General features: G+C 39.1%; 1 protein-coding gene across 1 annotated transcript; it reads right to left on the bottom strand.

The window, feature by feature from the left end:
* Positions 1-16,203: 16,203 nt before the first annotated feature.
* On the bottom strand, positions 16,204-88,074 carry TPPP (tubulin polymerization promoting protein). The gene is made up of 5 exons (XM_059850768.1): positions 87,965-88,074; positions 74,761-75,012; positions 45,247-45,400; positions 33,915-34,105; positions 16,204-16,334 (listed from the first exon to the last, which is right to left on the bottom strand). The coding sequence occupies exons 2-5, from the start codon at positions 75,006-75,008 to the stop codon at positions 16,319-16,321; spliced, it is 609 nt and encodes a 202-aa protein (XP_059706751.1). The 5' UTR covers positions 75,009-75,012; positions 87,965-88,074; the 3' UTR covers positions 16,204-16,318.
* Positions 88,075-119,216: the final 31,142 nt, after the last annotated feature.

Below are 119,216 nucleotides of genomic sequence, written 5' to 3' on the forward strand. Positions count from 1 at the left end.
TTTTTTTTTTTCATAGTGAAGAAAAACAGTCAGGAGCAAATTATGATGAACACAGGTAGTTGTTGCCAACATATATGAAGTGGAGAGTAACTTGTGAATCAGGATGACCTGCAAGGGAAAGCAGTGGCTTCATGCTCAGTCAAAACCAAATCATTTTACAGAGATGGCATTCTCTAAATCAAAGCAGTCTATTGATTGTCAAAATGTTTGAGGTTTTTTTTTTTTAACTCTATTCCCCAATGTTCATAAACAGAGAAAAATATTCCTCTGTGGTGTACCAGTGTTTGGTTTGCATATGGAAAATTCACCTACAGTAATGAGATATATAGGAAAGACCAAGATGTAATACAGTGCCACATCCACAAGACTGAGAGACCAAGATTCCAGAAGTGAAAAAAAGCCCCCATGTTCCCTTTGATTGCTGCTGGATGTGTTTTGCAGAAGCTCAGGAGAGCAAGTAAGAAAGAACCTTGCAAAGGGAGTAGAAGGAAAGCAAGCCTGCTAAGTCAGAAAGGAGAACTCAGTAAAATGAGACAAAATCAAAAAATGAGGAATGTATTGTACTCACATACTGGTACTAATTTCAGCTTTTCATCAGTATACATTTTTTCATAGAAGACACGTCTTAGGAATGATGCATGTCTTCTTGGCTCAGTGTACTGTTTATTATAGTTTACTCAGATTTGATAAGTGTTATCACATTTAATGTTCTTTTTCTGCACATTCATGCAAGTTTGTAATACAGACTTTGTAGCAAGGTTGACATTTCCATGTTACTTCAGAGTCTTTGAATATGTTATGATGATGAAATAAAAGGAGCATCAATGATCCAAAAGAGTCATCAAATCTTTTATTCATCAGATAGCAATAACAAAAAAATAACTCATAAAAATCTTGTTGTAGGCTTTCATAGCACTATGTAGATTCAAGTGACTACTTTGGTATGTGTGTGAAGAAGTTGCCGGCCTTTGCATCATCATTCATTACTCCTTCCCACTCCCCACCCTTTCTTTTCCATGGCATTAGAGTTATAAGGAAAAAAGGAGAAAAGGTTACCTTCCTCACACGCATAGCAACTCCCCAGGTGTGATATGAAGCTTCACACTGAAAACTGGTAGCCCTGCCAGGCCACAGAAATTAATGACCACTGATAAGCTGGAGGCTTCTGTGAATATTGTAAACATACATATTGACAGTGCATCAGTGGAAAGCTGAGAGTTACATGTGCTCTTTGATCCTCTCAAAGACATCACTCACCTCCTCTGTAAGTCTGTCTCTAAAACTGTCACCTGAACAACACCCTTTTCAGAGATTCAGAGTGAACTCAGCAGAAAGGAAGAGGAGAAGCACCATGATCTGGGGCACACTGTTTCTTCTAGTGTGTACTTAGAGAAATGGGGAAGTGCCAACAGGTCGTGTGCAGTACAGCTGAACAGAAGCCAGGATACAGGCAAGGTAGTAGGCAAGGCACCTAATCCATGAAACAAAAAAAAGGCTGGAAAAATGTGATAGTGCCATTAACTTATTTAAAACTCCCTGCCCTCCTACACTGAAGTAATTTCTATTTACTGGATTTGACCCTATGCATTCATTTTGTCCTCTGCTTGTGATTCAGGTTGATCCTTCAGTGTTTTCCAGGGTCTTCTGGTTCCTCATATCTCTTTAGGGGTCTCTGAGACGTGGTGTGTTTGACATTCTCGTGTTTGTGTTACTGAGACTGCTACTGCCCAGTTACCAAGATATCATCAAACTTTCCATAAAAACACCAGATCACTGTAATTCCTATCCAGAATCTATTTCTGAGATATTTGGCACAACCAGATTTAACCCCATGTCTTCCTTCATCTGTATAATGACTGTTCATACAACTGCAGATCATTTAAAATAATGCAGGTTCTCTCCAAGCTTCTCAGAATATGACTCCATCCAAAATGGTATCAGGCAGATGGAGCACCAAGAGCTTTGGTTTGTGAACTCCTTAGGAATTCAGCACGACCACATAAAAGTCTTCTGATCAGTGCTTAAACAGCACAAAAACAATTTTTATAACATGTCTCCAGGACAGAAAAGGCAACATGGACGAACAGAAGAAAAAATAGAAGAACAATGGTAGGTTTTGGCAGCTTTGCAGCATGACATGTTTTGCAATGCAGAATCATCCATACTGATTTTGGTACATAATATTATTTGATTAAAATTCCAATCATAAAAGCACAATTTAATGTCAGATAATTTACAGTAAAGCATTTTAATCTGAATGTAAGACATTGTAAAATTAATCATCTCAGAGTAACCCACAACAGTTTTCAAATGTAGGCATAATCCAATGACCTCAGAATCAAGCACACTTGGAGATTTATTTGTCTCTAACCCTTTGTAGCCCTGTAACAGCTTTATTAGTTTTATACTGTCACACATTTCTAAGCAAACGATCAGACTCAAAAGGAAAATATTCAGGAAAGATTTCATGCTTAGATACAGCAAAGAGGTGACACACTAATAACAGACACAATTTCACATCAGTTGTGTGTTAAGTACCTGCATAGGAGCATATTTGGGGTTTACTGCTGTGTGTTCATGTAGTGCACGAGGATGGTGTTCATTCATCAGCCAATAAGCGGCTACTGCCATCTACTGGAAACATTATTGAAATACAAAAATTACATTATACTGCCAGCAAGGGATCTGGAGTAAAATATCCTTTCTGGAAATAAATTCTCAACAAGTTATTGCATATGAAAACTGCTACAAGAATATTATCAGGCACTGTAAGCTTAGATCCAGATACATTACAGGTATGAAAGTATAAATGAAGGAATTTTAGCTTAGTTCAATTTCAGAACTGTTGTAAAAGTTTGCTTCTAAAATACCAAAAGTGTTCGCAACTGCATTCATACCCATGCTCTGTCCCACGCAGCTGTGCTGACTGCTACTCTGTTGCCTATCATCCCTGTGCTTCCACCTGACCTGTGACACTCAGAATCTAAATTTGTACATTGAAATGCTGCAGGATCTTAAGTATCTCATGTTACAGTATTCCCAAGGAAATCAAGTTATTAACTTACTTGTTGCATGACACTAATAAATTGGTTTCTTTGTAGCTATAAGTGGAAATTTTCCAGTTGTCAGACTTACACATAATGATCTGATTTTTAATTTTTTAAAAATTATTATTATTTTTCAAGATACACTTTTCCAGTCTCTGATCAGGTTTTTAACCAGGACTTTGTTTTTGCTTGAGAAAAAAAACCCAAAAAAACCCAACAACAACCAAGTGTCCTGACATGGCACTGTCTGACAACTAACTGGAACAAAAGAGCAGCACCTGCTGAGTAACCACCACTGCTTGCTACAGCATTTAAGGGTATTTAGAGATTTCCTCACAAAGGTCCAATCCTGCCCAATCTTTACTCATTATCCCAATAAACACCAGAAACACCCTAAGGTTAAATGCAGTGGTATGAAATTATTTCATTTGCAAACAAAAGACACTGAACTCAGCACACCAAGAGTTCAGATGACAGATTTATTGCTGCACAGCTTCAGTTAGGGCAGTGCTGACAGGCAGAGTGCATTAACACTCCTGGCAATGATGTCAACACTGAGCCAAAGACGGTGTCCTGTTGGCTTGGATGGAGCATACAGCTTGAGCAGACATCAGAAAAACACCTCTCTCACATGGAAGATGAGACTGTCACTACTCACAAATCACTGTAGCTGTGCTTGCTAGATGGTAGGTGCAGCAGTTCTGCAGAGCAGAATGGTGAAACTTGTATGAAGAAACAGAAATTACAAATATTTATTTGAGCTTACTTTGGATTTCTTGATTGTTGCACAACACAGGATACCTGTAAAACCTTATTACTGAGATTTAAGAAATCAATTGAAGAAGTGACTTTACTTTTCAAATGTTACAATTTTTCAAGATAAGAATAATTTTCATCAGGTCCAGATTCCTACATTTACAACAGAAAATCCTTGCCACAAGGACCACATGATCCAAGCATTTTTAGCGTAACTGATTCTAGGGTGACATTCGTTTCTAGCCACCTATTGCACCATTTCAGTAAGAAATATTTTCCCTTCCCATTCTATCTTGAAGCAATATGGCAAAAAATGTCTTATGACCTGCTTTAGTTTCTTATAAATAGCCTTAATTAGCTGACAGTTTCTGTCAAATTACTTCAAAAAGGGAGTAAAAACTGTGGTATGCTGCTGATTTGGATAACCAGCTCCTTTGGATTTTATCTAGTAGAAATATTTAGAAAAAAATCTGTAAAATACTCCAGTTATACCACTCCTTTCTGGTTTTCTACACTTCACTCTTCAAAATGTATTCAGTCCTTTAAGCAATTTAATCAATTCTGACTTCATATTCACCAAAGTATATAGAATTTCATTAGCAGTTATCAAAGTAAAGTCTTATCTCTGGAAGGCAACTGAAATTGCCAAAGAACTCAAGAGAGAAAATAACCATGAAAAGATGTAAGGATTTTATGATTTATATTGACATACATCTACACACATATATTCATAAAAAATATATATGTACATACTAGAACTGATGTCAGAATTTAATAGAAATTGGTGAATTATAATTTCCTGTATGATTTCAGTCATGAAATTCAGATTTTTAAGATATTTTTAGATGAATTAGGCATACTAAACTTACAGAAATTAAAAAAATATATAGAAAAGGAAAGAAAAAAAACCACCTCCCTTTGATTTTTAACTAATTCTTTACCACAGTGGAGAATACAGATCTGAACTGAGAATTAGTCCCCAGCATTCCAGATTTCTTTCTCTCTAGACACAGTAAACTATACTCTTGGCTTTGCAACTGGAAGAAGATTTTAGAATTCTAAAATTATTTCTCAAGTCTCTAAATTACTTTTTGCACTGTATCATTGACCTGCAAAAGCATCCCTTTTTATTGAAATGAAGCCTTGTATCAGTTGAGTCAAGGAAATATATTGATCCTTAAATGAGGAAAGACCAAGAGAGCTGGGATTTAGTTTAGCAGAGAAGGCTCAAGGGAGATCTTATCAAGTGTTTACGTATATCTGAATGGTGTATGGAATCACAGAATGGTTTGGGTTAGCTGGGACCTTAAAGATCAGCTAGTTCCAAGCCCACTCCCTGCAGGAGAGCAGGTTTCACAGGCCCCCACCCAAGCTGGCCTCCAACACTTCCAGCAACTGGGCATTCACAACTTCTGTGAGCAACCTACTCTAGTGCTTTAGCGCCCTTTGAGTAAATAATTTCTTCCTGACATTCGGTCTAAATCTGTTCTCTTTTAGTCTAAAGCCATTGTCCCTTGTCCTGTTACTGGCTGCCTGTATAGAATCACAGAATCATAGAACCATGGAATGATCTGGGTTGAATGGAACCTTCAGAGATCCAATACCACTCTGCCAATGGAAGGGTCTCTTTTACCAGATCTGCTAGCTCAAAGTCTTGTCTCTCTCTATCTTTCTTATTACTCCCTTTATATATTGAAAGGTTTCCCTGGAACTTTTTCTTCTTCAGGCTGAACAACTTCTTTCAGTTCTTTTTTTTTTTTTTCCTCAGAAGAGAGGGTTTCCATCCTCCCTCTAATAATTTTCATACCCTCTTTTGGATCTCCTCCAATAGATCCACATCTTTCTTGTATTGAGGACTCCAGAAGTGGGTGCATTACTCAAGTGAGGTCTCATGAGACCAGAGCAGAGGGGCAGAACCATCCTCTCAACCTGCTGGCCATGCTGCTTTGATGCAGACAAAGACATGGTTGGCTTTCTGGCCTGCAAGTGCACATTGCTGGGTCACATCTTGTTTTTCATCTATCCTCAAATCCTTCTTCACAGGCCTGCTCTCAATCCCTTCATTCTCCAGTCTGTGTTGATATTGGAAAACGCCCACACCAAGCTGTAGACTTGACCTTGTTGAACTCCATGAGGTTCACAGAGGCTCACTGCTCAAGGCTGTCAGGATACCTCTGAATGGGATCCCTTCCCTCCTGCACCACCTGCAGCAGTCAGCTTGGTGTCATCTGCAAAACTGGGGAGTGAGAATCCCACTGTATATAAAGCCAGACTCTTCTCACTGGTATCCAGCGGAAGGACAACAGACAATGGACATAAACTGAAATGCAGGAAACACCATTTAAACATAAGGAAAAAACCCTCATTGTTATGGTGAGGTCAAACACTGGGTAAGGTTGCACAGAGAGGCTATGGAGTTTCCATCCTTGGAGATGTTCAGAAATGACCAGACAAATATTAAGGAATTTGCTTTAGCCAACCATACCTTGAACCAAGGGGGATGGGGATTTGGCACATGGCCTCAAGAGATCCCTTCCATGACATCCAAGAAACAGCCTCACACAAAGCAAGAACTGGCTCCTGGTCTGGTATGGCAAACCTCAGAAACAGACACAAGAGTGAATTCCATTCACTTACACAAACCTCAAAGTTGCTACACTTTGTAGCATGATTTTATGATTATGTAGTGTCAGATAGTTTTAGATGCCCTTAATCTTCCTGTCTGTCTTTTTCCAACCCATACTGGTAATTATTTCCTGGAACATGAGATATCTGATCAAAAACATTTTCATGAGTTTGAAACTGAGGTAACACATTTGTAGCTGTTTTAATGCTAATATTTTCAATCCACAGATTTTTTTCAAAAACATTTTGTAGACTTTTTTAACCTTACCCATTATCTTCCAATTCTCGCTTTTTCATCTGGTCAATAAATCTGGGGTTAGGATCTTCTTAATTTTTCCCCTAAATTAGACTCTTAAGAGAAAAATGTAGTCTTTTATCTTGAATACAGTGTATTTTCTAGGTTTACTATAATTCCATTCAGAAATTGTTTTCATGTAGGCCTTCCACAGGAAGAAATTCTTAGGGGCACATTTTTCAAAGGCAAAAACAGCAGGTCAGAAATCAATCATCAAGAAAAAATATTGTCCATTGGGTCTCACTTCCCAGCAATGCCTTTGGAAATTTCCTTGTATACACTTGCATGAGACCTGCAAACCAATGTTAGAATAACAGACAGAGATTAATTTCTAATGGCTATGCATCATTCTTGATGGCTGAACAAAAAATTAAGCACATAGGAAATCATTACTTCATGAACAGCAGCTGTCCTGAGCAGAGGGAACATGAGCACAACCAACAGCCAGTTATTTTGGGGCTAAGATAACTGACTCTACAATGAGATGTTCAGATGGTGAAAATTCTGGTGCTTAGTGCTGTGTTTGAGTCTCTTCATTGGCAGTATAATGAATCTGTCCCCTTTTTTTGCCATAGTTTATTTAAAGTAGATAATATGTTGCCTGCAATAAAAAAATTGTGACTTTTATAGACAAACTGTCTATACTGCTCTGAAAAATCTAGCATTTAGCACTTGGTTCAGAACTGTGTATGCTTGCAAAAACACATTTCCACCATGAAAAAAAAAAAATCTTCCCAATGCATGGAAATACATTACAATGTCTGTTTTAACATAATGAGTTCTCCTATGTATTTGTTGCAGAAATCCTACTAAAGATAATATAAAGAATCCCAGACATTATCATATTAAAACTATATTTAAAGATAAACTTTTGAACACTGGCAGAACATCAAAAGACTTTCTCCCGTGCTTCCTTCACTCTGCATTATTTGTACAGCTATGATTAATGAAAAAAAATCCCACTGAACAGAACATGGATGAGACATATTAACCCTTCAGTGTATGAGCAAAATGCAATTTCTACACATATGCAGGAGGCTTATTTTTCTGAGGCAATCTAGAAAAAAAAGAGAACTCTGCATAAAACCACTTTCTTTTCTTGTGAATCTTGTTTTTCCTATAAGCAGCTTTCAACAGCTACTCAAAATCCTCTTTCGACTGTTTTATTGCAGGGACTTCTTAGCAGCTTTATATGGAGTGGGTTTGTTTTTTTTTTTTAATAGGAATGTAAAGGATTTGGATATCAAAAAGATTTTGGGAAAGTAACATTTAATTTCCCCCTGGTTAATGTCCAGCTGAAAGTACTCTGGGAACTAACTCTACTGTTTTAAACTTGTGAGAGTAGCTTTTGTTTTAACAAACTTGTATTGCACAATTCTGTAGTGGTAGAGATAAGTTACTGTTCTCTTTATGTCTAAACAATATTAATTTAAAAATATTTATGATCTGAAAATTTCTTAGTTTTCATATCCATTACTATGATGAACTATGGAAACTTTGAACATGAAAAAAAATTATTGGTTTAGCATTTCCACTGATGAAAATTCAGATCTACATTACATGATCAAGTATTGATGAAAATCAGGGGACCTGTAGAAGAAAATGCTGCTGATTGTCATACCCAGTATCCTTGGTATATTCACTTATAGTCATTACTTTATAGAATCTTTTCCTCTCAATCTGGGCAAAATTTGTATGGTTAGAATAAAATGGTGGGGGGGGGGAATACACCTAAATTTAGGGCGAATGGGCAATGTACATAGTAAATACACTGTCTCTTTTTAATCCACTTTAATACCTACAGAACTTGAACTGAAAATAGCATTAGACTAAAATCTGGACAAAACTTAGATCTATGCTGAAAGCCTCCTGTCTGACTTAGTTAGGATAGACAGTGGTCTAAAACTGTCATCCAATCTCTGAAAGTTTTCCTTGACCTTAAGAGAAGAAATCCTTCCCAGACCTACTAGCAAAAAAGTGTCAGATTGGTTGCTTTGAAGATGATAACATGAAAAAAACCTATCTCTACTTTCAGAAGTTATTTTAGAGGCAATTATATTTATTTGACCCTGCTGCTTTTCAAGTTTCACCTGTGAGCTTTTGTCTTGCACAATAATCTCAAAGTAACTAATAATGGCTTTAATAGATTGCTGACTATATTCTGTTAGCAATAAAATACTATCCAATTTTCATAAACTGAACAAGAACTGAGAAAAGCCTACATGCATAGTCAGCCATATATTATAATGGTGACAAAATTAGGCCCTAAATAGCTAACATAAAGAATAGCAGGTAGCCTAAAGCAGATCAAATAAAAAAGGTAAGATGTTTGAGCTACAAAAGATCTTATATCATAGAGAACAATTATGTTTACTATAAAAATGAAATTAGGAAAAAATCTTTAAAAACCATTTCCTACTAAGCAGAAAGAACGCTAGGAGACAGGATGTGAGGAAATGGCACAAAGCTGTGTCAGGAGAAGTTCACATTGGGTATTGGTAAAGAGATTGTCACTGCGGGAGTGGCCGAGCACTGGCACAGGCTCCCCAGGGAGGTGGTCATGGCCCCAAGCTGTCGGTGCTCAGCAGGTGTTCGGGCAGCGCTCTGACATGCTGATCAGCTTTTAGGCTGCTTTGTGGGGAGTCCCGAGCCGGACTTGATGAGTGTTGTGGGTTCCTTCCAAATCAAGATATCCAGTGATTCTGTGGGTTTGGATTTGCTAGACAGGTATTTCGAGTGATGAGTATAATCCAAATAAAGGTGCTATTTTATGTATAGGAATTAAGAAAAAAAAAGCACATAACTCAGATGTTTAACAACACGATGGATATTCATGTTGCAACTGCTTTGCTATTTTGAGTCTGTTTTCCTTCTTCTTCCTAACATCCCTTAAAAGCCATAAACAGCCAAAGATACGCTCTATATCCCACACTTCAAGTTATAGAGGAATATAGTAATAACCCATCTGCACATTAACATAATTACTTCTGGCCCCCTGTCCCAATTCACAGCACCTCTACAGATTTTACACTTAGCAGTTTTTAAGGCAGAAGATAATGTGAGAAGATCACATCTTGTGAGGAGATTTGGTTTCTTTTCTATTTAAGAAATTCACCATTACTCAGGCGTTTTATCTGTTCTTTATCATTAATCCAGTTCCCTTTAAACAAACAGAGTCTCTATTTATACTGAAAGAAAATAGATCAGATTCATAATCAACATGATGTAAATATTTTGGGAGGATCAATAGAGATAAAACTATTTAGAAAATCAGTGCTCAAGAGAGTTAAGCCTTTTTATAGTTTTTTTTTTTTTTAAAGGCTGGCAGTACGGGCAGGTAAAAAGACAAGACACTTTCAAGGCGGAAGATAGTAATGCAACATGGCTACAGTTTAGAGGGCATTACGGACTTTTTCACAAACACTGGGTGTAAGTTTGCTGTTTTAAACTGAAACTTTGTAAAAAACCGATCGGCTGCACTCACAGACCATACACCTATTACAGCTCAGAATGTCCTCACAGCAGTTTAAAAAATTCAGGAAGGCCGTCAAGTTAAAACATATTTTATTTTCTGTCATAATGCAGCTTTACACCAGAATGTAATTACCTTCTCATCACCAATAAACAAAGCATTTCAAGCGAACAGTTGAGAAGGGGTAGCCAAGCAGGTGTGCCGAAGGGAGGACAAGCGCAGGGATGCCGCTCCGGCTGGCGCCGGCCGCGCTTGGCTGTGGGGCTGGAAGCGCCCTCCCGGGCCCGACAGCCTCCAAGGGGGCACACCGGGCCGCCCACCTTTCCCGCCAGGAACCAGGGCCGCGCTCCCGGCCCCTTCCCGCCCATCCCGAGCCCACAGGCTTCCCCCGCCCCGCACGGCCGGGGGCGCGCAGGGCCGGGCGGGCGGCGGCTCCGGGCGGGAGTGCCCGGGGAGAGGCGGGCGGGGAAGCGGGAAGGAGGGCGCGCCCGCACACAGCCCCGCGCAGCGGGCGGAGGCAGAGGGGAGTACGTGCTACGCCAGTGCTCCCTCGGCTCCCGCTCGCTGCAGACCGCGGCGACCGCAGTTACTGTAATACGGGAATATTTAACTGGTGTCGCCTTCCCCTGACCGGCAATTCACGCGCTGAGAAAATGATACCGCAGTGGTTCATGTCAGCAGGGCATTACACCCACGTCTGGGGTTTTGGCACCACAGATAACTGTCTTCTCTGAATATTTAATCGTAAGCACTGTTCTGTGTTTTTCCTACAAATGCAGCAAGTAAAACGCGTTCCCGTAGAGAAGAAAATACATACAGTGTTTTGTTGGTCAAGAGTCAGCACGAAAAAACCCCAACCACAACACAAGAACACTGATTTTTGGCTGCTGTGTACACCATACACCACAATAGTTATAGTTTGCTGATTCATTTAAGTCCTTTGTCACCTTGCATTTTAGGTGGTAGTTTGTTTGTGTGCTCAAGGGATATAAATCTCTACAAAATCAGAATGTGTAAATCCTTAGTCAGATGTACATATATCACATAAAAGTACTGGAAGAGAGAAACATGCTCTTAAATTTGATTTCTTAATATGGTAAATTAAAAGGTAGTTGATATATGGGAGTGTTTTGGTTTTGTTGTCTTTCCTCATTGCTCTTCTTTCTCTTTTCCTCATTTCTAGTGCTGTATCTCCCTACTTTGCACCAAGCATCTCTGGTGCTTGTTATCTCATGCAGTATTACAATTAATTTGGTAATCCAGCAAAAAGTTCTTGCATAATTCTGGTTTCGTTGTCTGTTTTTCCATGAAAATTTATTAAATTACTACCAGAGTCAATGCAGAATAAAGAAACAGGAGAACATACCTGGAAGGAAGGTTGATATGGGAGGAGCAGGATTTAAAAATTTCCAACGGTAGGCTGCAGGTAAAAACCCCTCAGATTGCCTTATCTTTCTCCTTTAAATATATGCCAGAAGTCTTGGAATTCCTGCATACGAATTTCCATTGGTTCCCAAACTCCTTTCATCTCTTTGCGGGTAGTGGCAGCAGCTGTTATTTGTTTCAGCTGAGCTGACATTACCCTTACCTCTATTAGTAGATTATGGATCATAGAACCACAGAATGGTGATGGTTGGGCCTTTAAAGGATGACCTCTAACACCTATCTACTCCAATACCCTGCAAGGACCAGGGACATCTTGAACTTGACCAGAGCCCTGCCCAAACCTGGCTTTCAATGTTCCCAGGGGTGGGACACCTACCACCTTTCTGGGCAACCTATTCCACTGTTTCACCACCCTCATCATAAAAAATGTCTGGCTTGTGTGTAGTCTGAATCTACCCTCTTTTAGTTTAAAACTGTTCCCTCTTTCCTATCACAGAACGCCCTGGTAAAATCTGTCCCAATTTTTCTTATAAGCCCCCTTTCAGTACAGAAAGGCTACAAAAAACTTTCTCCGGAGCCTTCTCTTCTCCAGCTGAACAACCCCAACTCTCTGTCTTCCTTCAGAGGAGAGAGGCTCCACCTCTCCAATAATTTTTGTAGTCTTTCTCTGGAATCACTCCAACAGGTCCATGTCCTTTCAGTGCTGAGGACCCCAGAGCAGCATTCCAGGTGGGATCTCGCCAGAACAATGCATCACCTCCCTTCACCTGCTGACCACATCGCTTTTGATGCAGCCCAGGATGCAGCTGACTTTAAGAGCTAACTGAATTTAGATGTGCCACTGACATGCTGCAGTAAATTTTGAATTATTTCTTGAACTTTGAGTAATGTGAAATACTAAGTATTTTTCAAAACTCAATGCTTGAAAACTTAAAGTTTTCAAAAATGATGTAATGCTCTAACATCCCAGGGTACTTGGAAAGAGCATTCTCAGATATGGAAACTAAGCTCATTAAGCCTTATAAATTCTTCAGAAAAGAAAATGCTACATGTGGAGTTAAATCAGGGGAGGGATAAAGGTAATGCCTGATACAGAGACTGAGAGTAGGAGTTCCCAGTTTAGAAATATATTCTTTGTTTCTTGTATCCTGACTAGATTTTACTCTGGATGCTTCCTGCACTGTATTAATACCTTTTCTTTACAATTGTTCCTACAGAAATACTATCATAGAGTTCAGCAGAGATAGGCCCAAGACCACTGCAAAACCCAGAGAATGCACAATCCACTTTCTCTCTCATAAATTACCTCCACATAAAAAAAAAAAAAAAAATTTACAACTCATATAACACATCAAAAATGTTCCTTGTGGGCAAAACCCTAATATATTTAGAAACTGAGTTTTTATTGTTCCATAGCTTTTTTCCTAAGGAAGATCAAACTCAGATCTGTGTACCTGATGTGTGTTCTCTCTGTATATGAGAGTGATTTAATTTGTATAATATGCACCTGCTATAAATACTTGTTTTCAAGGAAAAGTTGGAAGCATGAGGTTATTTTGTCCTGGAAAGTAGATATGCAGGGCATTGAGCAAGGGCTGGTTTCATATTAAGTGCCATTTGAAAGATGTAATAGCTCATTCTAGCATCCTTTTGCACAATGGTTACCACATAATTAATATTGCTAGTTCTGCCATTCAAGAAACCACCAAAAAAGCCCCTCAAACAGCAACAGGAAATTACAGTTTCCTATTTTTGTTTAATACCAAATTCTTGATATACTGCAGAATAGCTTCATAGTGCATTTTGTATTAACCCAATTAAGTATTAAAATGTGTAGATGATATTACCTGCCTTCCTTATAAATATGCTGAGGTTATGGATGTTCCCAGTCATGCCCCCAGCTGGCCTGACCTTTTGTTCTGAAGTAGGTGGTGTGCCATCCCTGCTCCTTTCTCACAGGAGAAAATTACTCCTTTTTGAAATTCTCTGAAAAAAAATCAGTCACCTGAAATCCCTAGATCCCTCTCATAATGCATTGGTTAGTTTGGAGGTAAGGATGCTTGGTTGGTTGGTTGTTGGTTAGTTGGAGTTTTCTTAACAGCTACGGTTAGGAAAGATGTGACCAACACACACCAAGTCTTGAAAGCCTACGGAAGCAAGGTTAGAACAGTGTCAGCTGTGCAGAGCAACATTGCAATAGTTACATTTTTGAAATGAGGGGCTTTCAGTGCCTAATTCTAGTTACAACATATCACTGTAAATAAGGTGGTGATTCCTGAGACATGCATCCTAACAAGTGGGTAGGTTTCATGCTGAGGTGGTAACTGTACTTCTGCACTTATCCATCAGCATCTAAAACTTATTTTCCTGTAGCTATTCAAAAGGCACTTCAGAATGCATGCATGGATTTAGTCTCTTTCAAAATGAGCACCTGAAACAAACCAACCTTTGGCAGTAGTCTGAGTGAAGTGGACTTAAAGCTTGGATAAGTATTTCATACTTTTTTCTTTTGCAAAGATCATATTGCACCAGTGGGTGAGCAGGTAGAAGAACATATTGCCTCGGCATGTTGAACTGACAACACTTGAAGGAACTTCTCTTTAATAGCAAATGTGATTTCACAGGAAGTCAAACAAGCAAATCACAGAACTCTTGGTAGCATCATGGGAATCCCAGGTGCTTCACATGGGGATCCTGAATAGCTGTTTTGATGCCATGATGATTTTTTGCCTTTTTAAAAATAAATATTTTAGATACCTTTTTTGTATCTTCAGTGCTTTTAGCATGCATACTTGCAATTCTTTTAAGTCTGATAACTAAGCATAATCCTGGTATTCTGTTAGCATAATCCTGGTATTTCTGTTAAACATCCCAGAGATCTCACAGTTAGCAGATGGAAGGCCCTACGCTGTCTTGAGAAACCAAGCAGTAAAATACATCCTGTAAATTAGGATTAGGCCCCTCCAGGGGGGAATTCTTCGGGATGGGGAGATTTCATGCTATTCATTCAAGCCTCTCAATTGAGACATCTTTATTAAATATGCTAATTTGCAAGGTATATCAAACTGTATGCATGTTTTATGGGGGTGTGCATTTCGACACATTCCACCTTGGTGAAGTGGTGCACCATAAAGATCCTTATTAAATACTGAAGTAAAAGCCCTTTACCCCTTAACCGTGTCTGACTTAAGTTTTAGGACCAAGGAAAAGGCACCAGTTTCTGTTCTAGAGTTATTTTAGCTACTTAAGTATTTTTATTGAAAAAAGCCATCACTATATTACTACTTATGAAGTTTTTCTGACTCAGGTGGGACGGCAATTAAGTCTATATGGGAACTGAAGCTGACAAAACAAATGTATTTGCTGCTTCCTATCACAAACACTAAGATGTTTGTATTTCCTGAGTTTTACTTCCTGAAGTAAAGGAGGCTGAAGGCTGAAATAAATCTAAAAGAATTTATATATACATTTGAACACCAAAAAATACCCCAGTTGGTTATCTTTCAACCAGATCAGCTTTCCAGTTAACTGTAGTGATATAACACCTGACATACTCAAAAGACATATTGTAAAAAATGGGGTGAGAACTTGAACAATTGACTGGAAGTGGCAATGGAGAAATAGCACTTAGGTTTCACATGCTGCTTTAAAACCTGGTTGTTATGCATTACACTAAGATTTTTTTTTTTTTGGTAATTAAAATGAAACTTGCTAGTTTTACTTCTACTTTTTGTAGCTTTTTGCATTGGTAGTACAAAAATAAAACCATTCTTTTTTCCAGGTTTGTAACAATGAGAATATTTTCATGAAAAAAAGAGCGAAATGAATGCCTTGCTGATGCAGCAAAGAGTAGCTTTCATTCCTGTATCCTCCTTGTCATGGCAGAGATCCTACCTCACTCCCTGATCCATGGCTCCTGGCCACATAGTCCTGCATATTCCTTTGCCGTCCCTCTGGCACTCATCAGACAATTCTTCAAGTCAGTTCAGTTCATTAATCTAGCAGAGAAGAGAGTCTTCTTTTTCCTGATCCACTTGTTTTCTGGCAAGTTGACATGTGACATGAACTCAGAGGAATCCAGAAAACACAGGAGTTTGTGCAAGGTAAAAAATATGTGCACTGGCAACCTCTGATTGGAAGCATGAAAAAGAGAATGAAAAAACAGGGGGAAAGGATTGTCATCTCCCTCTCTTTCAGGGTATGTGAGCTTTTAGATCAGGTCATCTTTACACGTCACAGTCTCACAGGTTGATGAATGCCAATATTAAAGGAGAACTGAATTTGTAATTCAGTCTTGTTTCTCTTCTAACTTTATGCTCATCTAAATTGAAAGGCTCTTGCTTTGGGCGACTCTGGCTTCTGTAAAATACCAAATTCCTATTACTTCAGACTCTACCCTGGAAATATAAATTTAGTTCAGACTACAGTTGTTTTGAAGTAGGCATTGAAGTAAAACTCACGAAATACAAAACAGTATTTTTGCACTTAAGCTTTCATATTACTGTGATATGAGGACATGATTTGCACTTAAGTTTTCATATTACTGTGATATGAGGACATGATTAATTCACAGGTATTCACAGGAATACACAAGTCTCACAAATTGATGGTATACACAAACGTTTTTAAGGTGACAGCTTTATTTCTTTTTTCTTGGAAATGTTGTCTGATCTTGTGTTCACAGTAGCATCAGGGAAGAAAACTAGATTCTGTTTCCCCTGGGAAGCTGGACTGTTTTTAATTGTCATTGGAGCTGCAAAATTAATAAAATTGCCATATTATTGCTTTGTAAACTTACATCTGTCATCCATATTGTAGTTTATTGCTTTATCACTGATATCAAAGGCCACAGTGAAGACAGCTACTTCTATTAATAGTTACTAGTATAACTAACACTATTAACTGATTAAACAATATAGCAAGAGGTATATTTGGAGTGGAACTCGACTGTGAAACCTTCTTATGTTTTCTGTGACTTTCATAAAGTTATTTCTGCACCATTTTTTGCAAGTAAACTTCGTTGTTCAATCTTCCCTGTTACCAAACTTCAAAGCAGACAGTTTGCATGCTTACCTTTGTATGAATGAAATCACATCATTTCATGTGTAAGACTAAGGTAAAGGACAGTCATCATATTCAAACAGTATTCAGAAGCTTTCCTAGTTGTACATGAAGTACCAATGCCACTGACATCAGTCATCAATTTTGGCCACAAAGACTATTGCCAAAAATTCTTATTGTTCAATACCAACCTAAATTTTCTACATGCCTTGCTGTTGCATGTTGCTGCTCTAAATTTGTCATGCTTTCTTTGTATTCCTAGATATTCTAAAAGTATCATTAACATAAAGTCAGCAAGTTTGTTCCTAATGCTTCCTTTATAGCTCTAACATGTGCTGTCAATGGGAGATGAATTTCAGCAACTTATATAACATAATGGATTTTTTCAAAATGGCCATCACAAAGTAACCTTTTCCTGACACATGAGTTAAAAAAAATTAAAATCTTTCCTCTGAAAAATGGCTAGATTTACATCATCTGTCAAGGTTTTGTGTACAGTTACTAAGTCAGCATCGATTTCATGTCCTAAAATGCTATCTTGAATGCACTTACTTTTTAAATTAACATTTATTACCCACCTCAGTATTGATTAATGACATTACTGAATTAAAAGACAGTTTATCAATCAAATCTGAAAGATTTTGTGGCATTGCTCAAACTTCTTGACTTAAACACTTGTACAAGTCTTAATTTTATAATTTCCTTTTGTAGATGATTGCCCAGTGAGTGATAATTGAGTGAAATGCATCTTTGGTGCAATTTAGTACAGATAATGCATTAAAATTAGGTTTTCCTGAGCAACAGAATCAAAGAATTGAAGGTGCAAATGCATTAATTGAAACAGTGATATTGTAATGCTGTCTCAGAAGTTTGAGCTTCATTCAAAAGTGAATAGTACAGTTAGGTGGGTTCAGGAAAAACCTGTTGTGAAACACTTAAAAAACCTACAAGACTTCACTCAGCATTTGAATTTTACATAAATATTTTGGAAAGATAATTACATATACAGTACTGCAGCCTTGCAGTGTGGTGAACTGGTTACATACAGCTTCATGCTTCAGTGGCCAGAATGTTTCTGGTACATCACGTGTCTCATTTAAAAATAGCAGTCTTGCAGCATGCTCAGCAGCACAGATAGAGCAGAGACATCCAACAAGTCTTGTCAGTTTCTTGTGCATTAATTCACTTTTGGAGGTGCCTTTTCAGTTGGCATCCCTGTCATCAGTTAGTCTCTGGACATTCATACATCATTGGTGGACTCATTAAGACATTGTTTTTCCACACTAGCATCCTATGTTCCTGCTAGCTTGTTTAGAAACCTGGAATGGGTTTGCAAGCATTTTGGGAACTGAATATCTCTAATTAACATAGAGGAGAAAGGATTTCTGATATATTCAGAATGGGTCTGCTGTTTTGAAATACCTGGTTTGAGTGTTCTTTGGTTGCATTTAAATTTCCATTCTGTTGGTTCTTTGTGTTTATGTAACTGCATATTGTGCCTTTAAGCACCACTTTGTCAATAAAAACCAAATTTATTTTATGTTTTGAATGTTAGCTTTGGTACTATAATTTTGTTATGCCAAGATACAGTATTAGAATATATTAATTACAATTAGAGTAATTTTAGTATTTTGTTTTTAATGTATTTCTGTGAATTTTTAAAATAATTTAATCTTTTTTTATATGTATGCTCACATGAATGCAGGCACAATATAATTTTTAGCTTGCCCATTGTTTTCCAGTTCAGCAGTGCTCTGTTGTCTCCTTCTTACCCAGCAGATTGCAGCTTTCTGAACTTTTCTCAGGCAAACCATGCTGCCATTAACTGGTCTAAATCAGTAGGCTTATTTTAGCCATCTGATTTTAATTGTGGAGATGGCTAACTCATCAGGCTTTTAGTCTTACATTTTAAAAGCCCTCACAAAGATTTACTTGTAAATAAAATAAAGGCTTTACATCATTTTTACCAGACATGTCACTATCTGAAATACTTTTATCAGCCTCCTTTCTGTAAAGCTATGGGTAGCATACAGACAGTTAAACAATATAAACCTAACAAGAACTTGTGTTGTCTAGTTTTTATTCAGCTGAAATGTCTCTCCAGCATCTGCTATATGTAGAATTTGCTCACATGGAGAATGCATAAACTCTAGGATCTCTATTCTTGTTCATCTTAGGAACTTGTTTTTCTGGACATGCAGTCAGAAAATTGTAGAACAAGGAAAAAACACTGTCATTTACTAAAATTACATTCCTCAGCAAGCTCAAACTTAGGTGTCTAAAGTGGCCTCATCAACTTATATTCAGGGCCATCACCTTCAGTTGTAACTGTTTTTTTTACATGATCATGTGATTCTACAGATATCTTTAAAAAGGTGAGTCAATAGAGCACGTTATTCCGAATAAATGTATTTTGGGTAAACTTACATTACTTTTCCTATTCCAATCCCAAAGTAACAAGATAATTTCTAAATTGCAAGGAGCTTTGTGTTTACAAATGTATAGAAAAGAGCAAACTGGACATGGCTTACTGTTAGTAAGGAACTTAACCAAGCTTGAGAAGCTGGCAGACATAATTGAGTTCATCAAAGACAAATGCAAAGCGGTACCTTGGGTAGAATAAACCCCTGCAGCAGGTGCAGGATTTGACAGGTTATGTACCAGCTCTGCAGAAAATTTGGGCTTTTCTTGCATAATGAGCTGAACATAACTGCAGTGCAAGTTGGGCTTTATTAATGAGAGCAGATTGAGAGAAGAAATTATTTCTCTCTACTCAACACTTATGAGGCAGTACAGTATTCTACTTTAGGGTTCCCCACGTAAAAGAGAGGTCATAAAACAGAGGTCATAAGAGTCCAGAGAAGATGGTATAGGCTAGAACATACACTAGGAACAGGCTGAGAGATATGGCCTTGTTTATTCCAGAGAAGAATTAGGGAAAAGTGAGCAGCAGGAGGATCTAATTACTGTCTTCCACACGGGAGCATATGGAAAGATGAAACCAGATTTTCACCAACACACACAGTAAAATGACAAGAGGCAGCTGACATTTCCATGGCAACACAGACAATTCCAGCTGGACATAAAAGAAGGATTTTTTCCACTGGTCAAGCACCTGGAGATGACTTTGAAATATGACTCAACAGAACACTATGCAGCAGCTTTGTTGACCTTGAAGTTAGAGAGCTCATTTAGGCATAAGCTGGACAATTGAGGATGTGCAGAGGTCCCTTACAGCCTGAGTTATTTTATGATTTTAACTAAGATACAAGCAAGTTACATACAGTGTAGTATTTTAAATTTGATTTCTTCTCTGAAGACAGCATTGGAAAATTATCAAATAGATAACTGTCTTTCATTTAAATCCTATTCTGAAGTTGTAATATGGACTAGTGGAGTCACAGGCAGAACTGTGGTGAAAAATGACAAAGATAAGTCAGAAAAAGTTCTTACTGATGTCTTCAATTTATAAAATGGAAATTGCAACACAGAGATGACCAACACAAGAACAGTCATAGAAATTTCTGATAGTGTCTTTACTGAAGATAAAAAGGCTGCACTATTTAGTCATTTAGTCATCTGTGTATACCTGTGGTGGGTGGCTGGCTAAGTTTTGTGCATGCTGGCCAAAATTGCCTCTTGCTTAGCAATCAGTGTGTGTGTGAGTGCTTCTGGGGCACAGGGAGGTAACGGCTTAGGTAAACATAAGGGAATTTAGTAACTGGAGGGGCTGTTGTGGAGGAAGACGTGCACATTGGCTGTACAGAAGAGTATCTCGAGGTAATATGGGACATAAAGGACACATATCCTGCAGTGGAAATGACAGGGAACTGATCCACAAGCCTTTTTCTTCCTGCTGTGTGACAGGAGAAATGGATGTGACCTTTGGGTTTCAGCTCAATGCCATGCATTAGGTATTTGGTAGTTCACACTCGCCCTGCTCTACTCTAGCAATATCATATTGTGCAGGTTTTAGGACAAAAGGTTTTGTCCTTTTAGCAGTAAGGTTTGGTTTTCTTCCAGATATAGTAATTGAATCTGCATAGAAATGCAAGAAGACTTTCACTGGCAAAGTTAAATTTGCTTGTATCCTGGACTTCTCATTGAGGCTTTTTATCAAAGATTTTAAACTTTGATTTTGGGGTTACTTTTGATTCTTTGTGATGACTTCTTTTTTTAACTGAAAACATTTTCTAGGTGGCAGTTAGGTCTCCAGAACACTGTCTGTCTCTCCTATGCCTTGTGCACCACCTACTGGATTCTTTTTAACATCCTGCCAAAGACTTATCATTTCACAGGTCCATGCAATACAGAATTTACTTGTTTCCAAAAAAAAAACCTCACAACCCCATTACTTGGGTGAAAAAATATGTCTTAACTTATCACAAATAAGGCTTAATTCATGTCTTCTGTCCAACATCCAGTTGTATTTAGCAACATCATAAAGTGTTTTTACTTTAACATATGGCATCAATAATCATAATTAACGGCATTGTGGTTGGTGTAGAATATCTGAGAAAAACAGCTACTTATTCAGTAATTAAAACAAGAGTTGTTATATGGTCTACTTCTGCAAAGTAAAAATTTTGGTTAAAAAGAAAATTTTAAGACAATCTCATATTACTTCTAGAAAGAATCAGAAACACCACTTGGTCCAAAATTATCTCAGGTAATGTTTAAATGAGATCAAGCTAGGGCCTAGGAGCATGCAGAAGCCCAGACGATAAGGGGCTAATGTGTATGTCTCAAACACCAGAAACTGGACAGCCATGGGGTTTTGTGCCAAGAACAAGATTTGCCTGGAGAGCAGGACCATGTGGAGGTAGAGCAGGGACAAACGTCCTTGTTCTACTCCCTGGAGGCATAACAAACAAAAGACAGCATCAGTGAAGAAATAGGCATGAACTGCCAACCAAGAGGCAATCCAGCAGGAGGATATGAGACCACCCAAGACCCCTGTGACCCTCCAAACTATGTCCAGATAGGTCTGAAAAAACAGTCTGCAAATGATAACTAATTTGCATAGAAGCAAGAAACTTGTCCTCAGGGCAGGCAAGACTGATCTGTAAACAGGTATTCGCATCAAGCCCAGGCACACACACCCAGGACTCTGCACATCCCATTGGCCAAAGAGATGATCTCCCTTGTTCTCGTCCCCTCTGTAATTCATCTCTTCCTTTCTCTCTTCCCTCTGACCCTACCCCTTCACCCAAAACCTACTGCTGGCTTACAGAGTAGGTCAGGGACTAACATATCAATTTCCATGCCAAGTGTGTAATTTACTAATAAAACTTTGTGGGCCCTCTGACTTTTGTCATTCCTTTTGACCACAAGCATTTACCAATCTTGGGTGCTTCCTTCCCCATACCAAGGGACATCACAGAGCAAACAGACAAGAAACTGAGAAGAGAAGAATGAGACACAGCTCAAGATGAAAGCCATTGTCAAACGCTGTTTATGAGGACGATGAGAATGAGAAGGCACATAGAACAAAACGCTGTGATGTGTTTTAAGGCAGACAAGATTTACTTAAGTAAAAGACTACATCCTTCAGGATATCTGTGTCATGGCAAATAGCTAAAGCAGGATCCCAAAATTAACATACAACATCGCCTCATACTGCTGACAGTACCTAAGAACAGAGATGGAGTTTTAAATAATGGGAAACATTTTATACCAATTTCAATATGTGTATATATATCTAGATGTATAGATATGCAGATATGTTTTACACATAAAGATATAAGAAATTTTTATCTCATATTAAAAAAACCTGTATTTACTTTTCATATTTTACACTCCATCTGGTCCAATGACGTCAATATATGAAACCGACTCTCACTGAATAAATGTCGGTGTATGACTACAAGAATTTTTTCCATTAAGAAACTTGTAAGAAATGTTCCTTTAAAGAGTTTGCTTTGTAGTAAAAGTTCAAATTAGTAGTACTAAAATAGAATAAACCTACCAAAATACTACAGAAAGGAAATATTTTAAAAAATCTTTTAATTTAGATGGGGTAATGAACAAAATTGGTTGCTTGAATTGTTTCAATGTAAAGAACTTTAATTTCTATCAAGAATTAGCAGACATGCACATGCCTTGAGACTCAATTTGAGCAATTTAATGAGAGCTATTATCAGTTAAGAAACACAACAAATCAACATTTTTGTAACAATACAGGCAATAACAGATGTTAGTACCATTGCAAAGAAGGCAAAGCTGTTTCACGATGGTGATGTTGATGGACAGAAATCCTCCACACTTAAAATAAACAAAGCCAGCACCACCAAAAAGACAAAATCAGTTCCAACAACCTGTTTATGGCTGACCAGGACGAAGAGCTGCCAGTAGGAAACACGCCTATATTTAATGAGGTTCCCTCCAGCCAGCCTATCCAATGGCTAGTGCCTAGATCACTGTTTTCCCCTGCTGCTGGAATCTGGACATGCAAGTCTATGAAGATCACAGCTACACTTCATCTCCTGGTATAGTCCCATGTCATCATTCCCTTCCCACCTAATGCACACATTGGATCCCTTGAGTAAGCGGGATTAGATGTGCAGCCACCTGAGCAACTATCCCACAAATTCTCTGTGTGTAGAGACACACACCATCAGGCCTTGCAGCCTCCCCAGTAGTTGTTACGGACTGCCTGGTCCCTCTGGTATGTGCTTCCAGCCGTCTCAGCGACACACATGTATCTGGCCCAGCCAGAATGCTTTGGTAATTGAGCTAAAGCCCCTGCTCACTGTCTAGGTTCACCTCAGTATCTGCAGGCAGCCAAAGGGTGCTAGACATGCCCTCACTTGGCTCAGCTGCCAGCACCACAGGCATATGGGCTCCTGTCATCCACAGACTCCACTCCAGTTCCTGGCAACATAGGTGACACTGGCAATTGTGACCCATGGTATGACTCCAGCTGGTAACAATCAGACCTCCATAAGCACATAGGTACACAGAACAGAGAATTCCCTCATCCAAGAAAATAGTTAGACATTTAATTTAATAAGACAGGGCAGCTGGCACTTAGGAGATCCAGAACATCACCAAATAACTGCATGGACCAGGGACTAGTCCCTTATCCCTCTGTTTTTCGGTGCTTGTTCCTCCCCAGACCACCTACATCCCTGCCTTTGCTTCCTTCCATACTTAATCACTATTGTTGTGGAGAAGAGATGACTGAGAGGGGATTTAATGAATACTTATCAATAAGTATGTGACCTTTCAATGTGCTTGGGTTATTTCACATTATTAATAAATCGGTGCAGTGACTTAAATAGAAAGCTAAGGGAAAAAAAAAAAAAAGGCTAATTAGAAGACCAGGTTAAGTCCCCTGAAGACTCAGATTTGGCAGAGGTAGCCTTTGCCTCCACACCTCTGTCCATGCAGTCCTGGCTGCGGCAGAACAGCTTGAAAGAACCAGGAAAGAACAGCCTGCATGGGATGTACAGACACAAGAGCAGGAGTGCGTAGTTACCGCAAGAGTAGCTACACAGACTGAAAACTAGCTCAAATACTTGTATTCCTGGAGTAAAGAGAACACCTCCTGGCAGGGGGGGTTATTTTCATTTTAAAGTCATGATGTGAAAGCGGTCTGTAGGGGTGAGTGGGCATTTCTAGAGGCATTTCTATAGGAAAATATTAAAAAATCCTCTTTTGAAGGAAGAATGAATCCTCTTTTGAAAATACAGATCTTAGTGTCTTATATTCTCATAGGGCAGAAGAGGACTATCATCCCCTATCTTAAAGGCTTTTTGAATTTTAAAGAATTTTATTTTTCCTGTAGGTTCTGCTTCACTATGTTTTTTACAGCTTCAGTACCCAAACATGCTAAGAGTTAAAAGGAGTATAGGAGGCACAGTCCATGGTCTCTATGCAGGAAGAAAAGCTATCTCAGGACACAGCTGTATTAGATTTCACTTAAAAGGCAGTTCTAAAGAAGGTTGTCTAGTGTGTGAGAACAAGGAATACCATTTCCAGTTTGAGAACAAGTGGTGAAGAGACAGGGTAGCTGTAAGCTGTTTAGTTATGTCTCCTTGCAGTTGCTAACCACTGGATTAGCCACTGACTGTTCATTCTGTCAATTAACAATTGACACTGCTACATTTCTAGAGCAGCACTCTCACTTTTTGGTTTTGTCACATTATTAATTATGCTATTACAATGTTGTGAGTTAAATACTTCAGTCTTCTGCTCCTTGAATAAAATCATGGTATTTTTGCTACTGGAAAGTTGAGTGATGTTGTTATTTACAAACAGAAGGTCCATATTTGCTTTTGGATGTAACATCATTGAAACAATGTTCTATGTAGCAAATTACTTTCTTTCCTTACAAGTGAAAGACTTTCAACACCACTTAAAGAATCTGAGAGAAGTAACTCAGGCTTTTGCACAGAGGATCAATCTAAGGTAGCTAGTTAAGAACAAATGGCTCCATCGATGACAGATCTCATTTGGTGGATTACCATTATGATGGCTATTCAAGCATCATACAAGAATCCTCAAAATATTAATGGTCAGCTTTAGTCATTATTCAGACTAGAAAAATAAATGGTAAAGAAGAAATCAATTCTGCTCAGAACCAGGCAGCTGAATGTTCAGAGAGTATTTTCATGTAATTTATAAACTCACCAGCAACTAAATTAACATCTAAACTGTAAAATAACTGTTGCTTACAAAGTTTATCAGCAAATACCATTTACTCAAAAAACCCCAGAACTGATGTAGTAACACATTTATTGATCACTTTACCAACTAAAAATACAATTTTATACAGTCAGTCAACAGCAGTAACATACTTTATGAGAAGCTATGCTTTAACAAAATGGTGTTTAAAATATGGATTTCACTATAACTTGTCAAGCCAAGCTTTTACAGTGCTAATCAAAACAACTGCTGCACTTGAACTTTTCCCCTAAAACATCAACAATAATGTTGCAGACAAAGTAGCTTTTCCATCGTTAATGTGGGTTTAGAATTTAACAAGACAACTTCAAAAGGTTTAAAATATCCGTAACATTGTCATTACTTTAACATTCACACAGATAAAGTGATACATTTAATACTTTCTAGCATTAATAAACAGTGTAAAAATATATTGCATATATATATATATATATATATAAATTTGTTTCCTTTTCCTGAAAAAACCTAGTACAAACTAGTAGTATATGATCCCCCCTTCAAGTTTCTTTTACTTATTTTAAAGATTGAAGAGTAGTAGTTTAAATTAACAGAAACAAAGACGTGGAAATAAGAGAATCACTGTTGTGCTCCCCCATAACCTCTTGTCATGATTACTAAGCATATTAACCCCTTGGTAATGCTGGTTCTATTTTTGCTGACACCAGCTGGAATTTTGGAACTGGCTGCAGTGGGGATAAGATTTTGCCCAGTGTGCTTTGCACTGAATGGTGCCTGGCCCCCTCCATCAAGCGGTTAAAAATCTTTGCTTAGGACATGTTTTTCTACCATAGTTAAGATTTAGAAATGCTATGCTCAAGTTGTTCATTTGCAATAATGAAAAGAAGATTCAGTGTTAAGTTAGTGAGAAAAAGTAAACTTGTAAGGTTAAATGATCATGTAAAATTTTTTACTGTGTTGAAAATTTCACAGTGAACACAGTAGGCTAGTACAGCTGCATGTTAATGTTTGCAATGTCTGCAATTATAAATATTGCAAGTAATTATTAGCACACAGCAGCTTCCTGGTTGATGAAAGACAAATGAAAATAAGAACAAAAACTAGTAAGCTTCACTGAAGGTTTTTATCATAGTGTACAGTGCTCCAAGGAAGACTATGTCAAGACCTATTTCCATATCCCAACTGCTTAACGATTAAATTTTAATTAGTGCTCTAGGTAATCAAAGACAAAACAGTTTTGCCTTCACCCTTTATGATCAGGTCCTGACAGCATGCACGTCCAGATTTGTGCAAATGACAAATCAAAACATCTAAATCGAATTAGAAATGGATGTTGGAACAGCATGGACTGATAAACATGCTAGCAAAGGAATAAAGCATAATGTGGATAAATAAATGGTTTATGACTGAAAAAAATCAATCTCATTCAAAAATTATACTTCTGTATAAATATATATTTCTCCTCTAATAATTAAATCTGTGAAACATCACACCTTGCTAAGAATAAACTTCAATATACTTATCCAACATTGACTATTTCTCTGCTTTACAGAAGGTAAAGACAAATTACTTTGTATTATAAGCATCGTACAAAAAAATTTCCCTGCTGCAAGAATTTGCCAAAGCTGATATATTCTGAACCCAGCACAAAGATTAAAAATAAACACACTTTTTTGCACACTATAACTTGGTTTTGCCTATGATCTTACCTTTTCATACACTACAGTGCTAACAAAAGTAGCTTGCCAACATGATTTTATACAGGACATCAGTTTGTAGGTTAACTGACTTTACACAAAGCCTTTGTAAAGATCTAGTACATATTTAGCTTGAATATTACAGACATACACAGCAGTTCAGTTGCATTAATATAACCATATTTAACAGAGCCCAGGCTGCATTATTTCACATTATTTAATTACTTTGTTTAAAAATAGCATTTGAGCAAATGCAAGCATACAGAAGCTCATCTGATGTAAACTGGAACTTAAAATAATTTACCACTGTGGGGATTCAGACTGCCATCATTTTTTCTTATTTTGTCGTTAATCTATAAAGTAGCTCCTGATCAAAATGCAAAGATCAAAATGGATGAACTGAGTGTATTTTTAGGTCCACATTTTCAACTTAGTTGAGTGTAGCTTTACTCATGTTTCTGATGTTTTCTGAAAAATGGGCAAAGTTGGAGAAAAACCTTGCATAAAGATAACTGGAGGTAAGGGCAAATTACCATGAGCATTATCTTTGAGGTCTTTGCAAATGTTTACATCAAAACTCACTTTGTACAGTGCCATAAGCTTTACAGTAACTCACAAAAAAGAGATACTGTATTTGAAAATTAATTCATTGGCTATTTAACTGCAATGGAATATGACAGAAGCTTATAACTTTTCCAAATCAGGTTAGTCAGCTGGGCATTTCTATGTCAATTTCTAAATGCAAGGTTTAAAGAGAAAAAAGAAGTCTCTTCTGTAGTTTTGCCCTTGTGTATATCCATGTCCCCAAGCAGTGCCGGTGTTCATGCATGTGCGCACGGGCATGGATACAAAAGATAACTTCTTTTTAAAAAAATTGTTTCAGACTACCAGAACTGCAAATGTGTGTCAAGAATGCTCAGCCAAGAGACTGGATTTTTCCCCCTTTTATGATCAGGCTTATTCTTGCCAAAGTCTACCTTGAGTGGATGATCAATTAGTTTGAATGAAATAAGCCAATTCAAGTGTCTTCTGACAACAAAGTCAAGAGTTATATCTTAAACTTGATTTGAAATCCACTTTCTCCATGGGCTTTTTAAAGCAATATACCAAGGTTAATATACTGAAAAACATGAAAAAAAACCCCAAACAAATATATTAACATATATTTTTCCTTGCAAGAATAAATTACTTGGACAATTAAGACGTGGAGGTTCTATCTGCAATATTCTTTTACTTCTAGAAGCATTATTATTAGCTGGGTCATCATTCAAGGCATTGGTTTTGAGTTTAATGAGCCAGCATGAAAGCAACTATATGTTTCTTGGTAGTTCTAGGATTCTGAAGACTTAAAAAGAACAACCCTGACAATAATATTAAGTAAGCCAAATGGGCACTTTGGGGTTGCACAAAATGAGCAACTGAATGTTAAATGATATTTTATGGGCAAACACTCCAAATACAGGAGGTACACATGTATTAATTTGAGGTACTCCAGACTTTAAGAATTTCAGACAAGTTTAAGAGCTGTCACTATGCTTCTGGGCTTCTGGCATTTAATTGTATAAAGGTTCAAGCAAGACATGAGCCCACAGGCAATGTATGACACTCCTGTTTCCTGTTCCCATCTCACTGCACCACAGCGTTATACTTATTAACAGATGATGAACAACTCCGTGTTTACACAGTGAGTGTCACCTTGCTTCACAAAGCTGGGGCAAAGGGCCCATGCAGAGCATAGTTTTAAATGGTTTCTTAAGAGCACTCAGAGGAAAGCTTGCTTTCCCTCTTTCTCTCTCGCTCCTACTTCCTCACCATAAAGAAACTCCTCTTGTCACACTAAGTCTATGCTAGAATTGCTGAGGAGTGATTTCTCTCAGAACAGGGTGGACAGGTAAAACCATAAAAGCCTCCTTAGATCTTTACCTTTATGGTATGAAGGGAGAATGACAACACCCCCAACCAGCCAAGCTGAACAGCATTGGCTGCAGGACTAGACCTTGGCCCTAATAAGATTAAAGTTTTCCATCAACATTTATACAGTTTAATTACTTAAGCTGGATCCAAAGAGCATGTGTACGCACACACAAACCTACACAAGTCTTGTGCATTACATTACTTAATACCAACTAAGTGACAAGCCAAGAACATAATATTCACACTACAAACAACATACACAAAGGTGTAGTTATTTTGGCACACACGCAAGGCTGACAGTCAGTTAAGAGGACACATACCAGTGCAACGTTACATTTGCTCTATCATGAAGGTAAAAGGTTTGCTCTTGGCCAGTGCAAACAGAGAACTGTTAGTCACAGATGACAGGCACGTGCCCCCAGAACACATGCATCCCTGAAGGCAGGGTTATGTTTTGACTATCATACATGCAGGCACAAATAATTAAAATTTATTTCATAACTATGAAAAGTCTTAAGGAAAAAACCTATCAATTACAACTTTAAAGTTTTGGTTTTGGAGGAATATACATGAGGATTTTCTCTACAGATGGTTTCATATGGCTGGGATATCTATCACTTGCAAGTCAAACCCATAGTAGTCATTGCCTTTTTGTTCTGCCTAATTCCAGCTACTATAAAAATATTAATTGAGCCAACAGAGGGGGAAAAAAGGATGACTGAAATGGTACTTTGTGAACAAAGTTTTGTAAAATGCTAAAAAATTGTCAGACTTTTAAATTTAATTGTCAGAATTTTTAGTTTAAGGTCAGTAAAATACATACTTTCAAATATCTTTGAAAGACAATCTCCATGCTGATGAAAAACACAATCTGTGACACGTAAATAGTTTTCAGATCTCCCTTTCCCTTCCCTAAATGAAAAGGAGGTAAGAAGTAATAAATAGTTTTAAAGAAAAGGGGCTAAATTTTGGCTATAGTCTAATATTCAACATTTCCCTTGGGATTCCAAATATTTAACTACAATTAATTACAACTGTTCATATAAGACCCATGAAATTATGTGTGTTTTTTAATGTCTGCTTCTCAGTAATGCTATTGTGATAGCTTTGATAACCACAAAGAGCAGGACAATCATTTTTGGTTTTGATATTTCCATCCTAATGGTTGCAAAACTCCCAGCAAATCTCTCAACTAAAGCTCATGGAGTGACTAAACAGAATTAGTAAGTAAGCCCTAATAAGAAAATTCCTTTTGACTACTGCATATTTTACTTAAAAACAACATCATTTTCAGAAAATTATTTGTAATGACTATTCATTTGCCTCAGTAAGGATTTTAGTTTCTTGCCCTCAGTCTTGTCAGGTTAAGCTTCAGTAGACACACAGGTAAGGATTGTGTACTGCCACAGTATTTAAATGAAATTCGGGTCTGTTCTTTAAGGCAATTATTTCTAAAAGCTATCTGACTTTCTGATCACATTTCTTTCGGTAGCATCTACTGTAGTAATGAAAGCAAAGATAACTAGGAACAACAGGGTTTTATAGAAGATGTCACATAAGACAGTGCTACATAGTGGAAGATGCTGAAAATCAAGCTGGAAATTTAGATGGAATCAATTGAGATGCCTCCCAAAAAAGAGAGGACAGTAAACCGCATTAGGTTCCCATGTCCTTACTTCAGACATGACATTTAGTTACAGTCTGCAGCATGGTGCATCGGAAGAGAATATGCTCAACAACACCCTAAGGGCTGAAAATGGGGCACCTCCTCAGCTATCCCTTCCTGTCATCTTTGAGGTATAAGCTGTACTTACTGTCCTGAGAGTTGAGGGAATAGCAGATGTAAGAAAATGTACTGTGCCTCATTCCCAAGCAGGCCTGGAACTTAAAAGCTAATAATCAAGCAAGTATTTAGGCTTTTAATTTCCTACCAATATTAGTGGAATAGTAAGAGCTTAAGTAGGTAGTGAACCCCTAATACACAGCTGCATAAGATGCTTTTATTCAGAGCCATTATTTTTCACACCAAATATAGTAAAAGAAAAAAACCCTCACTATCTTCCCAGCAACAACTTTCCTTTGTAACTGTCACATCAGAATGACTTATTTTCATGTATCACTTTGAGGTTTAAAACTATCAGACTGGAGAAACAAAGAAGAACAAAGAAGTGTGTTCCTCAAAATAAAATACTGCTATCTGAACCATCTTCTCAGGTTCTGATCCCAAGCTTACTATGGCATTGAAAGAATTTCAGATTTTGCATCAGGTACAAATAAAGTGCTTTGGTTCATGGCAGGGATTTTATACTGCAGAAGCAATGCAAAGCAAACTCTGGCAGAACCTCTGCTTGTTCCATCAGCGTCTTATAACTCAATTTCTAGACAGTGTCAGCTTGGATCTGCTTGCACTGTGAATTCCCTTGCATGCCTTCATGTGCTGATCTCTCTCTCACTTTGAACCAACAGCTTAAAACCTGTTTATATCTTAAAATCTTCCTAACCGATCACTCCTCCTGTATGGAAATATTCTGGCATTACAGACTCTGTACTCTGAGAAAACCAGTCTTTTGTGTACCTAAAAGCAAAGTGTCACCCAATGTGCCAGACAATAGCTAGCAACAAACACCCAGGTCAACAGTGTGCTCCTGGACTCTGCAGTAGGCTGGACTTCACCCTTTAGTGAGGCTGGGTCCAGAACTTTTCAGTTACCAGTGAGTTATTAGTCAAGTCTTAAAGTCAAAAGGAAAAACAGGGACACTGATTTTGCATGTAACTCAGTGGGACGATTCATCAAGGTTTGTAGGCTCAGCCTTCTTATTCATTAAAAAAACCAGGACTATCCTGGAGCCATCTTCAGATGCACAGGCACCAGTGACAAAGAATGCTCTTTACATTTAGACAGTTTACTACCATGCCAGAATAATTTAGCCACTGTTGGTATCAAGTATCCTATTTTCTACTTTGGAGTATGACAGGTCCCCAGTGCAACAAAGTAGTGGATAACCTTTCACTCTTCAAGAACACCGGGTAATTCTTGGAAAGGGTTCACAAAGCTGAACACTTTGCATCCTGAGCAGCTTTACATACACCTAAGCTCTTCACAAGTAACCAATGCCATCTGTAGGAAAGCAATTTAAATCTTTCCAGGAGCATGTGCTATGTTTTGGCAAACTCCCCTCCTGCTTAAAAACAAACATCAAAATGAATTATAAACAAACAAAAGGATGTCCAAGTCCACAAGGAAGCCCTTGCCTTTTGTTAGCAATTGTTGTTTAGGTTTTAGGCTGATGTATGGGCTCAAAGGGTCACTGAGGACAAAGTTACAGGACAGGCTACCACACAATGTCAGCAGAACAGAACATGAACAGTTTAAGGGCTGAAAACCAGAGCTCTCTTTCCATACATTGGCCAAATACAGACTGTTGACCTGCATGGCACATGGCAGCACACACTGCTCACCCATGTTTATGTACTCTCAGTGGGATGCTGGGTGGAGGGAGAGCAATACATCTATTAACATTGATTAAGAGCTGAACACGAAAATCAGGGCAGAAGCTCTTTTTGAAGGAAAGCAAGGCAGAACTGCAAAGAGCTGGTTTTGAGCACTGGACATCCTATCTTTCATAACTTTAGAGAAACTGAGTAATACATCAAGGTACTTGTTTAGCTCTTGCAGAAAAGTGGAATGGCCTTTTCTCTCCTTTTCAACCAATATTAAAAAAAAGTTATTTTTATTCCAATTAATTTCTTTTCTGGAATTAATTTAATTCTGGACCCCAGCTAGGTCACACTCAGCTGCCTGTACCTTAAACCTGTGGGACTGGTTCTCCTGGTAACATTGGAAAGCCATTCCCAGCAATACTATTGCTCCCAAGTCTGGTAGCAAAAGTGAACAGAGAATCAAATCCCTTGGATTCAAACAAATCAACCATTAAATGTAGCCCAGTTATAATGATTTGGGGTTTTTTTCTGTGGGAAAATTGCACCTGATTACATAGATATTAATTGTAAATGTCCTTACTCCAAGGGGCCATAAGCTTTCCTTACATATGTTAGAGCTTAAAGGGACTATGTGCAAAACAACATTCATTTAACAGGAATCTGATTGGCAGTGTTAAGTCATAAACAATATTTTAAAGTATTATTAGCTTAATGCCCTCTTCACTTCCAATGTGAGGCAGTGCAAACTTGAAAACAGCCTGTGAAAATCCTTAATTATACTTTCTTAGTAATGTCTTGTGCCTCATCTCTCAGGTTAGTACAATAGCTCCATCCAAATCCAGCCAGTCAGAACCATGCTACAGTACACACAAGAACAAGCACAAAGTATAGACAGGAGGAAAATAAGGGCTGATATTTTCCTACTCTTTCTGTTGACATAAAATACTTTAGAGCCTATATTGTCCTAGAAATAGCTTTTTTTTTTCAGTTTTCCAATGAGTGGTATATGACAATCACAGGCTAGAACCTAGTATATTACTACCACTTACTTCCCAATTGTTTATTTAAGAAAAGTGCTAGATCCCATATAAGACATTTAAAAAAACCCCTAAAACAATAGTCAAATGAAACTGCATAAGTAATGGGATATTCTTCAGAAAGACTGCTACAAAAGATCCTCTTTTCAAGAGGTTCTCTTTGACATCATCAGGGCAACTGAACACCGAGGAATGTTTGAGTTATTTTGCTTGAATTGACAAAGTGTGGTATGACTGCTCTTGACTTTGGCTTTGTTGTTTGTTGGCGTGGTTTTGTTTTCCTAAAGCTCAGCAATATAATGTATTTTTTACACCTACATATTATTTATTTTTGCCAATAGATGCATGAGGAATGTAATGAAGTGGCATTGTGCTGCAAGTAGCTCAGCAGATGTTGAAATCAGTTCCAGTTCCTGAAGACAACTTCTTGACAACATAGTCTCAACATTCACAATAACTGAAACATGTGGGATTCATAACATCATCCTTACAAATATATACTCTATTCCCCTCTGTGCTGTAAACCCTCAGCCTTACTTGTTTCCTTGTACTTTATGATCGTATGTGCCTGCATGCTTATAACCAGATACATATCCTGAGTTATCCACCAGATCTTCTCGGCCAGCTTTGCCTTTTCCTTTCCCACTGGCATCAAACCTCTCTTTGTGAGAACCCGTGAATTTTGAAGTATCTGTAAGGCGTGAAACAGTTGGAGATGCAACGGTTTTCTATTGGAAGAAAACAAAGAAACAAAACAAAAAAGACACATCAGAAATCAGCTATTCTTAAAATAGATACTTTTACATGCTACCAAGATTTACATCTTTGCTAATGACAAAGACTATGCAAATACCTACTCCTTCCCAGCAATAGGATACAAAAGATGTTTGTTTCTTGCCATTACATACAATGACAATAATAATACAGCAGAAAATGAAATAGCACAAATTATGTCAAAACCTTTTGGAAGAGACTTTCAGTATGAGATACTTTTGATAATAATCAAGTTCAAAGCACCAACAATATGAAGAAGTTTCATCTTGATTTCACATTTTGAACCATGTCCAAAATCCATTATGTCAACACAAAAGTATAAAAGCCTGGCTCCACCAATATAGAAAAAGTATTCCAATAAAACTAGAATTAATTGCTTCAAAAGACAATTTCATTCTAAACTCTAGGATTCATGAAAGAAGTAACAAACTGGAAGGACTGAAATTAATTTCTATTATTAGGAAATTAGCAGTCTATGAAATGGCACTGAGCAAAGATTTTTTCTTCCAGAGTCATAACAGGCTCTTCAAAAATCAGTTTTGTTGTCATTGAGACAAAAAAAAAATTTGACTACAGAAACAGAAAAAAAAATTATTTCACAAAACAATATAGAAGCATGACAACCTCTGTGCTTGGACTAGGATCAGCCTCTTTGATCCTTAAAATTTATATTTCAATTTTATTTTATTTATATTAATTAATTAAATTATATTTTAATTTTATTTATTTATTTAAAATCAGTTGAAGAAAAAACACACAAGACTTTTGAGCTAAAATGAACAAAAATGTTAAAATCTGGGCATTTTTTAATGTGCATCACCTGCCACTATCTGAAAGAAAATGACCACTAGAGCATTCTTTGCTCAAAACAGCATTGCTAAATGACCTTTAGGGACTTGTCTTGCAGTCTTAAGAGTACTATTTGCAGAGGTGGTTATTTTTCTATACTGAAAAAACAGGTATCAAGACAATGCTTAGGAAGAAGTATTGGTCTAATATATACAGTTTACTTGTTCACATTGACCTGGTAGCACCTTTTGACAAGGAAAACTCCAAATCCAAGACAAGGCCAATATATTCAATATGGAGTTAATTAAACTTAAATAATATTTGCTTTCCTTGTATTTAAAAACCATTATTTTACAGAAAATCAGTTTTGTCTACACCTGCATACACTCTAACATCACATCTACAAAGAAGTCTCAGAAACTCTAGCTGACTGCCCTTCCTTTACCAAATTCATCTCGGGACAGACTGCTATTCTGAGTATTTGTAATGGTAAACTTTAATACTATTTGAAAAAGAAAGACTACAGCTTCTGTCACTGATGTGCCCCTTCCCACATATGACATTATTATAATTGAAATCCTGTTGATTTGCTGTTGGCAAAATTCCTATAAAATGGGAGGCTCACCTTGTTTCCAACAATACAAAATCCAAGCAATGTTAATTCCTTGCACATTATGCAATCACTCCCTGAACTGATGCATTTGTATGAAAGATCAGAGATGAGATGCCACTACAAGGCTATGCAGAACACCTCATATCTCCTTTTCCTTTTTTTCCATCATTGTTATGATGAACATGTATACATTAAAAAGAAAATACTCCTTTCTTTTTAAGGTGGGGGTGAATATTTTTAAGCTTGTGCTAAGGTGCTTTCATTCAAAAAACTCTTTGTAAATACAGAGTAGAATATACAACAAGTTCATACCCATCCTGGGATCCTCAACCAGAAGCAGGTAGTGATACTATATATCACAGAATCATAGAAAAGTCCTGTGACTGAGCACTACTGAAAAAAGCCTTGCTCCATCATCTTTGCACCTTCCCTTCAGGTATTTATATACATGGATATGGGATTCACCCTTGAGCCTTCTCTTCTCCAGATTACACAGTCTCAGCTCCCTCAGCCTTTCCTCACAGGAGATATGCTCAGTCCCTCCATCACCTTAACAGCCCTTTTCTGGACTCTCTCCAGCAGCTAATCAGTATTCTCCAGGCAGCCTAGAATTGAATGCAGGACTTCAGATGAGATTTCACCAGTGCTGAGCAGAGGGGAAGGAGCACCCTGTTTGCTTGGCAATACTTGTAGTGCAGCTGAGATACCAGTAACATTCCATACAGCAAGAACACCTCTCCGGTTCAGGTTCAGCTTGGTGTCCATGAGCGCTCCCAGGTCCATTTCAACCAGTCTCCTTTCCATCTGCATGGCGCCCTGCACATACTGGTGAGTGGGGCTCTTCTTACCATCTGCAGGACTTTGCACTGCTTGTGAGCTTGCTGAAGGTCCTGTCAGCCCAGATCTCCAGACTGTGAGATCCCTCTGGGTGGCAACCATCCCATCTGGATGGCCTATTAGCCACTCCTCCCAGCTCTGTGTCATCAGCAAACTCACTGAAAATATACCACACGCTATCATGAAGATGATTAATGAAGATGTTAAACAGGACTCGACTCAGTATGGACCCCTGGGGTACACCACTGTTTTCCAGCCTCCAACTAGACTTTGCAGCGTTCATCAATACCCTCAGGACCCAACCATTCAGCCTGTTTTCAATCCACTTCAGTGTCTGCCCATCCAGCCACTACAGCACCAGCTTGAGGGGCTGTGAGACTCTTGTAAGAGACCACATCAAAGGCCTTACTAAAGCCTGGGTAGACAACGTACTACTCCCTTCTTCCCCTGTCTAGTTGGGCAGTCATTTAATTGTAGAAATTACAGGTCAGTCAAGCACAACTCTCCCTTGGTGATCAACCATGCTGCTTACTCCTGATGACTTTCTTCTCCTTCAAGTGCCTGGATATGATTTCTAGGACTAGCTGTACCATTACTTTCAGTGTCTTGAAATGTTTATCCATAAAGATTCCTCTATAAGCTAATGACTTATTTTTAGTGAACAGCCTCTATAAACTGAATGTGCAACTAACTGTTCTTATCAAAATGGTTTTATTCTGTTTCTGAACAAAACCAACTATACAGATTAAACTGGGTATGGAGCAAAAGGCAAAACCAATTGAAAGGGTGGCTGTGAGCTCATTCTCTACAACCTATCTGCTCATTATTGCATAAGGGTATGGGGAGGCAAATAAAAAAAGTGAGGGGTGGGGGGGAGAAAGCTGACCATCCTTCTTAAATAAAGAAAAATGTAGGAAGAAATATAGTGAAGAGCACAAAGGGCTGGATGAGAAGAGTTTCCACAACAGCAAGTTACTACTCTTCTTTTTCACAATGAATCACACACAAATGATTCTGCCCTGTCATACAGCAATTCTGTTTGAACTGTTTACTATCTAGAGTAAGTTATATAATTTCTCTACATTATTCTAAAGGAAATAAATTCCTTGGGGCCAATCTCCTCCTTTTTTTTTTTTTCTGAGACCATAGAAGCCTTCATTTTCCATCTCTTATTTGCACATACAGTCAACCACAAAGTTTGCCTATCACAGAAAGTGCCCATGAACTTAAATATTTTATTTTAAAAAAACTTTGCCTTAGGAAGAAAGTTCTACCTACACAACAGAATCAAACATAATCATTTAGTGTTCCAAATTGAGTTTATTAATTTTTTGTGCATTTTTTCTTAGAAATCCAGTATTTTTCCTCACTTTGTGTGTCTACAAAGAAGTGCTGCTAAGATTGCAAGGGGCTTGGAGCATGTGACATACATGGAAAAGATGATGGGAATGTGTTTATAAAGACGCAGAATTAAAAAGGGAGAGACAAATCTTATTCCTGTCCTCAACAGAGTGGTTATATTAGAAACAGAAACAGTTTAGAAGTAAACAATAACGGGCATGATTTGGAAGACATGAAATTCCAACTAGTCACACGAGAATTTTTCACCACTGTGGTTGGTCAAGCCTGGAAAGAGTGGGGGATTCTCTGTTCCTGAGGATTATCAAAACTTAAAATGACTAAGTCACAGAACAATTTAGGTTGGAAAGAGCCTTTGAATATGAGTCTTTATCTAGCATAAGGCCCTGCTCACAGCAAAGCTCAAAGAGGCTTCTATAGAAACTTCTCCAGTCAAGTCCTGAACCCCTCCGAAGTCCCAAAGCCTCCATGGGCAACTTGTTCCAGGGTCTGACCACACTGCAGGTAAGTAAAAAAACCGAAACAATCCAACATCTCATCCAAATTCCCTATTACCAATAGTGCAACTTCTGTCTGAAGCAGCCCTCATACCAAAGACAGGAAGTGAAAGCTGTTGTCTTTAAACTCTGGAAACCTTAACAAATGCCACATTCCTCCCATGCCCTCTCTTGAGGAAGACAACTCTGCAAACTTACACAGATTTTGCCTGCTACCTCAAGATAACTAAAGAATCAAGAACCAGTTTACAGAGCAAGCAACACAATCCATTTCACTATATTCAAGAAATTGAATTAGTTCCAGAAATGCATTATAAGCCCTTAGGAAACTGAAACTAATTACTGTAAAAAGGAAATGAGAGCACAGAAGTCAAGAACATGAATTTGGTCTACTGTAGCACAGAAGTATATAGCAGTTTGCCAAAGAAAAATATATGAACTGAAAGCTCTGCAGCTGCACTGGCTTGGCTTGGTTGTACCAGGAAAACTGGATGAATTTCATGGACTCAAAAGACCCCACAAAATCAACTCTTGTGTCAAAAGGCTAGAAGCATCACATGAAGCTAGTGAAGCCACAATCATGAAAATAAGGTAACAATGTGAGACTGGAAGATTTCCCACACTTTCAACGCTTTTCCCTCCAGAACAAAGCAGAGCCAAAGAAGAGGAAAGACAATTCCGTGCTGCCAGGGTAGCGCTCCTCATTTTCTGTCAGCACACATTCCCATCCCTTCCTCAAAGCTCACGGTTCAAAACCCAAGCAAATGTCACAAAGGCTTTGCACCCAGCACAGGGCAAAGGGCTCCACGAGCAGGGCAGTGCAGCACACGCTCCTGCACCTGCACAGGGCTCACTCCTGCAGCACCACAGCCCCTGCCAGACTTGCGGCAACTCTGCGCTGGGCAGCTCTGCACACAGCATGGCACCATCCCAAAAGGCTCTCCACAACCACTTCTGGGAAGGAAAAGCACCGGGAAAACCTACTGGACTTCAGGAACATCTCACCTTCCAAACAGACACCGAGTGCCCTGGCTTGCACAATGAACTCTTGGCTCCACTCAAACAACTTTGCCTCCAGCTATTTTCCACCCTTGCCATCGCTGACAAAGATTCCAGCTTGATTTAAAGCTGCTCCACAGCTTAGGCAGAAACTGAATGATGCAAAACCCTGCAGTTGGGTTTTCTGCTTGGTTTTCCTTCCTCAATTACAAATGTCCAGATAGCAGAGACACAGTCCCTGCCTGCTGAGGGACTGGCCGTGCTGGGAGTGCCTCCACTGCCACAAACACTGCTGACAGGCAGTGGGTGAGCTGCTCCTCTTACTCCGCACCACAAGGGTGCAACACCTTAGCCACAGCACTCCTGGCCACACTGCCAGCTGCAGCCAGCTTTCCTTGCTGAAATTGAGTGCTTTCCAACATTTGCTCCTTCAACCGTAAAACTTCACCATCTAACAGCACATCTTCCTAGAAGAAGTTGCCATGGAGATTTCTTTATGCAATTAAAATGTTCTGGGAGCCTGCAGAATCAGCACCAACATTCATAGTCTCAGCAAGGTTTTGAAAATTACTGGTCTGCTGGTAATATCCACAACCTTTGTAAAAATAAGAAACGAAAAATGAGTGCAACATGGAAAAACAATTTCAAAGGGAAAGTCTGCCCTTTTTGGGATGTGGGAGTTGTTGTACCAGAACTCCATACCAAGACTGTATTTACTTTGTTTTAAATTCATGGGAATACATGCACATGCATTAGAAGTCCGCAGAAAGTCAGAAAGACAGATCAAGCTTCAAATAAAATTTGGATTTCATTCCTGTTCCTTTGTTTTAGTGCATGCACACACACACCCACACAAAAGTAAATGATAAGCAACTCCACTTCAACAGGGCCAGAACGTAACATCATTTTAACTCATCCTGGTGAGAACTTTCAATGGAGTGGTTCCCAATAATGCCACTCAGATGATATAGCACTGCAAGTCCTAATTCTATATACATACCTAAACCTTCTCACTTACTAGGTGTCCAGCAGAGACAGAGGAAAGACATCCAAAAGGTGCCTTATATGTGACACCACTTAGAGCAACAAATTCACATAAATCTGCCTGACCCAGGTCTGGCTCCATCAAGAGAAGACCATGTAAAATCCAGCTGTAAGGGCAGACCAGGTTTTATTTGGCAGCTACAAGAGACCGTTTCCTTTCCTCCTCTCTAAGATTAGCCCTTTAACTCCCATTCTCCAGCACTTCAACAGTCCAAGTCACTGCACAATCCCAACTCATGGTATCTAGTAGCCTGATTAATATGATCTCCTGCAAAAACAGTGTGCCAACACTTCTCTGAGGAGTTTTTCATTCTTGTTGGTGGTGAAGACAAAACAGAAAGGGAAATACATTATAAAGCATTTTTTCTTTTTTCAGTGAGGGTATTTCTGAATCCTTCTTCAATTTAATGTTACAACCAGTCTTTAATGAGACTTGGTCCAAAGCTAGATGCTGTCATCATAAGCCTTTACATACACTACCATCCCTCTTCCTCATTTTTTTCATATATTTCCTGAAGAGCCTCTATTTATCCAGTGCAGCACTCCAGTCAGAAGAGCTGTGTTAACACACCTGCACAATCCCAGTGAATCACATCTCTGCAACTAATTTGCCCTGCTTTCCCCATACTACATGCTTTTGTGTGCAGGCGTTAGAGACTGACCCTATGTCCTGCAGCATTTATAGAAGTGCAAAAACCTCCCTTGTCAGGCTTGTCACCTAAACATATCTGCTCTGCCCCTTATGATCTTTCATCTTCAGGCTATGGCAATCTTCCATACCCAGTCTAATAGTCTCCTCAGCAGACCAGTAAGCTTAGTTTGTAAACATACTCTTGGTTTTTACCTTGTTAGATTTATTCCATGCATGCTGAGTAGCCCACATTTCTCTGGTCGTAGAAGCCAAAGCCCCATCTTCAAGAGAAGCCATACAGTCCACTTCTACCCAATCTTTCCTCCTCCCGGGATTGGCAAGACAAGATCTCAGCTCCTTACCCATCACTCTCATCCCTAAACCTCTGTAGTTCCCCTTTATATGTGCCAGGTTACCTCCAGAGCAGTACTCTGGGTACCCACAAGGAAGAGAAAGAGAAAGAAGAGGTCCATGTGAGGAGGCTGGACAAATCTTGGCCGTGCATCTGCAACAATCCCGAATCCTGGCACCTACCAAGCAATAAAACTCCTGAGACATCAGGTGAGATCAGAAAATACATGCCTCGACCATCCACAAGAATCTCCAGTAATTCTCTGTGACTGGTACCCATTACTCCTGACTCATGGTACAGCACTGTTGCCAGAGTATAGTGTCACCCATTACGGAAATGGGAAGTGTAATTGTACATGAGATATTTGGGATGGCAAAATTTTCTGTGACTGTTCATTCAACTCCTTTCCAGACTTTCACTAATAGACAGCTCATGCTAAGGCCTGATATAACTACAAATCTGTGGCCAGCCAAAGATTCATTCAAGCAAGGATTCTTAAAAGAACCTGTCTGTTCTCACAGGGTGAGATAGTGCTGGTCAACATTATCACTCATTTTCCCCTTTTTGTGTGAACACTAAATTCAGGTTCAGCTGACTCTGACGGGCCTTGTTGATCCTCACCAGTGCTTAAGATACTGCATGTATTCTGAAATTGAACAACTAGAGGTGGAGCAGATCTGTGACTTTTTGTTGCCAGAAGCCACAAGCTTTCAGCCTTTTCTATCTCAATAGTCTCTGTCCACTTGGTTTTCAGCTGTCACTCCTTCCTCCTACACCTTGTGTAGTTTGGGTTTTCCACAAGCACCACGTCAGTCTCCTCTTCATCTTCTCCCGCCATCTGGAATCTCAGGACCTTGACCACAGCACATCTCCCACAAGAGTGGCCACCACTGCTCTGACCTCCAGGAAGACACAGGAGCTCTCTGAAGCATTCAAGGTGGATATAGGACTTCTTCCTAATAGAGCCAAGGACTCTGATGTGCTAATGGCAGTTCTGCAGACTTTAAATCTTAATGGAAGTCCATGTGCTGGACAGTATCTCCTGCAGCTTTTTCAGACTACCACTGTATAGTCTTCAAGGAGAGCCACATAATCTTAAGTGGAATTCCTAAGCCTCTTTGCACTTCTGCTGCAACAACTGTTTTGTCTACTTTACCATACTCTGTGGGTTGCACCCTGGCTTCCTTGCTTTTGCCCTAACAGGTATGTTTTGGTGAGAATATGATCTTGCCCACATCAACATCTCCCTGAGCACCCATCATCCAGCTTTTAAAGTGCTGTTGCTGCTGTACTGCCCTGCCACCCATACTCCTCTCACCATGAATCTCACTGGATTGAGCCCTGAACAACCTGATTTGGCTTTAAGTTAGCCCTCTTGTGAACAGAAGGTTTGAATGAGATCATCCCAGATTCCTTACACTTGAAATTGTTCTGCATTTCTATTCAAGGACCCTGATGAATATGCACTGAAGTTCAACTGGTTTTATTTTAACAGCAAACAATAACCAAAGTAAGGATCTGTTCCCCAGGAGGAAAAAAACTGCAAAAATTCAGCATTGTTATGGCACACAGCTCTTGGTACAGGAAAAGAAAGAACCCCAGTTTTGCTCTTTGTAACCTTTGTGTAGGAATGAGGACAACTAAAAGGCCCCAGAATTCATTTACATGTCTGCTTACAAGCTGCCAAAGTTACACGACCTGTACTGTATATTCTACTGAGAGATCACCACCAAGTGAGCTAATAAAGCCACTGGCTTTGTTAGCCCAGATCACTTTCCTGTGTTTTTCTTCCTCTGTGACAAAGTCAATTATATATGCTCTGTTCCCAGATTAGAAAGCAGCCTAAACTTGGTTTCAATATCTGGCTGCTGAGCCTTCTCAACCACATCAACAGCAAGCAGGGATTTTTGTAAATCTATGACATTCTTAAGGAGAATTAAAAATAAACAGAAGATAAATCTTCTATCACTTCTATCCCAACATGCACCAAAACCTGCATTGTCTGATGTGAAGATAAACTTTCTGCTGTCCTGCTGAAGGAGTGCTTTCGCCAGGCTGCCATTTAGTCCACACATACTACCCCTGCCCCCTACCTCCCCAGAATACCCAGCACAGAACATGAGAAGAAGCCAAGACACAAAATTCCCCATGTGCTGCTGAAGTATTCTTATCCACAAGCTTCACTTAATAATATTTTCAACTCTTTCCCCAATATATTTAGAGTAATGTGTCAGTAGTCACAAAAAGTTTTCTGAGACCTGAACCAAATCCACATGACCTATAGCAGAGTTTTACAGAGCAGGGCACACACTACATGGCATGACTGATTTACCTTAGAACTTTTAAGAAAAGCTTAATGTAACTTTATCTAACCATACAGAAAGCAGCACAACTTAAAATTTCCACAATATTGACTTCCCAAAGTAAACAAAGCATTAAAAGCTTGCATAGAGAATTCATATCTGCACTCCTGGGTTGCAGGAGGAGAGTGGCCACATATTCATTTATTTATTTTAATGTCTTTAATTGTCACGTTTGCAGGTCTTTTTTACCATCCAGGAACTAAATTAGCATGAGAAAACAAACATGAAATTTGGTTTTACATACATACACACATACACTCCCAGCCTGCAATCTCCCTCCTTTTTAAGCTCTGCCTCCTACCCCTTACTTTTTCAGGTAGCAGAAGAAGATATTCTGATCCCCCTTTCTCAACGTCTCAACTCTCCCCAGAACAGCACATATTGTACAGCCAAGACTCACATCTCTGGCTCATATTCCCCTCTGCTCTTTCTCCCCCTGCTGCTGGCACACTGGTATACCTCTGCTGAACCCATGTGATACTACTTTGAATCTGCAAAGCTCTCTCATCCACATACCCCACACAAAAAGAGACTATTCCTTTAGCAGCAGCACGGCTCGTTTCAATGTCTGCCTGCTGAAACACCAAAAATGGAATCAGGAGTGAGGCCTAGAAGAATGTACACAATTTGAAGGAAGAATCCCTGAACAGATGAAGAAGTTATTCAAATTTATTAAGGTAAGTGAAGAACAAAAAGGAAGGTTCAAGTTTTAAGACTGTATCAAAGTTACCACTTGTTTTAAATGAGAGTAGAAGAGCAATAAAATAAAATCTTGCAAAAAGCTGATTTATTTTACAACTCAAAAGAGATCTTTCCACTTGATGTTTACACTGATCATTTGTAGAGAACCAGTTTCTGAAAAGATTATATTTTCATTTGCAGCTTTACAGGCAAAATTTAGGAGGATCACAAATTTTAAGCAGATGAACTAAACTGACAGAACTATTCAAGCTGATAGTAAACACTCCAGTATCTCCTAAAATACTGGATAAAAGCTTGCCTAGCCTGGGCATCTAAAAGGACAACCAAGCTTATGTACAGTATGCATTATAGCTCCCTTTTCACATACAACACTTAAGACCAGTATTTGAAAACGAAAAAGAAAGAACATTATAACTCTGACAGACTTGGAACAAATAAGAAACAAAGACCGGACCACATGATAATTATTCCCAGATTTCCACTGCTCTGGGATTCACATGGTGTAATAAATGCATTTTAAGATGCCTTTGCTTTTTGGTATTTCACAAAACATCTTAAAAGTTTTTATTGAGGCTCTAATGCTACTACACTCCTTTTGATTTGGATACACCACTCTTCAAGAACATTTCATTGTTGTAAGCATGCACAAGAGCTCAGGATATTCCTGACATGCTACTACATGGTAGTACAATTCCTAGAAGGAGCAATCACAGTGCCACACAAGAACACACAATAGCGCAATACTCAGTTGTTGCACGGTCTTTGCTCCAATTCTGCTTTGCAATTGCTGCCTTCGGGCTCACAGAGAAATTGGATTTGTGGATTGTGGAGGGAAATGGTGAACAAATCAACACTGCAATAGAACAAGGGACAGGTAGAAACAATCTGTCCATTAGACCAGCAACATACCGTTACTCCAGTTAAACCTGGGCCTTTTCCTTCAATTAGTTTATACATTTCTTGAAGTGCTTCCTCATCACTTTTGCCTTTAAATCGCTTCTTGGAGAGTTCTTGAAGAGCTTCCTTAAACTGCTCAAAAGTAATAGTTCTTACAGACTTTCCCCTGTTGAAACACACAGCAATTGAGAGAAATTACAAGAGAGCACAAAAAGCATTTCAGAATGCAGAATAAAGAACAGCAGAATGGTTTCAGTTTACCACAGTGAACAGAAAACTGCAAGAGAACAGGAAAGTCCATGCAGCCCATTTATGGCGTCAAATAAAACATATCCCAGGAATACCACTTTATTTTTATATGTACATCAGCAGGATAGCACTTCATAGACTTCCCTTGATGAATGTTCAGAAATAAAGAGGAAATAAAGCGACTGGGTCTACTGTCAAAATGCCTGCAGCTCATCAAATTAAATACAGTCTCATTTGGTTGATCACTTATAATGCCTGCATGTATAAGACAAGATGTGAAGCATCTTAGGTGAGTCTTTTTACTTCCTACTTTTTATTCCTCTTTGAATATCTTGTTATCATATTATTTATAAGTCACAATTCATGTATTCACAAATAAATTAAGAATTATTCTGCTGTTGTGTAAAGCAAACCACTGAAAAGCATTTAAAAACTTGAAATTCCTTCTCAGTTGAAGACTGACAAGTTTTTAAATGACACATTTAAATTCAATACCTGTTTTCCTTTGTATATCATCATCTTCAAAAAACATTTAAATGTATGCAGAAAACACAATACAGCACCCTGGTAAACTCATAGATTTTGCTGTACAAGTGTGTGGTGCAAATTCTGATAATGGGTAATTCACACTTTACAAACACCAGTTTATATTGTCATTCCGGCAGATCTTTTTTGGTCCATCACACCAAGGGTTTCAGTTGATAGAACTCTTACTAAGCATTCACCGCAGTGATATGTTTAAACAAAAGAAGGTTAATGCCTGTCTGTTTTCTAGCATTTTAAAATATTCAGTTTAGGCAGGAGATAACGTTGCAGAGTATGCACTGCTCCACTCAATTCCCTAATATTAACCTAGTATAAGTGTTCCTCATTTTAAAATTCAGGTATGAAGCAACAGCATCAGTGTGTTTACTCACCATTAAACAAAAGCCAACTATTTTTAGTTGTTACAGAAGAGACAAACCACATCTTTTCCTGTATTAGTAAACTACAGATTCTTTGATATTTAGAATAAGAATTTACACCCCAAAATGTAGCCATGTATTTTGAACTAAAGTTTAGCAGATAAATAGAACCATTTTCAAAAAGATGCTTTGATACTTATGCTGATAAAATCTTAAATAGTACCATCTTCAAAAGCAGAAAATGTTTACATTACAAAACTCTCAAAGTTTAAGTAATATTTGAGAGTCAATGTTGCTGGGAAACATACTACTACACAAGTTTTGTTTGCTGCTTGAGCATTTATTTTTATGCCAATTTAGAGAACATTTCAAGCAAATCAGGGTAAAAAAATAACCAAGCACCACCACACAACCCAGAGCAGTCCTTTCAACAGAGACAGCTGTTTATACAGGAATAAACAATAGATGCTAGGATAGAAAAAGTGTGCACCAGCAACAGAAATCTTGGGCTAGAAAAGCAGCACACAGAGATCTAATTTTACTTCAAGTGTCAAAAAGACCATTGTCAAGAACAATTCAGCTGTACATCATGGATTTATCTTTGATCTTTTAGACACCTTCAGTGGTCAAATCCCTCTCAGCTGAGGGATGCCTCCACTAATGAAAAGGGGAAATGAGATTTCTGGTTTAGCAACCAACAGTTAGAAAGTGACTCCTACTTCAATTAACTAAACAAAAAAGAAATTTTATCCCAGGCTTTTAAAACAAAGAGAAATCAGTTATTCACAACAAAATTCAACACTAAGGAAACCCTTTACATAATTGTTCATTACTAGTATTCTTTATTTTCAATGCAGCCCAACATATGAATCAAATGTCAGCAACCGCTACAAAATAAACTTTATGTGTTTTTTGGCCAAACTGCTGTTTGCAACTGCTGGTCAGCTTTAGGTAAAGCATGTGCTGGAGAATCTCAGAATTAGCTAGTAAAAGAACATCATGACAGTAGAAATAAAGAATATAATCCAGCATTTCATTAATCAGAAAGGTGAAATAAACTGCAATTAACTGCCTGGAATTTCTCCAGGATTCTCATTAATAGGATTAACATCCCTCTTCTGATGAAACAAGTCCAAGAACTTTTAAGCAGCACAAGAGGTCAAGACTTCATTTTGTTTTGCCTCTCTTTTAGAAAAAGCAAGCACTGTCAATCACTGCAATCACTGCTGAAGCATAGCAACACCCCAAGGCCCTAAATTCTCTACAGACTCACAGCCAAGCCTAGCATTCAGGCCTTGCCAAAGGCAGTTTTCTGTAGCTTGGATCATCAGTCAGGATCATCGCAGTGGGAAAGAAAATTACCACTTTCAGCAAAACCGGCCAAAATTCATGTCAACTTGTTATTTTTCACAGAATATTCTGAGCTGGAAGGGACCCACAAGGATCATCAAGTTCAACCCTTAAGTGATCAAACCCATGACCTTGTCGCTACTAGCGCCATGCTCTAAACAAATGAACTGATCTCAGGGTTTTATTAACACATGAAGAATTTCTGCTTGCACACTTATTAAGTAGAAGAGCATAACTTTTTCTGTATGAATTAAAAGGAAAAATGCATAAACATGACTGCCAAGAAGAACAAAGAACATTTGGTCCAAGACACAGGTATAGCTACCTTTCGCATTTCATCTCTTCCCTGTCACTTACATGGGGCAAGGAAATGAGTGGATTTTTTCCCTTCAGCTTAGGTAAAATCACAAATTGGACACATATATGACCAATGTACTATTGCAGCTGAACCCCGAAAGAGAAACAAATGTGCATCGTAGCTGATATTCTTCACCAGACAACAACACTAATAAGAGTGATGCTAAAAATAGGATTGGGAGTGAAGGAATTTTTGCAACTACATCCCAGTTTCCTAATTAAAACAGCTTTCATTTTGAAATTTGTTATCTTTTTCTACACTCCAAAAATATCCCTTCTTGCTCCCCCATGTAATAAAAGATTATCAAATCCACCTGTAAAGCATCATAATTAACTCCAAAACTCTACAGCTATAACATATGCCAAGTCTTGTGGAAAACCCTAGGAACACAACACGTTCTTGCACTTTTGGTATGTGAGGTATGGTACACGTATGCCATGTACCAGCATCTGAATTATCAAGCAGCAATCCTATACCCCTCCTCTCCCTAGAGACAGGTCTTGAAGAGCCCTGAGCAGTTGCTGTCATCATGATTACTAACTAGAACAGCATGCTCCCCTCTCCTCTGTCTGTACAGTCATGGGTTGAATGTATAGGAGACCACTGACTGAGTAGGTAGAAATGACAGAGGAAAATCTTTCAATGAACCTTGATTTACTCTCTCCAATTCAGGTCCACAAAAACACCCTAGGGATAATGACTTGCAAGTACTATTGGATGGAAAATTGGACATGAGCCAGCACCATGCACTCCCAGCCCAGAAAGCCAATAACTGAATCCGGGGCTGCACCAAAAGCAGCAGGGGAGCAGGGTGTGGGAGGGGATTCTACTCTGCTGTGCTGAGAGCCCACATGGAGAACTGCATCCAGCTCGGGGGTCCCCAGCACAGGAAACACACTGACCTGTTAGAGCGAGTCCAGAGGAGGACCACAGAGTTGATCAGAGAGAAGGAACAGCTCTGCCAAGAAGACAAATTGGGAGAGCTGGGGTTCTTCAATCTGGTGGAGACACGGCTCCAAGAGACCCTGCTGCAGCTTTTAGGGGGCTTACAAGGAAGGATGGGGGCAGGCTTTTGAGCGGAGTTGTGATAGGGCAAGGTAATGGCTGCAAAGTAAAATAGGGTAGATTCAGACCAGACATAAGGAAGACATTTTTAGGAGGGTGGTGAAAAACTGCATGAGGCGGTCCAGAGAAATGATAGATGGCCCATCCCTGGTCAGGTTGGACAGGGCTGTGAGCAGCCTGGTCTCATCCAATACATCCCTGCTCTCTGGGAGAAGGGCGAGGTGGTGGTGTTTACCTAGATGACATGTAAAAGGCTCCCTCCAACTCAAAGTGTATGAAAAATTATAATACTATGAACACAGCATAACACACAAGGCTGTCATACCCCCAGTTTATTTTCCCCATTTTTAACATCCTGTTCACATTCAGGAAATCCCTTACTTGTACCAGCTTTTCAGACCTCATGAACTTAAGAAAAAAACCCAAACCCATAACCCCCCAAATAAACTAATTCCTTTTTATTAAGCAACTGCTACAAAGAATCAGCTTCTTTGTGTATATTCGTAACTTGTTTTTAGAAGTTCATTATAAATATCTCGTTTCCATGGGAATAACAAAACAAATATATTCACTTTCATTTTCCAAGTGTTACAAGTTCAAACAACTTGTCTACAATTAAGTACGCCAAGGGTGATCACTCAGCTCTTAACACTCATCTCTCTTAGGTTTAGCATTCCAGAAGTTAGCATAGAAAGATTAAAAACTATGTATGTTGAAAAAAAAATTTCTAAATCAAGACATCAGAATGAAAATTAAAACTGACCAGAAAATAAGACAAAATGGAAAATAGTAACAAACAAGGGGAAAAAGGTTTTTACAAAACAAGGTGTCATAAAGTTGGCCACTTCAATGAAAAGAACAAACTATATGAGGGACATGAATAATAAAAATTTTTAAAGCCCTATACTTCATTATGACACAAAGAAACCTTTATGTTTAGAAAGGATACATTCTTACATACCATTCTATTTTAAGCTCTGCTTCTTACAACAAACAGAATTACTGTAATGCATCATCCTTCAGTGGTGGAAACTGTGTTCATGGTACAATAATGACGGCCTCCTGTATCTATGCCTACATTTGGGAACAGAATGAACATACTCAGAAGAATTTTAGGAAGCTTCCCATTACTTCCCCTTCCTTGATAAGTCTTTCCACATGTGGCTACTACGTAATGGGAGATTCTGAACTGAAGTTTGAAATCCTCAGCTTGCTCTTGGGAGCCCAAGTTCACCCATATAAAAGCATCAGTTCCGTGTCTGGACATCAGCACAGTAAACAAAGTGCAAAGTATCAATCATTGGCCCAAAGCAGATTGGAACAGCAAGCGACGCAGCTTTCATTTGCAAATATTACTCCTAACAGTGCCTCGAATTCCTAAATATGAAAGTGTACTACTACAAATGGATACCATGGAGTTGAATACTATTTGGATTAACAGTTGCCCATAATTTCAGCTGAAAAGCTACACAATTACACTCCATATACCCGATACACAAAATCCTTGACTGGTACTAGAGATCTTTATCTCCAGAGCACTAAAATAGCTCAGTGTTAATAGAACAAAGTCTACAACTTAATAGGTCCTGCTGTAATCTCCAATCTACCAAAAGTCGTCCCAAATTCCCATCACAAGAGGATACTCTTCTATTTGCTTCCACTGAAGATAGGAAAGAAAATGTAGAATTGCTGAGAGAAGCTTCTATTTTTGTTAGTATGTCAGACAGGATTATGGCAGGATACAATAACCAGGACTGTTCTGCTGTGGAAATTGTCATCTACGGTCTAAGGAGTATAGCAGGTCTGACGGGTCTAAAAACACTGTAACTAGAAGTGGGAGCCCAACAAATGTTTTTGCATAAACTCTAACAGAAGGAGTTTTGTTTGTAATTCTAAATTCACCAGGGACTTGAGTGTCTGATCAACTGAACAGTCAAATAAAACTCAACACCATCTTTTCTTGTAAATTAGAAAAGGACTTCGGGTACTTCCTATATTTATTCCCTTCCAAGGCAGTCTCATTCATTCAGAAAACAGAATGAAGGACCAAGCTGGCAAGAGAATGCATGAGCAGCTTATTTGTCACAGTTTCTGACTTACTGGCACAATAAGCCTGATCAGGCTATTTCTGATTTGCCACTATTGCTCCCACATCTATGTAGGCAACTATTAATTAATACTGAAACATTTCTTAATTATCACAAGTAAACACTGAAAATTATTCAAATTAATCACATAAAGGGATCATCACTGAGAACAAGACCATTAGTCAGGCGTTTTATCCTAAGTACTAACTAAAGGCACATATCCTAATGACATTCAGCCCTGGCTTCACACTTTAGCTGCTTCTCTTTTATCTTAACATGCCACACCAAAAACTCACTTCAGCTGAAACTTACTGATTTTCATACAAAGATTTTTCCTACTTTCCACTTTACAGCAGCAAAACTGTTACAGCCTGTTATTACTGTTACAGCCCAGAGCATTCACCTCTCTTTGTTTAGGAGAACAGACACTTTCTCTTCCTTGCTACTTCTAAAAACACCAAGTCTTCATGATGTGGTCTATAAACATAATGTATATCGATAACAATTGCTAGCGTTATTTTTACTGCACGCCTTGACAATCATAAGGTACCACATACAAATTCAAATTCCTTGAAGCAAAACAGGCTTGTTTGCAGGTCTCTGCAAAACACAACACTCATCTAACAGATGTATTTTTTTTCGAAGAATGTCTGTTGTAATGCTATCATCACAAAGTCCAAGGCTGTGTAACCAAGAAGCAGATTATGCTGCTGGGCTGGTGGTTAATTTTTTTTTTTTTTTTTGTAGTTTACAATTTTCACTTTCTCCTCTCTTACACAACTCAGAATTTCTGAGCTATAGGCACAATTCATAGCCAAGAAGTCCCAAACTAAAGGTAGGTCCCTAGGCAGCTAACCAGGCCAGTAGAACCTTGCAATCTAATGGAGTATTAAAGATATCCTGTGAAGGTCTGGTTTTCACTATGTATCAGTCAAGAACAGAATAAAAAACCTCTTAGATATATAGTGCAAAAAAACCCTTAAAAATTAAAAAGAGAAGATTTTCTTGGATAAAACTGAACGATGTATAATTAACCCAAAGCACAGGCTTGCGTATAAATTTTAAAAATAGAGCTGAGGATACATGAGCAAGCAAAGAAAGCTACTTTAATACTATCAGGGTATTTGCACTGTACTAACTAACAGCTCTAAAGAGATTTGGTTAAAAAACAAAATTAAGGTAACAAAACTTCAGATATCACCTTGCATCAGACTTCTGCCCAATTAATGGGTAAAACTGGGATACTGAAATTAGACCTCTGTATGCTGACGCAAGCAGCAGTAATTTGGCAAATTGAGAGGAAAGAGGCACTGACGGTATTTTCAAAAAAGTGATCCCAGGAAGAAGCTACAACAGAGATCTTCAGCTAAAGTAGTGGTCACTTCTGGAACACAGGCACCTTCGAATGCATGGCTATTTACCACAAGTGGATTCTTGTGACGGGAAGAGTACGACCGACAACAAAGACATCCAGATGACCTTCACAATTACTCTCTCTAAGACAGAGAGCATGTTGGCCAAATCACAGTACAGCAGCTGGACTAGATGGCTTCAGATACCCCATGACCACAAGTGAATGCCATTATCAGTTTTCTAGGAAAGAAAAACAAGACAAGCACAATGCCAAATGCAGTACAAAATTCTCTCACTGTATCACTGCTAATAGTCTTCCCTAACAGAAACCTCTCTGGGAATGGGCCACAAGGGCAGAACACCTCAGATCATTTACTCAGAACTGAACCTAGAATGGTCAGTTTTCCCTCCTGATGCTTTTTGTCTCATTAATGAGCAAGGGTAAAGCAGAGTATGCCCAGTTTATTCTAAGCATCTGAAACTGGGACAGCTGCTAAGCAAGAAAAAGTAGAAAGCAATGAAAATCCAAAGCAAGAGGACATCGACGGCTCACTAAACCTGCAGTGGATTGGACTTCATGGCAACTTAAATATTTTAGGCCTCTCTTATGAAAACTCTGTTTTCTGATCCTTGAGTTAACATGTGTCTCCTCTTGACTTTTTTTCCTATCCTATGTGCTTCACTCATGGTGAAAATTCATTTCATTTAAAATAAAATCTGAAATTCAAAAAAAGACAAACCAAACAGCTCTGAGCCTATCAGATAAAATAGTATTGGGAAGGGAAAAAAGGGGGACTGGAGAACGAATATGACTTGGTAAAAACATTACTAAGTAAAAGCTTCCAAAAGAAAGCAAATCCCAGAATGAGTTAAAGGGGTTAAAGAGATTTAATGGGATTTACAGAGGATGAGGAAAAGAGAAAGTCCAAGCAGACAGTAGGTCTGATAGCTAAATACAGCTTGGAGGAATAGATTAAATTAGCTAAACAGAGTAGCAGAATCCCATTATTTCATATTCGTTTGAGGTCTTCTTCAGTTTAAGAGAATAAAAATAACGTTACATTTGAACATTTAATAATGAAGAGTCATGTAATGGTTAGCTACTGATAAGAAGTATTAGGAGAACTCTGTGAGGCCTGAAGAAAGCACGTGCCCCAACTTACATTAAAGGAGTTTGCAAGTGTATTTGCCATGAGAGGCATGGACCAGAGTTTGGTAAAAGATAGAAACATGTGCTACCAAGTAGTCTGGGAGTACTTCAGCTTTTCCTTGTTATAGAAGGGAAATTTCCATCTTCTGGTTGTCAATCCTGCGGACTCTACCCAAATTACACAGACAACAGATAGAAGATAATTTTATCACTCCTTAGAATGCTGTCTACTCCTGTGAAAGAATCCAATAAATGACATACAACTTGCAGATAATGTTCAGCAACACAGAAATCCATCCCTTGGATGTATGAAGGATTGATATTGTCTGACAGCACGATTTGGGTGGAAGTTAAGACATTAAAGGACATGGCAGGGGTGAGTGAAACTAGCAGGAATGTTGGCCAAAGTACAGAGATATGTAGGAAATTAGGAGCAATTTAAAAAAGAGGCTGCAGACAGGCCTTAGATACAAATGGTAGGGGACAAACTAGTTCTGAAGCAGAAAGACAATGCCTCAAAATCAGGCTTCTGTCATATATGCTTGTTTCTTCTCTAGCAGCCTCAATTTATTTGCTGTTTTGTTTGGTTCTTGTCATCTTAAGGATATGCACTAGGCTAGGCATACATACAGACCATAAGGGAAGAGAGCAGAAACTAACCACAGTGTAACAACCCAATACTGTGTCCAGCTGCCAGAGACATTGCTGAGCACATCCAAAATACAAAAATCCAAGAGGATGATGTCACAGTGCTCATTAAGTCAGCTTCAAATAGATAAATTAAAGCAGTTAAGAATAGTTGAAGATTTACTAAGCATTCTTAATAGCTAATCACATCATCTGTCTGTTTTCCCCAGGCTGAGCTTACCACATAAAGTAGTGGTAAGAAACTTTTTTCATATAATAATACCATTTTATCTTGAGAGAGCTGAAAAAGCTGATAGAACACTGCAGTTTCAAAAGCTCTTTCTGCTGTTGAAGTGCCAGGGCTTAGGGCAAAGGCTTTACAGCTGAGAGGACAGGGAAAAGAACCAACATCACCTGTACTTTCTCCACCAGTTAAAGTAGTGCACATGAACACACTGCCTGATAATCCAGGGAAAGAAAAGTAGGATACACAGATAAGGCATCCTTCTACAGCTCAGCAGCAATGCCATGTGAGCTGACATGTCTCATTCACATCCCAGAACAAAAAAAAAAAACCCAAACAAACCAGCATTTGGGTTTATTTTGATTCTCTCTCTTGATTTCTCTCTTCTCTAGTTTTCACACCTAGTGTGAAAACATTTGATTAAAAATGAGACAAATCAAAGTGTAATGAAATGACATCCAACACAAACACTGATCTAGAACATTGTGACAAGCCATGACCATGAGTAAGGTCAACGCTGCATGGGCAAACATCTTCTAAGCAGAAGTGAATGCATTTTGTCCCAAGCAGCTGATCCATAGAAACTATACAAAATTGTTCATAAGTATGACTAGAAAAAATATTGACAAGGACAGCTTTCAGATTACTAGCTATTTTTCAGGACTTCATTTATATTACTAACCTGAATTGATATAAATACATGGCACTCAGAGATAGGAAAAGAGACACAACCTAATGAACTTTCATATCAGCACCCTCAGGCTTTTGGTAACCAGTAGCTTTCCTTACTGCTTTCTCCCTACATACAGTATCAGTGTTTTGACTGAGCTGACATGCAGGGAAGACATTACCTTTTGTGATGAGACCAGTTAACCAAGAAGAGGACATGACATTTGACAGGGGAATAAAAAGTGGAATTTTTACAATAGACAACAGAGTTACATAAGACAGTGTTGTTTTTATTAATGAGACCCAGAACAGAAAAGCTTAATATCTAAGAACTAGATAATGAATGGTTAAAGGTTATGACATCTGACTTGATTTAGAGAAAATTCAAACTCAGGGGGACAAAGAACAATGGCATTATTAAATAGGACTGGACACAGTAAGATCTTAACTCCTTAAGTCTCAAGATATTAGAACTTAAATTATGCTTTCATTGAGAACTGAACTGGACTTTAAAAGTAAACCATTGCACAAGGGACAGAATAATAACTGACTCCAACTCTTTATTATGGAACAACAGTGAGCATCCAAACTTTTATCTCACAACATATTACTCAAAACTTTTTCTCCTCTAAGTTTTTCCTTAAAATTACATTTAGACAAAAACCCGAATTTTATGCGCTACTGACTTTCCTGGAACTTCTTTCTTATTTTCCTCCTCAGACACTGTGATGTTTCAGCAAAAACTCTAGCTGTGTATCCTTACAATGTCTAATATTATGAGGGATATTTAATTCCCAGACAGGAATTTAATAACTACCAAATTTTTTAGCCATTTTTCCTACATTGAGCCAATGCAGATCAGAGCAGCACACAAAATACAATGCAAAATGGTGGCAAAGCAAAGGGTGAGTTTTGGGGGGGCATGTTTTTAAATTACTGTGAAGCTCAAATAAAACCACAAGTAAAACTTGAACAATTTATTGCTTGTTCCTATGGAGAAAGGTATCTGGATCACTGTTTCAGTGAGGCCTCAGACAAAACTTCCATCCAAATTCAGAAATTACACTGGTCAATACAAAGAAAATAAGTCCCTGGCTGATGACAAGAAAAATGAAGGAAAAGGGACGAGTACCACAACCTTGAATTCATATACAGCATATTCACTCCATGGTTCAGGCATGGCACCTGTCTGTTACTCACCATTCTGCACCAGGATACAGCAAGTTTACTTGTATTTCTTAGCCAAGAAATTCAGAAAGTGCTGTGTGATAGCTGAGGTAACCAGGTCCAGGACATTCCTCCCCACCCTCCAAGTAAATATTTCCAGTTGCAGACTGGTTTTCAGTGAGTTTTTTGTGAGAAAGGTACAATACCATTTAATATCATACATAAGAAATATTGTATATATTTTTCAAAAATAGTTTTGCATTGTTATTTCTGAAACATAATTTAAACAAAGCAACACAGCTTCATGTATTTGGGAGCTGCAGCCAGCTCATCAGTAAGCAACTCATTGCTCACTAAAATGCAGCTATGGAAGCCAGAGCAGCAGTCCTCTAATCCAAGGTGGAATTTTCCTTTGGAGTTTAATTACACAGAATTTAAAACCAAGAGTTTTATCAGATTGTCTCACTAAGAAAATATCATTGTCAGATGGTTTTACAACAGAACCATTCCAGTTTTTCAAAGGATTTCAGGGAGTTGGATTGCTTTCCATGTTAAATCACATCTAACCACAAAAGCAATTTCTGAATCCAGTGACAGCCCAATGATAGGGAACTCTCTAATTAAAAAATTATGTGCTTGTGGGAGAGGTTGTTTCAGTGATCCTGATGACAGAGAGAAAACATGGATGTATGTATATCTGCTAACATTTTTTGCTGGCAATATGAGAAGGTGGCAGTATCAAAAATAGACAGCTGGTGTTAACAGACGCCAGCACGATCTCAGTGTGTAAGTCATTGACCATGGTTGGAGATAGAAAGGTGTGAAATCAAGAATGACACACCAAGTGAAAAAAGAGAAACAAACTACAGTGTTAGTCCATATCCATAGGTCACATGCAAAGAAAGCCATAAAATTGTTTGCCATAACCAACAGCCAAGGACCAAGTCATGACCTTCAAAAAAGGAGAATCCAGACTGCAGTTATGCACAGAGCAGAAACCAAACATTTTCTCTCTCAAAGAAAACAATAAATATAATAGAAATAATAAAGAAACTGCATATTTCTCCCCTACTGGAAGATTGCCTTCCCATATGAAAGGGAAAATTGGATGGTGACAGCAAGGCTCTAAATATACAATCCCCAACCTTGGAGAATTTCCCATTCTATAACTGTTTCTTGCAAAGGAGATTTCACTCTATGTTAAAATAAATACATCCACAATGATGCTCTGCTCCCCATGTCCTTCTTATCTTCACATCTTATGAAACAGCAATTAGAGATGCAACTGTCTGCATTGGCAGCATTCTCACTTTACAAAACAAAAGGCAAGACAGAAGAATAGGTAGACTGTGGCCAAAACAGACTCTCAAACAATTTACAAATGACAGCAGGAGAGCATTTGAAGAGGTAGCCACTTGAAGAGGACAATCCTATTTTTAAAATGTGCAGATGGGAAATGTTAAGGCTAAATTATAGAGCAGCAAAACCCCAGTAACACTTATACATGAGAGCGCCTCTTTTCCACTACAGATCCACAAGACAAATCCATATGTCTGCTACTGCCAATGCAGAGAATATTCTCTAAAAAAGTTCTTCTGCCATGCCTTTATCACTTCTGCTATGCCTTTATCCTTACCACAACTTGGGGAGATAGGTACTTACCTTTGCACAGCTTAGGGAAAAAGTAGCAAATGCATCTGGCTACTTACTTCATATACCTCAAGAGCAATCTCTAGGAACTTTTCATCTCAGCACAAAGTTGCTGCAATTGACAATGCAACCCTCAATCTGAATGAAGAGCCCCCTACTAACCATAACCAAGAACAACTGTATGAAGCCCCAGTATACCTCACAAGTAATTAGGGCATGCCTGTGAGCTGAGAGACCAAAATAATGGAACATAGACAAAGCACAGAGTTTTATCCATGTCCTCACAAAACCCCCCCCCGACTCTAGAGAAAGAGAAAGCCTGCCAAACAAGTAGTTACAATAAAGCTACCTCTAGCTTCAAAAAGAAGCCACTTTGACTCACTGGGGGAGAGAGACTGATCCTCTCTCTCTGTGTCCAGAGCGGGGAATACATTTTCCAAATGGAACTCTCAGTTGTGCCACTGAATCTGCAGAACAGTCCATGCCAATAATGTCTTGGCACTTTGTGAAAGCTATAAACAGAGAGTGACCCAATTCTCTATGGGGATCTATCACCTCCCCTGGATTAAAGATCTGTATATCAGTCTTTACAGTGCTGACTCATGTGCATCTGAAACCAATCCAAAAGAAAGGCAGAAAATTATGACAGTTGATACCAACACAGATATTCTCTCATTTACATCGCACTTCTCTATTCAAAGCATGCAAAACTTTACAATAAATGGAGGTTTACCCACCTAGTTGCAGACATCATCATCACAAACCAAAATGATAAGGAACAATTGGAAAGACACCAAGATACCGGAATGAATTGTGAAGGCAGAGAGGAGACTATAAAAGAGCAAGCATATACTCTTTTGGAAATCTGTGACTTATTTAGACCAACACCTACTGAACAAAGGTATTGAGCCAATTCTGGGTAAGATTTGCTGCCCTCTTGATTTTTGCTTTGTACAAAAGGGTAGTTTCATCTACAAACACAAATTAGTACATTCTTACACTAGCAATCTCCAGCAGCTCTCAGATACTTACATTCAGAAAATGAAGCTTTACGTTCATTTTTCTTGGATTACTATCTCAATTCTGAAAACTGTTTTCTTCAAAGCCTATGATTTCACCAGCAGAAGCAACAAAGTTTTCCTCCAAACTGTCATCCACTGACATGCTGGTGCAAGAATATTCAATGTATCTATTCCCACAATGTTTAGTATAGAAGGGCAAGTTTTCTAAATAGTGGAGAGTTAATGATGCAATTAGTATTAGACTTCTGTGCTCTCATCCCAATGCATGTCAGAGAACTGTCCTACTTTCCAGGTATTGACTAACTTATTTGCGGTACAAAAATCTTCTGAATGAAGACCACTGATGAATTTCCAAGGGATCTAACTCAACACAGAGGGGTCTCGCCCTCCATCAGCACTGCCAATAGGGTAGATGCTGTTCATAAGCAAGTCAAGGGTATCCTCACAACCTGTAAAGCACAAAGCAAACTGGCTCTTGCAAGAAAATAGCATGGTACAAAACCAATAGATTAACACACTGTATACATACACAGTTCAGCTCTATGTTTTGTGTTGCATGTCCCAGCCTGTGCAGGTCTACTCTGAAACCTCCCAAAACACACAACTGACAAACATCTCTGCAGCTTTACACGTTGGTCTTTCTTATTACAGAAACTCTACATTAGGAATATTTATTCAAGTAGTCAATTTAAACTAGCTTAAGTTCTTGATGGATGTATTTATAGTTATTTAATGTCTCACAGTAAGGACAGCAAAACCAGCAGGAATTCAACAGCAAATGTTTCAGGCAAATGCTCTCTCTCAATTACCTAAAGTTTCACAGGGTAGAACACAATCAAAGAAAGTTTTATGCACTCCTGAACATCTTATCCTACACCTACAGAGTACCCTATACCTACACAAACAAAGCTCTGAGATCACAGCTACAAAAACTACTAACCTGCAGCACTTATCGAGTGTCCACCCCCTTAAAGGCATTAGAAGCCAAATCCTCTCACACTTCAAAGCTCAAAAAACCTCCAGATCTTCAAATGGAGCTCAATAAAGACAACAAGCAGAAATTCTGGCCAGAAATCTTCTAAGTACATGCAAACCAGGTACACTGTATATGCTTCATTTTCTAAAAACAACAGCATATGACAATTAACAGTGCTGTTGAGAGGTTAGTCAATACTGTAACCCCTTTAAAAATTACTACGTATGTTGCAGAAGTTGTGCTCTTCAGCAAATGACTTCTTCCAAGATTAAGAGATCACACCCGGGACAAGCACATATAGAAATCTAATCAACATTTGGCCTAAATTATCTGGTTAACTGTCTACAGAAAATGTGTCTTGTCATTGTCCTTATCTCAAAGCTTTGACAAATGGAGTCAAAAAACTTCCAAAAAGAGCAAATTTCATGTCAAATAATATCAAGTCAATGCCCCTAACATTAAAGAAGTCCAGCTCTCCATGGGTAGTCCTTAAGTCTGATTGCTCTTATATACCTCTCCTGTTTATCTCAGGTTACCACCACCTCACTGTCCGCCTGGACTGTGGCTTTCACAGATTAGTACTCAAAGACAAGGAAGCCAATGACTGGGTGACACAGTGAAGCATCTAAAAGGGAAATAAAAGGAACAATCTTCCAAGCATGCATGAGATAGTGTATTGTTGGGCAAAGAACCCAAAACTACATCAGGAAAGGAATTATCAAAATAGTTCAGAATGGCCCAAGGCTGACTGAAGCTGCAGTCAGCTGGATTTGCAAGTCAGACTCAAAACTAGAATGTTCAATCAGCACACCGAGTTCATCCTATTTGGTACAGAAGCAGGAAAACTAAGTGGCTCATTTAACTGCTTAGTACCCTCTCTAGAGCTTTCTCCATCTGGTTAGAGGAGTCCCAACAGGCAACAGTCTGTTGTCTTGAAAAAAAAAAAAGGGTCAAGCTAGTTCTGTGGATTTTAGTTCTACAGATTTCCCAGCTACAACATCCACTTCAGCATAACATAAAGCTTTCCCATTACTCTCAGCTGAGATGAAATGACGAAAGAAAAGAAACCTGTCTGAAAGAGGACAGCACAGCTCCAGCTTTTCTGTAAAGGTAAGGAAATAATTTCTATTTGATTTTACTACAAAGTCTTGGGAAAAAAATCATGCTATTTATGTTTTTTTAATAAAGGATGAATTGCTGAAACACATGGCAAATGCACTGGCTCTCTAAAGGATCTACCAAATGGAATACTCTTCACTGCTCTTTTTAAACTAGTACCAGGACTTACTGGGAACAAAAATTATTTAATCAAATAATAGTCATTAAGTTTAGATTTCCATTCACATCACTCCATTATCTCTAATAGTTAGCATTAAAAATGTCCTGAACTCAAATCTCAGTTAGTTCACCACCATTTTCATCTGACATCTAGAATTAAAATTCTTTACTTCTGGATATACACAGGACAATCACCTAATAGAGTGGCTACTGTATGAGGAACATCTTTTCTTTTACTACCTTTCTGTACCTTCTTATATTGTTCTGTTAGACTTGAAACCTATCTCTAAACCTACAAAGCTCTTTAGACTAAAAAAAGACAGTACCTATAAATGCCAAATTACTCCCTTTTTCTTATTTTTCCTATTTATAGGCTTTTTTAAGAAGACCAGCTCACCTGTTAAATTTTTTGCTGAAAATTAAAAAGGTGCCAAAAAAAATCAAATAAAACATCCTCCCCTAGAAACATTCTTGTAGAGCTGAAAACATTAATCAATGCACACTGCTTAGAAACCTACAAAACCTTCTGTTGGCACCATGCCAAATGCAAACAGTTTGACACATGCTGATCTCCATTTGGATTACAAATGTCCCAGGCATCTATTTCCATACAGCATCCATGACAGGAAAAAATGCAAACAGCCTATATTTGGAAGAAAGGTACTACCTGTTTCAAATTGCAACTCAGAATGACAGCCTGCGTATCAAAATAGGACTCCTTGTGTTCCCCTAGTAACACAAACTGTCTTAAGTGTGCAGCAGCAGTAGCTGCTGTGCACAGAAAGTGGTGGGAGAGCTGATGGTAAACACTGCAGTCCTTGCTTTTTAAGCAGCCCATACCACAGAGGCTTGTTCTAGCAGAAGCAAACACTTATCACCTTTTTGTGAAATTCAGACTGCATATGATGCTGAGTAAGAACTCAGCACCCTCTACTCTATGATCCTCTAGTCAGTAGCTTCTTGTGTTATTCTCACACTGGTCTGGGTCAGATAAACACTCCATTCTCAGCATTATCAGCTCCATTCAGAAGTTTAACAAACACCACCCTACAGAGGGTAACAAACATCTCAAAAATCACAAAGCAGCTAAATCCAGGGTTAATTAGTACTGCACTGGGAATTGTGATGAGTATATCTGGAGATTCTGTATAACTGAGACAGATTCCAGACAAAAGGCACAGACCCATTTTGTTTTCTCACACAAATTTTTCAGTTGTGCTGTAATGAACTATTATTGTGTTACAGTATCACTGTAGTATCGGTTGTTAACTGCAAGAAAAACAACTTCTCTTGTACACAATTATAATGACATAAAAGCTATCAGTTTAATCTTTTACATACCATCACACTGACAGTACAATAACTACTTGATAGCTTATTTTCATTTTTAAACAATATTTGCAACTGAGGGGCATATAATAAAGATCCAAGACATCTGGGCAATGAAGCAAGTGCTGTCATGTGTCATGAGAGTCACAGCCTGGTGCCAAAGATCACCAGTGTTCTGCAGCTGTTTATGCCCATGATCACAAATGGCACTAAGTGGTACAATGCTCTCCTGTATCAGCAGAGACAAACAGATGTGCTGGCTCTGGCTCACCAGATGATGGTGGTGGCTTATCCTTTTCTTCAGAGTCTTCTATGTTTCTGCCTAGAAGAAGAGCACTGTAGAAAACTTTTAGCTGTTCCAAGCATGGGAGTGACACAATCATGAGAATAAGATAAGAGAAGTATATAGCAGTTTGCCAAAGAAAAATATATGAACTGAAAGCTCTGCAGCTGCACTGGCTTGGCTTGGTTGTACCAGGAAAACTGGATGAATTTCATGGACTCAAAAGACCCCACAAAATCAACTCTTGTGTCAAAAGGCTAGAAGCATCACATGAAGCTAGTGAAGCCACAATCATGAAAATAAGGTAACAATGTGAGACTGGAAGATTTCCCACACTTTCAACACTTTTCCCTCCAGAACAAAGCAGAGCCAAAGAAGAGGAAAGACAATTCCGTGCTGCCAGGGTAGCGCTCCTCATTTTCTGTCAGCACACATTCCCATCCCTTCCTCAAAGCTCACGGTTCAAAACCCAAGCAAATGTCACAAAGGCTTTGCACCCAGCACAGGGCAAGGGGCTCCACAAGCAGGGCAGTGCAGCACACGCTCCTGCACCTGCACAGGGCTCACTCCTGCAGCACCACAGCCCCTGCCAAGCCTGCGGCAACTCTGCGCTGGGCAGCTCTGCACACAGCATGGCACCATCCCAAAAGGCTCTCCACAACCACTTCTGGGAAGGAAAAGCACCGGGAAAACCTACTGGACTTCAGGAACATCTCACCTTCCAAACAGACACCGAGTGCCCTGGCTTGCACAATGAACTCTTGGCTCCACTCAAACAACTTTGCCTCCAGCTATTTTCCACCCTTGCCATCGCTGACAAAGATTCCAGCTTGATTTAAAGCTGCTCCACAGCTTAGGCAGAAACTGAATGATGCAAAACCCTGCAGTTGGGTTTTCTGCTTGGTTTTCCTTCCTCAATTACAAATGTCCAGATAGCAGAGACACAGTCCCTGCCTGCTGAGGGACTGGCCGTGCTGGGAGTGCCTCCACTGCCACAAACACTGCTGACAGGCAGTGGGTGAGCTGCTCCTCTTACTCCGCACCACAAGGGTGCAACACCTTAGCCACAGCACTCCTGGCTACACTGCCAGCTGCAGCCAGCTTTCCTCGCTGAAATTGAGTGCTTTCCAACATTTGCTCCTTCAACCTTAAAACTTCACCATCTAACAGCACATCTTCCTAGAAGAAGTTGCCATGGAGATTTCTTTATGCAATTCAAATGTTCTGGGAGCCTGCAGAATCAGCACCAACATTCATAGTCTCAGCAAGGTTTTGAAAATTACTGGTCTGCTGGTAATATCCACAACCTTTGTAAAAATAAGAAACGAAAAATGAGTGCAACATGGAAAAACAATTTCAAAGGGAAAGTCTGCCCTTTTTGGGGGTGTGGGGGTTGTTGTACCAGAACTCCATACCAAGACTGTATTTACTTTGTTTTAAATTCATGGGAATACATGCACATGCATTAGAAGTCCGCAGAAAGTCAGAAAGACAGATCAAGCTTCAAATAAAATTTGGATTTCATTCCTGTTCCTTTGGTTTAGGCACCCGCATGGGCACACCCACACAAAAGTAAATGATAAGCAACTCCACTTCAGCAATGCCAGAAAGTAACATCATTTTAACTCATCCTGATGAGGATTTCATTTCCAGTCTTTAATGAGACTTGCTCCAATTCAGTTGCAAAAAAGTCCTCCTAAACATCATGAAAATGGAAAGAATACATCAATTAGGCTCTTCAAGTCAAGCCACTGTTGTTTTTTTTAAGGAAAGACAAGCAAAAAGGTTGAAGAATTATAAACACCATGTCAGATGGAGCATACTTCCATTCACAAATATCAGATCCCAAGCAGACTACATCTAAATTGTTTAAGTAGTTTTACATAGGCAGATTAAATATATCTAATTGCAACATATATAGTATATTAATCCTTTTTCTGAGTTGAAGGATTTCTAGCTCACGTCTACTTTTAGGAGTAAATAGCATAACACACACACACACTTTTTTCCCTATAAAATTTCCACTCCAACTTCATAACAGGAAGTTTCTACTGCCTATACAGGAGCACAAAGAAACTTATATTTATTCCACATGTCACCATCTACCACAACCCCTGACCATCTTGGTGGCCCTGCACCAGGCCTGTTCCAGTGTACCAATCTATTTCCTGCACAGGGGAGCCCCAGACTGGGCACAGCACTCCCAATACATCTTACAAGTCCAAGCTGCATGGAAGGATCAACTCCCCAGACCCGCTGACTCATGCAGCCCAGGATGTAGCTACCCTTCCCTGCTGCCACAACTCACAGTCACTGCAAGGACTGCTGTAACCTCACCTTCAGAAGCTTCCCATCTGTGATGGTTTTGGCTGGAGTAGAGTTAACTCTCTTCCCAGTGACTAGTAAGAAGTGGTATGTTGGACTTGTACTGAAACAGTGTTAATAATATAGAGATGTTTTTGTTATTGCTGAGCAGCACTGAAACAGCTTCAGGGCCTTTTCTGCTTCTCCTGCTGCTCCTTCAGCAAGAAGGCTGGGAGTATGCAAGGAGTTGGGAAGGAATACAGTCAGGGCAGCTGACCCCAACTGACCCATGGCATATTCCATATCGTATGAATCACACTCAGCATACAACGGTTGGGAAGGGGGATATTCAGAGTGATCATCTTTTAAAGTCACTATTCTGCATGATGGAGCCCTACTTTTTTGGGGATGGCTGAACACCTGCGTGCCCATGAGATGGGGTAAAACTTCCTTAGTTTGCTTTGCTTGTGTGAGCAATTTCTGCTTTTCCTATTGAACTGTTTTTACTCAACCCGTGAGTTTTCTCGCTCTTATCCTTCTGATTCTCTTCCCCATACTACTGGTGCTAGAAACAGAGTGGCTACATGGGGCTTATTTTCCAGCTGGGGTTATTAAACTACAACACTGACACCATCACCACCTCTAGAGCTGCCCCCTAGACTGCTGGCCCACTCTCCAGCCCATGCCTCACCAATTTGGTGATGATGTGACTGGAGTCAAGTTCTTGCCTTAATCAATGTATACTAACTACACCCCTTTACCCACAGTGTCAGTCATTCCATCAGAGAAAGCAATGAGGTCAATCAGGCATAACTAGTCCTTGGCAAATCCATGCTGGCTGCTCCAAATCACCTTCTTGTCCTTTGTGTTTTAAGAAAGGACTTCCAAAAGGATTTACTTCATAACCTCTCTAGGGACTGAGGTTATGTTGATTGGCCTGAACTTCAACTTTGCTCACTCTGTTTCTTCATGCATGGGCTTTATTCCTCCCACAAAGCCCGTCCCTGCTTCCGTCTCTTGCCTACCTCCTTCTCGTGGTCCAGCCCAGTCTGAAGTTCCATGTTTACTCTTGCTAGCCCGTTGCCATGCTTCCTGACTTCCTGCACGTGGGAATGAAATGTTCTTGTGCTCTGATGAAGTTGCCTTGAAGACCAACCAGCTCTCCTGGACACCTCTACTCTCCAGGGCAGCTTCCAGAGAGAAAATGTAGAGGCCAAGATCTGCCCTTCTGAAGTTCAGGTTTGTAATTCTGTTGTTAATGTTGATTATTCCTCTCAGGATCTTAAACTTTACCATCACCTGGTTGTTGCAGATAAGGCTGCCTTGTCCTCTGTGTCTTAATCATCTTCTACTTCAATCCATTAAATCAAAACTGATATTTAACAATCTGGAAAATACTTGCCTGTTACTTAGTTTATTTAGTCAGTAACATTCAGGCAGATTTCACATAGCTGCTTTTATAAATGAAAAGCAGGTAGTTTTAAATTATGGTGCAATAGCCTGACCTACAAAAAAAACCCCAAAAACCAAAACAACAACTGACTTCTACTCTAAGTCAGTAAAAGTTTGTGCAGCACACATGTGGAATAGGCCACAAAGTGTGGCAAAAACCAAGCAAGCTGCTATATATAGTATGACATCATTTATGCAGCATTCCGTATCAACTGGGAAAGGAATCACCCACCACCTTATCTATAGGTTTTCATGTGATGTCCTGTAAAACGGTGGTTTTAAAATCCTAATCAGCAAACATCATTACAGGTATAAAATTTACCCATTATACATGCATAAAACAAGCCTGTGTTACAGCAAGTGAATTTAAAACCATCTTCCTTCTCATATGCTATCACTGTTTTACTTTTAGAATTTATGCCTCTTGGCAGAAGAGGAAGAAGAGCTGCTTTGTTTTTTTTAAATAAAAAGCTTTTGAAGGATAAAGTGCAAATGGCAACACTATATTTGGCTCTTTAGGCCAAAAAAGCAATTGGCTCTTAATTTCAATTAAAATATAGATGTGGCAAAAAAGAGCACTTTCTGTTGAAACTTACCTACATTTCTACCTAAAAATGCACAGCTACACAATTTGCCTGAGACTTATCAGAAAAGATTCTGCTCTACATATTGTTCTATATCCACTTAAAACTTATTTCCTGATGCAGGCATACTAAAGTACAAAAGTTAACTGTTATGCCTACTTCATGCATGAAGTAGGATTACAAAAATCCTTTTCTATCACTATCAAAAGAATGTCTCCAATAGGGATGTAAAACACAGCTTGCAACCACTAGGTACTTCACTTATATATAAAGACCACTTCATACCTACTTAAATACTTGAAAAATTTAAGAGTGGCTTTGGTAAAAATCTCCATTAAAGACTATTTACTTCAGAGAAACCTCATGGACAGACATTTGCTTTGAATGAGCTCAGGTGTCAAAGTACTAGTCCTTTCAAATACAAAAAGAAAGCAAGAAGCATCATACTTATTCAATACAAAGAAAAGACAACAATTATATTACAGCTGACAAATGGGGAAAGCACATACTCATTCTTGCCAAGAATTTTCTTGCCAGCTTCTCAGAGCAAACATTACCCATTACCCAAGTCTTGCAGCACAGAGAACTATTGCTGCATTAAGCTGTTCTCAGGTGGATGTGCTCCTGCAGAGACCTGACTGATCCAGGCTGTGGGAATTAGGCTAAAGAGCCAAGTGTGCAAGACAGTGAGGACAGTGCACGGGTGGCTCTGCTCAAAAGTCAGGGCACAATAAAGTGTGTTGCAAAGATTCACCATGGGAACAAAACCTTCTTTTCTCAAAAAGATGGAGGAGAGTCGTCTGGGCTTTAGAATACATGGCTTCCTCAGCAACAAGAAAACATGTCAAAGCAACATCAGGAACTACTAATGGAATTTCAGAATACAATTATGCTTCCACTTGATCTTTTACCAAGAATATTTTAGAGGGCAGGGAGTAAGGTATATTTACAAAGCTTCTGTAGCTTAATTAATCTTCAATAACAATCCAGTATAGAACCACAAAAATTTGTTTAAAATTTAACACATAGTAACATCAAAACAAACAAATGTTTCCATGGAGATGGCTACCTAAATAAATGCTCACAATGGCTCCAAGGGCTGACGTCACCCAGGCCTGCCTGCAACCATAGTAACATGCCAGTGTAAACAGAAATATTTTTATTTTTCTATCTAATAATGTCATAGAATTAGCAGTTTTATGGCAGTGCTTAAAGCATATTCTTGCAGTGCTGAGTGGTAACACTTCTAAAATAAGAGCAGAGATATTTATATAGGGGCTATTACTATGACCATGTTAACTACATACAACAAGTGGAGTATGTGTACAGCATTGCTAACGTATCAAATTTCCCAGAGCAGTTGTTGACCCTCAATAAACAAAGAAATTTAAGTTCCTAAGGCAACATGCCGGAATGCTGGTAAGAGCTCAGTAGCATCTATTATTCTTGGGTGTTCTGCTTTCCTTAATACAAAAATCCTGAAGTTCTTAGACCGTTGCGTCTCACCGTCTTGCTGGAATAAGAAGAATGCAGCCACATGTTGCTTTTCATACCAAACGCAGAACTCTTCAGTGCCCTTCTCCTCTGTCACCAATGACCTTACTTTCTCCAAGGCAACAAGATTCACTAAATCCATACTTGCACTCTGCAAGCAAAATACAAGACACACAGCCTACAAACTTTTGGAACTCCAGAAGAGTACCAGAAAAGAAACATTTAATGAAGAAATTTTCCAAGAAAGCAGGCAAGTGTTTCAGTGACTGAAAAGATGCCCATGGAATTCCCACCGTCAGGAAAAACATCCATCTTCAAATACTACTGCATGCCTGCATATTGTATGTCTCTAAATTCAGTGGGCCCAGATTGCATTATTGCTTTTCATTAAAAAAAAAGATGTCTATATAAGGTTCAGATAGTATGTGAAAAATTAATGCTTTGAATGATCTAATATTACTAAGATATTTATACTGAACTCCTACATTTTAGCAGACACCTGAGCTACAGGGAAATTGAAGACATTATCATAACAAAAGAAGTAGGAGTACTAGTTTTGGTCCTGTCACAAATACTTCAGCTACAGTAATTTACGAAAACTACCTTTCCCACAGAACATGACTGTGACTTATTCTTTGTCTTCAAGTATGGCAGTGAATTTATGGACCAGTTAAAAAAAATTACTTCCTAGGAAGTATTTTCAGGCTTTTTTTTTTTTTTTTAACATTCCCATAAGCCATTTTTTCTGAGAAGAGGTTGCTTCCTTTGCCATTTACAGAGAAAATGTTCTCCTGGTACCAATTAGCAGAAGGCACTTTTACATAACTTTAGGCAAGTAACTTTAGGCTAGCTTTGGAATTGAAATATACCCTGCAACTGGTGTTACTGCTTTATGTAGTCCAAAGAACATATGAAGAAAGGAGTACAACATCTCAAGTGTTGACCTACAAAAAAGAAACTACAAAAAAGAAAGCTTACTGCATAATTACATTTACAGTTATGTACAATTCTGTTGGCTTTGGTGCATTTTTTGACAGATTTCATCCCATAAGATATGGTAGAACTTTTGTCATTCACTCTTCACAATTCCTTTTGCTCTTCCAAGTACAGGATTCATGGAAAGTTAATGACATTATAAGAGATAGCTTTATTGTATGCTTTATAACCTGAAAAATAAGAAAAGTTTACTCTTCTATTCATTACAGAAACTGCAGACTATTCCAACTGCATTAATGCAATCCAAATACTTGGCATAAATGTAGGTGTTTTAACTCTGCTCTCTAGGGAAGCAAATCATAAATATTCACACATATGGCTACTCTCATAGGCAGGCTTCAGCTTTTCACTTAAAGTAATTCCACTGCAAAATTCTTTTTCATTTCTTGTATTTTCTGAGCTAACAATTTTAACAAACATAAACTTGTATTACAATCCACCAAGTTGCAAGGACTTGTGGGACCATACAAATTACTGTTACACAAAAATATTAGGGGGGAGCAGGGGAGAGATCACCCAGTTTACACATTTTCTTACCAAAGAATGCAATTCTAGCAATAATTCTTTCATGTCTACTACTGTGGATTCTTTGCATTAGACTATTCCTTCTCTTATCCTCAAATACATATAAATGCTGTGCTCACATGAAGGCCTTCAGTAGACCTTTTATGCAAGACAAACAGACAAACTACATTTCAGTCTGACCTGACATTCTCATGCATTCTATACTTATTTTCTTATTGGTAACAAAGGTTCAATGGAATTTCTTCAGCCTTTATAACACCACTAAACCTAACCTCAAATGAACTAATCTCTGAAAGACAGACACATAGGTCCCAGCTTTCAAGAAGTATCACAGACTATTTAAAACTCTCAGAAGTTTTGTCCACTCAGTTTGGCAGAGGTGGAGAAGGGGTGTTAAGTCTACAAAAATGTTCATTGCTTCAGAGGTAAAATCTCTCCTGGAGCAGAGCACGTTGCCAATTGGTGAATAAAACATTATCTTTCAGTAGCTCTTAAGTAAACATACCTGTTATTAATTTTCCTTGTTACCTGACCCTATCAGCAATGTTTAGTTCCTACCTATTTTGCCAGTATCTACTAGAATAATAAATAAAGCCTGGGAAAGTTAGCGAGACAACAAATGTGGGCTTTATACACAGTAACTCATAAATCCAAAGAACATTTCTATTAGATTAATTATTTTCTAGTGTCTGAACAACATGTGCCATTGTCATAAACTCTAAGTACAGCTTGCTAGAAAACAACCCTGCTAGGTATAGTGGCTTCCCAGTAACAGAACCAGCAGAAAATATGTTTGGAAGTTCTAACACAATGCTAGATGGCAACTCTAGTTGGGTATGGCAAGCATTTTTTTTTTTAATGTTTGTTGTGCTCCCTGGCTAGCCTACAACTGCTAAAATCCACCAGCTCCATCCCACTGAACCATCACTTTGGCTGATCATAGGAATCCTAGGCTGAGGCTAATCTTGTGAGACACACTTCAGTTCAAGAGCCCAAAATCAAGAGTGATGCACAAAGCCTTCTGGTAACCATAAGGAGAATTCTTACTGAAGCATGGAAGCTGCACTTTGCACTTTTGGAGGGAGTTGGAGATTCTTCTATAGTGGTTAAGGTTTTATATTTAACATGGGAAAAAACTTGGTTTGTCAAAAAACCACAGAGCTCTACTGGGAAAAAGCTGCTTGTGAAACAAAAATGAGTGTGAGTTTATTATGTGAGTATGCCTGCTTTGATGCATTACCAAAACTATCATTATCCTTGATCTTAGGGTTAAATGTGAAGGAAAAGAGAAAGCCAGGAAAAACAGCTGTCTGAACATGCTCAAGAACTCCTGTATACCCAGCTTATACTTAGCCCTCCTAAGTTAAAGCATATTACTGACACTTGAGTCCCTACAGCCATTAGATCTTCCCTTTTTAAAACTTAAAATATTATATGTGAAATAAATGTGATCTAGACTAAAAAGAATTGCTGACACATGCACTCAAGAATAAAAATGTAAAAAAACCACAAAACCCCAACAGTTAAGAAAATGTGGAAGTATACCTACTGAAAGCATACATTCAAAAAATACAGACCTTCCTAATAAGGACAGCAAATCTCAGCTCCCACATGCCACTTAAGCAATATAATTTAAAAATAAAATAACTTTAAAAGAGAAGAATATATAGAATATATGTTATAAGTATATGTACAGGTTAAAGAATGAACAAAAAATTAAACAATTAAAACTAAGATACTTTTGCATTTGATACAGTTATCTACAAAGCTATTAAATACTGGAGTGCTGGTTTTGGCTAGGGTAGAGTTCATTTTCTTCACAGTGGCTGGGATGGGGCGGTATTTTGGATTTGTGCTGAGCATAGGGTTGATAATTTAGTGATATTTTTGTTATTGCTGAGCAGGACTTCTGTACATCCAGAAAGCCAAGGCCTTTTCTGCTTTTCTTACTGCCACACTGGCAAGGAATGTGGGAGTGCTTGGGAGTAGACCCAGCCAGGACAGGTGAAGTGACCCCAACTGACCAGAGGGATATTCCAGACCACACGACTTCATGGTCAGTAAATAGAGTGGAGGGAGGAATGAGGAAGGGGGGACATCTGGAGTGATGGGGTTTGTATTCCCAACTTGTTACATGTGATGGGGCCCTGCTCTCCTGGGGATGGCTGAACACCTGCCTGCCCATGGGAAGCAGTGAATCAATTCCTTGTTTTCTTTTGCTTTTCCTATTAAACTGTCTTTATCTCACCTATGAGTTTTCCAGCTTTTACTCTAAATACTCTCCCCAGGGCTGCTGCTGGGGGAGTGAGCAAGCAGCTGCATGGGACTTGGCCACTGGCTGAGGTTAAACCAGGACAACTGGACAGAGGAAAAGATGGTATGCATCTCCAAGAGAATGACAACACTTAACAGAGGTCACAAGAACGAGGTCTGAGAAACTGCTGAGCTAGCCCTCCCCCTCAAGAGCCAAAGACAGGAACCCCCAAGATGAGCTGGGAGCGTTCAACGGCAGCAAGGGGATTTGCTAACATTTCCCAGGAGGCTCAGGTACCTGCCACCTACAATTCACTCCTGCCCAACAGGATGGGACTCCTTCCGCCCCAGTCACCAAACCTGATACTTCTTTACATCTGCTAAGGCTGCACATCTGTTTATGCCATATCATGGGGTCATCCTGTCACTAAAAAGCCCAGAAACTGATATGAGGAAGTAGCACTAAGATTATATTTATCTACAGGGAATAATAAAAGAAAATTTTAAGCTGATGAAAGCCATAGAAAATTTGAAAATATTATAGATCAAGAAAGAAACAAAACCCTACAACCTAAACATCCATTTCAAATAAGCCAGCTCTCTGATAGTATACCTAACTCCATTCAAGTAGGGACTGATACAAGGAGAAGAGGGTGGGAGTGAGCATATGTACTGTTTTCAATTATCTAGATAAGATCCCCTAGGAGAAAAGGAACAAAGAAAGAAATCAATCAAATAAATAAGGTCATTCTAGCTATATATGTTACACAGATAATTTTCAAGATTAAAGGTCTTTGCTTCTCTGCCTTTCTCCAGTTTGATGCAGTCTAAACGGTCAGTGCTTATAGCAAGATTTTCCAACCACCTTGTAAGCAATGCAGTTTGCATGTTCTCCCAGCATTACACCACAACAGTTGAGTGCACAAGCCAAGTAAGTGTTCCTCCAGGCTACAAGTACAATTAAGGGACCCCTTTAAAAAGTATATAGCTCAACACAATGATGTGTAAGACAATTGAAACAATTAGTGTGGTAATAAAAAGCATAAAAGACAAGATTATCATCTCAGATGCCAGGAGAATATGAAAGGTGAAAATAATCAAATTCTACACATAAAGCAAAACAAAAAAAATTATTTGGTACTTCATACAGAACATGCCATAACAGATTAATTCCTTTTTAACATATTTCCTTTAATATCTTCTCTTAGGTTTGACAAGTTTCTGACTAAGCCTGCCTAGGTTTTCAACTGGGGAGAAAGTTTCACTAAAGCTCCAGTCACAAAAATAAGATCAGACGACCAAGACAATCCTAATTCATCATAGCCTGTCGCGGTGAGGGAGGCTCGGGACACTCAATATGAGAGTTTAGTAAGCTTCGTTTATTGATTAGAGCATCAGACGTTTATGCACAAAAAGTAATAAGCTCACGCATATTCTGTAAGCTAAGCAATCTATTGGTTATACTATAGATATCAGTTCCCCTCTTACTTCCTCATTCCTTATGACTTACATCTTCTTTTTCTCATCTCTCTCTCTCTCAACTACAGCATCTTGTTATCATAACACAGCTATGCTCAAGGCCACAGCGTCCTTGCAGGTGCAGGGACTCAGATTAGCTGGGTCCGGTACTTTCTCAATTCTTGGTCAGCTACCTAGAGCATGTCTACGTGGCCTTTGTCATGTAACCAGACTTCCCTACACTTCAAACCTGAGCTGGTTTTGTGCTGGACATCATGACTGCTGTTAGAATACTGACTTTTAGTACATATCCCACCTTAGCCTCCGTCCTCTTGCCAAGCTTTGGCAAGATCATCCTGACTTCATTCAGACATCTTTCAGGAAATATTGACAGCACTTACTGCAGACCAGTTTATTGGAATAGCCTGCATTTATTCTGATCACATCATAGTCTTGGAATAGTATAACGCCTGTGAAACTGAAGTCAATTTAAGATAGTAGGTCAGAAGCTGAAAGCTGTATCTTCAGACCAAGCAAGAAAATTTTGTAAAGGAACAAGAAAGAGATTGATTTTGTCAAACACTGTCTCACAACATCAGAAGCAACAGAAGGTAAATTTAGATGGTATCTACAAAACATGGCAGGGGGGGAGGGTGGGGAGAGGGAACACAATGAAATTATGGCTAAAATGAACTTACTTGATTTTACTGAAGACGATGTCAACATCTGTGGTCGTCACATTCTTCCCATCTATGATATTGCAGTCCTTACATAGCTTTGACCAGTTCTTCCCATGCATTTCTTTTCCTGTGGCTCTTGTATCACCATGGACTGCAAATTTTCTAAAGGCCTCTTCCAGAGCACTTATTTCTCCTGCCGTAGCGCCCTCATGGGAGTTTGAGTCTGAGGATAACCGTTTTGCTGGTTTCGCCGATTTTTCAGCCATGGTGCTACAAGGAAAAGGAGGGTAAACTTATTGCATTAATTTGCACTAGATTACTTTCAGTCAATCTACACGCTAGAGTTCATGTCACAATATATGAAATCCATATGAAGAATAAATGGTCTATAAAGTCAGAAAGAACTCACTAACCTCCACCATCAAACATCAGTCTAAACACAGAACTATATAACTCTCTGCCCATCTGGGAAAAAAAATTCTAGTACATTTGAAAAAAAAAAAAAATACACCAAGAAACTAGGGACACAAAACTAGTTTAACCATCATTATATCAGCCATCAAAAGAACATTTAATATTTGCTCCTTTTTTTTTTCTTAAACGGCAATCATCACAGTCACTCTGTTGATCTGAATAGAATATGCCCTTTACACTATAGGCATTACTATGTTCTTGTATTTCTGAAGGAAAAATAAACATCCTTTATTTTCTTGACTTCAACTTTTAACATTTTTTTTTACTGAAAAATTAAGTATTTTTGAAACGCAACAAAAATATTAATGTTAGAACCCTTATGTTACATTATGTAAGGGCTAACAAGTACAAGACAAGTCTCTCTTGTTATCCAGACCATTTATTTCTCAAGTTTATGTCCAAAGAACTGTAGCTGTGGAATTCATTTGGAATGAACACATCATGATGAAGGGATGTCATTACTGCAGACAAGTACTTTGAGACTACTCCAAGTGCATATAGTATAGGTTTGCCTTTTAAATGAAACCTTAAACTGTGCAACAGAATACTATTTTCAGGTGTCTTCACAAAAAACCCCACACCCTGAAGTGCCAGAAGCACGCCATAGAAACCTTTGTCTTCTGCCCATGCACTCTTGGCATGGCAGAAGAAAGAGGCACCAAAGAGCCTAAGGACTAAGAAGCCTAGCACAGGGCACACCGCCTGCCTGCCCCAACAAGCTGCACACAGACTGTCACCACCATCACGTCGGTGGCGGTGGCGTTGCCACCAATTTTTAACCCATAAAGAGATGGTTAAAGAATCAGAAATCTGGCAAATGCTAGATAAGGGCTGGAAAGCCCATCATACTTACCCAGCCTTTCTTCTAAAGCCCCAGCTTATGTGGGATGTGATTAACATATGCAGAGATGGGTAGGTACTTCTAGTTAAGGTTTTATTTCCTCATCAGATAGGAAGTTCTTTTGGCTTATATACTGTACATCAGTACAAATGCCTCAGCAAAGGAAAGGATTCTAAAAATCTATCTCTTCCTATATTGTTTAAACTCTGACACTCAAACAACCATGACATACCCTTCCCTGCACACTGTAACAGAAATAAGCATAGCTACTTGCTACGAAGCAGTTATTGTTGAGGTTTTTGATTAGAAAGAATCTTTTAATTAAAAACATACTAAAAGGACCTCTGTCCTTCACACTTGAGCAAGCATAGCATGGCCAAAGCACTACTGCCTTTTTTGAAAACACGTATATGCTTAAATCCCTTGCTATATCTTAAGCCAGGAGATCCTTCTGTTTTGTTTACACAGACGGAACAAGTTTTGGCCAACAAACCAAAATGCTAAATTAAAATTATTACGATTGAAATTTACTAACTGTAGCCTGAGAATTGCATGTGCACCTATGAAATAAAAAGTGAAGCACAGAGGGGGGAAAAAGAACTTGAAAATATCAAGTTCATTAAAAAGTTTTAAAAGTAACCAATTCCCATGTCTATTTCCTTTGCATTCTGCCTACTGTCCAAAGAGGAATTTTACCTCAAAAACCTTATCTGAAAGCATCCCAACACTGAAACTCTAAAACAAAAGGCATGCACAGCAAATTGAAAGCTACTACAAACACTAAGACACACATATTTTTACCAAAATGTGTCTAGATCAAATCTTCTGTTTCATCAGGCTACATTATTTTGCCACCAAAATAGTAGTAAAAGAACATAAGGAAAAAACCCCAAAAATAATATTAACATATACAACAGAGTATTTCATTAAAAATCAGATCATGAAGATCTGTGATGTACCTCTATATTCAAGGAAGCTTGACTTCCAAAAGCAGAAGTCTCTTCTAAGCTTGTAGCATTTCAAATCAACTGGAGCTGAAACACAGAGCCCCAGAAATTTTCCAGGCCAATACTAACTGGCTAGAGAAAGAGAGTACAGATCAGCAAAAAACAAAGCCTGTGTAGGATAATAAAAACCAAAGTTACCTTCGTATGCAAGAAAGAAACAGGACAGGAAAAGGTGGAAATTTGCAATGGTAAAGTATGTATGGTTTGCATCAGTTTGTAATTTTATCTTGTATAAATAAACTTTACAAGAAATTTTCAGGGATAGCTCCTGCTTATTCTTAGCAATTCTCTTAAGAAGCTATACTCAGAGTGAGTATCTTTAAAATATACAACCATGGCACAATTTACAAGCTATAAACAAGAAAACATCTGCATCACTCTGTCTCATCTGAAATTGGAAAATATAACCACGTGCCTTCATTTTTAAGTATCTCCTGAACAAAATCTTTCCTTAGCCAGTGTCAGTGCCTTGCTGGCCAATTTTGCTTAATGCTTTGTCGCGTATAACCATAAATCAACTTTGCACAGCACAGCAGAATCATGTTTTACTATCTTATACAGTCTTTAATACGATAGTTGTATCAACTGAAAGAATTTTTTACTTACTTTCAGTAGCTAATAAATTTAAACTTTATAAACTTGCTATAGGAAAAATGCTCAGGAACATATTTGGCCTTCAGAAAGATAGTTCCATACTAACTTCTATCACTCATTAATAAATGAGCTTTGTATTGGGGTTTTTTGAGTAGCTCTGGATCAGGCAGAACAGACACACTACAGAAAAGGCTTTAGTTTTGAATGGTGAAATCTGGTATGCAAAACACACTCATTTCAAATAAATCCTCGCCATCTAAAGCAGAAAGTCAAGGAGAGATTAAAACCAGGGCTCTGCAGTGGTTGCCAAATATTATTATGGACACTCCTTGTTGAATCATAATTACAGTTTACTTGTTAAAATCCTATGTAATAGCATGAAATATATTTTAAAAAAGCTACCTAGATTTATGAAAATATTATCTAGTCTCAACTCAAACTTTTCTTTCTTAACACTACAATTAGAGACAAGGAAGGGGATCCTGTTGTGTTGAAGAAATAATCTCTCAAACAGAAATAAAGAATAACTTATTTGACAAAAATTCAAGATGAAATGCTGCTCTGAGTCTTCCTTACCCTTCTTCCCTGGACAAAGGAATCAAAAGGTGCTTGGTAGATTCTGCTAGAAGTAAAGATTATGAGTAATTTGGGGCAGGGCCACAGTAAGAAGATAAGAGAAAGATGAAATAAAGTGATTACTCTAGAATACCAAATATAAAATACAATAAAGCAAAATTAATCCACTGTTCAAAAGCGTGAGCTGTGTAGATGTTGACTACAACAACGACAGCTAACCAAATAAATACCTTTCTTCACCATCCAAAAAGTCCAATACATATACAGTTAGACAGTACCAATTTCCAGAGTCAGCAGAAAGAAGGTGGGACTAGCCACCAAAACAATCCTCTCCAAATACTGCATGCTCCAGCCAAGCAGGTCCACATCGCCAAAAGCAGCCAGATAAGATAGAGGTACAAGCAGATGCTAGAGTTTATGAGGTTTGCAAAAGAATAACTATCCTCCAAAAAAAAGAAGAGTTTCAGAAGCCCACAGAATACTTAGATAGTTAGGTGCTGTGCTATGAACTGCTATAGTCTGTGTCCTTTAGTAGCACAAAAAAACAGTTCTTGTCCCTTCCCTCACTCTGCAACAGGTAAATAATACAGCACATTATACAGTGAATAAGCCAGGGATCAAACTAACTCATGTTAACTGATGCCAGCCACTCACTTCATTACTATCTTATGCTAAACAGACTGAAAGCGCAGATCTGTGTTCTCAGTCCATGCCTAAGCAATTAGAAAAAGTTTTCTAATATCATCAAACTTCCTTTTAGCCAGAGACTAGAATATATACTCATCTGCAGACAGATGAGTATATATTCTAGTGGGAGGCCTCCACTAGATAAAGTCACTTAATAACCTGGATTGAAAGAAGTAAATGTTTCTGGGAATTTCAGTTGTCAATTTCTAGAGCTGTGTGAATACCCAAAGCCTCAGTACTAACCAACTGCCAACTCTACTGAAGGACTTCTATTAATTTACACTCTTTCACTTATCCACACCCTCTCCAGGTGTCAAGAAACTTCAGGAATTCTGGTATAGCATTGATTTCAATTTGTGGGAATTGCTCTTACAAGTAATCCATCTCTCAGCAGCAAGGAAGACTTACTAAGTCCCAGAGTATTTTTTCCAACAATTTCAGAAGCTTATGCAACTCTGAATATGTGTGAGTCCTAAGAGAACAGAATTCACCACAGCACCTTCACTGCCCCATACCTGACAACAAATTCATGGCTTATTTGCTCAGCAGAAAGCTTAGTATTTATAATGCAAATTATCATCACTGCCATGCCATGGATAGGGAAACCAAAGGAGAGGGACAAAGAAACATGTCTGTTCTGTTCTGCAGTATTCAGAACATCATGAGGACCCCCTGCAAATCTATTAAACCCTTTAGGATCTCCACATCAAAATATATGTTTTCTAAAATATAAATAAATAAATAAATATATATATATATATATATTATATATATATATATACACACACACATACATACACACATGCATGTCACAGAATCACTAGGTTGGAAGAGACCTTCAAGATCATCAAGTCCAACCCATGCCCTAACACCTCAACTAAACCATGGCATCAAGTGCCACATCCAGTCTCTTTTTAAACACATCCAGGGATGGTGACTCCACCACCTCCACGGGCAGACCATTCCAGAACCTTATCACTCTTTCTGAGAAAAACTTTTTCCTAATATCCAACCTGTATTTCCCTTGGCACAGCTTAAGACTGATACACATATCAGCAGGACACAATAATCTGAATGCCTATTTTTTTGTGCTTTTTCACGTACTTTTTCATGTGCTTCGTCTAGCTCACTTCTAATAGCTTTCATTTGCAGGAAGTTTTAAACAGTGTTAAAAAACAGTCTTAATGGAAGTCATCTCACAACATCAACTGCCAAGGAAACAAATATGAGTGTAACTGTCTGAGACAGAACAACGGACTAGAACATTGCAGCATTATTACAGCCTCAGATACATTCATGTTAATGAAAAAGGCAGTGTATTTTAAAACTGTTTGCGCTTTAGAATACTTATCAACCAAGAATTTGCTAAAATGAGGTCAAAAGTCTAGTGCAAATTAAGGGAAGCTTCCAAATGACACTTTTAAACAGCAGAATCATTCAAGAATCAAGCAGACCTCTGACTGCTAAGACTGATGAATTTTCAGAATCTGACAGCACAATGGCACAGCTGCGATGCAATAATGGTACTGCCAGCATCTCCTCTTTTCTGTAACACTCACCTTTGCCCAGGCCAGCCTTATTTCTCCGGTGTAATACCCACAACACGACAACACAAAGTTATGTTTACACTGAGCATCAAGGCCATCACCTAGCTAGTAACCAAAGTCTGCAGTGTAAATTCCTCAGGCTCCTACAACCTAAAATGCACTATCTGTTCAGGGTCTCAATCTTAGCCCTGATACCTCCCTAAAACCTCAATCCTTTCTACCATTTGCCCCAGACAACTAGTTTTATTTGTTCAGTGTTACCTGTTACCTTCCACTCTCCTGCTCATTTTTCCTGCCCACCAAATTTTGGTAAGCATGCAGGTGCTTATGGCACAATTTTTATCAGAATCTGTTGCTGCACTGTTGGTAAAACTCATCCAATGCACCATAAGTAGTTGTCATCAAAAATTTCTTAAGATCTTCTAGCCAATCCAAGTAAAAAAGCAAGAAACTTTTCAATGAGCACAAGAGTTGTTATTTTTATGAGTTAATTGAATGCATAATGAATTATGAAACTGTGCAAGGCATTTGAATTTGACTGCATCTGGTTTATTTTAGTACTTGATCCATCTTCCCCTTGCTATAAAAACTCAACAAAATTGCAATGAAAGGGAATTCTCATTTATTTTCTCTCTGTAATTATTTATGCCAAATAAAAACAGTGGAGACAAAGTACAGCAGATGGAATCTTTTTCCCACATTTTTGCATAAACATTCAAGCTTAGGGAAGGACAAACAGATGGAGAAATGCAACATCCTCCTAATAAAAACCAATGCTTTAGACCGCTCTTAAAGCTTCCCTTAAGCTTCCTTCACAGCTACCTGCAGGAACCAGAGATAAACCATTTCTCTTCAGAGATCTTCTCTGGTTATATTTCCCCACATGTGATGCTGAAGTGAATGACAGCCATCCACTTTCCCTAGCATACAACACAGAAGGCAAATGAGCAGAGACCACTGCAAAACAAGCAAAGCTCACAGTTCTATCTACAGTTAAACCCATCTTTACCTAAAGAAAATTAAATCCTTTTGCAGGCTTTATGAAAAACTGCATGGCTGAACCTCGAGTTCTCTCAACAATATACATGAATTTAGCACTATGAACAAGGGCAAGGCTGGCCAGATCATGCAGATTCATTTAGACCTTCAGCAGGACACACACAGAGTAATAGAAAAGGTACCTACCTAACCTGTCCAATGTTTCTCCTCACCAAAACAGTATTCCAGACTGCGAACATATGCCATCACATATGCCATTAAAGGATCTAACTTAGAAAACAGGGATTAAAAACACATTATCCAGCACAAAGATTATTTTGACTGCTGACAAATTATTGTTACTGTTGTATTTCTAAAACCTACTGCTATTCAGCTACTTACTTATACAATGTTGCTTGAGATACAAAACTAAGTTTAGTTCTTAGCAAATTACACTCCTCCATTTCAAAGAACCACTTCATAAATATCACCTCTTTATATAAACAAAGCATTTGTACACAGATACACAAATCTTTATCAGTAACAGATCCATTGCAACATATTTATTTCAAAAAACATGACAACACTTAAAAGTACACAAAAATTCTCTATCTAGCTAACTCCTAACTAGTTCCACAAAATTCTGTAATAGCAACATGTCACTTACACAAGGTTTCAACTATGAAGGTAAAAGCATAAATAAGGCATCCACAACATAGACATGTATTGGTAACCCCGTCCTATGGGGTTTTTTTCATTATGCATTCAAACTCCATGTGGGAGTTTCACTTTCTAAGTACTCATCCTAAGCTCTGCCAGGCTACTGTCATTGGTAGATGAATAATCTGGACACAAACATTCTGCAGTTTCACACACAGGCAAGGATACAAGCCAGTGTCTAGAACCGCCTTCACAGGAAAAAGTGAATATGACACCAATCAAAGAACAACAAAAGAGGAGACTCAAGTGTTTAGATGAGGTATTTTTTCATGGTGTATCAAAAAAAGACTTCAAATCACAAATCCAAAAAGAGTGGAAGACAACAGCTGCTCTCTACAGTAGTCATGCAATTAATTTATAGCTCCAAATAACATGCTGGGCCTGTCATCACTTTAGGATTAGTTGAGTACAGGTTCCACTACAATTGTGGAGCTTGCTTAGCCTCACTTCTTCATACACTGCACATTGTATCCTCCCACCACCCCCACCCAGACCAGACCTTACTTGGAACTTCCAAAGAACCCGTACAAAATATTTCTGGAAAAGCCGTGAGTAACAAAGATCCATTCCATGAAAGCGGATCAAAGATTGTACAGAAAGGTCACTCCAAACTCCATTAAGATGGGGGACTTTGAGTACCACCCATAAGTAAAAGTATCTTTTACTTTTATTGACAGGGACAGAATTAAATCTAAGAAAAACTGAGCTAACAGACACTCAAAAGCGCTGTAAGATTTCTTAGTCACAAAGCACCACCTCTGATCAAAGAAAGGAAGATGATACAAGAGATGCAAAATCATGAAACAAGATGTTTTACCATAAGACACTTTACAAATTACATTGGTGGAATTCTTGAGAGATCCAAATACCTCTGCAGAGAAACTGAATCACCTACTAAATGGCTCTTTACTACCAAAGATATCAAAAAACTCAACAGTTGAAAATTCAGGCTATGTCAGTACAAATTAGAAACATGACTTCCTTATGGAGAGACAATCAACCATGTCAGGTACTAAACATAACGCCCAAGAATAGCTGCAAATACTTCACATCCTCATGTCCATACATTAGACTGCCTTTAATACAGAAGATCTATTTAGTCAAGCATCTCTCAAAGACAGACTTTTACCAAATCTAGGTTATTGCTCTCAGATAACTAACTCAATATAACCAATATATTAATCAGATTAGACCATCTAAAGATCCCTTATGTTCTTAAAATCTGCTACTTCACTTTTGTCTGAATCCACAAAAATAAATTAACATTAAGTACAGAATTTTTGCAACCACCCACAGCCTAGTCCAAAATAAGAAGGGAAATACTTACTTTGCTAAATCAGTAAGTCCTTTCACATCTATAAGCACTTCTAAAATTAAATGTTTGGGTACTACTCCTTCCAATACTCAAATCAGAAGAGACAGGCCGAAGCAGGTTTTTAAATTAAACAGTGTCATCAACAATGGAAAAAGAATTTTGTGAGCGAGACATCTTAGCATTTTCACTGCTACTGCAAGAATTTTCTTAGCATTGATCCATTTAAGAATTTGAACTAGGGCTGCAACCCTCAGAGACTCAAGCAAAAACTGTTACCTCATTGATTTGTTTTTATTTCAAGTTTCTTTGTGCTCATTTTGTCAAATGCTCCCAATATATGAACACTGACACAGAAGCGTATTCCTGAGATTAGTCAAACTGACCAAAAAGTAACTTAATATGATAATTTTAAACAGTAACACTGCAGATTCATTTTTATCATTTCATCAGCCACATAATGCATTGACCTTTGATCTGCAAACTCTTGGTTGCCACCTCTTGGGTTTCCATCCAGGACAAGGTAAACTCATACCACAAATGCAGGACACTACAAGGCAGGAGAAGGTTGAGGAGGAAAAGAAAGAGGGAACCTTAAGACAACTAGCAAGAGTAAGTGCCTAAGCTTCTCCACAGCTGCCTCAGAGTCCTGACAGAGTTAAGAATCCCTCTTAGCAGCAGCAAAGTGAACTGCCCACCCACCACATATAACAACTAATAATAAAGAAAAACTTCCCAACTGTTTTGATGGACATACCACTGTGAGCCAAGAAAACTGAGTAGCAGAGAACCAGTCTGTTCTGCTCTGTCAGCACTTGAGATAAACACCCACTCAGGAAGAGTGTCCTGAAACCTGAGCAGGATGCACATACTTGCCCCCTAACACATGTACAGTCCCTGGGTACTTAAAGACCATATTTTTACAGGGGTAAAAATTTTACCAGTAACATCCTTTCACTGTACAGTTCTTTTCATCACTATTCCAAAGTATCCCAAAAAACAGCCTACAATGAAATGGGAAATTCTTGCAATATTTCTATGTATGGGCAGTTTCGGGTGGGCAAAGTGATGCATTCACTCAGAAATGTCTTTTAGGTGAAGGTGTAGTTATTATTATGTATTTGGGGGGGGGGGGGTGTTAGGCACATGAGGGGGATGAGATGAAGAAAGAGCTAGAATAGCTTACAGAAAACACTGAGGAAAAGGAAAAACAACGTGAAATACAGGAAAACCATTTTTTCCCTGTACAACTGGAATTTGAAATGAATACTCCGTTTCAAATTTTTAAAATATTACCTTAGATTTTAAAAAACTGTAAAAATTAGATAGTCTGAAGAGAAAATTTTCCATATTAGGTTGATGTAGGTTGTTTACCTTAGTTTTCAGCATTTAGTCAAGTTAGATGCATTTCAAAATCCCCCAAACCCAAGCCATTCTCATGTCCCAAGGATAACCCTCAGAGAACAGTGGCAGTATCACATTAAGTTCTACAATTCCCATTGCTCTTATATGAGAATGAGAAAGTACACAGTGGATAATGCACACACATACCAATGTATTCTTCTTAACATCAGCTTGATTTCTCTTTTGCACCACTCACAGTTCTTTGTTCTTTATTTTAGATCATATTTAGAGGGCCATGCTCAAGTTTTTGTTCCAGTATACTGGACATAACACATTAGTAAAGGTCCCTGACCACAGCTTCCAGACACTATGGCAATGCAAACAGTAAACAAAATATTTCCTTTCAACTAACTGGCAGAGACTTCTAGAAGTACTTGTGCCCACAGCAGTCATGCCAGTACGGCAGAGAAACAGTAGGTGTGGAAATTATATACCTGCATTTAATTTCAGTTAGGCACAGCATAAAAATGGCTTTCAGAGGGGAGACAAAAACAAACTTTGCTGCTTGCTAAAGAGAATCCATTCCATTTATTCAAGCCTACAATCAGTATGCATGGACAAATAAAAAAGGACAATCATTCATCATTAAATGACTGACTATGCCACAAAATGACTGTTCTTGTTGTAATATATCAAATATATACAGTTATATGTAAACATAGAGAGACAGAAGCTTGTTAGTATGATCACATCCTCACACTGGAGACTTACGTAATTAAAGTGTGTAAAGCAAGAAAAACATCTGATATTATTTTATTTTGTATTTTAGCTTATCACCTGAAAGCAAGTTTTCAAGGCTAAACATTGCATGGCTTATTCTCTGAAGTGCTATGAGATATATTGAGTACAATTAATTGCTTTTACCTATAATGAGAATACTTACCTTAACATAAATTGACATAACAGACTGCCTCACTCCTTGAAAGACCCTTATTTTATTTTTCCATATAAGCTCAAGATACAAGAAGCAAAAATAGCTTCTACCAAAAATACCAATACCACTACCAAATTAATATAAAATACCAAAACCACTACAATCACAGCTGCCTCAAGAAAGTAACTGGAATGAATATACCTACTATAAAAATTAAATAAAAAGACCAGTTTTTTCACCACAGTCAAGCCACAGATTAAATATGACACAGAAAGAACTACTTGCTGGATGTATATTTCCATTTATAAATATCTTTTCTTAGATTTACAAGGGTCAAGTGCAAGCATTGCAGGAGATTCCTATGTGAACTTTATCTGCAATTTGATCCTTGCATGGCTTGCTGTCTAAGCGTTACACTGTACTATAATTTAATACTGGACATACACTTCAACAGTTACAAATGATGCACTATTTAAAAGCATATAACTGTGACCCAGAAATGTACAAAGGCATTCAAAATACCATTTTATTTTGGACTGGGGAGATGAAAGGTCGAGTTGGGATAGAGTCTCTAAAAACAAAGAAGTGGCTCATCACTAAAGGATTAAAAAAATGGCCATTGCCATTTAAAAAATAAGTTGCATAGGTTTGATAAAGAGTGATGCTATTTTAAGCCTAAGACTATGAAAGTGTATAGGCATCTCTTCGGTTTTCCCCAAAGTTTTCACAGCACTAGAGGGGAAAAAACCCCATACTTTAATGTTTTACTATCATGTTAACCCTTTCCAACCCACATAAAGCATGCAATTTAATGATGCTAGCAGAGAAAACAGTGGGACGGCTCAGTAAAAGACAGTCTCACATCATGTGTTTCATTTCAGGCTGGGGCTTTGGTTTGCTCCTCCTCTTTCTTCTCTTCAATAAACATGAGGAGTTACGCAACCCTCTGTAAAACCGAAAAAAATTGTTCCCTCCCAAACCTGCCCTGTGTCGAGCCTGCAAAACACGAACAGGGAAACTGGTTGTCAGCAGCATCTCCTACCTGATTCGAAGCTGTCAGTGTTTAAGATGCTGTTCACACGTGCGTTCGGCACCTTGTAGCATACACCCAACCTCCCCTTGGAATAATTTCACCAATGTACAAGAGCTTTTACCCAGGACTGGAGAAATATTTTACACCGATGGTGATCTGGCAGAGGAGGGGTTGTATTCATTTTCAAACGTGCTAGCCGGGTTTACAGATTAAAACACAGGATTTTGTCTCGTCCTTGTTTTCCACCCCTGACTAGATGGCCGTATACCTACGGCTATTACCCCGCAGGTGCTAAATGCTCTCCCACACCTGATGCTGGTTTTGTGAAGCACGCTATACAGCCGCGGCTCTTGAAGACGAAGCCCCTCCACCTACCGCTGGGGATTTCAAAAAAAAAAGGAAAAGAAAAGGCAAACAGGCAAATAGCCTCTCCGCATCGGTCTCCAGAAAAGGGGGCCGCCGCTGCCTCTACACGAGCGCATGAAGCAGCAACAGCAGCGTCGGCCGAAGCTTTGTTGTTGACTGCGGCGCATTTGGTGTGAGCGCAAGGTGGCTCCTTCCCGGCTCCTCCGGGAGCCGCCCGCGGGCGCAGCGCGGGGCTCGCCAGCTGCCCGCAGCCAGCCTCCAGCATCGCCCAGCCACGGACCTGCTGCCGCCGTGCCGCCGGGAGCCGGGAAGCCGCCCTGGTCTCAGCTGGCTGCGGCCGCGCATATGTCCTCGGCGGCCATCGGGAGATGCGGCTGCGGAGCCCATCCCCATGGCAGGGAAAGGCGCGCAGCTCCTCGCCAAGCCCCGCTCCCCGCCGGTCCCCGGTTCCCGGAGGGGAGCGCAGAACATCTCGGGGACAGCATGGAGGTGAATCCCAAGAAGGGACGCGGCGCCACCGCCCGCAGCCCCCCGCGGGCGTTACATAACGACGGCGGCGGCCGCGCCGGGCTGGGCTCGGGCGCCCCTCCGGTAGGGGCTGGCACCGGGAAGGGGCACCGGAGCCGCCAGACCCCCGGCAGCGCCTCCACAGCCCCTTCCCCTCGCGCCATCGGCAGCCGAGCTGCGGTCGATTAGCGGCGCGATGGGAAGGAGGGAGCGGGCACGGCACACGACACGCACCCCACCCGCCCGCCCACCCCCGGCGGAGCGGTGCTCGGCCGGCCCGGGAGCGGCGCCCGCACACTCACCGCCGGCTGCGGAGGGCGGCAGGTCTGGCGGGGCTGGCCGGACTCCGTGAGGCGCGCTCGCTCGGCAGCAGCCGCGGGTGTCCGCAGCCGGCGCGGCCGTTGCAGCGGCACCGCCCCCCCCGCGCGGGCATTGGCGGGCGCGCGGCGCCGCCCGCCAGCCGCGAGCGCCCATAGGCGGCGCGCGCCGTCCGGCCGGGGCCGCGCCCGGCCCGCGGGGCGGCTGAGGGGCTGCGCGGCCGGCGCTGCCTTACATGGCCCGGCGGGGCGGCCGCGCTCCTGCCCGCCCCGTTCCCCCCGTTATTCCTGCTATCCCCGTGTGCCCCGTCGCCCGAAACGCGCCGGCAGGTGCGCTGCGCCGGGCGGAGCCTCGCCCTGTTCGCGCATCCTGTGCCTCCCGCCTCCGATGCACCGAGAGGTACCAACCTCCTCTGTGTTCTGCCGCGGCCTGGCAGGTTCGGGTCTGGGTGGCCTCTCGGCTGTGCTTGGAGCTGGGATCGTCGATGTTCATGAACACCGTGTGAAAGACTGAGCTGTGTGGTGCCGCGAGCGTTCAGTAAAAGCCTCACCTTCCCTTAGCTTGCCTCTCGCTGGGAGCAGCCTGAGACGGGCACAGCGGAGAGGCGCAGCCACAAACCTACTGTGGAGCAACCCCATCCAAAAGCCTGGAGCACAGACACAGTCCAGGAGTCAGCAGGAATCTAGTCAGCCGTTACGCACCCTCATCTGTGAATTTATAACCAGAGTCCAATGACCCTGCGGAGAATCCTTGGTGGATTTTATCTCGATTTCTTCTGTGCTGGACTGAAGTTAAAACAACCGACCCACAGTCGTGAGGGAGGAGAGCAAAACGATAATGTGAAATGAATTCTCAATTTTTTCAAATGCAGGAGATATATATGGCTAATTTTTAAATTGGTTATATACCTATACTTGCCTCAGGATACAGAATAGTTTACAAACTATTGTAAAATTAGCTTATAAACTCTGATTTCAGTAACTCAAGGCAATTATTGAAATGACCCAGAATGTCATAAAGGGACTTGAAATTCAATTATTGAAATGACCCAGAATGTGATAAAGGGACATGTTAGGGTTGAGTTTGGCTGTAGTATGAGTGAAGGTTTTGTGGTAGTGTAGGCCAAATGAAATTGTCATGTCTCATAAGAGCAAAATCAATGTCTGCAAATCAATCTGCAAACACCTCCAAGTCCTTCTCCCCAGGGCTGCTCAAAATCCTTTCATCTCCCCGCATATATTGATACTCAGTAGTGAAAGGAAATGTGTTCTTTATTGTATGTTCTTTAACATACAAACTCATTTCTGCAATACATATGTGCATACACATGTGGACAGCTACACAGATCAATACAGCCAGAAACATTCAGCACTCACAGCACCAACTGTGAGTTGTTGCCCTTTGGCTAATCAGGATGAAAGTGTATTATTAGGAAATACATGCTATGTATAATGTGGATCCCTCCAGTAGCTGACCTTAGATACTCAGTCTACCCCTGGATCCACAATGTGCCCCACTGCTGTACCCTGGACATACAAGCTCCTAAGACTTGCACTCCCACTGTATTTGCTCTTCACTCGTCACCCACAGACACACACCATGATCTGATAGCTGGCCCTGATCTTCTCAGCTGCTGTACCTTCACAAAAGCCCTCCAAGGGCTGCTGCAGCCCTTCTCACTCACATGCACCACGGTTCTCTCAGTACCTGGGCTCAGACATGCAGTCCACCCAGTAACTGGCTGTGGATCCCAGGTCACACACTTACTAGCATCTGGACACACTATTCCCCACAGTCCCACTCCAGCTGCTGGTACAGATTTCCTTGCATGCAGCAGCACATAAACATGCACACTGCTGATCTCTCCTGAGCAAGCACCACCCAGTATCTTGACAGGCCCTCCTTCCAGCCTGGATCACTGTTGTCCCCAGCTTCTTCCCACACATGTACACACACGTACAGAGACACATGCAGTCTCTAAGCTGACCTTCAGATTTTACATCCTCTCCTTCAGTTGGCATGGACTTCTTGGTCCCTTTGGAAGTCACCTTCTCCAATTGCCTCATTTTCAGAGACATACTTCCTTCCCAAGCCTCCTAATCTCTTCTCCACCTAGTTTGGCTGGATATTTGCACTCTCACTTGGTCCAATTGCTCACACCACAGACACATATAATCCCTTATCTGCAGTGCAGTTGTTGGGGCTTGTTTTTACTCACTCCAGTCTCTTCAGTTGATGACTCTGCTGATTTGCAAGCCCTATAATCCCTTGTCCGATTTCAGTTGCTGACTCTTAGACATTCATACAATCACATCCACACAGAGCAGAGTCCGCTCATTTAGGATAATAGTTAGAAATGGAATTTAGGAAGAATGCAGGACAGCAGGTGATCATCGGGTGTGGGTCATGGCCAGACAAGCATACTGCCCTGCAACCTGTTTACACAGGGGCAACTGCTTTTGTCCTCCTAGTCCTTTATGACCCATTTTCTCCAAGCCGAGATAAGCCCTCCCTTCCTCTGTCTTTAGTTTTGTCCCCTACACCAGCCAAAAGATGTCTTGTGTAATCCTTAGATTCCCTGAATGTCAGGGGAGGTTCAGACTTGGTACTTGGAAACATTTCTTTACCAAGAGGATGGTCATTCCCTGGAACAGGTCTTCTGTGGAGGTTACTGATGCCCCGTATCTGTCAGTGTGTGAGGCATTTGGAAAATGTCCTTTAAAACAGCTTTAACTTTGAATCAACCCTGTCACAATCAGGCAGTTGGACTTGACGAACATTCTGTTCTATTCTATTCTATTCTATTCTATTCTATTCTATTCTATTCTATTCTATTCTATTCTATTCTATTCTATTCTATTGCCTTGCATCCCACAGTGTGTGTTATACCCTCTAGATAGTGTAGTTTTTTTGCCCAATCTGGAAGTGAAACTCAAGAAGATAATTTTAGTAAGGAGATAATATAAAAGGGAATCTTTATTTGAAGGCCTTCAGAGGCAGTTATGGAAAGATGTCCACAAAAGCCCACCCAGCCTCTCCCAGGGGTGAGTACATTTTTATAGGTTAGTATAATGCATAAAAAACCCCAATTAGGAGGACAGGTGGTGATGCAATTCCCCCCCCCGCCCCCGAGGCCAGGCCCCTTCTCTGGAGCCCCCCTTCAGCACTAGTTGTACTTTGTCCATGAAATGTATCTGGAAGAGTTGTTCTGAGCCTTGGTTCCCAGGAAGAACCAAGATAGCATGGAGCCTTGTACCCCCCAGGGCTTGGAGCTCTGGAATTTGTTTTGTCTTTCTGCTTAGGGAAAGGCCATGGAAAATTACTGGGAAAACTAGCTACTAATACAATAGGTGACATAGTTACAAATATATGTGTAAGAGTACAGAGAACATGTAAAATAAAAAAAGGCAAAATTCAAATGGCATCAATTGTAGCCATGACTTCAACCCCTAAGTTTGTCTGGAGGGCCTATCCAGACTCATCTGGTGTGTTTCAGACCTGGATGATGACCATCAGTTCTCTTTTGTGACACTCCTGAGACTGGGACAGGGAATCCCTCTTCTGAGCTCCCCGTAAAGATGAAGGTTCCCCTCCTTGATATTGTTGTTCTGTGCCAAATTTAGAGTGTCAAGATGAGCTTTTTTATCAAAGAACCTAACAACACTCAATTTCTGGTCACGGTTTGAAGACCCTATATTCTCGGATGGAGAGGATTTGAGAGATTTAATTTAGCAATTTAATTTAACAGAATTTAGTAATTTAGTTCCTAGTCCTGGAACTAAACATTATTGTTGAAAATGTGGCATCATGAAGTTTTGGCAAAGACAAATGAGTCACAGAAATAAATCAGTAATACCTCAGGGCATATATGTGCTGCCAACCTAATCCACACCATCCTCCTTTCCACCCTTCAGTTCACAGTCTACCAAGTAGCTCCCTCTCAAGTGGCCAGGATAGGGATGAGACAAAATGTTGGAGCCTTTATTTCATTCTTTCAACTAGTGTTTGTTGTTCAAGATGCTTGTCTTTTACACCTCCCAAACTAATTTTTAGAAAATTCTAGTATAAAATCACAAAAGCCCATTTTTGGATTATCCATATTCGGGTTACATGACAAGGTTTTGGTAGCAAGCAGGCTACAGGGGTGGCTTCTGTGAGAAGATACCAGAAGCTGCCTCTGTGCCAGAAGGAGTCAGCTCCAGCTGTCACTGAGGGACCCACTGCTGGCCAAAGCTGAGCCTGGTGGCAGCACACAGTGACAGTGTATTTAACAAGGGGGAAAATGTGCTGCGCAGCAGCAGCTGATGGGTAAGAGAATGCTTCAGACCCCAAGGTCTGGAGGGGAAGAAGGAGTAGGAGGAGGTGCTCCAGGCACTGGAGGAGAGATTCCCCTGCAGCCTGTGGTGCAGCCCGTGGTAAGGCAGCTGTGCCCCTGCAGCCTATGGAGCAGACATCCACTGTGCAGCTTGTGGAGGATCCTATGTCCAAGCAGGTGGATGATCCCTGAAGGAACCCGTGAACCAAATAAGAAAAAGCCCATCCTTGAGCTGGCCTCTGACAAAACCTGTGACCTCATGGAGAGGAGCCCATGATAAAGCAGGTTTTCTGGCAGAACCTGTGACTCCATCTAAAACCCACACTGGAACAGTCTGTTCCTGAAGGACAGCACCCTGTGGAAAAGACCAACAGTGAAGCAGTTAATGAAGAACTGCAGCCCATGGGAAGGACCTGTGTTGTATAACTTTGTGAAAGACTGTGTCTCATTGGAGGCATCCTATGCTGGGGGAAGAGCATGAGGAGGAAGAGACAAAGCCTTAATAACTGTCTTGAACCCCTATTCTCCATCCACAGTACAGGAGGAGAAAGTAAAGAAGTCAAGAGTGAAGTTGAACCCTTGAAGGAAGGACCAGTGGGAGGAATGTGTTTTAAGATTTTGTTTTTATTTCATATTATCCTACTTTTGATTTGCAATAAATTAAATTAATTTACCCACACTGAGTCTGTTTGGCCCAAGACGGTTAATACTGAGTCATATCCTTACCCTTATCTTGAACCATGAGCCTTCTGTCACATCTCTTGTTGAGGCAGGGAAGTGATAGTGGGATTGGTGAGCACCTTGCAGGCTAGCCAAGGTCAACCCAACATATTTTCACACTATCTTAATAAAGTAATGTAAATTTGGGTTCATCATAATCCTATATGAAAATTAACTTCTTCCATATTTTAAAGCAAATTTGGCAGTTCTTCTTTGTCTGCATTTATTTTAATTTTTATCTTGAGAATGCTGTCATTGGGTCCTATGTGTGTGCCTTGGACATTTTTCAGAAAATGTAATAATGCGAATGCCATCATGTGTGTTGTGGATTTCTACAGCACTCAGTACACTTACGTTACATAATACAATTACACTGTTACGAATAATTCCTGAGAGTTCCCAGAAGCCCTCTCTCATCCTTGCACAAAGAGTGATTTTTCTCAGTCCAGAGAAGAATCTATTCAGTTGTACACTGATGAGACAGTAGTGCTCTGCCACAGAACAGGGCCTTGCAGAAAATCCGGAGAGTAGTCCAACCCTTGATTATCTCAGTCTCCTCAGGAAGTCTATTCTCTCACAAGAGAAAAGACCCTTGACCACAACCTGGAGATCTCACTATCTTATCCGAAGATTAGCTGCATTTCCCCAGGAGGCTAGTACACAGTACAGCTGTGTTTGTAGCCTGTTGCTGTGGATAAAGGATACCATCTTTTCTTCTTGGCACAGGCCAATTGTGTGCGTTCCCATGAGACCTGACCTGATGATTTTTCAGTGTGACCTAGCATTTTAAATTCTCTTTTGCTCTTCTAAACAGACTAAATGACTGATCAAATGTCATTGTCTCTGACACACTCTCGTTAAATACTCCCAAGCTACTGCAGCAAGACTAGATATGCTTAGAACCCAGGAATGGAGCAGAGGGCAGGCATGCGTATAATCTGGGTCCCATTGGGAATTTCAGAGTACAAAATTCCTACAAGCTGCAGTTTAAGGATGAACTTTCTTGCCTCTGGTCTGATGGCAACAGACATCTTTCTACAGAGAGTAGAAAACTTGCTCTACCTTTTCCCTTTCCAGAGCTACACAGTAAGTAAAGCACAACCAGATTTCATGTTGAATTCAAAAATATTTACTGATTTTAATTAACACTGCAAGAAGAACACAAATCTATTCAAAATAAAACTGTACACATTTCCCTACTTCATTCTCTCCATCAATTAACATGCCACTTCTGTTTCTGGAAGGGATGCAGATCTCTTTCCTTCATTTGACACATCTTCTTTTCAAGCTTCTATACTTACTGCCCATTTCTGTTATTTCTATGTCTAGCCTCATATGAATTCTGTTCAAAGGTTTTGTTATTTTAAATTTTTTTTTGCTATTTCTTCCTTCCTTGCCTGATTCTCCACAAGACACAGAATTCTTTCCTGCTTAGACAGCTTCTTTGCTAATACATTAAGCCAGTTCCACCAGAGCTGGAAAACTTTGTGGGCAACATTAGTTCCCAGATTGAGAGATGTGATGTAACCGTGACAAAATGTTAGATTACATAAATCTTATGTTAGTCAGTGAATCAGAAGACACATCCTGTCTTGAGCCAGAACTGGTAAAGAGTAAATAAAAGGATTTCTTGAGCCATCAGGCCTGGGTAGGGAAATGTATCCCCAAGATCACATAATTATTATTAAAGGTCGCTTTAGTTCACGTGTAAATTTCAAGTATGGTAAGTTTTAATCAGAAATCTGTGTGAATCAAAGAGCATTAATTTCATTGAAACTTCCATCAAAATTATGGAATAATTCTGAAATGCCTAGTAGTCACTTCATTTAGAAAAATAGAGGGTGTTCAGATTTTTCCTTGCTTTAACCACTTATTGGAATAGTTACAGAGACTGAAAATCCATCAGCCTATTCCATCTTGTGAGTACTATGTACAGCTTTCCAAGTTATACCAATAGCCATAAATAATGTCATTTGTATATCTAAGTGCAGCATACATATTGTCAATATCTCATACCATGTTACACACAGTCAATTTATGTACAACTAAGTGTATAGTTGTAGTCACTTTACAGGAGGGCAAAACTAGCTACCTGCCAAGATACCTACTAGCAGTGCAAATGTATTTCTAAATATATGAAATTTCAAGGAAAATTTAATTTCATGAAGAGTGGGGCAAAAGTTCAAATTGGTAGCCAAGCATAAAGAGCCATTCTTATACACAGAAAGTTTGATTTAGGACATTCTGTATTTTGCTATATGCAGTCCTGTAACATTGTATAGAAGCTAATCTGACTATATTTAAGGAATAAGGACTGCTCATCACTTTTACTGAAATACAAATTATTGATAAAATCATGCAGATATGGAAGCCAGACTGCAGGAGATGTGCACATGTATTAATAAAATAACTTGATCACTCTAACAGTACAGAGCATAGTCCTACAAATGACTGACCATGATAAAATTTTCATTGCTAAGCCTTCCATCAAAAATTGTAATGAAAAGTTAAGTTGTAATCAGAGCTTCAGAAGCTGTAAGGTTGAAAACACCCTTTCTCACTTAGTCTTCTCTGTTGCACATAAACTCTTTTTCAGAGAACTCATCACATGATGAGTTTCTCTCAGATGGAATGCTGTTCCAACTTCTCTTACATTCACTTCCCCAATGCCCTTCCAAAAAGTTAAAAATTAACAGAAAGTAGGACAATGCAGAACAGCTGTAGGAAAGGATAAACTTTGCAGCACATCCAATGCTTTGGATCACGATTTAAGAAACATGGATTCCACTAGTGTATTTTGTAGAGGCTTTCCATGGAGAAGCTATCAACATTCTCAGTTTCCCTTGCACCTGTTTTGCTCACATAAATTTGGGATAGTTGCAGTAAGGAACCTGAGCAACATAGAATATTGTAGCACAAAATCATTACTTAAAGGAAAAAAAGTCTTATTGGGAAAGCATTCAGGGATATAAGGGTTAGAGGTTGTAAGGACAAGACAGGTCTTTCATTCACTGAATATCTTAACTCTAGGTGAAGTGACACTGTAGTTAAAGCCACTGACTTTGTAGTTAAAGACAACACATTCAAAAGCCAATACCACTGAGTCATTACCAAATATCTATATTCCATATAATTTCATCCAATGGTCAAAGACTGAAGTACTTGCTGAAGCCTTAGTAATTCTCTGATTTCTTTCTTCCTCAGTTAATAATTGAAAAACCTTTTGTTGTCCCTTTTTGGTGGTTTATTCAATTTATCATGTATAGTCCCCTTTTCACTCTATCTTTGTTAACATTGTGTACTCTTTTCAAAGCCCTAAAATACTCTTAGGAGGGCATATAAATCACACTTCTCTTTTTGACAGGAGGGGAAATGGCCAGGAAGTGGAACTGCAAAGAGGGTAAGCTGCAGTGAAGCCTAATACCTAAGATTCAGCATTGCAGTTAAGATGGTAAAAAAGCTTGATGGAATTTATATGGAAATGGCCATGCCATGCTGTTTCTGTAGTGCAAGGCTTTTTCAGCTCTGCTTTGCCTTATGTGACCTACATTCTCAAATGTTTCAGGAGGAGCTGAGAAAGTCAAAATGAAAGAGGAAAACTTTAGCAAGACTGACCACAGAGCAGAAGCTTTCTGAAGAGGTACTTGGAGCAGTTGGCTGCTGGAATCTGAGACGCTGAGTATTTTTTTGTTCAGTTTAGCTTTAATTACTTTGTGTCAGCAAATAACGAAATATATGAAGCATTGCTCAAAGTCACCTATTTGTTCATCTCAAATGTTGCTGACTGCCCCTGGCACTAGATTCCACAAGTATTTTCTGTGTATGAAAGTAAGAATTATTTTACTGTGACATTTTTTAACAGACAACTGTTAACAAGTGTTCATTGATTAGGAAATGAATTGATAAGAGATGTAGATTTGTGTTAAAACTAAGTGATTGTTATCCAAGCAGCTACCACATGTCATCTTATTTCTTGTCTAGAGAAAATAATATGGGCCTATCCAACAGACTTATTTGTGATACTTTTTTTTTTTTTCTACTGGTGTTAAGACAAACAGACCTTTGTCAGAGCTTATCTGATCAGTGTGAATATGTACTGGCACCATAGATGGATTTATTGAAGTTCAACCTAAAATCAACATGTGAAGATCTAGCCCCATTAAATTTAAGACCCCTATCATTAACATAAAAGGAGATAGCATTTGATTTGCAATTCCCTTACTTGTCAGTAACTGTTACTTAAAACATATTAGAAAACTCAGATTAAAGCCCGAATAAACCAAACCAAACCATATCAAAACATAATCTTTTCAGTACTGCTTAAGACTGTGGTTCAATGTGAAGCAAAGGATCTAATACAAAAAAAGGTTCTCAAATTCTGGGCTGGTTTTGATTTAGGTCTAATGTCATATTTGGCCACTCGGTGCTTACTTCCCAGAAGCATCTGAATAGTTGCATCCCACTCTTAATTTAGGTCTTCATCTATTGCAAATAAAAACCATGCAATTAGAAAATACGAAGTAAACAGTCAGCTAGAGCAAAAGCAGAGTACTTTCTGGTCAATAATTATGATTAATACAACAATGCTTTCTAATAATCAGTGGAATTGGAGGCTGTTCTTTCCACACTAAAAGACACAGGCACATGCTCTGTAAACTTTGCTGAAGCTGATCAAGTTATCCTTGTATTCAGGTGTTTAGAATAGATTTCTTCCACTTCTATCACCACTGTAACAGGATATCTGAGTAGAGTATTTGTCCACATGTCAAACAGTGAATTTTATACTCTGATGTGTCAAAGTACTGCTACAGGGAGATTATTTTGTGTCAGGCTATGAATGGGAATACCTGAGATAGGAAAAAGCACTCTGCTACTTCTGCTCTAGGAATGTAAAACTCTTGTGGTGAACAAGAACAAGTTAGTATAAGGAGGAAAAGAACTCAGGCATTAAAATGGGGTTAAATCAGGCATGCATTGCTAGAGGACATTCAAAGCCTCAAGTGCTGTGGTATAGTCCTTGCTTTATTTTTTTGGTGGTGGGGGGAGGCTGCTGTGATTTTGTTTGTGTTTTGTGTGTGTGTGCACATGAAGCAGCCATACAAGTCATGTCAGACAAAAAACAAAGCTACACGGGGGATCAGCCTTCTCCTAGAATAGTCTCAGATCACATTTAAATGCTCATGGTTGAATGATCACCAAAATCATGTCAGTTGAGTTACTCAGAGGAAACATGATGTGTTTTGTCAGCTTTGTACTTTTACATTGGATGTATATCCTATTTAGGAGAAGAACAGTAACTAGTTCTTTGATTGCATCACAGAGATGCAGAACAAAAATACTTAATGTGCCACAAGGGAAAAAAGCCCACAAACATCAACAGAAACCCATCCATTAGTACTAAATTATCAAACCAAAAGCCTTTCAACATTGAAAATTCATTCAATGCTCCTACACTCTTTTGTTACAGTAGAAGAACTTCTAATATGAGACAGAATAATTAATTTATCTCATATGGCAAAGAGATGTGAAAATAACTGAAATTAAAGGGGCAGCTTCTTCAGGTTTTTAAGGATATCAAAGTCCCTAAGGCAGTTGACTACAATGTACTCAAAGCTGTGATTTAACAACTACCATCTCAACAGAGCTCTGTAGTTCAGTTTCCAAAGCTCTGGTTCTGTGAATTGTTACAGCTAATAATTCAGAAATAATTGGCTTTAAATAATATTGATTTGTTTTATTAAGTACAGATGGAAAATATTTTTTTAAAGCACTATTGGTCTACCAGTTGGGTAAAACAGAAAAGTGCTAAGCAAAAAACCAAAATTAAATAAAAGGGTTAAAAAAAAAGCATCATGCATGATAGAGAGTAATCTCTGTGAAAATTATTTGGAAAAAGTTTACAATATGTAACATGGTCATCCTTTTTTTCCCAACAAAATAAGTCTTCAATAAGGCCACTAAATTTTGCCCTGCCATTCTTCATATATTGAACTACACCCAGAAGCGACTAAAAAAATCTCGGGTTATGTAATGACTGTCTCAGAACACCTCTGTCAGTTCATGTCCAGAATAGCATTTTATAAAATAAATCAGAGCACTGTGTTTCATGGCCACCAGTCTGATAACCCAGTCTTGTGCTTCCTCTGATAGCAAGAAGCTTTTTAAAGTAAACCACTTCTCTTACCTTTTTTGAGTCAAAGGGGGAAAAAAGCACTGAGTGAAAGAGACAGAATTTTCCACTGTACATCTGGGGGCAGCATACAAAAGTAGCATTGCAGAGAAACAGAAATATTGGGATTAGTATGAATCAAGTATGAATGCAAATACATAACTGAACACAGAGAAGAAAAAACAAACAACAAGTGCTGGCAACACCTCGATTAGTGGGCGTGTTTATCCTGCCTGGGAAGCCACTTGCTTTAGGTAGAGGAGCTGGTGATCCACACTGCAGCTTGCATGAGCAGGCACAGAGCTGCACTGTGCTGTGCTGCACACCCCACAAGGCCTTCAGGCTGTGCTGTGCTGTGCACACCAGGGTGGCCCCCAGGCTGTGCTGTTCTGTGTGTGTCCCCATCTCTGCAGGGTCGCTTCAGCAGCTGGCTGCAGCAGAGGAGCCTGCAGACAGCTTCTGCTCCACCTGTACATCTTTGCCCATGTCCAACAGTGCAGCCAGAAGTTCTTACCTCAATAACCTTCAGGAGTAGAGTTGCTTATTTGTAAGAACATTATGAACTATCTCGAAGGACCAAAGAGGAGGAACTTCCGTCCATAGACTGTATCTGCACATCATGCTGTGCCTAAGTCTGCCCAGGGTCCACCTGACCCTGTGAACATGTGCTCCTCTCAGCATCTGAAGGGACAAAATGTTTACTCCCTACCTATATTCCTGGTTTTATTCTGTCTTATTTATTCTGTCTTCTTAAAGCAGCTGTTTTATCAAGCTGCTTTATTTATTAAGCTATTTATTTCATTCATTTTCAGATTTTTCATACTGAGCTGCAGAAGGTTCCTTGCACCTTGTTTCTAACCTCATCCATACTACAGACCTTGGTGCAGAACAGCAGGTCGTCACAGTCTCAGCACATAAGCATGCAGCTTATCAAGATATCTAATTAGGCAAACAAAGAACAGACTATTGTTAGAAAAGGAGGCAAAAGTATAATTAATAAAATTGTAATGCTAATAACACTCAGAGGTAAGACATGATGAAAAAAATGAACAATAACAATCACTGTGAACTTAAAAAGGTACAAAAAGTATGTTCAGGAGAACCAGGATATGATTGCTGATAATGAATAATCCAGGACCACGCAGGATGTATGCTGAGGACTTAGTAAGCAGTGTCCCTTGTTCTGCTATGCTGTGGTTTAATCCCAGCTGGCAACTGAGCACCAAGCAGCCAATCACTCACTCCCCTTCCCCTTACCCCCACACCATGATGGGGAGGAGAATCAAAAAAAGATGGAATCCATGGGGTAAGAACAGTTTCATAATAAAAACAAATTTAAGTGTAATATTAATTAATAATAATAATGAAAAGCAAGATAACAAAAAGAGAGAGAAGAAACAAGAGAACCAAGTGATGCACGATATCATTCCTCTCCACCCACTGACTGATGCCCAGCCCATCTCCCGGCAGTGATCAGCCCCTCCCAGCCAACTCCCCCAGTTTAAATATTGCACATGACATTCTGTGGTCTGGAATATCCCTTTGGCCAGTTGGGGTCGGCTGTTCTGATCATGCTCCCTCCCAGGTCCTTGTGCAGCTCCTCACTGACAGAACACAGGAACCTGAAAAGTTCTTGGTTCAGGGTAAGCCCTGCTGAACAACAGCTGAGCCATTGGTGTGCTATCAACATCAGTCTCATACTGAATTCAAAACACAGCCTTGTACCAGATACTAGGAAAATAATAAACTATATCCCAGCAAAAACCAGGACATGTTGCCAGAAGTGACCCTGGCCACACCACTTGAATATACACAGCTTGGTTCTTCTGACAGAAGGAGTGAAATATAAGTGAGTGAGCTAAGTGAGATGAGCTTTAAAATAAAATCACCATCCCATTCTATATGGTTGCACACAGACTTTTCTTACATTATGTACCACATTAATTGGTGCTCCATTGAAATTTGCCTATTTAGACATAACAGAATATAATAAAAAACTAGCACATATCTCCAGCCATGGAGGTAGGAAAAGAGAACAGATCTAGCTGTGCTATACATGAGGGAGTGTCACAATTAGAAAAAAACAAACCAGCTTCAAGTCATGGACCAAAATACAGCAATAATGACTATACTATTCTCTGCTGGCCAGAAGCGTGCCTGGCCATTCTAGTGAACAGGAATAGATTGGAAATCCCAGGCAGTTATTGCATGATACCAGCCACAGTGCCTACACAGATCTGCTTGAACAAGAAATATAAATATCTCAAGCCATTTCACATTTATTTCTCTTTTAAATGCATAAAAAACCTTGACAGCAACAAGGGAAAGCTGCATTTACAAGAGGATGGATTCTGCCTGGGATGTAATCCCAAATTCATCCTCTCATTTATTTTATGCTGAATTTCATTCCTAATATACTGGTCAGCTTCCCCATCACCTCCAAACAGTTCACTCCTTTGGATCAAATGGGAATACATTAGGGTACAAAGGAGTGTCAGAACTCTAAACTAAATTTTGGAGGGAAAGCAAAGCTGCAATCAGCACACCAAGGCAATAGAGTACCAAAAATCCTGGCCTGAAATGAGAATGAAAAATGGCATGGAAATTAGCACTTTTAGAAGAGCTTTTTAGCTTCATGTGAGAACACAGAATGGCTGAAAGCTCTGTTCTTGAAAACACTTCCTCCCAGTGCCATATTATCTGCCATTAGAAAAATCTATGCTACTTTCTCCTAGGAAACTGTGTCAGAGAATATGCTGAGTTGAAAGGGTTACACAAGAGTCATAGAGTTCAATTCCTGGTATAATTAGCTATTTAGCTAGTTTAGCATAATTATGCTAATAAAAAGTTATGATATAGTAAAATCTTAGGAAAGAAGTTGAAAGTTGTTTTTCAGAAGAATCTGAGAAATGCAAAGCACCACCTCAGCATTTCTCATAGGAGCTTGATTTCCACAACTGTTTCTCTTTAAAAGCCACAAAAAATTAATTTACTGACATATTGTTAATAGTTGCTGCATTATTTGCAGAGGAATTATGTAATTTCTAGTAGAGTTTCTCAGTTGATCCCTCACACTAAAAATATTCACAAGACTAAGCTTAAAAATAGAGTTAAATGAAGTTTTAGGTGAGAACAAACAGGGTTATGGAGCCTGATCTAGAACCAGTGCCAAAGTGCCCTTTAAATTGGAAATGGATTCTCCTCTTTAGATGTTTTTGTGCTACTGGAAAGAAAAAGCCACAGTCCCATTTATATGTAGGTCAGAGACCCTCAGCAACCTGACAGCAGGCAAATCCTCTCTTTGTGGTCAATCCTTCAGGCTTTTTTTTTCCTTTGACCCAACTCAGAAGTGGCTGGAAAGCACATTATGTCATACTCTAAAGCTGCTGTTCCAACAAACTGTTTGGCTGCCAGTCTGTGACAGCCTGAGTCCTTCCCAAAGGCAACAAAGCAGAGAATATCATCTGCTTCATCATGCCCTCAGCATACTAATGTTCAGCAATAAAATAAACATACAAACCCATGCTTATTACTTCCCCACAGAACACATAAAAAACCACCCATTAAAGCCACAAAGACAACACTGACTGCAAAGAGAACGCAGCATTTTTCTCCCACACATTGACTTGAAGGGAGTTGACAGAGCTCAACAAAGTTTTTCTGTCATTTCTAGGAACAAAGAACATGCAGTGTAGCACAAATCATAATAATTTTGTCAAAGGTAGTGTGAACAAAAATTTTAAGTAAAAGTGGAGCTGGGAAGTGAAGAAGTATCTCACATGGAAAAAAAAATAGAGTGTGCTTTACCACAACAATATCTCTTCAGTTAAACCCACTTGAGGGCTTTAGACTCTTGTACATGATTTATACAGTTCTTTATTGAACAACCCTTTATCAGTGGACATTATTATAAGAGTGTTCTTATGGAAGTCTACATAATCTTTCCAACCAGTCCTAGAGAGATGCCCATGAATGTGTCTGGAAAATCTTGGGGAAAAAATGTCAGCAGGTGTGGAGGGTAGGAGAAAAGAAAGTAAATTACCATTTTCAGGATTGCTGTATTTTCACCACAAGAAATTAGCAAAAATAATGTGATATGTTCACTTTTCAACCTGGTACATATCCTCACCTTTTTTAGTTGGATAAATATTGGTGTGAAATAGGACCCACTTCTTCCCCATTAAAATATGGATAGCTAAAGTTTTACACATCATTTGAAGAAAGATGTCTTGCTCTTTGAGAGCTATGAACTTATTCCAAGATGAATTACACAGATCCTGCTTTATCATTTTTGTGCTGGATGTCAGGAAAAGTATCAGAACAAGCTTGCTTGTTTAGTTTGACAAACAATTCCTGATAAGACTAAGAACTGGTAATGTCGGCTATTTTTAGCCACATCTGTACAGACAGGAACTCTTTTGGAATTTAATTTGGTAATTTAACTCCTCTGTTACCATATTATTTGACACTGGATTGGTTTTAAGCAAGTGGACCATTTTAAAGCTAAGGATTTTAAGGCAATTATAGGAACTTAAAACTTCGGTAGCCTTCTTGCAGAATTGCTTACTTTTTGATGGTGGTTCTTTCAACTATACTTTTTCAGAGGAGTATTTTTTTCAAAGCCCATGACCACTGGTCACTTAAATTTTAAATTTACCTTTATATTGCATACATACAGCTAAGAGAATATGTGAAGCTTTATTACAGGCATTTTGTGTTTCTTTAAAACAGGAGATTGGTAAGTCACTGATAGTGGTGGAAGTTGGACCTTATACTTATCCATTAAAGGGTTTTTCTTCCAAGTCCCCACTGCAATTGGGACCATATGAAGGTCACATTATGACTGTAGCCTGTTATTCATCCCTTCAAATAGGTTTTAGTTGCCCAGACAAATGGAAAATCAAAAGGATCAATGGTGCTCTCTCACCAAAATGTGCCCAGTATGGCAGATGCACAACAACAAACTCAGTAACAGTCTGATACTATCTATCCTTTAAAGTGATCGTATGGAGGTGATAAACCACAAGTGAAGAAAGTTACATCTTGGAAGGTGACCAGCAGATGACAGCTGCATCTTAGTTTTTCATTCCTGCCCCCCCTTATGCTTGGACATAAGCAGAAAAAAGAGAAAGCGCAGCCAAAGAGGCATAATAAATAAATAAATCATTCTTAACAGCCATTTCTAGAACACTTACTACTCATGTAAAAACACAAGAATAACCCTGAGACTGTCTCGTCACAAATAATAAATTTGGGGCCAGTATGCTCCCAAAACAGAGCCATAGCAAGGTAACTGGATGTTTTTGAAAATCTCCTTTTAATATCTTTCTAAGAAGGCTTATTTATTGATGAAAATTCTTCATGGCAAGGCATCAATGCAGTGAAAACTTGAGAAACCCATTAAAGCATTTTTAATCAAAAATCCCATCTTAAAAACACTGATTGCATGTGTATTTCTCAGCTTTATAACAGCCCCAGTCTTGTTGCTTCAAAGTTTCAAGTACTGTGCATGTCACTGCACTGAGGGATTATAACAAGCCAGGGAATTTACAGCCCAGACTAACAGCAGTGGGATTTCTTTGGGAGTTTAAAGCCCTTTGAGCTGTTCTGGTGGTAGAAAAAGAAAGAATAGCATGTCACATGCAGCTAGGCAGCCACATAGCTTAGAATACAGCCAACAGCTGGACTAATGAGGTCAGGGAAGGATTGATTCAGCTCATGAATTGTAAACAAGATTTACCATTGAAAACAATGGGGCATAATTACCAAGTAGAGAAAACTAGAAGCCCAAAGGAGTATTTTGGTAACCTGTGAGTAAACTTGTAATATTTTCTCCAACCTCTGATTTCTTTTCCTCTGGACACAGGTGTTAGTGTGTTAATTTCTTCCTTTTTGTTGTTTTCTTTGTTTAGAGCAAAAAAAATCAGGATTTTTGCAGGAAAAACTCTTGCTTTCTTATTTTCTGCAGTTCTTATTAAACATTTTGACACTAGTTAACCAGTACCAAGGAGATGTTTGAGTGAATTGAGAAAGAACAGTCTTCTACCACCTAGTAGAATAGATGGGGCAATGAGATGTATTATCCAGGTGTCCAGTGACTACGTGGTTAAATGGCTCATGCTTTTAATGCAAGACACAAACAGCCAGCCTTGTTCTAAAGAGCAGAAGCTTCCCTTTTCTGCAAAGACATTGTTCTTACAGCAGCAAGTTATCACACTGAAGGACATGTTTCCCCTAATTAAAGTCAATAAAATGACTGCAAGAAAGGCAGGTTTTCATGTCTACCTCTCCAATGAGTCATTCATGGGTTTAGCAGCTCATTAATGAAATCCAGCATCCTGATGATTACATGAGCTTCATAAGATTTTTTTTCTCTGAGCATTAATTTTCTGAGCTGGTTCTAATCAGATAAGTAATGAGGGTACAGTCTTTAACCTTGTTGTCAAGAAAAGCAAAGATAGGCAGACCGTAACCATGGGACAGGGTTATACTCTGTGATATCAAGCACCCTAGCAACAGGGATCTACAAACAGCAGCTGGAAAACACATTCTCCTTGCTATTTCACTGAATTATTGTGGGATTTTATACCGAGACTACTGCATTCATTTAGAGGGATTTTTCTCCTCCCCTCCCCCATGTAAACAAGTCTCATTACAAAGCTCAAAAGACAAATATTTCAAATATAGATGAACAATTTGCACTTGGACAGCTGCCCTGTAGCGATGCAACACAACACAAGGCCTTATCTCTCTTGGATAGGGAGTGATGTCAACAGTAGCTGTGTTAACAAAGAGGTCAATAATGACCAGTAAACATAACCCAAACAATTGAGTAAGTGAAGGGTAAGCCATCAGGGGCTGGTGCAGAAGAGAGGCTAGTGCTTTTATAAGGCCTTTAAAAAAATTCCTCATTTATTTGTATCAGGAACACACAAAGCAGGAGCAGACACTAAGCTGGACTCTTTATTAATTATTATAGAGAAATTGTCATTATCTTTGCATACATTGCACAGTGGTCCAGTTCCAGACACTGCTCAGTAGAAAACCCCAACCATTCAGTTGAAAAGACTGTCAAACCAGTCTCTTGGAAGAATAATATCCCCAGCAGCATTTCATGAGAGACAGTATGTGCATACACAAGAGAAAATTAGCATTTCTACTGAACCAGTAAAGGGCAGCTATGTAGAAAAATACTACGAGTTAAATAGGTCACAATACAACGCACCAATAAACAGTTCATTAAAAAAATCCAACAAAACTGCAAGCAATTATTTGTTTGCTTTCAGGTCTCCCTTGAAAATTTTGTGAAAAAATTTGTTGGCTCGCAAATTTTACTTCATGCTCTTGATAAATAATTTTTCCTTCTATGCATATTAAAACTACATATGTTCCCAGAGGGTACAGGGCAAAGGCTACTTTTAAGAACAATGCTAAGAAAGATGTCAGGGCTCCTCATTACTGCTCTGATTACGGGCTACATCTGAAGGCCATGAGAACTATTCCTAAGAAAAACTTGACGAGTCTCTATTAAAACAATATTAATAAATGTCACAACTGAAAATAACACATCTTCATTTTTAGATTTATCTATCTTCTTTAAGGGCTTTGTCAATGAAATTGTTCAGTAATGCACTTGCCAGGTGCCTTTAAAAAGAAAAAACAACCTCTAACAGTTGCCATGCAAAGATGTTTTGACATCTATATGACACATAGCTTCAAACTGCTGAACACACCTTAATTCAGCTGTTGGTAGGGTGGCTGTGGTTTAAACTCATTCTGGAATGATAAAATCTACACTTCAGTGCCTCCATGTTTCTTTACAAGCTCTTCTGCTTTTATCTAGTTTTCAGGCAGTATTTCTGAAGCATAAGTGTACTATGACAAGAAGTCTGTGAACCAGCTACAACCAAAAAATAGCCCATAAAACCAGGACTTTTCACCAAAATTCATTAAAGGTGTTCATTTTATATCTTGGGTTGTAGAAAACATAAGTGCTATCAGTTGAACAACAAACATATGATTCCATGATGTATTTATTTGAGATACTGCCAGAAATCCACACCTTGCACTAACAGATCAACAGATCTGACTCACAGTACATGGTGGGGGGGGGGGGAATAAAACAAAAAAATGAATGCATGAAAAAATTATCAAATATAAAATTTCATTCTAGATGTTGAAAACAAACACATTAGTGATTTCTATAAAAGTAATTAAAGGAAAAGACATTAGAAAAGGAAGTTACATGATTGTTCTGTTGTTGTTGTTGTTGTTAATTTTTAAAATAAGTTCTTTCCAGCGTATACTGTGTCCTTAATCTTAGCAGATCTGCATGAAGTACTACAGCTAACCAACCATCGCAGGTGTTTACAACAAATACTTAACATATTTCAACAAACATTGACAGCAGTTTTCAGTTCAGTGAATATTCCAGCCACTTAGAGCTTGGCAGAAAGCCCTGTCAAACAGATACAAAGGCTACAAAAAGCAGGGCAACACAGAAATTACAGTTTTTGCTTACATTCCTTTGGCTGTTACATGATCTTAGTCATGTAGTAATGGTGTAAATATATAAATAGACATAAAAATGGTGACAAAATTAATTCAACTCCAGACCCTTATCCAATCAAAGTGGCTTGAACTGAGAATACTCAAAGCAGTCTGTAATCTGCTGACAAATTCTGTGCACTTCACTAGCACAAAATGTGCAAGTGACTTCTGCACTGGTTGTTCCTCAAAATAGCATTTAACTGGGGTTAATTAGGACTTGCTAATCTTTATCAGTTTTGGAAAGACAGTAGAACATCAAGGAATTAAACGTAAAGGAAAGACTCTGCAAAGTAACCTGTTACTACCTTATTCTTAGTTTGATACCTCCAGATCTTTCTCACTGAAATATCCACTTGCTCCACCCCGTTCCACTCAGCCAGCAGTTCTTGCCCATGTATGTGGCAAAAGTGACTGATGACAGGTAAAGTGTTGCAGAACCCACTAAAACTTTTAATGCTACAAGATAATTTCAGTCAACAGTTGAATGGTCAAAGGAGGACAATTGTTAAGGAGATTTCCCTATCTGACCATCCAGGAACCACTCTGGCATCACCTAAGCTGGGACCAAGGCCCCTTTGCAATTACACTCCCATACTCCCAGTCAGACCAGGATTCCTTATGGGCTCAACCCCAGGTTTCCCTTAGCAGAGTCTCTGATGTCCAGATCATTACAATAATTAAATCTTGGAGCAATAACAAAATAACAGTTCAAGCTGAGTGCCTCCAGGGAGGGACCCTGAACAAAGGAACCCCTGGGCTTTTATACCCTCACAGTCTAAGCCTGGGAAGTGTGGAGTCATTGGCTCCTGAAGTGTCTCTGAGTGCCCAGTCACCTGGCTGGGTCACAAGTCCCTGGGCAGGTCATGGCCTCTTGCCTGGGGCTTGGGCTCCCACACCCAGAGCCCAACCTGCAGCTCCAGCTGCAGCTGCTCTTGGAGCTGTACTCCTTACATGAGCACTAAATGTTCTCCTCAACACACTGACCACTAACAACTCCCCATATTTTAGGCATATTCAACACAGCAAACTCTGCTATCCATTTGGTGGTGGCTGGCTGCAGACAACAACTTTTAACGTGGGAGAAAGATGTGCAAATCTATTCCTTCATTCCCACAGCAGTTACTTCCCAAGTTATAGATACTGGAAGAGATCACACATGAGTCCTTGTTAAGAAAAAGCAAACAGAAATGTCTACTTCTGGTCCCACCAATTTTTCATCATGGAAAGAGCGTCACTTATTAAGGCAACAAAGCTTGTACGGCCACATGCTCACCCGCTCTGTTTTATACATGATGTTTTAATGAGGCTCAGGAGAGGCTGAAATGGCTCTTCCAGTACTTAAAGTCAAGCAGAGAAACCCAGGATGTGTCCTCATAACATAGAAAATTGTTCCCTCTGGTTCCTTCGCCATACATAAGTGGAGTATAACAAGTAGCAGGAAAAAAGGCAGACTGAACTACAGGATACTCTCAAAGGTGTCTGATGGCTCCATAATAATTTTGTAATTGCAAGTTCTCAGTACTTTGACAAACACTCTTCTAAAGTAGTTGGCACTTACTCTGATTAACTCTTAATTTATACTCAAGACTGAACGGAAAACCAGCAAAGCATGTGGATATGGATCAACAGCAAAACAGGCTGTAGCAGCCCAAATCAGAGCTCAGGGAAGTGGACCAGTTGCTCCCTAGCCAGCCTTCCTACTATTCAAGTTCTTAATTAATGAAGAGCCACTAATTTAAAGTGCATTTGTAGCTGCTCAAAGCTCTTACTTATTAGGAATATCAATCATCAAAGTGCACTTTCATTCCAGTGTGGACCAAAATACACTCAGTTTAGGTGGGTGTGCATGAGCACACCCACAGTGTATCTCAACACCCTTCAGGCAAAGTTGGAGACAGGCAAGACAGTTCTTATCTTTTACAGCAACCCAGGTGACAAGAAACAAGTTTGGCCACTTCTTTACACAGCCATTTGTATTCTCCTGGGGGAACTCCCCACAAGCCACATGGAATTTATAGGTGAACAAAACAACACTGAACCAGATTGCAGACTGCAAAAGGAACCTTTTCCTCTCAGAATTCTGTTTGCACTACAGCAAAATACCTATGCAAGCACTTGCTGCAACTTCAAAGTTAAAATAACGTGGTCTAGATTGAAAGGGCACTTACAAAACTTTATGTGTGGGGTCTCCAGGATGGAGGCTTTTTCCCACATTAAGATTTTAATCTTGAATCAAAGATCTGGAAAGAAAAAAGTTCAGTTGTTGCCTTGTAGGAAGACTATGCAGGACCTTTTGTAGTTCCACAGATTTAAAATATTTATTTTTAAATGCTGACATGAAAGCAGAGAGCTCAGTGTTTTGCCACTCTTTACATGGAAACCTTCTTTGTGGTTCTTTACTTCTCATTTTAAAGCAATTGTTCATTTCTGTATGTCTTGGACTAGGCAAGGTAGGAAAAAATTTATATAAAACATACAATTTCTCTTTCTGAAAAAAAAAATAATTGCGAAACATTTCTTCAGTTTAACAAAGGAAATTTCAAACACTTGCCAATAACCAGGAGCAAAATAAAGAACTAACAAACAAAAATGGTTCTTCTGAGATTGGAAAGATTTTGTTTTGTGGAATACCTTTGTCATGAAACAGTCACGACAGATCTAAGAACAGTGTTTTGGAAAATACCACTGTAGTTAAGTTGATTGCCAGAGCTTATCAATACCTTTCACTTTCTGTGGTATGAAGTGATTCCTTTAGGCTGAGAGGCTCGCTGAAATCTCTCGCACAGGCTAAAAAAGTGTTTCCAGGCTGTGCTGAGCTCAAGGATTGCCTAAATCTTTTCTGTAACACCACAAAATACACATTATTTCCCCTGCAGTGCTGCTACTGTTTTCTTCTATTGAGAATAACATGAAACTTAATTTAAATTTTGAGCACACTTTCTGAATTTTGTTCCTTTTCTCTCTTTCCAGGATGCAAAAATGCTTTCACATTTTGCTCTCTTCCTCCTGCACTGCAGTGACTGGGACAAGCATCTTTCTAAGCGTTGCCACCCACAAGGCCAGTGTTCAGCATCAAGGCAGCCAAGAAGAATATTTATGCCTATGTCAAACCATCTTGGTACTGTAGATACAGGGGCAAAAAAGCCCCAGCAGACTTATGGCACTTAATCTTGTGACTGATATGTTCAGCTTCAAGTTCCCTGAAGATGGATTTAACACCTTTCTAACACTTCTGTTAATACCCAGGTGATTTTCCATGTTTCTCTTACCATTTACCAAGGGTATTTAATGGAAGTATAGTTTGACAGTTTCAAACCTGTTTTTTTAACCCAGAAAAATGAGTAGACATTTTGTCTGCAGTTTTCCTTTGTAGCTGTAGACCTCTAGAAATTATTTTTCAGACAACACCTAACCTTTTGAAAAGCAAATCTGTTCTTTTCACCAAACTATGGGTAAGTCTCTCATAAAAATAAAATAATTCTCAGTTTACCAGAGACCCAGTAACATAAAAACTGCCCATCCATTATTTCAGATCTATTTCTGTGTCCTCATTAAATTGCCTCCAAACTGGCTCGAGATTTCTCAATGGCCCAGGCGAGATTGAAGGCAGCTGTTCAAGCTGATGAGCAGAATGGGTCCAAATTGCTCCCACAAACAGCAAAAGGAGATGGTGTAGTATGGGGCAAACATGTGGCTAAGACCTGGGATGCTTGGCTTAGTTTTTCTGCTGCTCTTTGGGGGACAAGGATACTAGGACAGCTGGCAATATCTTGCTTTTTCCTTACCCTTTCCTTGCCATGTTGTATTCCTGTGCCACTCATCTCAGCTGTTCTCTCAGCAGCAGCCAAAGGACATATCCCCAAAGAAGAGAGAAGGAGCAGAAATAAGGTCAGAAATGTTCATTACAAGAAGATATTCAGAGAGGTACACTGCATTTTTCTTTAAGATTAAACTGTTGAAGAAGAGTGTAATGCCCTTTTGTTAAAACCAGTTGCCCACTAAATCTGTTGTAAATATAAAAGTTTCAATGCAAGATCTGGACACTTTCCCTCCAGAATGCATTTACCTGGCCTCTCCCCCCTAGACAAGAAGGTGCAGCATTCTAGGACTGGGGCTAGGCAAAGCTGCAAGTTTACTAAGACATGTATGCTGAATGATAACAATCCAGGACATCACGTCCAGTCTGTAGAAGGCTTTTGTTCTGATTTTTGGATTGCTTCCATGGCAGGAAGTTGATTCAGTTGTTGCATTAGAGTTTTCTCAGAATCACTATAGCAACAGAAATAAAACCTAAAAGCAATTAAGGTTGCTGGTCTTATTAAAAATATTCATTGCATTATTGTTTTGTGCAATGATCATGAAGTTATAATGAGATCATGCACATGTTTCCTACTAGTTTCATTTCAAAATGCTGCATCAGTTTAAGGAAAGAAAATACAGATTATTTTCTATGGTTATTTCTCTATGGTTATTTCTTGACCATGTAAGGTTTTCCTGTAGCACATGGTTGAGAGCAAAAAAAAAGCTGAGCTTCATAATTTTGTCAAGTGTTGAAAATAGTTATTTTCTTCCTCAAGCATACTGTAAACTGTATTTACAAAAACCGAGTGCTAGACTCTGGAAATTAAAAAATCACAACTAACAAAAAAACTCTACCATCCCTATCAAGAAAAGCAATATTTTCTCTACCTCTACCTTCAGGTTTTAACAAAGTTAAATCTTTGGAAAACAGAAAATTGAAAGGGATGTAAGGGAGTATGTTTACTTATAAGTGTGAAATTTCATTCATTGTGTTTAACGGAAAAGAAAGTACCAGATCAATTCATACAACTGGAACTTTGCTTTAAAGTTACATTTCTATCTAAATACCAACATAAAACCTTGATGTTATCTAACTGAAAAGTAAATATTTTTGTTTGCATCAAAAAACAATAATAATAGCAATGTCAATTTACAGTTAATCTAAGATCTTGCTTTTTCCTCTTCTCATAAAAAATAAAAACTAACAAAATAAATTTTAAACACCCTAAACCCCATTCCTTTTCTGTTTGAAATGTCAAAAATTCTCCTTCTTCTAATTAATGAAGATTAATGAAACACTAATAAGTTAAAAAAAATATATTTTGTTAATATATTTTCAAATTTTTCTAAAATTAAAAAAATATAATTTAAAACACATATGTATATGCTGTTTTAGCCACATATTTATATGGAATTCTTAGCTTACATCTTGACTTTTCCTACCAAGTTTGAGTGTTGAGTTTTAGTGTTTTGCCATACTGCAGCTGAAGATTTTCCTGAAAATTTGTCATACCAGCCCCAGATTTAGGTAGCAGTTCAGCAAGGAATCCTTAAAGAGCCTCCAATGCTCCTGTACCTCAAAATCAACAAAATTAGGAGGTATCAGCACTCAAGAGCTCTAAAACTCTGATTTCTAGAAGGAAATGCAAAATGACAGGAAATTTTCAAAATTATTATTTAATGACAAAATAATCTTGAACTGATGACATGAAATCCTCAAAACACAGTGAAAGTCATATCAATTAGGTTTAAAAAGATAGTTTAATATTAATAAGTTAAACTTGGAAAAAAAATTCTCATAGTTAAAAAATCATGTCTTTACAGTTTCATGGTTTGTTTTCTTCATGTCCTGAATAAACTGAACACTTTACTACAAAATGTTTGTTGAAATTATGATTTGGTTTAGAAATGTAAAAAAAAGTCATGCTTTCTGCTGAGTTTTCATACAAGTGTGTGGGACATATCTAAATCTCATGCTAAGTAATTTAATTTATATCTTCTTCTCACTCTCTCGCCACAACCTACAACCCACTACTACCCCACTTCCTTAAAAAAAATCAGCATTGTCTAAACTGAAACTTCTTTCTTCATGTTCATAGATCAGGAATTGAACAAATTAAATTAATTTGATTCTGTTTGCTATAAAATGGAAATTGGTATCAACTTATATAATCCAATAGTCATCCAGTGAATCTATCCATTTGGGGAAAATATTAGCAGTGCTTAGTGAATTTCAAACATCTCCATATCCCATATCTAAAATATATTTGTTGCATATTTTCAAATAAAACACTTTTCCCAATTTGGACTACTCAAGACCATAAAAATACAGACTCATTAAGACATCTTAGAAGTAAATAAATTAGGATAAAATTTAAAATAAACTACTGAGGAGCGCAAATTACTCAGAATATGGCAAGAGAAATCTGGTAGTAAAGTAGCAAAATGACACAGGAAAGGTGACCAATATGTGACAGTCTGCAGCTGCAGCTTTCAAGATACATATCTGAGGTTGAAGCATTTTACTTCACTTGAATATTAATGAAAATTATCTGTCTTCAAGCCCTGACATTTTACTCAGTGACCAACTATTCTTCCTTGCGGTTTAGTTTCTCTGACCTTCAACCACTGTAACTGACTCAAACCCTCTGGCAACAGAAGAAGGATCAGAGGAGATGACCAAAAGAATAATTATTTCAGGGAGTATATAAATAATGATGGCCAATTATTGTAAAAAAAAAAAAAAAAGCTTAGCACAAAGGGCACTGAAAGATATTCTTTGTGTGGACACGTGAGTGGATCATCAGGTTAGATGCCTTGAGGTGACTAGTGGAGAGAAAACCCTTCTGTGGCAGCCAGACCAGCCCTGGGGAAGTGGGTTCATGGCTCAGCCCAACAGGAAGTATAAAACCCAAGCAAGTCATAAAAACATATTTTAATTTGTGCCCATTTTCTCTTGTCTGGTCAGTAGGGTGAGAAGAATTGGGGTCCCTCTTCTTAACTCCCTCCTGTCAGCTATTTGCACACATTGATGAGACTTCTCCAGACCAAATAGTCCCACCTCTTTCAGCCTGAGGTGCTCCTATCCCCTCACCAGCCTGTGCTAGGATTGCTCCTGGAAATCCTCATCTCATTTGTACATGGAGAGACCAGAACTGGACACAGCATTCCAGATGTGTTTCCCCAGTACTGACAAAGATCTTTTATGCAGCCCAGAGCACGGATGGCTGATTTAGACATGAGGGTGATTGCTGGCCTATGGGCAACTTGTAGGCCACCAAGGATGCCAGCGTCCCTCTCTGCAGAGCTGCTTTCCATCCAGTGGGCTTCCAGCACCTACTGGGGCACGGGGTCATTCCTCCCAGGTTGCAGGATTTTGCATTTCCCCTTGCTGAACCTCGTGAGGTTCCTCTCTGCCCAGTTCCCCTGCCTGCCAAGATCCCTCTGACTTGCAGCACATCCATCTGGTACATACCCCCCTCCTCAGAGCTACGTTTCATCTGCAACACTGCTGAGCTTCTCTCTGTCCCAGCATCCAGACCTTTAATGGAGATATTAGGCAGGACCGGACCCAGTATTGATCCCTGGGGTGCACCACTAGCAACATGTCTCCAGCTGGACTTTGTGCCACTGACCACAACCCTGTTCCAGCCCTTCAGGACCTTCCTGTCCACTTCCTTTGTCCATACCATGTCAGTTTGTCTACAAAGATATCATGTGATATTATTTGAAAGAGAAGGTGAGCAAAGGTATCCAAATTATTGCAGAAAATGAGCAATTGAAAGCCAAAAACTCACTTGTAGTGCAGACTTGTTCTTAGCTTAATAAAGCTCAAAGCTGAAGAATTTCAGTTTCATCTCATAAGAAATTTTTAGTAATATGCAGCAACCCTGCATATAACTATTACTGAGTGAATAACCTGAGAACTTGGAGAGAAACCAGGAAAGCAAGCAATGACATTTCTGAAATTTTGGTACAGCTGGCACTGATCTTTTATTTGGAACTGGCTCGATCTTTAAACATTAGAAATTTTCAAGAAACATCTCATTTCAGCCTGATTTCATACAACACCCCTAATTGCACATTGGTTTCCCTCAGCCTTCTGCTTAAGGCTACAAGATTGCATTCCTAGGTGGAAAATATTTTTACATAGAAAGCACCATAGTAGTATTATTTTTTGGGTGAGGAGTGGTCCCAGTATAGTAATAAATGCACTATTTGTACAGGCAATTAACTGATGACATGTCACAGCCCAAGAGTGAGTAAATGCCTTTGAAGGACACAACAGCCTTTCTTGATTTTTTAAATGATGATTTTAGGGGCTCTAGTCTGCAGGTAGAATATCAATGCAGGGTGCCCCCAGCCAGGGAAATAACATGCTCTGACTCCCTGATTCAGAAGTCTGAAAAATTGTTTTATTAAGCTGTACTATTTTACATTACATACTATAGTATACTATACTCTATGCTAAACTATATCATACTAAAGAAAAGCCCATGACCCTTTCCAGACAGTCACAACACAGCTTTGACCTAATTGGTCAATCAGTCCAAACAACCATCACCAGAGTCCAATTAACAAATCCCTTCTTTGGTAAACAATCTCCATAACACATTCCACGTGGGCCAAACAACAGGAGCAGCAAATAGAGATAAGAATTGTTTTCTCTTCTTTCTCTGAGCTTTCTCACTGCTTTCCCCAGGAGAGATCCTGGGTACATTGTCCCTGCTGCTCTCTGTGGTGAGAGCTGCAGCCACAGTAGAAGACTGAACATTACTGCAACCACCATGACCCACGTTGTAGAGGTCAAACTCTTAAGAGACACTAACTGATAAAATTTTCAGGGCCAGAAAACATTAAATATGGCAATGTGAGAAAAATACCTGTTGTATTTACAGGAACAAGAAGATAGAGTTCCTAAATTGTAGCTGCAAAGCATAAACTGAAGTCTAGTTCAGAAACTGCACTAGTTCCTGTTAATTTTCAGATATTCGGAGTACCAGCAGTACAGAGCCAAGGGTAGTAACATGAGGCTGCTTGGAAATTTGCAAAGACCAAAGTAGCTGGGCCTCCAGAAGTACCTGAAGTAAACAGACAATAATTACCTACTGTGAGGTGTAAAAAGATCCCACACTAGGATGCTTATGTTGTTCCTATTCCCTTCCTTTCCTTCACTTTATAAATGAATAAAGCAGAACAATCAACCTAACCAGTGCTACAGTCTGACTACAGAAGTGCTAACCCACTACTAGAGAGGAATAAAGAAAAAAGCTTTCATTCTAGAGCAGTATTAATAAAACTCTACCTTACTTATAATTTGCTTACTTACTGTTCTGCAAGCACATTGTTGTGCTGTCTTCCTCTCAGAATTATCCTAGGAAATCTTTAGCAGCAAACTACAACCCATCATATCATTCTGAAAAAAAGAGGTGTCTCAAATTATCCTTCAGAACTGGATACTGTAAATGAAATAAATCTCCAGCTAAACACAATCATGTATTTTTTCACAACTGCTACAGTTGTAGGGTTTTTTAGTGCACTAGATATTGCTTGATTGTGTAACAGTGCAAAACAATTTAAATTAAGTGCAGGTGGTGTTTAATTTTTAAGGGGGATTCACAGCTAATACTCTACAAAACACAACTCAAGTTTACTAAGATACTAATACCTACCTCCTAGGCACAGGGGTAAAAAAAACAACCTTGTGAGCTTTTAATTAGAAAACAGAATGTGTTTCTCTGATTTATCTGTAAGCCATAAAAAAAGAAAATATGCCTATATTTTTCCATCAACTAAAAAAGCTTTAATGGAATACACCTCTACTCCTCTCTCATGAGACTCCATCCTGTGCACTACATGCAGCTCTGGTGTCCCCAGCATGGGAAGGACATGGAGCTGGTGGGGTGAATCCAGAGGAGGCCACCAAGATGACTAGAGGGATGGAGCACCTCTCCTGTGAGGAAAGGCTGAGAGAGTTTGGATTGTCCAGCCTGAAAAGGCTACAGGGACACCTATCTGGGGCTTTCCAGTACCTAAAGGGAGCCTGCAAGAAAGGTGGAGAGAGACTTTTTACAAGGCCAGGTAGAGATGGGAAAGGGGGAATGGCTTCAAAGTGGAAGCGAGTAGGACTGGATTCTTTGCTGCAGGGGTGGTGAGGCACTGGAACAGGCTGCTCAGAGAAGATGTGGACGCCCCATCCCTGGCAAGTGTTCAAGGCCAGGTTAGATGGAGCAACCAGGTCTAGGAGGAGGTGTCTCTGCCCATGGCAGGGGGTTTGGAATGAGATTATTTTTTAAAGTCTCTTTCAAGCCAAGCCTTTCTAGCATTCTACAATTCTATGAAATTATAGACATATCTAATTTCTTAAAAAAAAAACCCAAAAAAAAAAAAACCACCCCCAAAAAACTAACCAAACGAAGACATACAAAACCTCCCAATACACAAAACACAGAGAAGAGCAGCAAAAGAAATACCTTAAAAAGGAGAATAATTTGCATTATTCTTTGCCTGAAGTCCACACACATATACTGACATGTATACTGGCACACACACACAGACATTGCAGGGTTCCATTTAAAGCATGAAGATCCACTAACTCAGTCTGTGAGAAAATTATGTCTGCAGCTTTATGGTTTAGTGCAAACATCAACAAGCCTTTCTGTGCTCACCACACCCATAGTGTTATAGCTTCATCAGTTTGTTTCATTCTTAAATCAAGTTACAAGGCTATCCTAAATCACAAGGGGAATACTACTGCACAGCACCACGAGTCACTGCAAGCCAGTTTGTTTAGCAGTCAACTTTGAAAATGTTGTAGTCCCTGTGCACCATTGGCCACGAGATGATTTTTTTTCTGAAGCCTTTCTTTCATAGCACTTCTGTCAGCAAAATAGCGTGGTAAGAACAGAATGCTAGAGATAACCTCCTCTGTTATCTCAGTTGCTAAGCTATTGCTTGAGTCGTTTAACAATTCAAAGGCCAGTATAAATATTTATATTTTATTAACATTGGCCAAGCCCTAAGACAAAGGAAGCACCTTAAAACAGAGGACCTAGAGATACAAATAATTTGAAACAGAAACTCCACATTACTGCTAAAGAAAGGATGTGCACACATAAACTGTTCATTCATTCATTGTCATCACCCAGAGGATTTTGACTTTGTTTTAAAGGTAGAAGTGAAATGTTAGTTCTCCCAAAGTTAATCAGTAATTTTGTCCATCAGAAAGGGGTTACAAGTTTGCAGTATGTCTTACATCAGACACAGTTTGACCTGTATTGTGTGAGCTCAGTGGGACAGGTCTCACACTGTAGTTTAATGACCAGGAGATGAGAACAAAACCCTCAGAACTCTGGCTCTGAGGCAGCAGTAAAGGAACAAGAAAATGGAAAAGAACAACAACCCAAAAATCTTCAAAAATATTAAAAGCTTCAAACTGATTGTTCTCAAAGCTCAAAAGAACCTTTGTTAGAGCTTCATTTAGTGTGTAATGGTATGGGAAAGTATTGTTTGGAAGATCTGACACTACTTTCAAAAGGTAGAACATCTTTCTGCCTGATAAATGGAGTGCAGTGGTTTTTGTTCAGAGATTTCAAAATGCAACTGAATGTATTCCCAGTTAAGGGTGTGGATGTGTAACTTTGGGGTTATTTACCTGGATTAACCAAACTGACAAATGAAC

Source organism: Haemorhous mexicanus, chromosome 1 (assembly GCF_027477595.1).
Source record: "Haemorhous mexicanus isolate bHaeMex1 chromosome 1, bHaeMex1.pri, whole genome shotgun sequence".
Lineage (NCBI taxonomy): Eukaryota > Metazoa > Chordata > Aves > Passeriformes > Fringillidae > Haemorhous > Haemorhous mexicanus.

Bases quoted from the DNA above. Each gene is read 5' to 3' on its own strand.
- TPPP (XM_059850768.1), bottom strand. From the start codon at position 75,008: ATGGCTGAAAAATCGGCGAAACCAGCAAAACGGTTATCCTCAGACTCA. The intron at 45,401-74,760 runs GTAAGTTCATTT...GTGTTTCAACAG, and splicing joins ATCGTCTTCAGTAAAATCAA to GGGAAAGTCTGTAAGAACTA. The intron at 34,106-45,246 runs GTATGTTGCTGG...TTCTTCCAATAG, and splicing joins CAGGTTTAACTGGAGTAACG to AAAACCGTTGCATCTCCAAC.